Raw genomic sequence first — 137,507 nt, 5'->3', positions numbered from 1 at the left:
CCCCTCAGTCTCCTCCAGCTCAAGAGCCCCAACTCCCTCAGCCTTTCCTCACACGGGAGATGCTCCACTCCCTTCAGCATCTTCGTGGCTGCGCTGGACTCTCTCCAGCAGTTCCCTGTCCTTCTGGAACTGAGGGGCCCAGAACTGGACACAATATTCCAGATGAGGTCTCGCCAGGGCAGAGTAGAGGGGAAGGAGAACCTCTCTGACCTACTGACCACCCCCCTTCTAATCCCCCCCAGGTCCCATTGGCCTTCCTGGCCACAAGGGCCCAGTGCTGGCTCATGGTCACCCTGCTGTCCCCAGGACCCCCAGGTCCCTTTCCCCTACACTGCTCTCTAACAGGTCATTCCCTGACTTATACTGGAACCTGGGGTTGTTCCTGCCCAGATGTAAGTCTCTGCACTTGTTAAGTTTCATTAAATTTTTGCCCGCCCAACTCTCCAGCCTGTCCAGGTCTCTGGATGGCAGCACAGCCTCTGGTGTGTCAGCCACCCCTCCCATCTTGGTGTTACCAGCAACCTTGCTGATAGTACACTTCATGCCGTCCCTTCTGCTCACTTGTATCTCGCTTCCTCTCGAGGGTTCCACGTCTCCGGGGGGAACACGGCTGTCGCCTCCCCTTCTCCCAACGCCCCCCGGGGTACCGGAGTAGCGGGACCGCCCGGCGGAGCTGCGGGAGGGAGGAGCAGGACGCTGGGGCACATGCGGCCACCGTTTTGTGGGGCTGAGGGACTCGGTCCCAGTGGCGCAGACAACGGAGGTGGTGGCGGCACCACCAGCCAGGGCTGTGCTGGTCACTGTGCGTCCTTTCTCTGGTGAAACACGTCCAAGTCCCTGCGGAAAAGCTGTCCTAAGCTCTTAAATTGCCTTTTAACTTCTTGGTGCTGGGCTCGCTATACAAAACTTCCAACAGTGCTTTTGTGGTGCTTGGAGTGGGATCTGTGTTAAGCGTCCAAAAGCAGCTCTCTTTATTTTTTTTTTTTTGTTTCACTGTGGTGTTGCATGTTGTTAGCCAGTCCAGGTTTGCACAGCTGGATTAATAAAACTCCAGTCCTCTCCCTTCTCATTTTTTCTCTGTTAGTAGGTTGCTCCTAGAATTATATAATACCACACTTTCTCCAGAAAAAGAGTGAGGGTGAAATGACTCATATAAATAAGACTGCACTTAGGCATTCCATTTATAGTACATATCCTGGCCAATTAATGATAAAAATATGTGCATTAGGCAGTCAAGATCATTGAGGGGGCATGGAAGAGGCAGGTACTGTTCAAGGAGATGTGCCTGAGAGTCCATTGACCTGAACAGGCTGAGGGACAACAGTTCTAATCCCAGTTCTCAGCATTGTCAACCACCAGCAGCACGTACTTGATCAACATTAAGCTTGGCTAAATAGTCACACTTCTAAAATGAAGCAGAATAAAGAAGTTAATGCTTTTTTTTTTTATTCGTTAACCTTATGTTGCTGGCTTAGCTGATACGAATAAGGTTAAAATGGAACAAGTGGCTACTGTCTCATTTGAAATAAAACCTTCCACGACAAGGTTAAGCTGTTACTTAAACTGCAATGGTTTAATCTATTAGGAAAGTAGTAGATTGACATTTATGTCATGCGACTGTTGTGGTTTTCATCACCCCGAGAGCCAGATCTGAGGAACTGTTTCCATAATAAACAATTTTACAGTGTTTTCTAAAGGAAGGTGTTTATCTGAATGCAGATAGGGAAGCATGGGCAGAAAGGCATTAAATAACTTGACAAGGTCATCCAGAAAAGTTGGTAATGAAACAGGGAATACAGTGTGGGCCTCCGAGCTGCCAGTTTTCTCTAATTGCTGCTTCCCCAGGAGGATTTCTCAAATTGTGCTTGTCAAACATTCAGACTTGGTCTGTAAACTTGGGACTTTCTCAGAAACTACAGCAGCAGCTAAATATTATTGTCAGAGAAAGACACGATGGGTGTATAGTGAATCTATTTTCCCCTAGTTCAGCTGAAGCTGTGTGGAAAACTCTGTTTGCAGCATCTCCTAGTGTCTGTTTTCCAAAAGTGATTTCTGGCAGACGTGCTGGAGGAAAACAAAAGATCAGGCTTTTACCAAAGCAAAAATTAGAAACTGTGGCTTAAAAAGAGGCAGAAGGAAACCAAGAGCATCAGATTGTCCCATCAAATCCTTTAAAAATAACTTCTTATTGGAATGGCATGTGAAAAGGACGACTGTGATTGGTCAGAATCTCAATCCACTCTTATCCAAACGTACCCATCACGGCCATGTTTACTTGGGATGCTGAACCTGAAACATGATTCTAGCACCCTTCAATTTTTGATCGTAGGTTTTTGCTTGACCAGGGTCTATTAGTTTGCTTTTAGATTTTGGACTTGAATGCGTTATGGGTTTAGATGTGTATAATTTACAGTTTGAACCAGGAGAAATAAGCATTGTGTTAAGCCTGATTCTGATTTCTTTGGGGAATTGCATGATTAGTTCTGTATTCAGAGAGTAGACACAAAGGAAGATCGTTAAAATGCTTTTTTTGTGAAAGGCTACAGAGGTTGCCAATTCTTTAAAATTACCGAGTAGAATGTAGGCGAAGGAGACTGGTAGGTGAACCTGGCAGATTAAAATGTGTTTCTTCAGAGATGAGATAGCAGATCCCATGTACGTGCTGAGGGTTTATCACTGTGGTTTACTTCAGATTTGCTTGAGACTTCCCAGCCTGCAGTGGTAAAAGTTAATTCTCTCACTGCAAAAGTCTGTAGTCCTGTTAATAAGTGAGAGAAACTCTGCCAGGAGCAGAAAGATCCATGCAGGAGGAGAGATCTGTTCTGTTCCTGCACAAAATGGATTTGATAATGTGCTAGTAATTGTTATATGTGTAACAGTTGATTTTGGCACTAGACATTTTGCTGAGCCATCTACATTTTTGGTTTTTAATAATAATGGTGGTGATAACAGCAATAATAAAATCCTATGACCATAACTTTATTGTCAAGTGTGTCTGTAGGTTTGCCATAAGTGCAAAAGATGGACTGGAGTAATTTATACAAGTTGAACAAATAATGTCTTAACAAAATAGAGGCTACCAGATGCATGAAATGAATAAAATGAGCAACAAAAGGTACATTTTAGAAATTCTGGAGGTTTCTATGTGGTACTGACAACTTACCATCTGCTTCTACCCAGCTGTGTTAAAGGGATAAATAGGATTATTCACAGTGGCATAAATAACAGGCTAATGAAAACATTCTATTCAGAATACTGGATTGATTGCTTTGATTTTTACAATAACCAGTGTTACCTTATGCTTTAGTTGCTTCGTTAGTAGTTGTGACACTCTCAGTAACTGACAGGTTTATTCCATTAATCACCACTTCACATAGTTAGTTGTACCTACTTTCATCTGAATGTGATCTGACCTTGGGCAACCTCACTGCTCAGATCTCTTAGTGCTAATGAAATTACAGCATCCCGGTATTTGATTATCATGTAGCAGTTCTGTAACCATCACAAAAATACCTTCATCCAGTTCTGTTCTGGGCTCTGGTGTGGCCTCTGCTGTCCTGAGAGTGTCAGACGTTCACACACCTCTTGAGGAAACCTCATTCCCCAGCTGGCATGAACTGCACTCACTGAATTTTCTGTATCACTTTTATCCTGTTTCACTTTTTTTCCTTGCCAAAATCTACCCCTTGCAATAAGCTTTACATTTTTAAGTGAAAAACAGAAACCAAATCAGTGCATTTCTGACTGACTGTACTTCAAGTATTGTTGTAAGGTAGGAGTGAAGTCTGATGACTTGTGTTAGGCATCAGGCTCAAATTGTAATTTGCATTTATACTTCATAGTCCCTCTTTTCAATGGCCATATCAAGATTAAGACTGAGAATCCACCAGTTAAATACCACAAGAATTAAAGGGTTCTTCTGGCTCAGAGTCTTTCAGAATTTTAAGCAGCTGATCCGAAGTCAAAACATTTTCTCCAATGAAGTCAAAACAGTTTGTCCAAAAAAGTATTCTTTTTTTTTTTTTTTCCACAAATTATTCAGTTTTAGTATGCCTCCAGAAATTGAGTCCGTAAGTTCATGTATTGTTTCTGTTTGTCCAATGGTGACACTCCTAACTCGTCAAGTGTTGTATGCCTAAATGACACCTTCATCTTACTCCCTAATTTATATTATTTGTGAAGATGCTTGAGATATGCAAGGAAGGTGTGGAAGCTCATACAGCTGTGTATGTTGATGTGCACATTTAGTTATGTGACAAATGTAGGCATCTAGTTCTGTGGTTTACATATCTTAATTGTCACGGCCATGGGATTTGCTGGAGTGCTGCAAACCGAGGCAGAGGCTTTAAATAGGTAGGTGGATATAGATGTAAAAATGTCTGTTTACACAAGGTCTCTGTGGCTGGTCTGCAATAAGTGGAAGAGCCTGTGCCGCGTCTTTCTGTCGACAGAAAGCAGAGGCCAGCAGGGACAAACAAAGACAGGGTGATTGGATTTGCATGAAGACCCCTGGCTTAATGATGGCTTTGGCCTTTTGTTTTGAGACTCTGTCCCATGAAGTGTTAGACGTTTTCTAGGGAAGGTCACAATATCAAAAGCGTAATTTATTTGCATTCCCTTTCTTTCAAGTTTTCTAACTTAATCGCTCATGATAGAGGTGAAGGAGCCTCTGCCTCACACCTTTTGCATTTACATAAAAAACCACCCACGAACACCCTTTACTGTCAGTGCATCAGTTTTGCTGAGTGCCTTTCATTTTCCATGACCTCGAAAACATAAGGGCGTTTGTTAATTAATTCAAATTTACAGATGGGTGGACTAGAGAATTGCAGATTGGAGATAAGCAATTTGTTGTATGCCCCTTATTTGATGAGGATTGTGGAAGGAGAAATAGTCCTCGCCATTGCCAAGATTTCCTGTTCCAATCAACTGCGTTTTTCATTTAACCGCTGGTTAAATAGGGACCCGAGCAGGGAGAGAAGAGTCTGGACATAATTATTGTAAACTGAATTTCTGACAGTATCAGATACAGACAAGAGCTGTAACCATCTCTGCTGTTTTAATTCCTATGCTGGTTGACTGTGGATTTTTCTTAGTGTAAGCCTGTATATACTGCTATAAATGCAACAATAATGAAAGGGCCTTCTGACTTCTACACGACTCTGTCATTTGTTTCTGCCCAAACATATACCAGACTGTTAAGAGATGTGGCAAAGAAAAAAATAGATATTTTTTCTCAGGCTGCATTTAACTGTTCTTAGCAGTTCTTGCAGTGAGCTTGTAGGGGAAAATACCTCTTTGATTATCTCTAAGTTTCAGCCCCACAGCTCACATCAGTGGGAGTTATGTGTGCACAGAGAAGGAAGAAAATACACCTCGAACTCCTGTGCATTCTCAAAGAAGGATATTCTCTCCCCAACACCCACCTTAATTCTGGATTTGCTTTCTAGTCTACTGGTGTATCATGTGTTCAACCTAGGACATAGCGAGCGGGTGAATAGAGGACTCTGTGTCTAGGTAGTGTAATATAGTTGCTGCATCTTCCAACAAAAAGGATACCATGTGGTACACTTAAAGCCACCCTGCCGCCTTCAGCTGTCCCTCTGAGCTGTATAACCTGGCACACGTGCCACACGAGACCCTGAATCCCACACTGTTTGGGAAGCAAGCAGCAGAATGCCAATAAATTTAATTTCCTTGCTTAATCTCCCCTGTGTTTTGTATTAATATGAATAGCATTATTGGAGCAGGGGTGTGCTTATATAACAAAATGTTCTCCTTCAGCTTAAGGTTAATGTAGTTACTCATATTTACTGCACATAAAATCAAGGTTTGAATCTCCTGCAGCAGGATACAAGTAACTTCCATGAGAGTGAGTTATATTCTGTGCCAGGAGGCTCTGCACCAGGGAATGAGATATCGAGTATTTGCGGTTTCCCCAAATCATGTAATATTAGATACTGGAGACATTCCCATCGCACTGAAGATGGCAGAATCAGTGTGTGTAGAAGAAGAGTATTGATCAGAAGCATGCAATGTTACATGGGAAATGTTTGTTTGCTCTAACAGCCTCAAAGGAAAATTAAAGACCTGGTCTTTCTCCAGCCCTCAAAGGCTTCTGCTTTGATATTGGCTCGCATATGGTGCAGTGTAGAAATTTTGCTATACTGTAATGTACAGCATTGTTTACTTGTTAATTAAAATATGTGAGATCCATCATTTTTTCCTGTCAGCACCTTGGGTCAGGTTCTCTTCAGCTTACATTGATGAAATCTCACTGCTAACAGTGTTACAGTCTCTCAGCGTTTGACTGATATTCAAAGACATTCAATGTAAGGGAATATTCTGTGAGATTATTTTTTTCCCCCCAGTCAGTATCAGGCATATGATATCTCCCTATTCTTGAATGTTATCTTTCTGTATATCATAAGAAATTAATCTGTTGTGGTAAGTGCACATATCAATCTCTCATGCTCCTGTATGATACAGATGGCCAAATATAACTCTCTTCCATTGTCCCCAGTTTCATTGAGGCCACTTGCCAAATAGGCAAGCATGATTAAGTTTTGGACATTTCTTCAAGAGATAGTTTTATAATAACCCATTTTTCATCTCTGAGCTTGCTTTAGTGCATCTTGGACAAGAACTGGTTTTGTTTTCCCATGCTTTTATAGAGCCAAGCATTTTATCACCATTTCATAAATATGGAATGTCTTCTCTGTACTCTAAGTTATGTTTTTGTTAATTTTAATACAGTTGCTTAGCTGAGTCTAATTTTGTTGCTCCATGAAAACTGATATCTATTGTCATTCTTTGCAGAACTTGCATATGATTCTGATCGTCCAGCAAATTCACAGCAGAACAGTTTTGCCAGCTTCAGCTGATTTCTTCTTGATATTGTTTGACAGAAGGTAAGAATGAGAGCCTCTCTGTCATATTTGTTGTTGTTACACAAGCCCTAAATAGATAGGTATGGAAATAAACAGAATCTTAGTTGTTATTCTCAGCAAAAAAAATCAAGTGTGATGGATGGAATGCCATTTGTGATAAAAGATATTTTGTTTTCCTATCTTAGCATTCCCCAGGTAGGTTATTTGCAACCATTTAACAACAGCCTGATGTCAGTGGAAAACTCAGATGTCATTTGACATAAGCTCTCGCATTAATCAAGAAAAATGTAATTTTTAATAGTCATTTCTGCTACCTGAACAGAAGTGAAGGGTAGGGTCACACTGGAAAGTTGGAGATTGTTTTAAAGCTGCTTTTTCTCCTCACATGCTGCAAAGCAAGGTTTTTCGAAAACAACCCCTTTCCAAAGTCAAACAATTTCATGGCTCCACTACATTCATTGTAAAGGTAAATGTAAAAATGTCTTAGTTACAACAGTGCTAATGTCAAATAATTGGTTTGTGTCTGTGTTTTAAGAGGCCGACAGAGAATATTTTGACTTGAAGGGGAGAGGACTGAAAGAGAAGGATTTTAGATTGTGCTAACATTTCCAGTGCCTCACAGTCTGTTCCATATTCTGTGTAGTGTGACTCTGTGACTGAAAGTCACTGTTGCAGAGAATCTACCAATCGCCTAAACTTTCTACCACTCCGGTATTTCGTGCAAAAAAAAAAGAGATTATTTTGGTATGATTCTCACATATTCTTCAGCGCGGATTTTGCGTAGTGTTTAATCACAGGATCACAGAATAATGTCAGAGGTTGGAAAGGACCTCGAAAGCTCATCCAGTCCAATCCCCCTGCCGGAGCAGAACACCCAGATGAGGTTACACAGGAAGGTGTCCAGGCAGGTTTGAATGTCTGCAGAGAAGGAGACTCCACAACCTCCCTGGGCAGCCTGGTCCAGGCTCTGGCACCCTCACTGGGAAGGAGTTTCTTCTCATATTTAAGTGGAACCTCCTGTGTTCCAGTTTGTACCCATTATCCCTTGTCTTACCATTGGTCGTCACCGAGAAGAGGCTGGCTCCATCCTCCTGACACTCACCCTTTATATATTTGTAAACATTAATAAGGTCACCCCACAGTCTCCTCCAAGCTCAAGAGCCCCAGCTCCCTCAGCCTTTCCTCACACGGGAGATGCTTCACTCCCTGCTGGTATGATCGTGGGTGCTGTATTTTCTACATGTAGATATCTCACTAGTGGAGTACAAGCCAGCGTACCAAAGAGGCTCAGTACTGAAAATAGTAGCATGGAAACAATTTTAGAGTATTTGGCAATTTTCAAGATATTATTGGACAGTGCATGGCACGGAATGCTTTGCTTTTCTGTAGAAGCACAGACTTACACACTTGCAAGTAATGCTAAGCACTCATATTGAGAGGAAGTGATGCTTTAAATCTGTCTGGGCTTTTCATTTGCATTCAAAGCAGCATAGCAAGGTGATGCAATCTGTAGCTTTTCTTCTCCAGCAGTTTTAAGTTTTGTAAGACTGTTGTTTCTTAAGGTTTTGAAAAGCAAAGAAGAGTAGGCCACGGTAATCTGAGATTTTCTTGTAAAGCAAGGAAAAATGTATTATTTCATATGTTTAAAGGTTTCATTCTTTTTAAGAAAAATGCATAAAAATACAGAACATATACCTGACTGCACAGCAGCACGCAATTCATCTGTGGGCTTCTTTGCTGTAGAGTGTTGTGGAGGCCAAAAGTTACATGGGTCTGAAAAGTAATTAGACAAATGCAAGAGAAAAAAACTTGTGATGAGCTCTTAAGCATAGAGATGGCCTTAGAATGAGAAACTCCTTGAGCCACAGCTTGCCAGAAGGTTTGAGGATATCGCAGGGAAATGTTTTTATAGGATTTTCCCATTCTTATTATATACTCTTCTCATGATTCCCTCCCTTCAGAATAGTTAGTGGCCTTTCCCTAGTGAAAGTACACACCTTCTTTCTCCCTCCTCCTCTCCAAAAAGCAGGGAGAGAGGTCCAGGAAATGGAGACCAGGAAGAAGTACAAAACCAAGTAAGTTCAGGGGACAATGGAACAAGGAAAGAGAGAGTATTGAGGACTGAGGTGTGAAAAATACAGAAAACAGATGGGGACACTGAGTAAAACACTCCCAACAGTGCCCGCTGCTCCCTCAAGGTATCCAGTGAGATGCTGGGTGCTAAGAGAGGTTTCACAGTTACTTCCCAGTGTTAGGAAAGGAAATCTTGCGATTTAGTGCGGCTTTGAATGGGGTGAATATAAATAAAGCCGTGAGGGTAAAAGCAGAGCTGGCAGAATGCAGGCTGGCATGCTGAATGTACACATGTGGTCTCCCTCTTTGTCAGAGGAAACACGAGTCAGGAGACCCTGTGAACAGCACCATGAACATGCTGCTGGCTGCTGTTGGAGACTGGACTCGAGCTAAACAGATCTTAGTCTGCACCTCTGTGTCTGTTTTTCTACTATATGATTATTTTCTTACTTCAAAATCATGCTTTTCTAGTTGCTTCTTTGAATAATAGAAACCATACAGAAATATATGCTGTATTAGCCATGCATAATATGCAGGAAAAAAATTCAGGCATAAGATCCAGGCACCAATCTTTATCAATATTACAGTTTTGAAAAAATGCTGTTTGATTTATCCTTTCAAAAGGGATGAGTAAAATTCCTTATTTGTTCTTTAAAAAAAAGTCAGACAATCCAAACTAAAAAAAACCTCTCCGCATATCACATACAGCAGCTGGGGAAGTGGAATTTTGTGAATTTTGCACACATGCACACACATTATTCATTCCACCAGCGTGCACACGTTCATCCTCTGTCTTTTACCTGCTTCAATAATAAGCTTTCAAGAAGCAAGAACACATGTCCTGAAACAACTTCTCTTGGTTACTTAATTGCTGAGTGACCTTTTCTAGATTTGCCAAATCACTTAAACCCAGGCACCACTCATCAGTATTTAATATATACCATGAAATGCCACTCAATTTTCAGATACTTATCTCTGAACTTAGCTCATTTCATACAACTTTTTTTCACAGAGTTATTTCTGTGAAGAAGGATTTCCAAATTATTCCCTGTTGGCAGAATGCAAACAGACAAAACTGGGTAAATCCTCAGCTACTTGAAACATCCCCCTCTAGCCTATATCTGTGGGCCAAAGAAAAAATTGGGTTAGAAGTGTATACAACGCGTGATTTTGACCTGATTTGGAGTACAAGGTGTCTTTGCTTGTTATATAAAATATAAATGTAACTCTGTATTGCTGTAATAGGAAATACAAGAAAAATAGCCACTTACATTCATAATGCTAACTGATCGGCCTCATATGCAAGCTTATGGCCTTAAACTATCAGGAATTTTCTCCTATTAAAGCACGTATAAACCAATCTTTTCATGGCACAATATCTTCAATCAGTTTTTGAAAGTTCTATCATCTGCACACAAATATGTAAATGAATAATATTTTCTCCCTAATAATCTCTCTGAAAAAACGATCATCAAGAATTGATAGGTTACGGGTTCATCTTATTGCAATGAATTATGCAATTTGTAATGCCTGAGCAGAATAATGTATTTATTTTTCCATGAGCACTGTGGGGTACTTTAGCTATGAAGTAACAATGAGATGAAAAGACTCAGCCTTGCCGTAAATTCCTATGCAATTAGCACTGGCAAGCAGCTACCTCCTGAATCCACTAAGGCCATCTTGCTTGCCTTTTACAGACACTGGTGGACAATTTTTAGAATCAGCATTAGTTTGTGAGCCAGTTCATTGCCTCTTTTCATTCTACGATGCAGTAGGCTGACACAGCGTGTGCATCATATTTTCCAAGCTCTAGTTTGCCAGTATAAGGGCTAGAAATACAACACTTTTTTACAAGAAAGGTGGGAGTATCTGGTAATGATGTGACACTAAGAAGTGAGATCTCAGCATATGTTATAGCTTCTAAAACTTAATCTGGGTCACGTGCCAGAGGGATCATGATACTTATTGAAGTGTATGGATATCTTATTGCAAGAGTATAGAAGAACATTCAAGAAAGAAATGTACAAAAAGGAGTTGAAGTCAAATAGAAGGCAAAATACTGCTCTACCTAGCTGCTTCAAAATGCTCTCTGAAACAGTGGGGAGATCCAGAAGGCACTGGCCAAGTCATTGCTGATTAAAGAGAACAAGTGTATGGGAATGTAGCGGAAGATTTGGCTAGGAGGTTGGTTAAATGTAAATACGCTCAAGTGACTTGCACCTGTTTGTAGAAAAAGCACATACATCACACTAATTGTTTTACTGACCTTGTGTGCTTGATGACTAGAACCTCTCTGTTAGATAACATAGGCCTGTGAGAAACTCCAGGCACCTTATCACTATGTCTGAGATTCTTGCTTTGTTGTGGGAAAGAGCTGGAGGTTGCGCCTGCCTGAAGCCTTGAAATACAGGCGAGCTCAGCAGAACCGGGGATCTTCTTAACAGGGCTGAACTTACCAGCGCCTGTGTCCCCGCTTGTGTTACCTCTGCATGGGAGCTCCCCCAGTAGAGAGGTAACTAAAATAAAACTTGCTCTTTGCAATGCATTCGTGGCCTCTGGCTCTTCTTGCGAAGAACACAAGAAGTCAGGGAGTTCAGCTTTCAGCTGATGACTTTTTGTATATGGGGGTTTACAAATTCCATTACACTCATGTTAACTTCAGAATTGTTCTTGCTAACTTTCTCCATTGAAGTGCATTGCTTGACACTTGATAAAATAGAAAAAGTAATTATAAGTTTGGCTCAGAGAAAGACAGGAGCTACGTCTGGTTGGATCTGTGGCTGTTCAATGTTCATTTTTCTTCCTTTTGCACAGCGAAACGACACAATTTCTTTTTACAATCGTCTTGAGGTATTTTGTGAATGCTATCAGATGAGCAATTCAGTTGGAATCTTCTCACTATACTAAGCTCTTCTTGGTCCGTTCATTTATTTATACACCACAGAATTCAGGCCTCAAGGAAAAAGGAGGAAAAAGAACAAACTTCCTGTGGTCACATTGTTTAGCATACAGCTGGATGACAGATGTAGTGAGGAAAGCTGTATAGGTATCTATATAACACACCTCTATATTGCACTGTGGAATGCTACAGTACAGTTCACAAATGGTTTCTTGAGAATCTGAGGCTTCGTTGGGAACATGTATCCTGACTTGTATACCATGAGCTGTAGGATTTAACTCAGTGCTTCTTACTGTTGCTTGTAGATGAACTAGAGCATTTCTCTCAGAAACAGTGATGCAGTCTTATTTTAAATCCACTAAATGATGCTGTACCATTTCAATTTAATCAGCTCAATTAAGAGAAGAAATATTTTCCAAGAAATCACCTTGTAAAAACGGCAGTACCTCCTCTTCACCACTCTCTGAGGAGCAGGCCAGGCATTAGCTGCTGATGGTGACATACAGAGTAGGATAAATTGACCAGTTTGCCCTGTCAGCCGTTACTGTGGCCAGTGAAAAACATTCCTGTGGGGTTTCACATGTAAGTGCAGGTGCTGGGGTTAAAAAAGGAAGCCATTAGTCTAACAGGAAATTCAAGGAAGAAACTGTGTTGTCTCATAGTCCCTTTGAATGAGGTTTGGGCAGGAATCATAATTCCTGCTGGCTGGTGGAGAAAGGTGGTGGAATCTTCCTCCTCGTTTCTACATGTATGGCCTCGCAAATTGCTATGTTAAAACACTTCGTTAAATTGTCTCAGTTTACCAAAGTGCTGTCTGTGTTGTGCTGACAGAGAAATCATTATTTATCACTTTGCCAATTGTTGTTTCATTCACAAAAGGAACTGGCAAAGACTTTGCATGTATGTGCATTCTCAGGATGTTCGTTTGGATGTGTTTGTGTGTACTTGCGTGTGCAGATGCGCATTTGTTTACTTTATTATCACTGTTAAATGCCAGATCCAGAGCTGTTATTTCTGGTCTCTTTTTCTCAGATAAACTTTGACAGCAACTCTACCAAGACAGATGTGCTTGGAAATCTGATTTCCTGTTTGTTCCTGTTGTGTTTCAAGTACAGGGAAGGCTAATTCTAGCTCTGCAAGCCATGTGGTGAAGCTTTGCCAAATGGAAAACCTGTGCATTCCCAGGAAAGCAGTTAGACCTTCATTTGCTGGGTTTGTGCATCGCTTGTACAAATGGATGCAGTTTAGGTGCTAGTTTTTGTTAAATTGTGAACAAGGGAGTACTTGGATTCCACTCAATCAATTTGCAGCAGTCTTTCCTTGCTCTGAAATACTGTCAAAGTCTCAGTAATCTGTATCCTGCCTCTAAAAACACGCATTCATTGAGTTTAAAATGATTTCTGCTTTGTGTTCAGAAGGCTGACAGGCCAGTGTATTATCCGGCAATTCCAACTGACTATAGTGGTTTTCTCCTGTAATATGTATCTGCAGCAGTACCAAAGTGAGTAAGCCAGTAGAATACTGGTCTGTTTGGTCTCAGAATTTTGTTGAACTCATGTATATGCCCCAGATGTTCAATCATTTCTAGAAAATAGGTAGCATGAAGCACTTCATTTCAGCTGAAGTACACAACTGTTCTTCTGATGTGGAGGGAAATTACAAGGTAATTATTTCTCTGGTGCTATTGATATGAGGGAAAGAAAGAAGATGATAAAATCTGCTTGTTGATACTAGTTGCTAGGCAGAACAGAGTGATAGTCTTTGCCTTTCCTGTTCAAATCTCTGTGGCCAGATGTTCTTTGTGTAGCTGTGAAAATGAATGACTGAGGATCATAGAACACAGAGATGTACAGAACTGAGGGTCATTTCCTGGTTTGTCCCCAAGCATTCTTTGCACTGACAAGATTATGCGTATTCCTCAGTCTGTGCCATACTTCTGTCCTCTAGTTAGAAAATGGGAGTGATACTACTCTGCTTTATGGTTGTGAAGAGGGAGGAGTAACGCGAAAATGAGTTCACAGTTGTGATGCATTCCTGCTGCAAGGGGGTGGAGAGGGCAGTGTCACTCGATAGATTAAAGCCGCTTCCTGAGAAATACTAAACTATTTTATTAGATCCCTACTAATTACAAAGGAATCCAGCTCCAATTGCTTATTGTGATTGCAGGAAAAGTCAGGAATTTCTGCAAAGTATATATTGTTTCATTCCAACTAGACTGTCTGTTTCCAGATAATACAGAAAATGGCTCCAGTCAGTCAGATGCTGCTACTGTACCTCAACTCACCAAACACTGGAGCTGTTCAGAAATCCAGGGTAATTGTGATACACACTTTGACCCTACTTGTCAAAACAATCACTAACTCGGGGCAAGGAGATCTACCAAGGCTGCAGAATATTCCTGTGGGACATGGAAACTTCTCTTCTGTGTAACAGAGGACATGATTAATTCTGACTGTGTTGACACAAGAAGGTTATTGAGTAGGATTTTCTTGTGAGTTGGCAAATTCATTCCCAGCAGAAAACCATTACAGAGATGTCAAACATACTCCCATTGTTTTCTGAAAACCCACACCAAGGTTGCATAAAAACAGCTCAGGGTGTGCGCGGTTAAAAGTTACAAATAAGCCTTTAAAAACTTGTCCATTTTGTAGTATTATGTAGTTACAAAACAATATAGAGAAAACTCATCTTATTGAAGAAAAAGGTTAGCTCTGCATCCTCCCTGTGTATCCTCAGTCTGTCTCTGTGTTTTCAGTAGCAACCATCCATTAGTCTCTAAAACTCTGGGATTTTGGTTCATGCTGCTGTGTGTCCAGAGGCTCTGGTTCCCACTCAAGGCAATATATAATCATGTTACCAGAGTGTCCAGCCCATTATAGACACAGATATACACAGCTAGAGTGAGGAACTGTGCCTGCCTTGATTATGAGGAGAGATGAGTAAATTACTTAGATCTACACTGCAGACATCCATGTTTGGTCAAACAAATCATACATCTGAGTGATGCATTCATCACTATTATCCTCTAGAAAGAAAATAAGAACCTTGACAAATCTGATCATTTTTTGTTTCGAATGCAAGGGATGTATCACCTTGACATTTGACAGCAAATCTATGCACGTGTTGTTGGGTAACAATTCACCTGCATCTACTTTTCCCCCACTGAGAGGATTTAAAAACAAGTAACATCTATTACTCACGGTGCTCTAAGCACTGATGAAAGATATTTTGATGCAAGGTAACGGACGTAGTATAGATGTATAGGATTCCCACTGAATTCAGTAAGATATAAGTGTGCATTAAAACTGCTGGAGTGCTGCACTGAGCAAAGTAAGCTCCCCATAGACAGCAGTCACCTTTCTGTTGCTCTGTTAAGCTCACTAAAGTCAGTGGAAAGACGTGCAGCTATTAAAAGCCACAGAGAGGTAACTGTTACCTCTATGAAGTTCTAAAATCCTCTTTTAGCAACTGTTGAAAAGTTCTGCCCATGACTCATAAAGGCTTCTCTTTTTTTATGGCCGTTTCTGGCAGGTGTATTTTGGTGGACAGAGCAGCATGTCCTGGAAGGTATAGATAGCTGTGAATACCATTGGATTTTTTTTTTTTTTGGTGCCACAAGAGGACTAGATAAATCAGCACAAAATATCACAGCAGTAAACAGGGTTGGTGTGATTGCAGGGGCCCTCTTTACTATCTGGTTATGTAGATTCCCTTGGACGACATTACTGCTTATCATGGTCTCAAAAGACTGCTTGACAGAGCACCAAGTCTCAAAACAAATAGGAAGAAGAACTCATTATTTCTGCCATCTCATCTACTTATTGGACACCTTCTAATCAGAATATAAAAACTCTGTGAAGAATCTAGATATTTTGTACGTTTTCTTGCAGAAGAGGTTTTAGGCCTATGGTTGGGTTTTGGAATTTATTGATTAACTGAGTCCCTGCCACAGCTTTCTAGGAGCACCAAGCCCCTTAGGAGATTATTCGTTAAGATACTGGATGCTATTTGGAGACTCATAGTTTGTGGAAGAACGATATTGGGAATCTCACTGTTAAAACAAGTTCAAAAACTTGGTGCATAGAGCCAAGGGAAAGGAACCAGTTCAGAATGTTTTCTGTCCTCCAGAAGTCAAGAATTACGCTATGTCATTTTTGAACTTCAAGTACTAACTAATATTTCATGTTCATAAGTGCTAGATATAACCTACATGTCACAAATTCTTCAGTAGCAACTATTATATCAAACCCTGTAAATACGTAAATTAATTAAATGATGTTATTATTCATGTTGTTGTTAGTGTGAAATCTGAGAATCATCCTTTTACTTGGACAGATTTTACCTCTCAAGTAAGATTTGTTCCAAGTAAAATCTAAATTCCAAGTAAATTTCCGTCTTGGTTGCAAAGAATAAATGAGCAAACACATGTATTGATCACACAGCACTGTAGAGTTGTAAAGCACAGCAGGAACAAAAACCAGCATAACTGGAGCTGTAAGCAGACCTTTAAAAGCAGCAGGTTTAGTCCTTGAGTATTTTAAAAGTTAATAAAATTAAACATGATTTTCGGCACTGTGTTTATTTTAGAATTTCATGGGATTCCAGATAGTTGCCTGATGTCTTTATTTCTGCTTTTGTATAGTAAGTGGTTATACCATTCCTTCTGCTCCTGAGGTCTGGAGGTGGAAACTTTACAGCTTAATTCATCAGTGTTTTTGGTATTTTTATTGTCTGTGGGATTTGGAATTGGTTAGCGTTCTTTTCCTGCTCTTGATAATGTTTGGACCCATTTGTGTTTCACCCTGTGCATTTGTAAGGAAATGACCGAGGCCCGAAGAACCTGTGCATTCTCAGAACTGTAGTGGCTGATATAATGATTTTGGAATGTATACATAACTTTAAGTATTGGCTTCAATGATACTTCAACACATTTGTAATGCCAAGCATAAATGCTAGTCTGACATTTTTTTCATCAACTTGGATATCAAAATAAGCATTTCTTGCAGGTACAACTCATTTCAAATGCAAGAGTTTAATGCTTCTTGATGTCTGCAAGGCAAGTCCTCCCTTAAGCAGTTAACCTGCCTTCAAGAGAATGGTGTTGGTGACCGAATGGCTGCTTATTTGCAGTAAATCTTTTCCAAAGCATGGCCAACTTTGGCTCTGAATATACGGGCTTCAACTCTGCTCTCAGTCTCACCAAGTAAATACACAGGAATTCTTTCCAGTGTCACCAGTGAAGTTACTTTAGAGTTTCTTATATTAAATCAGGTTTTAAAAAATTCATTGTTTTACCTTGTGTGGTGGTGTAAAGAAGATGGTTAGACCATTTTTCCTATGTAAGTAAACAGCCCACTGGTAGAAATCTGGTATATTTTAAGTCTACCTCTCCGAGCTTGTCAGCTACAGCAGATTAAGTACAGTTTCTTCACCAATATAGTTAGATCTCAATTTTTTTTTTCTTTTAATTCTCAAAAATTTGTACTTTTCAAGTGCAGCACCTTCCAACTTAAGAGTACAAGGCAAATATCACAGATTCATGTTGTTATTTATTTTGGGGATGGTGGTGGAAGATAACATTTGTAGATGTAGAAGCACATCAAGTGAATTGTTAGGCAGTCATTATATTAAAACAGATCTCTTGGTTTTGAAGGCCTGGTTTAAAACGCTTGAAGTGATAATGCTAAAGCAGTAATTATTTCTGAAAAGATATGAAGCTGTAGCTTCACTGTTGTGCAAAAGTCTGTCTGAACCCGAGCGAGGCTGTGAGGGCATCTTTGTACACATGTGGTAGGTGGTAGAGAAGTGTGATGGAAGGAGGAGAGAGAAGATGATGATCAAGTGAAAGGAAATATATTCCTTAGTAACATTAACTTGTTTTCTTTTGGAACAATGAGACAGGACAGTTAAAGATTTTGAGGTGCTGTTGACAGTCAAGGAACAAAACTATTCATTTTGTACTGACTCCCAGTGTATTTCTAGTCCACGTTACTCAGCATCACTTGTTTTATGCCACAAGTTATATCTACATGGGTTGGGGGAAGGAGCAGGTAGATTTCTGCTCTTGTGAAATTCCTGCTTTCACTTTAGAAGGCTTCTTTCTGTAGCTGCAAGGAGTAATTGTTTATGATAGCTGTAGCATCTGTAGAAAGACTAAATCCTTACCACAGATTCAAAAAATAAGCAAATTCCTGGTATTCTAGATCTAAGGAGTGAGTACATAGAGGCTGTATGCAGCTTTGTTGTACATCTCTATCTGAATAGCAGTGGATGAATATTGAAGTGAAGGGGTTTTTTAAAGTGCACTACTTAGATCGGGCATGTATTGGATAAGGAACCCTGCCACTGATGTGGCACTGATTTCTTTGTTCATTGTCTCTATACATACTTATAAGTTCGTATAAATGTACACATATACATGCATACCTATATCAACTCTGGAAATGAAACCTCAGTTTGGAGCTTGTGTTCTGCTTGCCAATCTGCCCATATGGTTAGAAGACTGTACAGCTGAGACTTCAGATTACTGCCAGAGATGGATCAATTGTGTTTTCTGAATGCTGCAATTTGTGTAGCTCACTATGGCTTCTTGCGTTCTGTCTCATCTGCTGTCTAAGATTGCAGTTAGAGTGAGGTGTGTTGTTCAGCAGCTTGACATTGCTCTTTGGTAGCACTGGTTAGAGGACTGGCTTTATTATATCCCAAGTCAGTAGGTGCCTGAACCGCAAGGGAAGGTTTTGTGTCATTCATACATTTACTGTTTCATGAACATCACACTTTGGACTCCATTGAGAATGCAGCTTGGTTTTGACTTGAGATAAAACGCTGGACCACCACTCTTAACTTCAGCTTGAGCTAAAAGACCAAGTTAGAGAAATAAATATTTGCTAGTAAAGGAACACAAAAGGAAATGTATATCATACTCGGACCAGTGTGGTGTACAAAATATTGCCAAAGCTGGACAGTATTATTGCACATACTTCAAAGATAATATAGACCTCAAACAAACTCAAAAGAACCCCAAAAACTTCACTTCAGTGGGGAGAAAAAAAGTGAAAATACATGGTGTAGAAAATGGCTTTTTATCCCAGTCTGATTATCAATGGGGTGCCTCTTTGTCCAAGACATCATCATCAGTTATACCTTTCCTTCCCCAGAGCTGTTTACTGTAAAAATCTATTTTCAGAGCTGTATGTAGTAGCAACAAGAGGAAGAAGGGCAAAAAACCCCCGACATTTTACCCTTCAGGTACAGAGAAAAGGATCTATTAGTGGTAGGGGATGCTATTTTAGAAGCATTACCACTGTCCCACTTATTCACTGGTCTGATACATCCATCTACCTTTCAAAAACCTGTAACAATGGCAGGGGGAAAAAAGCCTTTAGAAATATATGCGTGCCTTGCTCCTGTTTAATTGGTGTGTTGGGTGACTGAGCTCAAAAGGCTTTTCCGTGTCAGTCTGTGTCCCAGTTCCTGCACTGCTGTGCTGGCCGCGTTCCTGCTGCGTGGAACACAAAGCTCCAGCATAGCTGCAGAAGACTTTGGGTCCCTCTGCTGTAGATTACTGTCACTGACAGCAGGAAGGAAGATGAACTCTGAAAAGCACAGATGTACATAAGGCCTTTTTTAACTGCAGGGAAAAGTGTCATTTCTTTCTAACTGCAGTGAAGAATTTAAGTACTGTAAGGGCCAGAATCCCCAGTCCATGTAAGCTGTGCTCCACACAAGCCTGCTAAGGCTTTTGACTAAGGCTCCATGTTTAGGCGCAGGGTGTGAGGGAATTTGAACAGCATGGTTTCATCTAGTTTATATTGTCCATCAAATAGTTCTAAGATCTCACTGAAGTTCAGTGCACAAATCCTGACCTTTGTTTCATCTAGGTTAATTTAGGAGCAAGGGAAGCAAATGGCTTATGAGTGTGTGTGTGACAAATAATCCTTACAGAGTTAGATCTGCACTGGCTTGAAGGCAGTTTTGTTTCTGCAGATCTCCCCCAATGCGATAGTTACACTGGAAATTTGCTTCGCTTAGGAACTGTCTAGTGTTTAGACTGGCAACCAAGAGAGTGTAACCTTGGGGAAGTCATGAAATTGCATATGACCTTATTTGCAAGTTTGACATATTAATCCTCTTCTTGAAGAAGGGCAAGAAAAAGTATATTCATTTTCCTGGGAGGAAGACTGCTGGGAAAGTGAACATAATTGCAATTCACATGCTCGAATGAGACATGAGTGCAATTTGGTGTGAGCTCTGCAGCATTAGCAATATTCTCTTCATTCTGTTGTACTCAGATTTTATAATGCTATTACTTTAAAATCAATATGACATGAAGGCAAATCAGCCTATGGAATGGAGGCATACTTCAGTGCATACTCATCCTTTTTAGTATCTTTAGACAGGGGTACATCCCATTGGAAGCAGTTCATGCCTATGTTGTGAAAAGCTTAATATGGGAAATTGAGGCACGCACATCCTTCAGATTACTCACTTGCCGGAAAGGTTGTCCCGTTTTTCAAATTACAACATTCCCATTGAATATGTGTGATTTTCCTAATGACAGATATTTAACATCCCTGAAGAACTGCAGACTTTTACACATCTTTCAAATTATTCAAGCAGAAAAACTTGGCCTATCCTTGCATAGGCTACTATAAAAGGGGAGAAAGTTTGCTTTCCATGGCTCATCAAGTTCTTAATAGGCAGTTTTTGTCTGGGAACAGAACTGAAATCATGTAATGCTTTCCATCCTGTAATCAAGAGAAGATATTGATTCTGGTTCTCTACTGACGTTGAGCATGTGAGCTACATTTGTTCTCGAGGCTCTAGTTACCAGTGCCATTCTCTAGTCACTCTGTCTGACCCTATTCCAAATTCTTAAGACATTCCTTATCCCCCATCCCAGTTAGTCCTGAGACTATAATTTCATGTTGTTACTAACAAAGAATTACATGATGAATGTGTGCAAAAGGAGAGAACTATGAGTGAGAAGGTAATGGTGGAGGAATTGCTGCTTTAATTCCGCCCTCGAGCATCTTTGGGCAGGGCTGGTGGGGCAGTTAGGGCCTGCTGGTGCCCTGAGAACCCTGACACTACAAGTTGAATAGTGATCTTTCTTTGAAGTTGAATAGTGATCTCTCTTTAAAAGATGTGTCTACTTTCCTGTCCCCTCACACGGTGCTGGCTGGCATTGTGAATGCAGAGTTGCTGTTCCCTTCATTCAAATGAAATGAATCTACTGAAGCCAGTCACAGCCCGACCATTTCAAGCAATTTATGGTGAAGCAATTATTTTGTTTTCCAAAGTCTCATCACAGGCCAATTTGCAATGCAGGTTTGTGTATCTTCCCAGTTCTTTGACTGCTGTTTCCTGCAAATTCACAAGATAGGATAAATGAAGAGCACATAGTAATAAATTACTCTTGTTGAGGCTGCTGAGTGTCCAAAACTGCAGAGAGAAGGAGACGTCACATCATTGTTATGGTGACAGTAAAGTCAGTGAAGGACGATCCTTGTTCCCCTCAACTCTAGTCATAAAAATTCAGCTATCATATCTCTTTAGTCTGTGATGTATGCTAGCTGCCACTCATTACACAGCAATAGAGAATTTGTATATATTCCTACTACATATGATTTACTAACCGACAACTGAGAACCTTTTTTAAAGGAAACAACTTGTTTCTACCTTCATTCATACATACAGTAGCTTGAGGTGGGGCTGTATTTTCTTCCTTAATTCCTAACTATTTCTTTTTGAGTCAACTAAATATCTGACTTATTTCCTTAACACTGCAGAGTCTTCATGTCTTACAGGCTCTTCCATGGGCTGCTGCTGAGCTGTCCTTTTAGACATTGCACCTTGGCTTCTGCTCCACAGGATACTTTGCTCCAATTCCAGACTAAAATATTAGGCTGTTCCCCAAAAAAAGAAAGTCCATATTTCAGTCAGATGCCACAGCTGAGTGCCGAGGCCGTTCAGGCCCACACAGGAGAAGCACTACAGAAGTTGCTCATTAATGGAGATGCTGTTTGCTCATTTGGTGGCATTGTTATGAGGTACTGTTCAGGCAGGGGCCCTGTGTCTTGGGTCTGCCTGAGGCATTGCATCTAAAAAAGCTGTTTTAAAACACACTTTGCATCAGATTCCTGAGAGTTAAAGATGATCTGACAACATTTAGTGCCATAACTGGTTGTCTTTGTGCTCCCTATTTTAGCACATTCTTAGTAAGAGAGCTTTGTGATAATCTCTCCTTAATCCTGCAGAAACCTGGTTTTTACTAGGCTGCCAAGGGCTGTGATCTGTAAGGGCTGGATTTGGGATATAGATGCATTCAGGAACATCATCTTTCTTATTCCTGACAGGGTCTTCCCAGGAGTGATCACTCTGATTCTCAGCCTCTTTTTTTTCACTCTTATTTTTGTCTACTAAGAAGAGCCTTTGAAAGCCAGGGATTCTTCCACAGATAAGATGTGATCGGCTTACAAGCCTATTGGTCTTTTCCTTTTTGATGAGAAATGAGTCTCACTTCTACCTTCAGTTTACTGACTAAAGAGAAGCCCGGTGCCTGAGTTACAGCTCATGTGCTCCAAAATAAACTAAATATTCCTGTGTAGGTCAATACGTTGCATCTTGTACCAGTTCGAACTAGACTACAACTGGCGGCCCAAAAGCAGAGGGAGGTGGTGCATTTTTTTGTTCTACCAAGACATCTAATTTCATAGAAGAGGATATAAATATTAACAAATAGTTAGTGTTCTGGTTAATAAAGGAACCCATTTTCCATCATCCCAGGAACAGACATTGATTTCTGTAGAAATCCAGCAACCTCTGACCCAGAGAACAGATCTCTTCACAATTTATGACCTATGCTGAAAGGTTTGCTAAAAAAACTAGTGTGCCAGGCATTCAATCTTGAGTGATTAATGAAAATCAGAAAACAGTCAATCCCCAAGAACAAGTATTTCACAATTGCAGCAGCATCTTCACAGACTTTATTCTTGTTGTTCAGTTAACATGTCTGAACTCCTTATTAGTCTGTGATTTCTTTCTGTCTTGCCCATAACCATCCTGACTGAATCCAGGGACAGGCAATTCTGTCACTGTCTCTATTAAGCTCACAGCATTACTTTCTGAGTTACCACAACAACAAGGATTACGTGACAAGCAAATGAAGAACCAGACAGATAATGGAGTTTTTAAAATGGGGATTACTGGTGCTGAAGATGTAATGGCCTCTTTGATGCTGTTACTATCTATAGAATAAATCCTTCTCAGTCTTTGGACTATTGACCTGACACACTGAAAAGGCTTCTTTGCAGCCCCTATTGTCCAAAGAAAGCAAAAAGCTTTGAGCACAGACATCTTCAAGGCATAGGAAAAACACAAGGCCAAGAGATAGGTTTAGTAATTTGAAGGTATTTTATTTCTTTCAAGCACAATCCCAATGTTTTAGCTGAAACTGATAGCCTGATTTTATCTGTGTTGCTTTTTCTCCAAGGTGTGCACTCAATACTTTGTAATTTCTAAAGATATCCTGAGCTGATCTCCTCAGGGCCAGAGCAGCAGCCTTGCAAATCAGCGTCTGCTGGAAAGGACTGTCTAATGAGATTTTGGAAAATCAGTTGTCCCTGACACTTTGGCCATTGTACCTCTTGGAGTTTGTACAGGCCTCTCAAACGGTATGGTTGGATATAAATCTTTACTACCCAAGAATAAAGAAATTTTGGAATAACTAGGTTGGTTGGTTTTGGTTTGGGAAATGCCAGTTAGTGGCATTGGAATAATTTGTAGAAAGGTGAGAACTTTTAGCTTTTGTCCCTAACATAATTCTAACTCCCCGCAGAGCTGTTAATGTACAGAGAGTCTGCTCCGAACTCTGAAAACATGAACTGTTTGCGCTTTCATCCAGAGATCTCTTGCGGTTTTATCAGGTTCATAATATTGTGAGGAAGTGGGGGAATGTAATTCTTCCCATTTTTACAGATATAAGGTGAAATTATTTCCTGAATTAGGGCAACATTACGCTTTATAGCGGAGTTGTGAAGACTACCTGCAGGAACTTAACAGGTTTAGCTGTGCTTCACACGGGTGCACACACACACACACACTGCCTCGCTGGTTCTCTCGTTAGTCTCTGGCTTTGTGAGAGCTCTGTGGGATATCTGGCAATTAGCAAGTCTTGGACCAGGCTCAGTTCGCTCTACCTTAGGTGGGTAAAAGAAAACCGAGGGGTGAGGTTGAAGGCTACGCTTGTATAGCTGTTGCCTCCCTCAGTTTTGACTCTGCTCCTCCGCTGCATTTAAGGATAGGAGTGTGAAAACGAAGAATAGTGGGACTCATTCAAGAGCCTTTTCATACAAACACCCAATGGTGGCTGTCACCGTGAGTCCCTGTTACACAACAGATGCTGTCACTCGGTGCGTGAACAAGCCTGAAGCTGATGCTAATACATTTGTTATATTACACTGCCCAAGTTCACAGAGGCTGGCGCTTCCTTTTTCTTGACAGCCCATTGTTGCCTGTTTGCAACTAAGGACTCAAAAGAGTTGTCCAGGAATGTGAAGGAGGTGAAGTGTTCTTCTACAGTGACTTCAAAGTGTTTTCCTGGGCAACAGTGCTTTCCCTTTCTGTGCTCCCTTTCTGTATATCAGAGCTGGTTACGCAGTTGTGCTCAAGACCTTAATTTCCACAAGTTTTGAATGTTTTTCTCTTATCAGTTGCACTGTTCATGTAGTAGCAACATCTCACTGTCAGGAAGCTCTCGTGGGCTTTAGCCTATGCTGCCCTTATTCCATTCCCTTTCCTTTCCTTCTCATTACAGCGCTTCAAAACAAACTGAATTTCCCTCCTTGTATTCAAACCCTTCAGCTATTGGTAGGTGGCTGTCGTGAGTCCCTAGTCATTGCTGAGCCAAGCTATATATATTTATTTTTTTTAAATTTAATCTTTCCTCACAAGTCAATCCCTTCAGGTCCCTAATCACTTGCAATGCTTTTATCTGAACTCGCTACAAAATCTGTCCATGTCTTTATGATGATAAGGACCCCACATCACAGAACACCACATTATAGATGCAATTTCACCACAGTGGGGAAAGAAGACATTTCCCTATTTCTTTGTTTCATAATACAACGCTGCTGCAGATTCTCCCTTTAAAATTGCTTTATCTTCCCTTTTGCTTATATATTTTTCTGAAAACTCCAATTTTCTGTTTATCCTAAGGCCTCAGGTCTTGCCCATGGTCACACATAGTATGTAGTACTTGGGGAAGCTATTGCCCTTAAGTTATTTGTAAGAACAATCCAACTTCTTTTGATCTTTTTTTTGTGTGTGTGTGGGAAGGATGGTGGTCTGATTTATCAGGGTGGACAGAGCTAGTGGCAGGAGTCCCGCAAGGCATACCCGTTTAAACAGAACCGGATTCAGGTAACGAGTCATGGCCAGAGCTGAGAACAGGAGACAGGAACTCTAGTTACTAATTTTCTGCATCAACCTTTGATCTCACACCTCAGATACACAGACCATCTTCCTGAGGAATGGCCCCTGTCAGAGACTGCCTGGGGCAAACTAAACAGCATCGCTTACAAATTTCTGTTTATCTAGTGTGCAGGCACACCAGAGCTGGTTGTCTGCGAACCCCTAGAGGGAAAGCAAAGTTTATTTGCAAAAGCAGCTATTCACATTCTAGACTGCACTGTGTGAACTGATCTGTTTAGATTGGGGCTGGTTTAGGTGTTCCCTATTACATAGGTAGCGACAAGGTGAAACCGTGCAAATGGAAAATTAGTGGACGTATCAAAATGTCGTAACAGAAGTGGCATTGGTGTATTAAACGGGGCTGGTACTCAGGAGACCTTGGCCCTACAGCTGCCTTCACCACTGAGTGACTCCGTGAGCGTGATTAAATCACCTTCCCACCTTCGTCCTCTCTTTGCTCTCTGACCCTTCATCTGGAACATCAGCCCTCTGCAACAACAGCTGCCTGTCACGGTATGTTTTACGCAGTGCCTAGCACAGCAGGGCCTGGTTTTAGCTAGGATTCTCCTGTAAATCACCATAATGAAGCCCATCACAATAGAACAAACTACAGAAATAGAGCAGAGTGATAAGCCCCCCACTAGGTTATTTGAACTACAACGGGGCTAAATCCCACAGAATCTGCTGAGGACAAGACTGGCAGCAAGGGGGTTTTCAGTAATGTAAAACATGTATGAGCTAAGGTACACTGGGACAACACATGGCTGCAAGTAAAATTTAGGCTGAAAAGTAGGAAAAAGGCTTTGTAAGCATCAAGCCAGGGATGTTCTGGAAGAGTTTCCCACTAAGGAAGTTGGAGACAAAAGACCTAACTTTTTGTACTAACTATAAATGCCCTCATTAAAGTTCATTAATAACAGGGTATAGGGCTTGCTTAATGCTTTATTAAAACATGGGCAAGTAATGGAGTTTAGGGACAGCTTCCTATTCCACATCTTCCTTTCTCATCTCAAAGCTATGTCAGGTCTTCATTCCTTCTCTGTTCTTTTCTAGCTTTAATTTCTAAGATGAATTTCATTCAGTTAACTTGAACAAGAATCTAAAACATTTGTGAAATAAATAGCTCAGATCGGAGAGTTTGACCTGTCCATTCTAAACCCGAGAATCTGTGGCTTCACAGTCAGGACTTCTAACAGGAGCACATTGTCATAATGGAGATAATCTGTCCCTTGATTGCATCAGTCCACTTAAGGAAGTTTGCAACGTAAGTGTACAAGCAAATGCACATTCTTCACTATCAGCAGGAATCGAGCCTCTGCTCCCCTGCCTGCCGCATTTGATTTATGCAGCACGCTCCCTAGGACTTGCCTGTTTCTTAAATAGGTCAGTCAATATGGAAAGTGGAACCTTAGCTAGTTATCGCAGGTGAGAAAATCGGTATCTTGGGTTTCGGCACAATCTGCTGATACAACCTGGTGGGAAAATGACTTCAGTGGAAAAAGCTACTTTTGTGAAGGAACAAAGCAGAGAGGAATTTGAATCTCCTTCAGAGTAGCTGAGAAACTCTGCTTGGTAGCTGCCTGCCTTTGTGCCGCCTAACAATGCATTTGCTCTAAACCAGGGATGTCAAACTCATTTTCACCGGGGCCATGTCAGCCTCACGGATGCCTTCAAAGGGCCGAATGTAATTTTAGGACCGTATAAATGTAACTGCTCCTACATTTATGCAGTCCTAAATTTTCCCTCGGTGAAAATGCATTTGACACCCCTGCTCTAAGCTATATAGCAGACCAACAAGCCCAATACTTCTCGGTCTGTAAAATTGCAGGAATTCTACCTGAGCTGGACGTGAAGTCGAGTCAGAGCCAATCATAACCTCAAGGCCCAGGCACCACTTTTTTGGTAAAAGCTGGGTTTACAGCATTCTTTTCCAGAAGGTTCTGCAGGATAATGCTGACTGCTGGGCAGGACAATCTTACATAGATTCTGCACTTGAAGAATTAACACAATGTGGAGTGGGAAATACAGTCTGGATCAGTTGTTTGTCCTTTCTCACATGATGGCTCATCCTGGAAGGTGAATCTCAGTTGCTCTGTCCTTTTTTACAGGGAGTTATGTTTGCTGCCGAAATCAGAGCCCCGAGCCTCCTGTAAAGGTACCATCTGATACTGCCCAGTCAGAGCCCAGTACAGAATGTTCTTCAGGGCATCCATTACTTCTTTCTGAAAACACCTCAGCAGCTTTCCTGGCAAGAAATCCCTTGTTCGTGTCTCTATCTTACCTTGCTATTTGGTGTGTCAGAGCAAAGCCAATCAAAAGGTTACTGCTACTGAAAGAGGGAAGCTTTATTTCCTCAGCTACCTGCCTCCTACACTCTGCTGCTCTTTACTGCCTCTGGCTCTCATCAGGTGCTTTAATAAACTGATGTACTCCACTAATCTGTCAGACAACCAGAGCAGCAAAGCAAAAAACCCACACTTTTTCTGAATTAGGGAGTAGAAATGTTTGTTTGTGAAGGTCCCGTGAGTGCAAGGAAAGGAGAAGCTCGAGGGTGAAGATAACATCTCCTCTTTCAGCATCTGCCAGCTGGTAGATCAGAGTGTGAAACCACAGCTGTAGATTCATCCTGTTTTCTTAAACATCAGGAAAAACTGGAAACCTAGAACCAAATTTCATGATTCAGGGAAATCTCTCTCATAATTATGCAAAAATATCTACATGGTAGTTATCACATACCACAAAGCACATGAATGTAGTTTCCCCTTTAGTTCTAGGTATATTTTGGCAGAGTTCAACTCTTAATAGTGAATATTCTTCTCCTTGGGTGGAATCTAGGCTAGACTTGGATGTTAAAAGAAAAAAAAACCACAACAACCTAGCTTGTCTCAGTGAAACACAGGGTGGTGATTGTCTGTATTGCTGTTAGAATTTCAACAGTTACTCTCCATGCAGACTGTTCTCTTCTGCTTCACGCTCAGCCTGGTTTCATCTGTCTGGAAATGGTAACTGCAAAGGTTTGATAAATGGATTGAGAGGTTGTCCAGCTTCACTGCGAGTGTCAGTTCAGAAGCTCACTGATACAACAATGAGCTCCTCGGTGTGTCACAGCAGCTGTCGTGCTGGAGCTGCAAGGGTCCATTCTCCTGCTCTCTAGTGGTAGAAGCACAAAAAAGCCAAAAGTACTCTGCTTCTTCAGAATAAGCTCATGCATGCATGCTTAATTCTTGCTGTGCAGACCTGAAAATGGCTGCCAGATTTCAAGTTGGTAACTTGGGAAATGGAAGTATCTAAACTACACAAGAAAGAACAAGAAATAGTTTAATCCAGTGTATCTCTACATGTGTAGTGTTACTTGAGAGCGTCAGAGCAATCATGCAGAATTCTGGTTGCTTTTAATGTGAGAATTTTTTGCTTTTCTGGCAGCCCTTGCAGGAATTACTTTGCAGAATGAAGATTTCTCAGTGCCATAGGCAGTAGATGGCCCAGGACACACAGTTGCTCACTGGTTACAACCAGTAGATAGCAGCAGTAAGCAGACTCACTGGTTTGCTGCTGCTTTGTGCCAGGGCAGAGTCTGTTTCATGCCAGAGTTCAACAGTCCTGTGATGTGGTTCATTAGAGAATAAAAGTGAGGCCAGCCTGCTGTAGAAGGTGGTCATCAGCAGAAAATTCAGACATCAGCCAGTGAAACTGGAGGCAAAACTAGAAATAAAGCCCTGACTCATCTCCCTGCCTTTATCTCAGGGGTGGCTAACTCACAGTTTAATTGTGGCTTGTGAGTGTCTGCTGAGGACATCTCTTATGCTAGTGTAGCCACCGTGATCCATGGGGAGTGATCTGTGTAACTACTGCTCCATGTAAGACTGGGATCATGTAGTAAAAGCAGTAATAGAGGGAGGCTACAGGCTCAGTGCCTGCCCGCCAGCGGGGGACACAACCCTTGAACACATACCTATAAATATAGTTGAGGCCATACTTAATTAAAGGTGACTCTGGATTTTAAACATGCAAACATTTCAGAACAATGACATGTTGTGGAGCCTCTCTACATTCCTGTATGATAAAATAAACAAAAAGTTCCCTTTAAAGCTTGCTTTAACACGGGCAACTCAGAACAGATGAGTCGGTGCTGGAAAATTGCAGATTATTCCCTTCTCCTTCTCTATCCAGTGGAAAATAAGGAATATAAGCTTTTTCCTACAGTCACCTGCTGACACATGAGTAATATGTGGTTTGGTACCTGGATAGGGAATCCTCAGCTAAACTGCCTCAGTTGCTAAAGCATCTATTTTAATCAGTGTTGCACAGCACCCTCTTCTGCTGAGAGGCGATGAGAAGTGCAAGTCCCTGGTCTGTCTCTCTTTTCCTGTCTCTGACAGGCGTTTATATACTGAAGAACAAGGTAAGTATAAAATCTCAGTTACAGCAAATAGGGGAGAATCAATAAAGGAAGGAGAAGCTGGCAGCCACGCAGATGGGGGTTTATCTCCGCAGCAGAATCCTGACACATGACATGACAAGAACGTAGAGTGCTCAGATGAGTTATGAAGATTGATATTTATGATGATGACTTGCAATTGTGCCATTTAGAAAACCCCACCTATTTGATAATGAAAACCTGCTAGCAAGATCTGATCAGAGAGGTGAAATTGCAGGAAAAGTAAAATAAGATCGGTAAATGAAATGCTCTAAATCATCAGTGAGGCGCACTACAATTAGGGTTGAATTCAAGAAGGCAGAATTATTGGAATTGCAAGCATAAATCTGTGTCATGCATGTGCTGCCATTCCTTCTGGGAAACACACACCTCTAGCATTTCCAAATTGACCTCTGTCAAGGGCAAAAAGAATCAACTGTCTCCTAACAGAATGATTCCCATTGACTGCAGCATGTTTCAGTTCAACAGAGGCTACGCAGGCTTTGAGGATCCCCATTTTATTACCTCAGGAAGGCTCTCCGCTTTTGTGTCTTCTCATCAGCTTTCTCAGTATATGGTCAGCGATGTTCACGTGCAGAAGTGGCCCGCGGTGCATCCAGCTGGATACGAGCAGGGAGACCAGGGGGCTGTTGGTAGAGGCTCAGAGAGACCTTAGCTGACTTTGCCTGGGAGATTGCTCATTGTTATTGATCTGCAACGCAGAACAACCTTGAAACAGCAGTGCTGCTACCTTTTCTGACTACAAGCCTCTCTCTCTTTTTTATTTAATTCCACTTGCTCTATTTGTCTTATGTTCTAGTTCCTAACCATATACTTGTCATTGTACGATATCTGCAGCACAGGAATGAGGCCATCTGAATAACGCAGTACAATCTCTTGTATACCGCCTTTATTACCTCTTCTCTTATACACTGAAAAAAAAGAAAGGGGAAAAAAAAAAAAGTGAGGCTATCTAGTCATAAAGTTCCAGCCAGTGATTTCTCTTTTGGTCAGAGATGTCTCCTTAGAACATGCATATCAGATGGAAATGGAAGTGGGCCGTTCTAGTTTCAGTGGTCTGGCAGCTGGAAGATCAGGTTTAGTGCAAAAAACGTGTTTTGGAATGCATTTAGGGAAATGCTTAACAAAAGCTGCTTTGGGTTCAGTGACAGCAGCTGGATTTGGGGTTTAAGAGAGAGTGTTGAACAAGCACGAATGGAGAGAAATAGCTTGTTCCAATGGACTGATTATGGGATGAGGAATCAGGAAATTCTGTAAATTTTGGGTTCTGGCCTGCCACTGCTTTGCTGAGGTGAAATCTGTTAGATTCTCTGTAGTGAGCCTCTTACTGATTGCATCTCATGTAGCATTAAAACTTGCTTCAGTGAACAGTCACAAAGGCTAGCGGCTTGATACACTACAAATGTGCCTTGCTTAGAAAATTAAGCAGTGCATATGTTTCCTCTCTTTTAATTTTTAGTGGAGAAGAAAACACCGACAATCAGCATTGTCCCAGCAGTGCACATGGGAGTGACAATATGTGTGAATTTCCTGTTCTCTCTGGGGGAAAACACGGATCTAAGGGCGCTTCCATCTGCTTTTCCCCTATTTCAGGAAATCCTCTTTCTTTGGTCCCTTTATAAAGAGGAACTACAATGAAAGAGTGGATTTATAAGGAAAGAACCCCTCAAACTAATTTAGATTTTGAGGGATCTTTACCTTTTAACTTTCTTCCTTTGTAATAGGCTGCAGAACGGTGACTACCAATTAGGAAGTGACAGCGAGACTGCTCCAGGTCTTTAATTCTGGGGCCAGCATGGACTTTGTTGTGGTAATCTGGGCAAGGTAACCATTTTTCCTCCTTTTCCCTACACAGAAACTAGACAGAAAGTGCTGGAGTGAATTTGTGCACCTACTGTTAAGTAACATCTGTGGTGCAAGGTAGAGTGAACTTATTTCAGTAGCTCCATGATTTTCATTCTATGTATAGTGAAAAACTGCTAGAGGTTAGTTATTATTCTGTCTTCAGAATGGCTCCATCCAGTTCTATAAAATGCCAGTTTATTAGTCATTTTACTTAGCTACAAGGCATTAATAAAACATGAAAGGCTCAAGCTGACTTCATTGCACTTGGAAATCCATGCAGTATAGTTACACAGACTGGGAAATCTTGTTATTTTGCATTCATTTTCTACAGGAAAATGATCATTGTGAGTCTTTCTTTGAAGCGAGTCCATGTTGAAACTGAAATTGTGATGGTCCAGCCTGGTAGAAGCTCTCAATACTCAGCCCATAAAAGACGAACAAGTTTGTATGTATTCCCGTTTCATATGGGCACAAGCATCTGACAAGCGTGTGTGAACCCTTGGGGGACAATGACCCAAAGGCCATATGACACTGTCATTTTCCATGTAGGCATGTTAGGAGTTCCATCAAGAGTATGAGAGCAGCCAAGGAGCAGGAAGGAAAGGTATTAGCTTCAGGCACATGTGACTTGACAGTTCCCCTCCAGGCCGATTTTAATCAGAATGCCAGAGCTGGCACTGAAAAGTATCACAAGTGTAAGCAAAACACGGAGCTCAATGAGGACAGTGTGATTTCAACAAGAAGAGCGTGGAAAGATCTTGGCTGACTTGCAAAGCTACGCAGTGGGGTAAGACTCAATATTAAGCAAGCAGTCTGCTGTGTGCTGGATCAATGAAGCAATATACAGTTCAGTATTCTCATCCTTTGAGTACAGTAACTACATGTTATACACCTTCTTTGTAGACTAGAATTTACATAACTAAATGTTCAGACCTGTATTCTTACTTCAGTTCTGCTCTGGAGAGAGACTTTTCCATTCCAAGTAACAGAGCAGTGTGTGTATGAGGGCTGGCTGATGTTGGCATGGACAGAATGGGGATATTGCAGGTCAGGTGCATCGTCAGGGGGGTGTTGTGGCAATAGGGTTGGCACCTCTTAGGAAGAAAGATCAGTCCATTTCTGGTTTAGACTACTGGTTTTATAAAGGACACATGCAGCACATGGCTGCGATCCTATTAAAAATGCAGCACAACAAAATCTGTGAATGGCTTTCCAGCTTAGAAGGAAATATTTAATAGTCGAATAGATCACTGTAACTAAAACCAGAAACCTCCTACAGGACACGAACTTGGATAAATATGATCTAGTTCAGTCTACTTGGGAAGTGTCAAAGTGGCTTTTGTAAAGGGGAGTCCTAATAGTTTACAAACCTCTCGGACATCTTCGACGAGCCATTAATAAATGGAGTAAGGGTGATCTGATTTATACTGTCCATTTGAATTCTCAAAAGGCTTTGGCAGGTAAGTTTTGGAGGAAACTAAGCAGCTAAAGAGGATAAGGGAAGGTCCTAGCATGGGTAAGGAGTTGGGTAGACAATAGAAACAGATGGTAAAGTAAATTTTCAAGCCTCACAGTAGAAGGAGAGTGCCAACAGAGTTCTTTAGGGATTTGTGCTGGGGCGTAGGCAGTTCAGCGTATTCAGAAATGACCCAGAAGAGGGTGTGAGCATTCCAGCCACTATTACTGGTCATTTGCTTTTCCAGTTTTCCACGTCCTGTGTGACGTGATCTAGGACTAACCCAAATTAATTGCAGATTCAAGTCTAGTATCTGGGATTGAGCTTAAAGCAGATCTTTTATAAAAAGTATCTAATCTTGGTTTTTAAATTTCCTGCGACAGAGGATCTACAGAAACTTCATCATGTTAATCTAGAGGTCAGTTGCCCTCAGCATTAAAAATTATTAACTTCATTCTGGCTTGAATGTGTGTAGCTTCCAGGCAGCATCGCTTTTGCAACTGTGTCTGCTGGTGTGAGGATTCCTCTGTGTTCAGGTCTCCACCTCTTCGTGTGGGTACTTATAGATTATTATCAAATAATTACTTATACTTCCCTTTGCTTGACTAAAAAAAAAAAAGATTAGGCTCTCAGGATCTTTTCTGTTAGAGTATGTCTTCCAGTTCTTTTCCACTGAGCAGGATCTTCAGCTTAGATTTGGTGCTAACATCTACCACCAGCGGCAAAGACAGTCCTAAGTCCAGTTTGACCACCTTTTGAGAGTCTTCTGCACTGGGGGGGCCTTCCAAAAACAGAAGGACAGAATCACCAAAGCAGCTCTGATACCACCCTCCTGTAGAGCAGGGAGTAAATGCATGGTTGAGGGCTACATGTTCTAGCTAGTTTAGACTAATAGATCTGCCTCTTGGGAAAAGCCAAAGTAGGGTAGCAAAGTCTTCAGACTACTAAAAGTCACAGGAAGATGTTTTAATGTAATTCTGCATCAGCCCCAGGCTTGATGGGAAGATCGAGTCATTCTGAATCTCACATTCTTTAGGACTGACAGCAAGACTCAGTCTTCTCTATTTATTCCGCTCCAGACTTCTCCCAGCTAGAAAAAGTTCAGCATTCTCTAGTACTGAAAACTGTGGGTGGCAAACACCTGATTTGAACCTTTTCCCCTGCTGAGAAGTTTGAATTCAAAAAAGCAACAACAAAATTGTGAGCTTTTCCCCCTGTTACTCATGAACTGGGTATTTTTATCACCACACATTTCTAAATAAATCCTGACACCTAATCCTGTTAAGTGAAACCTGCAAATCCAAGGAAGTAGAAGTCTGTTGCTCCACTGAAACTGGCATTTGTGAAGGGTTTTGCAGAATGGTGAAAAACAAAGACAACTCTTAACAAGCACAGAAGTGGCTAATAATAGATACATTTTTTCTTCGAGCAGACTTTGAACAGCAGCCTGTGGAGCATCCACTATGACATGAAGTTGCTCAGAAGAGGGAAAGGTGGTATTTGTTTTTTCTGTTCTTCAACCTTAAGTGCTTCATCTAGGGTAGAGTATGCACCGAGATGTCGCCAGCTTCACGGCGCTGTTTAGTCTGACATCCCTCTATGAGTGTAGCCGGAGAGAACGATTGCAGTGTCTAGGTCTACTTTACTAAGCTACTTTTTTAATATGTATGTATGTGCGTAAACAGTTTTTTCTTTACAGGAGTAGTAAGCAGGAGCAGCAAGCAGAAATAAAAGGTTTTTGCTCTAACGTTCTGGTAGACCATAGGAACCTATGGGCCAGCCTGTGTGCTGAGCAGAACACACCCCAGCCAGGAGGGGAATGCTGACAACATCAAGTAGCTGCAAAGTGCTTCTCCCTATCATCTCACCACAGTTCAGCCATGTGCAGGGCTGCATTTAAGCCTTTTTCTTTAAACAAAATCAGAACAGTTCTCACTCTTATTTCCTAAACCGCAGCTGGTGAAGCAAATGCCACTTTCCTGTTCCTCAAGTGTCCCACAGGAAGCATCTTTGTGAAGTTGCTCCATTGAACAGAAGATTTAAGATTCCATCAGTCGGTAGGAGAGCACAGGAGGGAGTATGATTCTGTCAGCTAATGGTTTAGGGGAAAAACTGGCAGGCCTGACTTCTGGTCTTGCTCCCAGGAAGGTTTCTACAAATCACACTGGAAAGTGCGTTGTCTAAAAAGAAGAGGAAGAAAAAGAGTCCAGGAAGCAGCATCTAGAACTGCTGTGTATTGTCCTGCCCTTGCGTTAAACAGCACAGAGCAGTAACATTAGATGCAGTGTGAAGCTTTCTCATTGATTTCACTGAAAAAGTGTCAGTATTCACAGAAGAGCCAGGTGAGCAGGATCCCTCCCCTTCACAAAAACACACACGCACGAACACAAGAGAGACAAATTTATAAAATGATGAACTGATACTATCAAAGCAATGGCCTCAAATGTCTGTAGAGCTTTGTTTAAACTCTTACACAAAGGTCAGCAGAGTGGTGAAAACAAATGAAAGCACAGGCTGTGAAAATTAATCAATGGGGAGTCCCTGGGTGGACTTGTGGAGCTGCGGCAGGGCTGGTCACTCCTGCATGTGCAGAGGAGCGTCCGAGCATCTGACAGTGTTTAATCGGGGACAGCTCGTGTGGCACTCTGCAAGATAAATGCTTTAGTCCTTAGTCTGGATGCCTGAGAACTAGGGAGATGCCTGCGTGATAGATAGTAATTAGTACAAGGGCATAAAGGCTGAATAGATGTGGCTGACAAGGAGCAGCCAGGGAAGGAGAGGCACAGATAAGAAACCGCTGAATGAACTTTCTGGGTTTACTGGGTATTTAATCTTTGTCAAGTGTACGGCTCTTGCATATCTTTTTATTAGGAAGTCCAGATCTCATTTTATTATTAGGCTCTTGGGTAATACACTGGTTCCTCAAATACCGTTTTAAAAAGGAAAAGTGCATTTTCTTGTTTTTCTCTTCTACACATACAACCTTCTTGTTGCCAGAACCAGCAGGTTTTGCTTGAACTTTCAAAAAAAAAAAAAGAAATTCACTTTTTGGTAAAGATAATGTTTTCAGAATTGTCAGCTCCATAGCTTGAATGACCATAATGAAGCGTATAATGGGAGGTCATGCTGTCCATAACGGTGGCATTTGCAGCACAACTTCATCCAGAAAGCTGAATGCAATGGAGATAATTCTCTCTTTGCACTCTTGCCGTGTTCTTAGTTTTTTCTCTTCTGCTTTGGATCCACCCTTCTTTGTCTTTTTCTCCCTGCTCTAGCTCTTCTCAACAAAGCCTTCTCTAAAACTAAACAAGCAAAAAGAAAACGCACAGAACCGGCATTTGAAGACCGTGAGATTTACTCTGCTGCTGCGCTCTGTTCCTCTGCTCTTTAGACTGGGGCTGGACTACCTTCCTCTGCTGGGGCTTTGGTATCAGCAGAATTACAATTAAACAAAACTAACACGTCGGAGGCCCAAATTGGACCTAGAGTGCTTTTTGATCCCGAATTGAGGTAAAAAGCTTGATTAGCACGAACACAAATGTGCATATGTAGACATCGACATGCTCAAACTCAGGAAAAAATACACAGATTTAGGATAACCACAAGATCTCTCTGGTGTCGAGTGGGTTACATGCAGTATCACTAAAGGGCTGGTTTCTAAATGCAAAGGCCATAGAGAGGAGGCCTTTATTTTAATCTCTTGTAATTATTGGTAGCCTTATCGAGTGAAGCCTCTTCCCTTATCTGCTGGCTCGCCGAGGCACTCGGCATTGCTGACAGGCGCAGAGGCTGCGGCTGAGCAGCAGACGTGGCGGTGGCACAAACGGCTTCTTCTCTGCCGAGCTAATGGGAATGTCTCGAGGACTCAGACTGGCCTAACCTGGTTGCTTGGTTGTAGAGGATATATTATACATATGCCAGTAAGGAATGAAATGCAGACAGAAATACTGTATCTCCCTTGCCTTTGGCCTTGTTTTTGTTGGTGGTGGAATTCTACTCCATTGCAGTTCCTGAGTGAGACGGGTAACTGCCCAAAACATCCTGCTATGGGTCGTGCGTGACCAGGGGATGTGTAAGGGGTGGTGATAAACTAGGATCCTCTGCTTGGAGCTCTTCTACTGCCATATTGCTTAGACATGCGGGCTAAACTTGTTTTTGTAATTTCGTGATGTTCAGCAGTTCAGAAATCATGAATAAGCATGAAAATGTCTGAGTTTGCTCTCCAAAATCATGAAATGGCTTCTAGCTGCTTACCTGAGGAGATGAAGCTTATACAGTCGTGCTTTGTATCCATCAGTCTGCCAGTTCCCTCCTGCTAATATTTCAACCTGTTTGTTTGTTTAAAATAAATTTGACAGAGTGATTTTGTCTTAAAGCTAAAATCTTCCTACACGTTCGTGAAAGTAGGTAGCTGGAGTGAAGAGAGAATTCCTGTTGAGTCATAGAATTAAAGTGTAATTTAGGTTGGAAGGGACCTCTGAGAGTCTTTTGCTCAAAGCTGCTGCAGCCTACAGCACTGGCATCGTAAATTACTACACATCAGGGAATCCATGGATGACAGTACAATTATGAATTATAGAGGAAAAGTTTGTATTGAATCCTGCACATGGGACATGGGAGACTCCAGTCACAAGGTGTAAATCTATGGAACATTTTCTTTCATAGCCATTTCGCTCACAGAGCATCTTGTTTCTAATTAGTCTTTTCTTTCAAATTTTTACATCTTCTGCCTGTCTTCAGCAATTTGCTGCAGGGAGGCGTTGTTAAGATACCTCCGTTAGGATGATGAGTTCTTAAATCAGAGCCGTATAAATGTCTGACATGTGGTATGGCTGCGAAACTTCGGTTTGCAGTTGCATCAACAGCACGATGTTGAGTTAGTTTGATTCGCTTACTGAGGAAGAGGAAGGGTTAAAGTCAGCCCTGACAATTCAACTCACCAAGGGCAGAGTCCAGACTTCCCAACCTTGGAGGCTGCCATTACCGTTGTCGGAGACAACAACACATTTCCCATCGAATCCAGCACTGCATGATCATCAGAAATAGCACAGTTCATGTAGACAGAAGATACATCGTTGGGGACAGACTCATGAAGAGGGATCCATTATTCTTTGTGAAGCTACAGCTCATTAAATGCTGGTGAAAGGCACTATTTTGAGAAAGAGTCTTTTGATAGTCACTGAACTGATCCGGTTTGAGCAAACCTCCCCATGCTTTCTCAACCTTCTGAATAATTCCAGATGAGGGTAGAAAAATAAGCCAGTGCTCGGTTTTTAAATAGAAATTTGATGGCATATACATTTGGAAGGCAAATTTTCTTGAAGTCCAAGATACAAGCTTAATATGAGCATTTCAATGTGAATATTGGAAAATTCATTGGTAGAGTTCCGACCATAATGTAAAAATGTAGGTACTTTGTAAACTAAAAGTAATTGTGGCTAAATCATATAGCTGCTGTCATCTCAGCAGCTTCTCAGATTCTGTGTAATTTCTCATAGCTTCATACCTGGTTACCTGTCTCTTTTTTTTCTATTTCTATTAAGTTTTTTATTCTCCGTGAGGAATATTAAAGGTCAGGTGGCGAGATGCTCCTGCTAGTCAATCTGTTTCTAGCTATGATTTTTAGCTACTTGCTCCAGTGAGGATTACCAGCTTTTGCCAAACGTCTGAACATCCTGAAAACCTCAGAGGTTTATTTTCTGCATAGTCCATATCTTCTTTCCGTAGATAACCAACACGGCTGATTCTTCGGATAACATTTCCTTTTCTGAAGTGCAGCGGCAAAGCCGTTTGTTATTTATAAGCACATTCCCAGTAACCCACCAAGTGCTGTATTTTCATCTTAGGTGAAGAGAGTGGGATTGCTCCAGATTTGTTTACCACTGCAGTGAATGAAGGAATGCTTGATTCAAGCTTTCCTGTCCTGTTGTGTATCTCATCTGCCGCTGCCTCTCTTGCCAGGCTCCACAGTCTGCTGTCATCAGGGATCTGTTTAGTATCTCTCTGCTCCCACGGATGGACTTCAAACTGTTCTTTCACCCAACCCAGACCAATTCTTGCACAGCAGAACTTCTTCCTTCCATCCTGACATCCCGCTCCGTGGGACTCCTCGCTGTCCCCCTGCCCTCTGGTCTGGCTCCCTGACTCCTGTATCCCAGCATGGATCCCGCTTCCCATCCTTCAGCTCTTTCTTTATTCTGGCCAGATGCTCTGGTGCCCTCTTGTCTGTGCCATAAATAGGTTTCAAACGGCTGAATTTCAACGAGTACAAGTGTGATGGCACACTTTGGTAATTAATAGAGGCGAGGGGGAGATAGAATTTGTGTATTTATGGTGATTATTTCTTTATTATCTTCTAGGTATGGTATAAGCTGCAGAGACGGCGAGTGCTGACTCTACCACTAAAACTCTGAGGTAGAATTTCCCCTGTTTTGTAGTGTTGAATATTTCATGAATTTCAAATGCCAATTATGAGTTCCTTGCTGCCTGCTAGGAACAATAGGCAGCTTTGAAAGGACTTGCTCCCGTTCTTCCAACCTATACCACACGTTTGTTGATTCCTTTTTTATCTGAGAATCCAAGTTTTCAAGGGTGATGACTGAAACTCTGACCCAAACAAATGTGGTTGTAACAGGCCAACATGCAGAAAGCTCGTGATGCTGTGTTCTATACTCCGAGCTAAAGGATATCAGTTTTTATGGTTCTCAGTCTAGTCTTCTAAAAAGTCCTAGCTCGTTAGGAATGTGATTTTTCACATTTGCATTGCAGCACTGGATTTTTATTAAAGTAGCGCCAAGTGTATTAGCACATATTTATATATGTATATATGAGCTGGCAAAATCCCCTAAGAAACAAATTAATCTTTGGCTGCTGTACCTGCATTCTCCCTACTAAATCCATTCCCTTTGTATCTATGCCAATTCTTGGATCGATATCTGACAAATATCGTTAAAAAGGAGATTGTTGCCCTCAAAAACACTTCTCCCTTTTCACAGCAGGTGGGTTCTCTGTACCCTTTCTGAATGTACCGTGTAGCCAATGATAGGCAAGACTTAGTCCTACAACAGTCCTAGCTTTTCTGAAATGTTCTAAAAATGTGCCTATAAAGGTCTGTTTGCTGACATGGAAAGCACTGCCATAGTGCCAACAATAAATAATGTCCATGATAGTAGTTTCACACTGTTAGACAAGGATAATTCCCAGCCTCCTGCACTTAGTTCTTGGAAGGCTCTCAAATAAAATATCGTTGCTTTCAAGTTCTCTGGGCACAAAATTGTCATTCCATTTTAAGGACTTTAAAACTTCCGCTGAGTGTTGTTGCTGTAACTCTGGAGCCAAGTTTTTACAAGTGTTTAGGAACCCACGCTTGGAGACAGGGCTACCCAAGAACGCCCTTTGGGCTGTCTGCTGGACAAGGCCTAGATTCAGTGCAGCACTTACACTCTTATTTCAGGGTTTTTTTTTCAAAATGGGACTATAGTATTTGCTAAAATGATGTGCTCGAAAAATTGCCTCAAAGCAGGTGTGATACTGAAGTGAAACTTCATGCTTTATAGTTAGACGTAAAGGTGAACAAACGTGGTCTCAAAAAAATAACTTAAAACCCCTCCTCTCTATCCGAGGAATCATCTGCATCGTATATCGACTGGACACTGGTGGCTGGGAAGTGCCAGGCAGAATTGCGGGCATGGGGATATCATCGTGCTTCTGTGATTGTGCAGCAGCATGCTAGTCAGCCTGACTCACTCTTTGCACCTGAGAATTTCCTTTCCCAGCTACAGAAGTGATAAAGGAGCATTCTACTGCTTGGATGCTCCGTTCTGTTCTTTCCCCACTTCAGGGCTGTAAGAGAATCTTCTTCGTGTCATCAAATAAGGCAGCGCTCAGAGAATAATCCCAGATAGGCCAGGAAATCAAGAGCGTGGGTATTTTCCGGGAGCCGGCTAGAATACCTATAGCTGAAAGAGGACGAACAGCTTGATTCTTTGAGCACGTCCTTTATTGCTCTGTCATTCTCTGGGAACATAAGGGATTGTGTTTAAGAAGCTGCATCAGTTTCAGATGTTCTGCACCTCATTAATCAAAATGCATCCTTTTGGAAGGCAGTTGATTGCAGCTGAGGCACAGAAGTGCTTACACCTCAGCATCCCCAGCGTCTGCAGGAGGGAAGAAGAGGAAAAAGATCTTTAATGCTATCACTGGCTTAGTTCACGTGAGCTAGTCTACAGGAGCATTTCAAAATCGAGATTTATTTCCCCAGAAAAGCTTGTTCTACCAGAAGTTGTGATGAAAATAATAATAATATTAAAGAATATTTCCACTGGGTAGCTTCACTGGAGAGTATTTCAAGTGAGTCACAGCCAGTCTCGGTTGTGCCAGGAGGTGGGAGGAGAAGAGGAGCAGGTGAATTTTTCAGAGAAAGGATTTGAGTGAGCGGGCAGGCAAACAAAGCTGAGGAAGCATGTCCTGTCTGAGTGGTGAAATCACTGCTGATGGTTGCATTGCCTTGAAGTAAGAGCTTAAGTAACCTCCTGCTGCTTTAAATGGCAGAGTTGCCTTAGGCCAGTGACAGGTGACTCCTGGAAAGGAAAAGGTGGATGTTTGCAAAGGTGGATATTTGCTGATGGGAGCAGAAGCGAAGAGATGGGGTGAGGATTTCCTTGCTGCTCGCAGTGGGCATTTGTTGCCTGCGTTCAGCCTCCCTGCCTGTCTGCACAGTTCACGTGGTTTCCTTTTCCTAGGAGGCACAATTTAATGTATATAAAACCAATAAACCTTCTAGAAAGCCTCAGATATTGAACCTATGCAAAAATATATGCATGGCTAAACAGATTCTCAATTCCACTGGTTTCAAAGGCTTTACAGTAGGAAATAATTTGAATTAGTTTATCAGTCTAAGAGCTTCTTAAGCATAATAGAATAAACAGCGTAGGATAGGACAGGACTGATTGCCACCTCTTTTCGCCAAAAAACACCCTCTCAAAGAACAAAAGGTAGGGAAATAGCTGATTTTTAGCCTTTTTTAAAATTTCCCCCCACACTGATTGGCCTCTATTACACGAGGTGCATCCCAGCCAGCAGCCTGAAGCAGGAGTGTTCCCAGCCGGAGTTGTTATTTTCCCTAAGCCGAGGGTGAGCTGCACAAAGTGCTGACTCAGGTGCCCACTGGGAAGTGGGTTTCCCGTGTGGTGGGTGGGGAGAGCCCACGCTCTCCTCCTTCCCATCCCTGGCATCCCCGCTCTCCTCCTTCCCATCCCCTTCCAGCCTCCCGCAATCAAGTGGGGGAGCTCTGGGAGATGCTGCCTCTTTTTTTTTTTTTTTGAATGACTTCTACAGATCCAACCCCGCAGGGGAGAAATAGTAGCGGTTTGCATGTGTAATGGGGAAGGAAAGCAGCAGAGGGAAAAGAAATATTCCAAACCTTCGGTGGTTTGCAGACAGGTACAAACCACGACGTATTTCCCAGGAGGCAAACTTCTGCTCGAAAAAACAGTCCCCAAGCCCCTGCTTTGCATGCAGCTGAGATTTTCAAGGTGAACCGCTGTTTTTCCTTTAGATTTGGGTTTGCCCCTTCCCACAAAAACCCCCTGTGCCTTCACAGGCAAATCCGCAACAAAGCAGCCACGACTCCCGAAGGAGAAAGGATCATCAGCACCTAAAAGCAATCTTCGTGGTCTTTTTTTATTTCGATGTTTATGATGCTGCTATTTTTAAATTCACGACTGCCTGCTAATTTTTGCTGTTAAGCTCAGGCTGACGCTGAGCCTGGCAGCAAAGCCGAGCCGCGAGTGACTTTAGCTCAGCAGTTGTGCAGCGCCAGGGCGCCGCGGTGCTTGCAGCCCGGCAGCAGCAGCAGTGATGCGGCGCCGTCCATCCCCGCACACCCTTGGCAGGCAGGCGTTGCCCTTTTAAGAAGCCTGGGTGCTGGCTCAGGTAGGCAGAGCCTGCGTGCAGTAGTCGCTCCTATGGCAACCCAATAGAACGGGATCGCTTCATGAATATTCCCAGGAGCTGGGGCTGCATGAGGAATAAGTGATGACAGTGATGTAAGCAAGCGGTGGCTGCTGCAGGTTGCAGTTCATTGTGTTATTGGCCGGCAGGTTGAGGAGTTTGGAGACAACCGGGCTTGAGCCTGGCTTTCCGGATGATGTCTGCCCGCCGGGAGATCCAGCACATTTGCATCTTGAAGCCAACATGGCAAGGCGGCTGCTGCCGCCCTCCCTCGCCTTCCAGCCAGAAGTGTGTGGCTCTCCTCTAGACTTCTTGCCCGGTGCGCCAGATCAGAGCAGACAGGGATTGCAGTAGCACTCACCAAGGGGCGACAAGCAGCAAGTAGCCAAATCAGGACAACAGAGGAAGAGGGGGGCTTTTTTGCCTTCCTTCTTTTTTTTTTTTTTTTTTTTTTTTCTCCTTCTCGTCTGGATGCAGAGCCTGTGGATACCACACTCTGGTAAGGAGATGACACGCCAGTCTGTGGTCCTTTCAGCCCCTTGAGCTGGGGGCAGGGGCCTGGGGGCAGTGACGGTTCCCCTCCTTGGGCAGAGCAGGAGGGGGTCTCTCCTTCTAACCGAGCAGCAGCAGCAGCACTGGCCATGGACAAGCTGCCCCCCTCCATGCGCAAGAGGCTCTACAGCCTGCCCCAGCAGATAGGACCCAAGGCGTCGATCATGGACGAGGAGGAAGACAGCGACAAGGACACCCGGAGGAAAAGCATCAGGCTGAAGCCGCTGCCCTCGCCCTCTGCTGGGAGCACCCGGGCGCTCGGGGGAGACCCCAGCAGAGGGGGGGACCCCGGCCTCCTGGAGACGGAAGCAGGCAGCAAGAGTGCCAAGACCAGCACCAACGGGGACTGCCGCCGCTTCAAAGGGAGCCTGTCCTCGCTGACCAGCAGGCACCTCCACGACACGGCCGAGGAGAAGAGGCTGATCGGTGGGGAAGGGGAGCCGGCGTCCCCCTGCGAGGACAAAAGCCCCCCCGGCAGCGGGGAGCTGGAGCAGGGACTGCCAGCGTCCCCACCGCCGGCGTCCCCGCCGGAGCCCCAGCAGCAGCCCCCCAGGGCTTGCTCCTCTACCTCCATCAAAGTGGAAGGAGGTGGAGGATGCGACCAGATCACCCCAGATGAGGAGCAGAGGCTGGGCCAAACCGGTTTCATTCAGAGGCAGTTCGGGGCCATGCTCCAGCCGGGGGTCAACAAATTCTCCTTGAGGATGTTTGGCAGCCAGAAGGCCGTGGAGAGGGAGCAGGAAAGGGTTAAGTCTGCCGGGTTCTGGATCATCCATCCCTACAGCGACTTCAGGTACAATCCCCCCCTCCTGGCCCATTCAAAACTACCTGGCCTGCCCCTTCCCCTGCCATGTCCATCTCAGACCTTTCTGCACAGAGCACATGCCCAGACATAACTTTCCTTATTCATTTCCTACTCAGAGGAGCTGGAGGACACATCTGAGATCTGCTCCAGCTGAACAGTCTGCAGGTTTCATTTCTCTTCAAGCTTAATTTTAGATTCCTCACTCTATCATTAATTTTAAATTGCATTTTTAAAGCAACAACCAGTCTTTTGCTTTGGCTTTTTAAAAGGGAAAGCCTCTCCATAAGTTCAGTGCAAATGGGGAAAAATGTTTCCACCTGATGCACAACTCAAGCCTAAAAGCGTGTCTGCTGCTTAACTAGTCCTACATCTCCAGTTCAGAACAGATGATCTGGCTGATTAATGTTTCAGTTCCCATTTTTGTACCTCCAAGTCCTCTCCTTTCTCCTTCCCCAAGAGTTAGGGAAGGATGTTGCCGCTGTTGCTGTTCTGTAGGGCTTCTTACTGCAGCATCGCTTGTGGGGAATTGGTACGTGCAGGGGATAGCGGCATCATTAAGAAGGAGCTTAACACCTTCAGAGTCTTACTGAGAAGGATTTTCTCTTTTACAGCTGTAAATCCTTATTTGCAAAAGTCATTTGGACAGGGAATAGTTAACATTGTCTTTATGAAAGCAATGGCTTTCTTGCACTCAGCAACGTTTCCATGAAGGTTAACAAGGAAATTAACTTGTAAACCCTAGAGCCAATTTTTGTAGAGTTCTGTGTAGCAGAAGGGTTGTGTTTGGGTATTTCTGAGTAAAGTATTGTCTAATGCACAGGTGAGTTGTCCTCTGCAATATGTATGTAAAGTACTGCAATCAATAATTAATTACTTAGTGCAATCAACGGCTAAGGTTTATTGCTTCGACTTTAATTACAACTGGCTTATGTCTCACATTTAAAAGCACACAGTAGAAGAACATTATTCAAACATGTATCTATCATACTACGTGATTTTATTGAATTCTTGGACTCTTCAAGAAGCCTTGCATTATTCCCTAAAACACAGTTAGCAAGATAATTGCAGGAAGGAGTTCCAGGGTGGATTTGGGTGCCCAAAACCAGAAGCGACAAACCTTTTGACACTACCTTTTATGGATTTAGCGAGTAGTCCACACGCTGAGAAGGTTCAGCACTGGCACTGAACAGATTCCTTGATATTTGCTTGGATTAACAAATGTTATTAGAAGGCTCCGTGAATTGGAAGACTGCACTGTCGTTTGAATTCAGTGCATTCGAGTGTCCCAAGCGCGCAGCTGACCGAGCACATGCGGGTTTCCAGCAGCTACATCATGATACATAGTCCTCGCAAATAGAATCTTATTCAAACCCAGATTGGAAAGGGTATAAAATTGCCTCCCTCTTGTGAGTGATCAAGTAGTACCTCACAAACACAGTGAAATGCGAGAGTTATTAGCTTTATAAAGAACAAAACCAATTTCATCCTCTTAGCTGTAGGTCTTTGTATTATTTGCCACAAGTCTGGAGTTAAAAACTAACTCCTCTGCTTTCTTGGGTTACTCTAGCAAGGTGTTTCCTGTGTGTCGCACCCTCAAGGAGTTTGGGATTTAATCTCTGCATTGTATTTGGATATATGACAAAGTAGTGTTCCGTTTTCATATCTTTTATGTATCTGTGTAGTGGATTTATTCCATCTTTATGATTACATTTTCAGCATAGAGCCGGACTGGCAAACTTCAGTAAAAGGACTGTAGCAGTCGCTGAGGTAGCCACCTTGCCCAAGGTGAGATGATCCGAAGAATTTATTTCTTTAAGATTCCTAGTGCACCCGTGCTTATTCCTTAAAACAGCAGAATAAATTAGGAGGTAGTTTTTATTTCTGAGGTACTTGGCCATAGGGCTACTCCCAGTCTTACACAAAGGGATGAAATACGTGGGCGAGCCAGACTCTCCCAAGCCAGCTGACCACACTGAGTCTGCTAACGCTCAGATGTTCCTGTGTGTGCAGATATATACGAATGCATGTGTGACTTGTTAGTATTAATAATAAAATCCTCCCCTTACGTAGCTGTGCAATTGTGCAGAGAAAGCAGAGTGAGCTGGATCTGTGTGCCCTGGTGCAAGACGCTCTCTGCTTGGGGTCAGATTCCAGGTAGGCTGATATCTTCCCTCTTGCTGTTTCTTCTAAACTGATGCTAGAAGCCCAGCGCACAAATATGTGCTTTCTCCCTGCTACCGTATATTGACATCAGATGGGGCAGTGGTATTGATTGTACAGTGAGACATCTGAGGAGAGCAGGAGGAGCTGCTGTGTGGTCAGTACATGGATTTTCCGGGAAACTTTGTTCGCTCCTGTTTCTAGGTCACTTGCAGCATGTCTGTTTGAATATGAATGCTGCTTAGAGAAAACGTGTGGGCTTCCATGAAAAATGACCGATGAACAACGGCTGCCTTGAAGGAGAAGAGTGGGAGCTTCCCCGAATTCTTTTTGGGTTTTGTATTCCCCCCTTCTCTGAATGCTACTAAAGCATCTGTCTTGGAAACAACTCACATGAATCTGAGTAACATTTTTTGACCTCTGAAATGCCACAGATTGCACCAAAGAGCAGATATTGTCAAAATATTTGCAAAAGCTATATCCTTGACCCAAAGGACTTTCATTTTCTGCTTTGCAAATTACGCAGTGCAATGCGTGATTGCTCCTTGTTACAGATGGGTGCAGACTCTGGAGCGTTAGGATGCTGTAAGAGGCACGAGCCTCCATTATCCTGCACTGTCACCGAAGCCATGCAGCGGCATTTGGTGTAAAAGTTTCAAGTTAATATTTCAATATTGAGACCCAGATCTTGTTTTCTGCTTCTTTGGAGAAACCAGTTTCACCTGTGAGAACGAGGTGAATGTCCAGGTGTTTTGGTAGAGCTCCAGACCTCATGGCTTCTGTCTCAGTACAGCTTGAGATGTGAAGCTTGGGATTGAACACTCTAGCCCTATTTACTGGAGCTTGACTCTGCTGTGAAGTGACATGGGTGTAATTCCTCTAACTTCATGGAGCTGCTTCTCCTTTGCACTGTGAGAGGAGTTCCTGGTTTAGAATAGAACAGAGGCTTTCATCATAGTCTCATTAAATTATCATTTTAGCATCTAATGTGGCTAATTTCAGTGGCAAATCTATGACCCTCCAAGAGTAAAGCAGATTAATATAGATTAAAGCTCTGTTGATTTCTGCTTTTAGTCCATTGTGAGGGGAAAAGACACCAAATGACCTTTATAAAAACCAAACACAGTGCCCCTGGAGTACTCCTGACTAATGCAGTGGACTAGTTCTAGAAGCACTTAAAAGGTATCTTAGCAATTTCTAATGAAAATAAGAATACCAGCTCCAGTGCTGAGGTGCAGATGTATGTGCCAGCTGCTTATTTGCATCTGTGGTTGATGGCACATCCGTGCAGAGCTAGACTATTACCTAGATCGAGATTTATCTGTGACTCTGAAAGCTTTTTCACCGGGTAGGTAGAATTGTAACTTATTGCTTAGAGGAAGCATTGATCCAGTAGAATTGGTTTAATCAAAAAATTCCAGACAAACAATGATCTATCTAGTATGTAGTTGACTGAAACATATCGGTTGTCGCTGCTATCCAGAATTGCTTGCAAAAAAGTGTAGCATGCTGCTTTTAGAAAGGCCTGAGAACAGATACACTATCTGAAGGACCAAAATAGTCCAAACAGTGGATGTAAATAGAACTGCACATTATTCACTGCCCAGTAATCTATTAACTTCTTCACAGAAAAGAGAAGCGGCTGTCTCCTGGAAAACAATGGAAAATATTCCACTCAGTAACAGTCCCAACTTCAGATTTTAGAATTTTTCTTTTCACTGGTCTCCCTTAGTTATAACACTTGTCTGCAAACAGATCCCTTTTGCATTTGCTTCCTCCGCCAGAGCCCCCTATCTGCTTGGGAACCTGGGGAGGTTTCTGTGGCACCAAAAGAAATAGACGCTCGAGTGCGATGTATAAAGTCGGGGAATTCCTGAAGAACAAAATCATTTGCTTCCCTTCCTGTCCGGACTTCTAGGCAGTGTCGTTCAGACTGCCTTCTTGTAGGGAATCGGGGGAGTTTACTAATCACAGTACTAAATGAAATAGCACTGGGGGGATAGAGCAGAAATAGGGAAGATGCCTGTTTACCTTTTCCGCTCTCCTGAGCAGAACTGATTTCCAGAGTGCCTCATGGAGTGCTGCTCCGTCTGTGGAGATTGTTTTCATTCGTCAGCTTTGCACTATTTTATTAGAAGGATAAACAATTTGTGAAGTGTCCAGCATTGCTCACGGCCTTCAGCAGTTCATTTGGTGGGTGTTGCTGTCCCTGCTCTCAGACAATAATGCCCTTTTCTTTGCCTGCTGCCCAGAATCCTGCTGCTCGTGTCAGCCTCCCTTCATGCCCACCCGCATTCAGATGCTGCCCACAGTGGCAAACCCCGATCTTGTGACTTGCCCACTGCTCATAGCAAAGGAAAATGAAAGCTACGCATTGTGTGAGCCTTATGTACAGCAAATTGAAATTCTGGTTCAGTGGAACCTCTGAAGGTCAGGGAAACAGTTGCATTAGTAGCGGAACCTGTGCCTGTCAGTAGAAACAAACACAAAGGGTAGATCGGGCACAGGTTCATTGGTAGGCAGGTCGTAGACTTGGCTGTCTTCTTCTCTTGTTCATGCTGATGGTGGTTGCCTCAAAATAGTGTGAGGACACTGGTAGCTGAGGAAGGGGAGATGCTTTCCTGAAGTCAGATCTTGCTGTCTTTACTGCAGACGACTTTTCCTGCCGATTCCCAGGGCAGTTTTGCTGAAGCAAAACAAGGGGATCCAAACAGGAATAACATGAAGGATAATCATAGAACAGTTTGGGTTGACGGACCTTCCCAGCTCCCCCAGTGCCCCCCCTGCCATGAGCAGGGACATCTGCACCAGCTCAGGTTGCTCAGAGCCCCGTCCAGCCTGGCCTGGGTTGTCTCCAGGGATGGGGCATCCGCCACCTCTCTGGCCAACCTGGGCCAGTGTTTTACCACCCTCATTGTAAAAAATTTCTTCCTCATGTCCAGCCTGAATCTCCCCTCCTTTAGTTTAAAACCATCACCCTTTGTTTTACCATAACAGGCCCTGCTAAAAAGTCTGTCCCCATCTTTCTTAAAAGATCTGGCACTTGGCCTTCTTGAACCTCATGAGTTTCGCATGGGCCCATGTCTCGAGCTTATCCAAATAAACAGCACGGATTTGACCTCTGTTGCCTTTAGTGGACTACAAATCAGGAGAAGCATCACGGTTTTGTGACCACGAACTAAGGGGACCCAACTAGTGCAGCCATACTGTCCATATCCATAGGCCGGTTATCACAGACATCATGCCCTGGTTCACATGTCATGAGGCAAAGGATAAAAAAATTCCACACTAGACAATCAATGTGGGGATATAGTTTTTTGTATGAGACATGTTCAGATGCTACAAAGGGCAGCGTTTGAAAACAGGAAGGCCTCAGGAAATGAAACACCTCAGTGTATCATCAGAATATGTTTTAAGACTATAATCATATATTATTATGGTGTTTTTGTGTATGTTCACGTGAGGAACAAGAGATGAAGGAGTAAAAGTACTAAAGCAAGCATTGAGATTTAAAGAGGTGCTGTGATTAAGTTTTTCTGCATAAACTTAATTCAGGCCCTTTGTACGAATCTCTGCCAATAGATGAACACATTATCTCTTCCACAGAAGCCCATGTCTCATTCAGTGCACACAGGGATGGTTCCTTTGTGAAAAACTATGTAACATTTTCTCCATCTCTCTTTGTATTTATTTCATCTTATTCAGATCATATTCTGAAAAATACAGGTTAATTTCCTTGTGGTCTATTTTTTTCTTTGGCACTTAAAAAATATTCAACCACACCAGCAAAAAATGTCCATTTCGCTTCCTGACACCTTGGGTAGGAAACCGGTACCATCATCCCCATTTTATAGCGAGGTGGCACAGACTCCTAGAGATTAAGGTCAAAAACATTCATCGACTTGGTGTAGTCAATTTGAGGACCTGTTTTGCAGAGTACGTAGCATTACGCGGTGTACCTAATGTTCAGAGTTCTGCCTCTGTGGGTGCTCAGTAAGGAATCAGACATCCCTGTGACCCAGGAGACAAGGGCGCAGAGAGAACTACCTGTTTTAAGGCTAATGGGTGCTTGAAGAGGATTGGGGCGTTCTGATTTGGACCGTTTCTTAGGCTAGCTTGGTGAGCAGCCAGACTGAGAAACAGACATGCCAATCCCACCCACCCTCTTCCCAAGCCTCTGTTTGTTATTTTATCTGTTTATAGCAAAAAAAATCATTGCTGTAAACAATGACATAGTGTTCTTTTTAATCATCACCTAAGAATATTGTTCTAATTACAGTTTTGGATTGAGCGATTCGCCTGACACCTCTGCAGGAACTTTTTGGCAGAGATGGAATCTCCAGGGCACCGCTCATCTGCCTCAGCCATCACATCTCGTTCTGCAGTTCCTTATCTCTTACTGCAAACCTTCCAGATTGTGCAAGAAATGAGCTCCTATAGAAAATCTCTTTCCTGCACACATCTGCCTCGAGCCCTTCCTCTCATCTTGAACGAGGCCCGGATTCTATGGGAAGAACTGTTTTGCATCATGTAATGACTGTAACACAATATATATGTACAGCTAACCTCTGTCCTGCTATTTCATAACCTCCACTTTTGACTTTGCAGTCTAATTATTAATACAGTGGCTTTGTACAGTTGTTACGGTTTTAAAAAAGAAATCAGTCCTCGTCCTCATCATAATATCATCTCTGGGTTCGTTAGCAGGTAGGGATCTTTTTGAGGATACGCTGCACTGCCCTCTGCTCTGAATTAAGCAATGGCCGTAGCAAGAAGTTACAGCAAAAGAATGACAGTGCACCAGATTCTTGGGTTACTCTCCAGGCTTCGAAGGGAAACATATCCTGCTTATTACAAACTCTTGCTTGTTCTCTTCTCAGTAACTAAGCATGACGCCTTCAGCCCTGCTCTCTCCAACCTGTTGTTTTCTCCATCCCTCACTTCAAAAGTTCGTGTTTCTTAACCCACCAGTCCCATCTCCATTTTCTGGGCTTCCCGTGGCAGGTTTCTTCTCCAGCTGGTCCTAGATCCCAACACCAAGCTTTTCAGCTGGTCACTGTTTTCATTCTCACCTTGGTTTTTAGTAATGCCTCTTTTCTCCACCCCCCTCCCCATGTTCTCGTTTCAGTATGTTGCGCTTGTTTAGTCCAGTTTCCTCTCTTGCCAATCTCTATCCTTATCCTTCACGTTTGTTTTTTTTTCCTCTGGGTGGGTCTCCCCAAATTAGTTTCCTCTCCTTCTAGATATTCTTAGTTGCTATCGTCCCTCTGACTCTTCAAACAATCTCAGTTTTCTCGGTCCCTGCTTTCCCTCTTGATTTAAGAATGGATCATTTTGCCTAGTAATTTAAGACCCTTCCACATGATCCTGCTTTCCACCCTTGAACATCACCAGGCCAGCAATATTTAGACAAACTCTACCCATTTTTAAAAATTTTTTGAAGTTGAAATATCTCAGTCCTTGGAGCTAGACATCTAAAATGATGAATTTGTATAGAAGCACAGTCTCCACTGCATTAGTGCAAACCAGATTTTATCTGAGGGAAAAACGTGTCTTCTAAAGGTGTTTATTGGCAGGCACACACAGAATCAGTGCCGGAATTTTCAGTACTATGGTAAGCAGGTAAACTTAAATGTTTGGTACAGTGTTATTCTGGTTAGGTAGCTGTGCTAGCGCTTTCTGTCGCACCGAGTTTTTTCTGCTGTAGAGTCACTGCTGCTGCACTGAAATCCATTTATTATACAGATAAAAGAGTGATCTTTGTCTGCAGATAACATAGTGTCATTTTAGCTTGAAACCATTGAAATTTGTCTTTGTTTCTGATGTGTTATGAGCATCTCATTAACAAGCCCACGAATCCCTCAGTTTGCTTTTGAAACCAGCTATCTGGGCTCTCATCTCTGCCAGAGCACAGATTTCTTCCTTTCTCTTATTTTTAAAAGCTGCGTTGGTGCCAAGGCAGTTATAGGTCAATTGAGTTATTGTTGGTTCTAATTGGCACTCTAACAAGCTATTAGATCAATTTACCTACAGATGAATGTCACTCAAAAAGAAAGGTGCCAGGTCCTTTTTTATCTTTGGGAACTTTAAAAAAAAAAAAAATTAAAAAAATCACCCCTGAATGTTTATGGCACGAGGCCTGTGGCTGAACAAGGTCCGGGCTGTTCTGTGTGCACAGAAGTGAGACGATTTGCAGACCTCAAGGCAAAAGGAAGAATTAAGAAAATCACCAACTCTGACAAATGCTATTCTGCCCCTTCCATGGTTTTGGGTTTATTTCCATGTGGAGAAACCTCCGTCCTCTTCTCCTTCACAGATTCCCAGTGTCCCATATGCAGGTGTGGTACCCACAGCCGTCTTTCCAGTCAGGCAGCGCCCGGCTGGGGACATCATTACCTTTTTGCTATGTGGTGATCTATGACTTCATGATATTTACTTTGTGCTTAAGAAGAGTCATTCTGGTGAATAGGAGTTAATTTCAAGTTCCGTTCTGAAGCATTTAGGTAGCCTCTTCATCTAGCAGCAATACAGTGCTCACTCCCACGTTATCTGAGCATTTCTTAGTGAGACGGTTGTAAAACAGTTGCTTTTCAGCCTACAAGTCTGGACAAGGCTTCTTCACTAAGCAACACTGCAAATCCTTCCTGGGGTCTCCAAATCAAAGCTGCTTTATATATTACAAGCAGCAAGAACTGCTCAGGTATCCTTGCTTTTTTTGGTGAAGCACAAGGCAGATGAGAACGCAGCTTGGCTCTGTGCAGCTCTACAGCTCTGCAGTGCTGACAGCACTAAAACCAGGGGTTTGTCAGCAGACAAAGCCACGAGGACTTGAGAAACACAGAAGAGAGAGCAGAAGTGTGCTGGGCTAACAAGGCGCTATCGCAGAGACCTTTTTCTGCCCCTTTTCCTTGTTGAATGGTTTGCTACCTGGGAAGTCCCTTTACAAATTGAAATTCTTCATTCCATGCAGTATATTCATAGCGGCTGACATCAAATATGGTCCCCCCGTGCCTGGTATTAGCACCAGGCTGTAGTAAAACTGGGCTGTTGACTCCTGAAGAGCTGCTGCATGCAGCCAGGGAGCACAGTGCCACTGAGAGCAGAGAGATGAGCATCCGCAGGGGGATTCCAAGGTCAGCTCGAGGCCCCACCACTTGGACATTAGAAGGGCACAACTGCTTCCCCAGCGATGTGCAGAAGCTAATCTCATTCGTGGCGACTCGTCCAAATGTGCTAATTAAGGATTTAAATCTCTGCCTCTTTGGATGGAGAGGTTGTCTGTGTTTATGCACCTATTGTTAAAGAGCTTAGAGGCAGGAGAGGTGCTGCAGATTGCCAGTTGACTGTAGTGTAGCAGCTCTAAGTCCTTTTTATTTTTTTTTTTTTCTTTTCACCGCTGTGCCTGGGGTTCTTGTGACTGCCAGGAAATCAATACTTGTACACTGAGTAACTCCTCATCCGTATACACAGCTCCAATGAGACTGTGTGCACGGGAGCTCTGATGGGATTCAGTTTTCCTGGTCAGAGCTGCTGAGCGCTGGGACAGTCCGATGCTCAGTTCCACCATCTCTGTGTTTTGGGGATGGAAATCCTAGTGAAGTGCATTCAGATTTGCCTGGGTGTGGGAAAGAAATGTCTTGCAAAGGTATCAGCGCTCCAAAGCTTGCGAGTGAGATAACAGCTGCATTCCAAAGACTCGGGGACTCCACATTAATAAGTCCTTTCCTCCCAGCCGTTGCTTCGCACGTGATTTCAGGGCGATGCTAACTCATCGCAGCGCTAACATCATCGTTACCCCGTGCAATGTCTCATCCGCAAAGGAGCTGTGTGTGCGTGTCTCCAGGGGACAGGGGAAGCTCCGTGGGTTCTCCCCTCTCTGTCCACGTCTGTGACCGGGCTGGGGGGGACGGTGCGGGGACAGAGGTGTGGGCTGAGCCAGCACAGTGACATCTTGGCTCTCTGCAGAGAAGCAGAACTTGCATTAGGCAGAGTGAAGCGGTGCAAAGGTGACGTTTTCTGGCAGTGTCGGGCTTTGGACAAGCTCTCCCAACAGTCAAATATGATAACAGAAATGATAATGATGACTGAAACTATGCAGCCTTTTTAACAATAGCAAACCTGCTTTCATTAAGCACAAATTCTTGATGCTTGGTGTTTTAAAGCACTAATATACACACAAGTTGTACTTCGGTTCATAACAAGAGGAATATTTTTTTCCGTCCCTGGTTTTCTGTGAATTGTGGGGACGGCAGGAGAAAGGAGCGGTCTAGACTACAGATTATGGTCTGTTCTCTTTAATGCCTGTACAAACCATTTGTATCCTTCTTCCATGCTCATTTAGCTGCAGATATCCTTTGAATTATACGCAATGTATAAGGGATAGAAGGACAAACTGGAAGGCAGATCAGACATCTAGTTTTGACCCTACGACCCATCCTCAACAGAATACTCTGTACCTTGATTTCTCCAGCTTTCGGGGGTGTGGGGGTGATGGTGCTGCCAGGGGCCATGGAAGATGCTGTAGAAGTCTGAAATCTTTTAACGTAACAGAAGATGCCAGAGTAGATGTCAGCAAGGGTGTGGTTAATATCTATAAGGCAGTTTCATGAGAATTTCTTCATATTTTTCCTTTTCTGTGTGCTGCTGTAGATTTGGTTACACTTCTTTGCTAGGTCCGCAAAAATGAGTAGATCCATATACCGTTAAGTGATTTATGAATAATTGGTCCTTTTGTCTTAATAAGGGAAGTGGTTACCAACACTTGTACAGTACGTATGGTGCTGTATTGTGGGGCACGTTTAGAACTAGGCTGGAAAAAAAGATAGAAAAAGGCCTGCATGGGGAGAGAGACAAGATGGATTTTATGGTTTGTATCTGTAAATGAGAATGGTACAGCCCCTGCATGGAGTTTCAAGATGGTCTAAAAGGAAAATGTTTCATCTTTCTCTCACCGGTCACGTGTACTGCAAGATGTGCTACTATTTTCTTTGGGAATATGTGATTTCTTGACTTATGCAAACACTCCTGAATAAAAGGTCAGGCACAGGAGCTGGCAAGATGTTCGTCCTTTTCTGTGGTGTGGCACCTTTAGAAAACGGCGTCTAAGCTCACCAAATGTTCAATCTTTTGGATAATCTGTTGTGACCCTTGGCTTTTAGTGCAAAGACAAGTGTGCTTCAGGTCATGCCAGCCATGGCTAAGGTGATACGCTCTGTATGCCATGGTAAGAGAGCAACTAGGCTTGTTCCACAGTTGGGAGCTGGGACAAACGCCTGGGTCAAACACATACTTGAACTCCGGATTTGGCAATGACTGTTGGCTCAACCCCGACTGCATTTGGAAAGGTCCTGGTCCTCACTTTTGCAAAACCTCATGTAAGGTTACTTACTCCTGAGCTTCTCTGGGTGTATTCCTGTTGTGACTGGGCTCCTCTGCTGCCTCAGCACCACAGGCACTCCTCTGTCATCTGCTCCTGAGCCATCACCCAAATGGGGCAAATTCCTCCAGCTTCTTGGCTACACACATTGATTGAAAGTTGTGCCAAAGGTTACTTCCAAACCAGGGCAGTGCTGCTGCTTGTGTGCTTCTTTTTCAGCACAAAGAGGAATTCAGGCTAACAGTGGCAGATGTAGGTATGGCCTAGGGCTCCTGCCTTTGAACAGGGGATCTGGAAGCCTCATCTGCAAGTAAATTCACCCAGCAAAATCTGCACTGCAGACAAAAAAAAATATTTGCCTTGACATCATCTGCCCTGCTCTGAGATCCGCAGTCAGGAGAGCAGTGCACAGCTCCCAGCCTTTCTAGCTCATTAGAATTAAGGCTAAGCTTCATCATGAGCTAATGCAAGCTGTTCCCATCCCAAATAATTGGCTGCTTGATGGCTTTGTGTCTGTCTAACCATCACTGCATGTGGGTGGATGTGTTGTGTGTGTGCAAATGAATCTGCTTCGGAAATGAATACATAACATCGGGGGTGCATCTAATATTATAATACAATACCTTGTGAGTGATGTGGTTGTGAGACGAGTAAAACAGAGCTGAGCGTGTCAAGCATCTGTACAAAGATCACTCTCCCTGTACCACAGGATGGTGATTCCCAAGTCCAGACCACCACTACCTCTTGTTTGCTCTTGCTCCCACCCTAAAACCCTTCAGATGTCTTTCCAGTCTGAAATTTAAAGGCATGGGGAAAAAAAAACCAGTGGTGTTTCTCAAAAGCTCAGTCTCCCAAGGAGAACAACCATCTTTGCAGGGCAGACCACCCCATGGTGAATAGGACATGACGGAGGTGTTGGCTCGTCCGTAGAGATGCGAGATAATGTGTATCCATGAGCAATAGCTGCTGGAGACATGGATGTACATCAGTCATGCATGACTTGGGGAGTCGGGAGATGTAACCCCTCTGGGACTTGGCAGCTGTTCTAGGATATTATGTTCACAAGGCTGAGCTGTTCTTAAACACTTCCTCTAGTGTAATCATCACACACACATTTTCTCAGTAATGGCAGGCCATCAGCTTTTCTTTCCACTCTTCTTAGATAAGATGTGCAGAGACAAGCTGTGAAAGAGCTGAACAAGATGCCTTGACGTTAGTCATTCACATTTCCTCAGCCTGGCCCACAAATAAGCCTTAGGCCTTGCTTGCTGTGCACATCCTTGTGGCTGAGGATTTTTTTCCATGGAAAGAGCACCTCTTTCAAGTGAGGACAGATAAGCAGCAACTCGTGCCTGCCCGATACTTGGATCTGCAGTCCGGTTAGGGAAAAAGACATCTGGTCAGCCGTATGTCCGGTTGGAACGGTTAAAGGTGGAGCATAGCTTTCCTACAGGAGGGGAAAGGCTTCTTCACAAGCTCTTTGAAAACTTCTTTTTCAAAGGAAAAACATATGTGGTCCTGGTTAGCTCAGAAAGTAGAAGGGAAAATATTCCACATGAAGTAGGTTTTAGTGATATGAACTACCCTGATCATTCAAAATCCATGGCTGTTGACAGAGCAGCCTGCTAGCCTTATAGGCAGCCAGATAACGCTGTAATTTTAGCACAGTTTAAATGATGTGCTTTTTAGTCATACCCTGCCCTGAAGCAGTAGTCGTATGTTCTGCTATGTACTGCGTTGCTGCTGTGTTTCACCCCAGTGTTAGCTGTGCTACAGTGCTGGGTAAAATTTTTTCTCCATATCTGGGCGTTCTTGTGGATGCAGAAGGATAGGTCATCATTTCTTTGAAATGACTTTTTATCAGTAGACATATGGAGCCAAATTCCTTGGTGAGACTCCATCGCAGCTAGTGGGGGTGACACTGGGAACCAGTTTTAGTCCTCGGAGCTACTTCTGGCCTGTCTGTCCTGTATACGTACCTGTGAGGCACATATGGGCCCTGCGTCTAGCACTGTACGAGACCTGCTCATATTGCACTGCAGTGGGAGACGCCAGATGACGTTCACATTTGGATGTTTGTAGAATGGATCTTCGAAGCAGGATTTAGTGAGGATAGCTCTCTCTTGCTGTGGTGGAAGCATTTCAGAGCGCTGAATTTTCTGCTCTTTGCCTACCAAGCAGCTATTTCTGATTCAATGATCTCTCTTGTAAAGGAGATCCCTAATTTACGATCTGAATATCTAATGAGCTCAAATGTTTGAGAACAGAGCTAATCTGCTATCTGCTTTTCCTGAACTCCAGCGAAAGACCTTGTGCTGTTCCCCTCTGAAACCAGGGAGCGCTGCGGATATTGGCTGGAGTGACTTGCAGAGTTTTTTCCAGGTACCCTCGGCACTCAACCATCTTTATATTTCTCTTTCTCAGCCTTCCCGTGGAGTGCCAGCCAGTTGGGCTGAGTCATATCACGTATATTTCTGGTGGGATGAATTTGAAACAACACAGAGGAAAACCCTAGCCTTTGCCTTGCTACTAATCTTCAACAGAAGGACTAGATGAACTAAAAAGAAGAAAAACATTAAAATCACATAATCAAGCATTATTGAAGTGCACATTTCCCAGTCCATTTGCATAATATGCTGGTGCATCCCTGCTCCTGCCAAAATCAAAGGTTAAGTCAGTGCCTGCTACAGTGGCCTTGAAATTGGGTCCTGTATGTGTAGATGTAAAAAAAGACAAGTATATTTCATATTTTAGAGAAAAGGGCTTTTGAGAGTGTGTTCTTGTGTTGCGTCTTGGGAAAGCTGGAATACACGGAGGCATTGCTGCCATCCTGGGTCCCCAAACCAGGGCGGGGAACTGACTTGCCTCTAGGCGCCACGAGCAAAGGATAAGACATGTCTTTTATTTTAAGACACCAAAATCTGGAATAGTCTTCTGTGGCTGTAACTTTCAGTATCCAGAGCACGCTCAGGTTCTTTTGGAGTTTCTTCTTCCAGCCTGGGGACAAGTACATCTTTCTAGATTGGGGAGAAGGGCTGTGGCATCCACAAAGTGCTATTGCTCATCTTGCAGTTGTACACGCTTCTCTGGGCACAGATAGACCCTGTCCTCACCAAAAGAGGAAAAAAAATAGAGAGAGCTCTGTGATGAGTTCCTGCCTTGAAGTACGGGGATTTAAAATTTAAAACGGGATCAGGTAGATTTAAAGTAATCACTTACCTCTCATTTGTCAGCGGAATCTGCACCTTAAATAGGCAGGAAAGTGCTCAAATATCACTGCCTTGGTGTAGCTACCTGTCCCGCTTTCCTTTTGGTAATTGTTTACTGTGTCAACAAAACTACTTGTGTATTTCAGTTATACCTGAATTTTGTGGGAATGATGTTGATCATACGTCCAAAAATCTTTAAAGATAATGTTATTTCACGTTCCGTTTGTAGCACGTCTGAGCCCTGATGCTGAAGTGCAAATACAGGGGGTTTATTTTTCATTATTTATTGGGTTTTCATGACTATCGTATCTTCACTGTCCCAACTGTTTATAGAAATAGCTTTGTAATATTTCTGTGAAATAGCAAGGATTTATATTCCCGTTTTATGCCTGGAAAACTAATACACAGAGAAACGACATTATTTTCTAGCAAGTTGCTCACTGAATCCGAACTTGAGTTGTGGAGGCAGCACAAGTAGTTCCTCGGTGACAGGACTGTCCCTCCTTTTTCTGCAGCGTCCCTCTAGGTACGATGGGAACTGGGCAGACTGGAGCCTCCTTGTTATGGATTGAGGGAAAATGGGCTGCATCAATCTGAATATGTTTCTGAAACAACTTGTTTCTGGCAGGTTGTTCATTCTAAAAATATAGTTATTTATAATTGCTGAGAGGAATGCTTAATGAATTCTTCCTTCCCAAGAACAATTAATCAAAGAAATTATTGAGGGCTGGCACTTGCTCCCCCAGGGCTCAATGGCTGTGTTCCATTGACTTAAATAGTGATGATCAAGCCCAGCCCATATTGGAAGAGATTTATCTAAGCATTTTTTAATGGTGCCCATCACTATTTGTCTGGATGTCTCTGGCAGAAAAGCACTGTATATATTGGAGGAGCAGTGCTAGACGTTACCCTAGTGTTACAGCAAGCTGCTGTGTTTTGCAACCAGCGATTTGTATGTTTTTTAAAGAGTGGTATTCTGCAAACTCCCATTGATTGTAACGGGTATTCAGAATGGTGAGGAGAGGCTGCAATTAACTTGCTCAAGGTTTCTTGGCTGGAGCAAATTGCTGGAGCGGACCGCGAGACCCTGCAACACAGGTTAGAGCTTTGGTAACGGAGAATCCCCACCACACCACATAGATGTGCAACAGAAATTTGCAGCATGTCCTGGAAAGAGCAGGAGGGGTCTATCAACATCCTGGGTGCTGGCAAAAGCCAAGATATGAGTTCACTGAAGCTGCCCAGATCCCTTCGAAGCTGCGTCTTTTACAGGAGAGTTACGTAGCGTGTTCCATGCCACACAGAGGGTGAAAAGCCAGAATGGCTCCTGCCAATCTGACACCCCAAATCCAGCCATTGAATTTTCAATATTCTGTATAATTGGTGATTCAAAGCATCCTGTGTGCGTGAAGAGTGGGTCTGACCATAGCATTTCTAGGGGATAATGTATTTTAAATGTCCAGAGTTTCTGAGTCTTCTGTCTCAGAGCATGCACCAAGTCGTCCTCATTTTTCCCCAGGTCTCCTGCTGCCCTTAATCTTCTGCTGGGTTTCCTCATTTCAGTCAGTTTAATGCAGGAATATTTGTGGGGACAAGAAATAATAGTTTCTCAGAAACCGAAAAGGTCTTTGGAGCACAGCGGCTACTTGCATAAGGAACTGCCTTTCTGTGGAGCCGAGTTGTGAGCCGAGTGTCCTCCGGACACTGGAGTGGGTGTCAGGATTCCTGGGCTCTCTGGACCTGCATGTGAGTGAGGCACTTAGCAAATGACTGTGGCTCCGTGCCTCAGTTTCCCCAGCTGGCGCATGCTGATGGTGAGACTCAGCCACCTGCCATAGAGTATTTTGAGGTCAAAAGGAAAAATATCTCTTGTGAGCTACGTAGTGTTTCAGTACATGCAGTAATTAATTCAGCATCCGATGTTTGGAGCGGATAGTGGATTCACGTGGATGCCTTAGATAAGCATAACCTCAGCACAGTATGTTTCTTCTGAGACCTGAAATAATCAGAGGCAATTGGACTTTTTTTTTTTTTTTTCCTTAACGGCTGCATTTTTAGAAGGTGATTCATCTCTTGTCTGGGGTCTCAGATACCTGAATAACCCCAAGATCCCAGCAGCATTAGTCTTTTTGAGGATTCACTGTGCTCCAATCCAGCCTGAATAACTCATTGCAAACAAGAATCTGATGTTAGCAGCAAGAGACTTGGGGAGGAAAAGTATTTTCTGATTTTGAAACTAAAACACACGTGACTTGGGAGTATAAATGGGGAGTGAACTCTCTCTTCCAGGTCTTCTTCCCCCTGTGCTGCACAACCAGTAGGTCCGTGGTGAAGTGTCCTTGTTGGACACGCAGGGAAATGTTCTGTCACTCCGGCTTTCTCTTTCCTCAGTGAGCATGCGGTTTAGGAAGTTTTGAGCCTTCGAATATGATCATTCCAGCAGACTGCTGAAAAGCCTCACACTACTTTCTCTTGCCTCTCCCTCGCAGCGTTTTGTATTCTCATCCTGCCATTAAGTGAGAAAGGTTAAATTTTTTTCCCCTGCCCCCATCTGGCACGTCCAGGGCTCATGCAGAGCGGTAGGCATAAGCGTGCATGGGTGCTGAAGTCTGGCAGATGCCGTTGCTTATCTCAGACATAAATCCTGGTAAGTTTAAAAGTTGAAGAGACAATATGAGAGAGCACGTGTGCCTTATCCTGCAAGCAGAGGTGTATCTGAGTAAATTGCTTCATGTAGCTGGATCAGGCTCAGGTCTGATCCATTCTCAGGCACAGGAAGCTCTTCCTCTTTTGTTTGGTCTTTCATTGTAAAGTAGCCGGATGTAACTGGCCAGCTACTCAGCTAGATGACATAGATCTTTGTTTCTTTGCTTAAGCCCACTGGCGACCTGCTGCAGAGACGGTTGTCCTGGTGGTGCGGGGCTCAAAGGTTGTGGTGGGTACCCCAAACCTGGGTCTCTAGGAGCCTCTCTGAGAGCCTAGATGTTGTAATAAGAGACCGCTTTCCATCTGGGGAGACTGGAGTTGTGATTCCTAATGAACACCAAGCTGTGGCACAGCAACACCTAGGAGGAACATTTTTAGCAGCCCAGATGGCTAGAAGTCTTTTTCTCAGCCTGGCAGATGACTTAGCTACCTGCCGCATGTGTTTGTCACCTCTTTGTGGACTACTGCAGAGCATGAGGGCATAAATATGTCAACCCAAAGGAGAACAGCTGGCAGAAAGCCGAGAAATGTCCCCTCCAATGTCTCCCACTTTCTCAACTGCGATTCTGATGTAGTTATGTGACTCATGCCATCTCTCTGCTGTATTTTAGTGTTTAATTTTAGTAAATTTGGGTTCCTAGTGGTGAGGCTGACATCCTCATCTCATGGGAACTCACATTATGTCAAGAGAGCCATATCAGTACTAAATAGTTAAGAATCTGGCCTGTCATCCTTGTAACATACTGAGAAGATAAGTTGGTGGAAAATACCTCTTACGTCAGTTGGTGTCATGTGTCCTCTGCCGCTCTCACAGTAGCATTTACACTGAACTAGTATCTGTATCATCTATATAGAAGTAAAGTTTGTACGTGCAGCACCGAATCCTGTAAGTGTGAGTTGCTGTTAATATTCTGGCAAGTGAAGGTGAAAGATCAGGCTCAGAGAAGTAGCCTTTGCAATCTCTACCTGTATGCCTCCCAGAAACTGGAGTCTGCACGCTCTGAAATAAAACACACTCCCTTTCCTTTGTATCCTTGGGTGCAAATCAAGCCCTTGGCCCAATATCGCTGCTCATTGAGACAATTCAGAACTCCCTGGTGCAGATCCACCTTTCGAACAGGCTGCCCAAACATTTGAATTTGAGTCATCCGAGATGCTGGATATCGGCCAGGGCCTGAACTTCTTGATGTCACAACTTATGCATGTCTTTAGGCTTTCGTCCTTCACATTCCGCAACGTATTCATGATGACTTGGAAGCTGCAGCCCTTATTGATCTATTCATTCTCTACAAGAACAACATATGGCACGTTTCCATGGCAATAGGTCCCCCTAAAGGGGCTTCCTTCCTTTCCTCAGTTTATTGGTCTTTTTCATTATTAAATCATCGGAGATAAATGCACACAGAGAAGGGTCAATGTCTGGATCAATGGACAGCAAGCAAAAAGGAACTTTTCCATATTCATGCAAACGAGAGATTTCAGAAGATCAAACAATGCAGAATCGCCAGGCCCTTAGCATGTCAGTCTCATACATAATATATTCTGGGAGCTTTATGGAATCAATACACATCGAACACCTTGAAAACCTTTGGGATTCAGAGCGGGGAGTGCAAAGGAGGGGGCGGTCAAGACATCGATGAGTGCAGTAGGGTGGGATATGAAGAGAGGGTTAAGCTGTCTGCCCTGGTTTCCTTCCAGAAGAAACTTGTGCTGATACAAGTCCCACTGAATTTGTACCACTTTATCTTCCCAGTGGTTACCTCCAGCCACTGCTGCAATGAATTCCCACTGCAGAACAATATCTATCTTGGATCATCTCAGTGGTACTAGGAGAACAATAATAAGTTTTCTAGGTTGAGTGTGTAAACGTTCTTCCTTTGGGCCTTCAAAGAAGAGAGGGAATAATGTTCCCTACAGGTAGCACCCACAAAAATTTCACTGCTTTTGCAGCTTGTTACAGGTGAATTCTCCATGAGCTAGGAATAACTGCATCAAGGCCAGTGAGAAAATATTACTGATGCTGTTTTTAATCAAAATGGGATATGTGCTTTATTGGCCTCCGTACTCCAAATTTAGAGCTGGAACAAACAAAATCTCTTGTGGCTATCTCTGTTTCTGTGCATGTGTGCTCCCCAAAGGGGGAAATGAAATCTTATTTATTTTTACCTTTCTGAGAAGATCGGGTTCTAAGTATAGATTTAAGATACGGTTTACTTTGTTAGGATGATATCTGCAGGGAGGAAGGCAGGAGTTGAGGAGAGTGGTCAATTGACTCCTTCGTGCAGAATCCACCATGGCTTTTCTTATTCTTGAGGCACGTTTATGTTTCAGCATTATTAGCAAGGAAGTGCAGGAGCATATTGTTTCTGTGTGATACAGTATGTTTGCAGACCAAGGATGAGGTGTAAGTGTTCCAATACATTTGCATTTATCAAATGGCAGATTGCACATAAAACTCTTGAAAATGCTCGTACGGTTTCTACTGAGCGCACTGCAAGGTTGACTTTCCAGATGAGACGTCCAGAACTCTCATTATTCCAGGGCAAGGCAGGCAGCAGCACCGCAGCCTCCGGGAACTGCTCTGTCACATACACCGAATGGCATTTGGAGGGACTTGAGTGAAAGATAGTGCTATAGTGGTTAGAGAGCTGTTGTCCTACCAAGTCACTGAAATCCTATCATCAGCATCCCTGGCGGAGTAAAAGTTAAATACACTTATGAGATGGGGTGTCGGCAGCTCTTGGGGAGAAGGCTCTGTATTTTTTTTACATCACAGAACAATAGTTAATGTCGTTTTGGTTCACGACTGGTGCACTTCAGCGCAAAGATAATAGAAAGTGCTTGGGGTTTCAGAGACAGAAAAACAGGAAACGGAATGAAGTTGTTCCAAGGAAGTCATGGTGTCGGGACTGTCTGCCTTGGCTGATTTACAAAGCCTGTTCTAAACTGACTAGAGGGAGGTCTATATCTTGATAAATGTAGTTTTGGAAAGGACAATCTGCCTCTTGGTGGCTGCTGTAGCAGCTCCCATAAGCAGTGCTTGTTGTCCCAGCTATGGGGGGACACGTCCCCGGAGGTCCCTGCGTGTGGCGTGTTCTTGCTCCCCACGGGGGCCAGAGCCCATGTGAGGCAACGGCTTTGCAATTTCTGCTTTGCTAATACTGTTTATCCAGAGCATCGAGCTGTTTTATAGGTCAGACCACCACGTTCCCTGGGAGATTACCATTAACATAAGGCCTGCTTTACTAGTTCTCAGTTCTTTTGAATTCTCTTGTAAAAATCTCCGTCACGCAAGTCTTCATCTCTTTAAGAAGCCTGACAGTAGAGTGGGTGTATTGTAGGTACTATCAAAGAACTAATAATTTAAGCTAGCTCATATTGATATAACGTACTGTGTTTTGTAAGTTAAAGAAAGGGCATAATTCATAATGTACTATGTTATAATTGGGTAAATGCATCGGTGCCTCAAACGTGTTGTTTGCAAATTGTCAAGTATTATAGCTGGAATAAAAATATCACGAAGTAATGTGTATATTTATATTTTTACAATGGAAGAGAAAGGAAATTTCCCCTTTGCTGCTAGTGATCAAATTATAGTGTATAGCAAGACTGGAAACCTCTTCTGAAACTAGGCAACCATATTTTCTGGGTAGTAGTTCTACCTCTGAATAAGTTACTTAAATCTGTAGTATCTCATAGTCTATCTATTTGTAATATAGGATGATAATGCCGCCTTACTTTTATCTGTTGGGATGTAATTAATGGAGGGACATTACTTTAAAAAATGCAAGGTGTTGATTATAGTTTAATAACATAGTGTTAGATTTAAAAATTGACGACAGAAAAGCAGTAAGAAGCTAACATGCTACCTTACTTGGACTGCAAATGCTGGTTTAAACTATTACATGAGCAGCAGCTTTCTTAATTTTCCACTCAACAAAATCCACGTAATTATATTTCAAGATAATAATATGAGCATATGTGTTAAACTGGAAACATCGTACGGAATTCTGCACTGTTCAGAGGGGATTAGGTGAGCAGTTATGCATATTGGAGATAATCTAAGTGAAAGGCTAAATCCAGACCTTGGAAAATATCTTGCCTCAAGTAAAACTGGCAGTCAAATTCGATGAAAATTTTGTTAAAGACAACACATGAGTTTTAAGAGTCCTGAGACCCATGGGTGCGGGTAATCTGAGGGGATCAGCCCTGGTATATCTCTTTATTTTCTCCGTATTTGCACAGCAGCAGTGGGCAGTGAAGCGGAGTTTGGTGCAGCCCATGTTCTGTACTAGCCAAGGACAACCGAAACAGGAGGCCAGGGGATTGGAGAGGAGGCTGGGACACAGCACAGCTTTTCCTTTGGCTTCTCCTCCTGCTGCCATAATGCATGGCTAATTATCAGCACTCTCAGGGGGTTTATTCAGGATGGCAGAGGATACATATTATTTGCATAGGTTGGTCAGAAGGAATTAAAACTGTTTGTCTTCTTCTTTAGCTAGGTTCGCCTAATCATTTCCCATTATACAGCACACAGAATATTTTGGTAAGTCATTTGACTTTTTTTTTTTTTTTTGGTGGATATTCATTTCAAAGAGGTTTTTGAGTGCACAGGTATTTGAATATCTCACTATAAATAAATGAATTCTTCTAGCAAGTGAATTCTTGGACTCGGTACCTGGTTAAGTGTCCTTTAGTGCGTTTAGGAGCAGTGAATCACCGTGTTCCTCCTATCACCTCTATGAATAATGCAAAGTTTGTAACTCTCCGGTAGAAATACGCCTACTCATATCTGGGAGAAGTAATGCTTCCAAAGGCAGGGAAGGATCCTTGCTTCTTTCTCTCGCTCTCTCCTCTGTGTTCAGTTACCTGTGGGAACGGCTGCGTTCTGGAGTAAACTTTCCTCCCACCGTTGCTGCTCCAGCCACACTGACATCCACTAATGCTCCTTACAAAAGACAATTTCTATTTCTAGCCTAACTAGCAGTCCCGGGAATTAAAGTGCGACCTCTTTCCCATCAGGATAGTTGCCGGGGAGCGCGGCAGCGTCTAATCCAACATGTGATGCAGAGAGGGGGAAAGGAGCCACCACTTGGGGGAAAAAGGGCAGATTTTCAGCGGCTCTTCAAAGGAATAACGCAGCAATTCCTGGCCATGCCAAGCAGAGGCTGGAGCTGTCATTTGTCACTCAGTAGGTGGCACTCTGTTTCTGGAGTCAGCGCTGAGCCAGTGCTGCCCGGGCTTCTAGAGCAATTGGATTTGTCTTTGGGCTTGGTTTTAGCAAGATACATTCATTAAAGATCTGTTCTACTAAGGTTAGGAAGGTTGGTCACGGTGTCTGAGCTAAATTCCATTGCTGGTGAAAATGCCCTAGCTCTCTGGCATTTTCAGTTAGATGCATTTTTATTTTCGCTTCCTTTCTGCGCACTTTGAGGCAGCGCCTCAGTTCAACCTGGAGCTGGCTGCCTTTCAGCAGGAGCTGAAAACATCCAAAAAGCTTTGCTAATTTAGAGGTTGCTCAAGTCTGTTTTCTCTTGACAGTGCAAACACTACAGAGCAGGAACAGAAGTTACGGCCACGAATGCGCCTCACTTGGGCAGGCTCTGAACGCCAGACTGACACAGAGATTCTGGGCTGACCTCGACAATTCACAATTTTCTCTCCAATTGGTCACTGTCCTTCCTGAGCTCATGCACTGTAATTGATTACACTGCATAGCTTTGAAAAATCAAGATTTATTTAATTAAAAAAATGACATCCGAAAGCAATATTCCTAGCCTCCTGTTACATTATGCACTAGACAGAACGGAAAGATGATCTAACTCTGATCAGAAACCACAGACTAATACCTACAAAGTGTACATACTATCAAATCAACTGAGCGACACCAACTGCACTTAAAGAGCATATATTCTTGAAGTGCCTTTGCCATGCTAATTCTCAGACGCATTCTGTTACAACTAAATAATATATTAAGAACTAAAAGATGGGAGGTAGCGGTGCATGTTAAAATGTGATTTTCAGATCTAAGAAGCATGCACAGAGTAGGATGTCGTATAAAACACAGGTATGTTTGAACAAGACATCTGGTTTATATAGTACTGGCTGTTCCCTGTGCTGTGAACTGTTCAGTCGCACTGAGTCAACTGTAATAAAACAATACATTCCTATTTATTAATTTTTTATGTAGGCTTTTGAAAGCAGGAAGAGAAGTGAGAAGAAGCCAGGATATCAGAGGAAGCTGTCTATGAGATGCATCTCTATTAGACACTTTTTTTTTAAGCTGTATGAACAGCTTCAGATCTGGTTAGACTCAAGAACCAAATTCAGGTCCTAACGCTTATTTAGCCTCAGACTTCTGTGGACTAATCCCATTCCCTTAATTTTGCCATGTGGCTTCTCTATCCGCAAGACAGAGATAATAACTCTATCTGCCTCTCATGGGTGCAGCGGAGCCAATTTCATCACTGTCAGCTCCGTGGAATCCCTGGGTGAAAGGAACGACAGAAATACAGAAAACATGGGTTATTAATAGCTGGTTCTTGCCCTTACATACATCACATGCACCGTTAGTCATTCTGGCCAATAATTTACAGGGAGTGAAAAGATGTTCCTCGGTGTAAATACAAAAATGACACATGGATGATATTAGACCCGTGAGCGTCTATTCGGTCTCAATCCAATGATGCCACCCTGAGCAGATCATACTTCATATGTGGGTAAAATTAAAATGTGTAGGAGCTGTGGGGAGTCTTAACTGTAATTTTCTGTGCTGGAATGGGCGTGCGGACCAACTTCTTGGTGGTTTTCAGCTTTTTCTGTCTCCTTCGTAGAGTCCAAAGGTTATCGCCTCCCTGACACATTGGATACCCTTTTATTAGCAGGGGTGCACTGGATACTAAAGTTTGCCTTCTGTGTTTCGTAAGCGATGGCTTTAAAGGTCAGAACTGAGGGGAGCCTGTGACAATAATCTTGAGTCACGAGTACACCCTTGAGGAGAACTGTGGTTTAAGAAACACATGGCAATGAATTTTAGCACTTCATCTTTGCTTGCCCACATTGTAAACCATGATTCCATGTGGACAATTTAGCAGTAATAGCAGACTGGGACTGAAGAGCCTGTGTGAATTTGAAGATCTTAGAACTGGAATAGCAAGAAATGCTATAAATCAGGACAGCTGACTCTGGTATGACCAGGCTTGACTATAAGAGACTAGGGTAGGAGGTGCTGCAGTCAGGCAGAAAGTGTTTTACTGGGGTCGTGTGTGTGTGGAAAACATCTGACTTAAACTACGAACCAGCCTAGCCACTGTTGTCATTGTCCCCAGTTCCTGCTAAGTACTGAGATCACCAGCCAGTGTAGAAATAAGAGGCAGAAAAATCCCAAGATCTCTGAAGAAAGCCATTTACCTTTACATCTCTGCATGTCTGGCCATGTCCGCCTCATGCCATTAATTTGAAACTTGGGAAAAATAATTTTCTTTGTGCATATCTCCTTCTGTATCTCCCCAAGGAAAATTAAAGATGGCTGGGAGGTTATTTATTTTCGGTAATAATATACACGCTGCTTCCAGACTTCCTGCTATTGTGCGATTATCTAGATTAATTGACTAGGAAAGCTGCAGCATCATCTCAGGCCCTTAATAAGGAAGACCTCAACATGAATTTATACGGTATTACTGCACATTACGGCGCGACACAGCCTTGCTCTTAGAACATATGGACAAATCTCATTGCTGAGTGTCTTCCAGCACCAACTATACTTTTATTCTAAGTGAAGGATTGCTTGCTACCTTGCCTGCGGGGGCATGGCACCTTGAGAGCAAGAAAGAGATGGTTGATGACATTTTTTAGAAACCTTGTTAGCGGATAACTTTGTTCATACTAAAGCCAGTTTCCATCAGGCTCTGCTGAATGTTTCTGAGAATTGCTGGCGTGCCGCTGCTTTGTGACCCTCTCTGTACATGTGTAATAGCTGGAATCTTAAATATGCTTTCAGGTGCTTTAAAGTGTTACGTTCTTAACAGGGAGAGAGCATCTATACAGAGAAGGCTTTCAAGGCATATTCTGCCCTTTTTGTTTTCCTGCTGAGAGTTTAACAAGTGAGCGTAGTTGTCTCACTCTACTGATGCCGTTTTGCAGCAGCTCAGCCTGGTCCAGGGCCCAGGCTTAAGACGAACAACTCTTACCAAACTAGATTGTGAGGATCTTTGAGGCAAATCTGCTTCTCTTAAAACATTTCAATGATTTGGAATGTAATCTGTCAGTTAAAGAAGGAGCACGTGCATGTCCTTTTCCAGCAGACCCAACAGTTTTGTTTGTACCTCATTGTAAATCCAAGGTCACTGTGGACTTTATTGAGACGATTGGTTTAAAGGAAGGCACAATTCTCTCTTGTGTTAACTTGCTCTCACCTTTTTTATGCTCTAGAGTTATTAAGCTTATTTGGTACTCAAGGGCTATTTGGTACTCAAGGGTGTTGTAGGGTTATTAGGCCTACTTGGGACTCAAGAGATCAACAATGACAATAATAATAAAAACACCATGCTAATTTGTGTGACTGACTGGAACAGCCACAGCAGCTTTCTGAATGTTGTATCCTCAGGTTTAAGCGACCGTACCTGATCATCAGTTTGCTCTGTGTACTTCGCTCATTTGCTGTAACATCTTCATACAAGTTATTTATGCTACCTGACAATATTGCAGTGACTGCCCTGTAGTGTACAATGCAGAGCTGATGAAATCCTGGCGGTGTGAAACCACAGTACATTGGTGTGTGAAACTTTTGGAGGGGACGGGAGCATGTGGTGGGCAATAAGGCTCCTTTCTCCTTTCCTCAGCAAAGACTCAGACCCAGAAAAAAAATTTTAGTCCTTACTCTGGGTGAATTGAAGCACCATAATGTGACTGTGTATCTTTTACACTAATACCCAGGGAAAAATCTTAAAAAAACCCCCAACAAATTAATTAGGAACTGGATTCAGTCTATGTGTGCCTTCAAAACCAAAAATGAATGTTTTAAGGCCCACCAAATAACATAGACTTGCCACTAGAGTGAAGATAAGCTTCTTGGAGAGTGTGCTTCATGGAACAGTAGTTGAATGTTGTAATTGCTTACTTTAGAAATGAAATAGATATTTCCAGGCACATGACTCCAAGCTTTATCGATCATTTCTGTACCACACAGGGGTCAACAGAGTGTGGACTAACCTCCTCAAGTCCAGGCTCAGTGTAAGCTTGGCTCAGCAAGAAATCTAAACTGAACACTGTAGGTCACAGCACAGTCTCTAGTTCCATCCTGATCCCAATGCTATCAGTGCTAGCTAATTCTAAGGAAGGAGCAGGCAGCAGGAGCAAGCCTGATGATTTTAACCCCAAATGGCTTTATTGGCCTACAAACTTTGAGGCCTTCCAAATACTTGTTCTCTGTCTCTCTACCTAACAGTCACTGTGGTAGCTGCAGAATGTCAGTCTCTTGGGTGGCTCTGAAGTCCCAGTCAAAGTTTTCAAGTGGGCATGTCCAGCCATGTACCCAATTCCATCAGAAGATGAGTGTTCCTTTGATATTAAGTACTTCATTAGCAGCTGTGCACTCTGAGCACATCAGGAGGACAAGCAGAGCGTAGGGAATGAATAACAGTAGAGATGTACAAAGCACATTAGTTCTGTTGACCTCGGCTCCCTGATCTCCCACTCTGTAGCTCATCTCACGTGTCTCTGTCTTGCTGTCCAGGTTTTACTGGGATTTGACTATGCTGCTCCTGATGGTAGGGAACCTGATCATCATCCCTGTGGGCATCACTTTCTTCAAGGATGAAAACACCACCCCATGGATTGTCTTCAATGTGGTTTCGGACACGTTCTTCCTCATCGACCTTGTCCTCAACTTCCGAACAGGCATTGTGGTGGAGGACAACACCGAGATCATCCTAGACCCGCAGAGGATCAAGATGAAGTACCTGAAGAGCTGGTTTGTGGTGGATTTTATCTCCTCTATCCCCGTGGACTATATCTTCCTGATTGTTGAGACCCGCATTGATTCGGAGGTGTACAAGACAGCCCGGGCGCTGCGCATCGTGCGCTTCACCAAGATCCTCAGCCTCCTGCGGCTGCTGCGGCTCTCCCGGCTCATCCGCTATATTCACCAGTGGGAGGAGGTGAGCACAGCCTGTGATGCACTTGCATCCTAAATCTTTTCTCCACTTATGCTGCTATTACACAAAAGTGCTTTCTTTGAATGCCCATTCTCCTATTTTATCCCAGTGTGAACGCGAAAGAATTGTGTCTTGAGTCTAATGCTTTGCTTTTAGCAGGTTCCCGAGAGGGCCTTCAGCATATTGTTACATAGTCACTTGAGGCTGTACTATCTGCTTCACGATCATAATACATGTAATTTGCGGAGATGATGCATGGGCTGGGAGGAAAGTAAGCAGAGCTTCCTGGGAGGGGAGCAGTTACCCAGACAGTGGGGTCTTGCCCTCTCAGAACCCCAAAATGTCCAGGAACAGCTGGTCTAGAGACGGACCATTTTCAGAACCCGTGGCATTTGTTTACCCAAGCATCTTCTTCTTTTACGTGCTTATCTCTTGAATAAATGGCTTGGTGATGTATTTATAACTATCTCGCTTTCTAAATTCTCCAACACTGTGTTAAGGGGAAAAGGAAAGAAGAAAAAAAACCTCTGCAGACAAATAACGTCTGTTTAAAGACATAAAGATCTGGTGAACAGCAAAAGCCTCACTACCCCTGTGCTGTTTCCAGGGGAGTTCAATACTCACGGTGAGTTGTCAGGCCTAACATGAGCGAAGCCACAACCTTACAAGTAGCTTGAAAATTAGTTATTTTTTCCTGTCCCCGTGCTCCCCAAAGCAGAGAGGAAGCTCCCTGCAGCTTTCTCCACATGGCAGGAGCATATTTTCAGGACAAGCAAAGCTGGTCAAGGCAATTTCGTCTTCCTCCCCGTACTTTCTCCTCTGCTTTGGAGCAGAGCCTGATGCAGAGCATGATCTAATGTGGAGTGTGCTCCTGAGAATGTGAAGGGAAAGCAGCCATGCAAGTCATGGCTAGATTGCACCCAGCTGTCAGAACGCTAATTCATGATAGAGCTGAAGCGTTTCCTCCTCCCGGCATCACAGACTCAGAGGGAGAGCACTGGTGCATACTTTACAAATTTCAGGCTTCATCTTTGTGGTGTTATAATTTGCGAATGCTTCACTTACAGCAGAGCATGATGCCTTGCTGAAGTTTGGGATGACATTGTGCGAGGTGCTGTACAGATATATAGGGAGACACGGCTACAGCCCTGAAGAATTCACTATGAGGTTAATTTGCTTCATTACATGACAGGCAGGAAGTGCATAGAGAGATGGAGATAAATAAAGCAAAAGTGTCTTTCTCAGTGTGACTCAGTAAGTCAGAGACTGAGCAGAGCAATGAAATATCTCCACGTCTGTTGCCCTCTAATCTGGGCACGCTCGGGAAAGGCAAGTTGGTGGCTTAGGCTGGTGTTCAAGTAGCTCCTTCATACAGATTTACATGTAGCCCCAGCAGCGCAGAGCTCCGTGCTTGCTTGTCTCTGCTCCTTGACTTACGTTCCATAAGGTGGCTGAAGAGGATTTAAGTATATTTGCTGTTGAGTGTACTGAACTTGTTTTAAAAAATATGAAATGAAAGCAAATCAGCGCCCTTTTCCCGTCTTGCTTTGCATGCTGTTTCGCTGAGCAGCCATTTCTAGTTTCAGTCCTGTAACACAAATCGGTGGGGTGTTTTTCCCTTTTGCTGGCTGTCATGGGTACCAGGGGACGACACAGCCGGACGCTCTCTGGATCCCCCAAAGAACAGAGTCCCTGAAGTGATGCAGTGCTGCAAGTGGAAGGGACAGATGGTGTTGGATTGCAGTTTGACACTGCAATGCAGGCGCTGTTATGCATTGCAGAGCCCAGCAGAGCAAACATGATAGTCTTTTTTTCAAACAGGGCTTAACCCAAGCAGCAGTTTCCCAGAGAGGGTATGATACTGGGAGGTTTTCCACCTTCTCAAATCGGGGAGGGACACAGAGAGAATTGTCGGTCCTTGTTGTTGGTGCAGTCAGTGCACGCTACAAAGCAATGAAGAGATGGGGAAGAGAAGTGCTGCTTCATCTTTGTGTGGAAGTAAATGGTTGTGCTCCCTGGAACCACACTGACAGTTCTTTTTTCCTCTTTGAAGTCCCTACAGATGATCAATCTCTGAAAGTTTATGTCCATCTTTCCTCACTGCACAGATCAGCAGTGGTGACCTAGAAGTGTTAATTCCTGTAGGATGGAGCAGTGTTGCACTAGACTTACTCTGGGTGTACACAAGGGGTGGAGGACTGTTGGGAGAGAGGATTGCTGAAAACTTCGGGTCTCCTTTGCTCCCCACACTATCCCACTGCATGTCTCATCTGCTTGGTAGTTTCCTTCTCTCATAGGCTCTTTGCAGATAAACGGGTGCCATGGGAAACTTAGCTCCTTATGACTAGTGCTGAGACTCTGCGTCCTGTACAAGAAGTAGAAGGGGATCCAGTACACACAGAGATGTTAATCTCCTCCCTCTGCCTCCTAGGTGAACATTACATCTGTGCTTTAGTGTAACTCTGAGTGAGTACAGGGATAAGTGGCCACTTCCTGAGTTCACCCTGAGCTTCTCCGTTTCTTCCCCTGCAATTGTCCATGCTCTGCATGAATTTATCACTCACCCTGCAGTGAGGAGAGAGCAGCCTTCTCCAAGGCTGCAATGCTGTAAAGCAGCCAGCCACTCATCCATTCCACATCAATGCTACTTGTGAGGCTGTGGGCTCGAGAGCAAGTGGTTTGAAGTGCCTGCACCATTGTGGCTCAGCAGCAGGCTGCTCTGACATCCTCCCCAGCTCTGAAACAAGAGCTCTGGGGGCTACAGCTGGGCAAACACCCTAAAGAAAAAAATAAAGAAAAAGAAAGAAAAACAGTCTTAACGTTCTCCTGTTCACTGAAGTACGAAAATAAGCTTAATTCCAAATGTAGCAGTTTCATTTGCATTATCCATTTTGCATGAGTGGTCCAACGAATGAATTTACCAGTAGGGCAGAATATAAATAGAGTCTTTTTGAAGTGTCTGCCGTATCTACCCTGCAGTAGGAAGCTCAATTGCAATGTAGGAAGGCACACTCGTGCTGGCTCGAGCCAAGCTTGCCTGAATATTGTATTGTAAACTTCAGTGTCTGGTAGTTAGCAAGTCCTTGAGCGGAGATCCAGGAGGGCTGGCGTGGTCTGTGGCTGGAGCTGTGCTGCCTGGTTTGGAACGAACTTGGGCACCCCGGTCATGCTGTGGTCACACCCGCGGAAGCTCTCGTCGTTGTCTCAGCCTTCGAACCACCCCGGCAGATCTTCAGGGTGTCTGGGTTGGTCTGTGGTTCTTGCCTGTGTGAACACAGAGGCATGTTGTCGCTCACGGAGCCGGGGAGTTGGGCCTTCTCTGAGAAACTCATCAAACAAAGCAAACTCTGAACATTAACACGCTACAAACCTCAGCCCAAGGTCACCCAGCAGCAAGAACAAAAGCAGAATAATACTATGTAATCTGTATACTCAATCAAAATGAACCAATGCAGTTCAGGTTGTGAGTGTTAGACAAAAACAAAAAACCTCTTCAGGTTTTCATAGGCAAAAATGATTGAATTTTTTTTTTCCTAAGACAGATTTGCTGAGCTTTCACTATTTTATGCACCACATCTACTCCTGTGTTTGGTGCCAGGATGCAGTAACTTATATTTAAGATCAAACTATTTTGACTTATGAACAAGAAACATTTATTGGGACAACAGTGAAATCCTACTCCTATAAATTGGTTCTAAAATAGCACATACGCTAAGATGAAATATTTTTATTTCAGGATCTATATAAGGGATCACGATGGGAAGGAAAGGAACTAACTGGGTTTGATACATAGCACAATGATAACATTATCATGAGGAGATTTTTTTCAGATATTTGTCAGAAAAAATTATAGTTTTCAATTTTTGCAGCTGAAACCTGAAGAACAGGTGATTTTCAAACTATTACATCAATGAAAACTTTCCTGAATGCTGTCCTTTTCTTCCCCTGACTTTCCATATTACATGGAAGTTTTAGAACTGAGGGAATGCATCTTCTCGGGTCCGTTACTGGGCTCAGATCGCATCACCTGAAAGATGACATTGCTTTTAAGAAGATTCAGAGATATTCAGAGAATTGATTCAAAGGCTACAAGGCCCACGTGGAAGGACTAGGAGAGAGCTTCCAGAGACTGTGAGAATATGGCTCCCAATTGATTTTCTGTTTGATATGAACAGCTAATTCCCTCAGTTTCTTCTGACCTATTTGTAGCCTTCCTTAAATTAAATTAAAATAACGTGGCTAGCGGCCTGGGGGATGTAATGTTAGGCCAAATCCTTAACTGGATCCTGAGAGGGGCGGAGCTTGGCAAAATGATTATTCTCAAGCAGCACAGCAGGGTCCCATTCCATAAGCAGTTCGAAATAGCTTAGCAGATTTTTTATCGATACGATTTGCAATTCTGTCATGTTCAATAGCAAGGCAGACCCACGCGAGTAACTCATTAAAACCTCTGGCCACCCTTCAGTAAAATCAGGCTCAACAAACACTGGTAATGTGGCAGAGAGGGGGAGAATGGGTTGAGTTTCTTCCTAAATTTGCATTACCTCATTTCTGAAGGCAGCATTATCAAGCTTTTGTCTTTAATGTCATTACTGGAGCTTATTAGAACCATCATGCAAGTTACAGTAATTTTCATTCTCACTGCACAAAGTGACCCGAAGCTCGAGCATCTTTTCCTTGTAGAGAAAATCCCAGCTACACTGAAATCAATGGCAAAAAACTCTCATTCACGTATGAGAAGAAGGTCGTTCGAGATTTCACCACAGCCTTTGCCACTGAACAGTTTTCACTTGTGCAGCATAATATCCTTGCAGAGGGAGGACAGCCAGCAGAAGGAAACAGATGTTCTCCATTCCTGTACAGGTGTTGCATTTTCCTTCAGTTGCCCATGGGCAAGTGATCCATCCCCTGCCCTGTGCCATATTATCTTTCAGGAGAAAGACACCTAAGAAAGTTTTCTGGTAGAGTTTCTCTTTAACAGGGAGTTCTGCTGCTATAATGCAAATGAAGTTTCCCACCTGGGCAATGGGAATACAGTTTCAAAGAGAATACCATAAAAAATGGGTTATAATGAATTATAAGGAGCCAGGCAAATATTTGAATAGCTGCGCAGCTACAGGGGTTGCCATAAAAAGGAAAAAGCCTTTTATTTTTTTACAGTCACCTTCTGGCAGTGCTTAATGTGTCTTCTGTCACCAGGATGGTATGATAGGGGGAATAGATGGCTTGAGAGTTTGGGATTAGGGCACGGAGCCATTTGTCTCTAGGTCAGTAGTTCAGATCCAGCGTGTAGCAAGCGAAAGGCATTTGCTCTCATGGATGCTTTTTCTCTGATCTGTTCTTAGTAGACAGGTGCCTATGTGACAAAATCAGCTGGGGGACTGGCCTTGGTGAGCCTCAGGCTCCCCATAGCTGCAGCAAGGGGGTTAAGTTCTCCCCCACATCTGGAGTGAAAGCCCCACTGACCAGGGCGTAAGGCGTGTTATTAATATTCAGGGGTCTTGCCCGTGCCCATCCTCTGGTTCTCTGTGTCACAAGGGCCGTCAGTCTGGGGTTTTCTAAAGCTTTTGAAAAGAGATAGGCTGCTCTCCTGATGATGTCTAATCACTGTGATAGCTGGTCGCTGCTCCAGCCTTTCACTTTCCTCTTCCCTCAGTATCCTGTAGCCTACTTCTTACGTGTCCCTTCACTGGACGTGGTGGTGAGTTTGCCTTTTGGGGAGCTCACGTCTCTGTATTTCTCTGCCAGCACCAGCTGCCTGCAGCTCTGTGCCCATATCTTGCCAGCTGCTTGTCATTTTTCTTCAGGCCATTGTTTTTGGAGGGGGCTTTCTGGCAGACTTTATTATTGCTGTGGTGATACAATAACAGAGAGTCCTCAAAGGAGAAGTGCGTGAGGGTTCCTCCTGCAATCAGTGTTCTTTTCTGAGATTTAATATCACAGAGGCTACACACTATTGGTGGGGCGTGCTCCAGCGATATCGGGTCCCTGGGTCCCCAGCGTATCAACACAGCCTGCCGTGTTGCTGTCATATAGGTGACATACGAGGTGTTGTGACCTATATGAAGTATGTTCGAACAGGAAGAGGGGTCTTGACAACTCTGTGCTCTGACTGCAAAGCTTAAGGGAAAGATAGTGGTGATGTTAGGGACAGCCGATACAGCTTTTGAAGCCATTCAGAGGGGGATCCTGTTACCATTTGGGTTGCTGATCCAACGCCAAGTCTGGTTTTTGTCTTTTAGCAGTATAGGAATCATGTTCTGCCAAACTCACTCTGTACTTTAAGGCCAGTGTCTCTAAGGCACATTGGCCTTGGCAAGTGGTAGCAAATTAATTGCTCCTCTTGTTGAAGCTTCTTCCAGGAAGGCACTATTGATTGCATTCATATCAAGTGAAAAACTTTAATGAGGTAGCTGAAGAGAACAGCATTTCCTCGGCTCACTTTTTATATGTAGCAAGACAGGGTTGGAAAGGAACGTGCCGAATCCGTGAGTTGTGTGAATGAAGCAGGAGCTTGGCCCAAATAGGACCATGGGGAAAAAAAAAAAATCAACTTGATTAGTGGGGAAGGAAGAAAAGGGGATTTTTGAGTGTTAGAAAGAGGACGGCAGTGTGGTGTTGCTTTTTGCCAAGAGATTGAAGTCGGTTACTTCATCTCCCGCAGAGCATCCTCCTGTGCTCTGAGCCAGTCCCTGGGCAAGTGCCAGGTGGGGACCCGAACAGCTGCTCCTGCTGGAGTTGGAGTGGAAGGGACAGCAAAGCTCTGCCAGCGGGAAGAGAAGAATACCCCACTCACTGCCATAATTAAAGGGTTAGGTTCTGGAAAAGAATCTGTATCTGAACAACTCTTTAGATATGTGCGTGGTTTCTTCTGTCTGGATTGCTTTGCTTGTCTTCCCCCTCAAAGCTGCTGGGCCCTCTGAGGCACCATGGACACCAGAGGAATCTGCGGCAGCGGGTACCTACCTGGTCCCTTTTATTCTGGTAAGTGGATGGGGCTGGTGGGACAGAACAATCAATTATCAATACACCTCCCTGTCTGTAGACACAAAACCGTGTGGCAAGTGCTGTTGTGTTGTGGAGCTCAAGGCGGAGCAGAAACCTGAATCCCTCTCCCAGACAAAGCTTGGTAGGGTGGCGTGCGGTGTTCAGACCTCGGGCTCCAGCACCACCGCTAGATAATTCTGTGAGTTGAAGAACTCATATGCGTTGCCGTGCAAACCAGGTGGCCGAAGGGAAGCGCTTGCCTTTCAAAGGTGCTGTGCGCCAAGGAAGGGGAAAAGGGCGATGTGAGCCATGCAGAAAGGGCAGGACCCGTCCTGCCGGCGCGGCTGCACGAGGGCTCGGCTGGCTGCAACGGCCTGGCCCTGCTGAGACGGGCTGGGGAAGGAAGGAAAGCAAAACCCAAGGCCAGGCTTTGCCTCTGGGCAGTTCTCACTTCCACTCCAGAGAAAAAGTTGCCAGGCGCAGTGCAAGACTCTGCAACACACCATGTGTGGGTAACCGGAGCTGGAAAACCCCAGCCCTGAGAACGTGTTTGGTTTTCACCATATTTCTTGCCAGAAATATGCTGATGTAATGCAAACCAGCCTTACTTTCCCCACTAGTTTGTGGTGCAAGGAAGAAGTCGTCTTTCTGGGGAAGGACAAACTTCACTCCTGAGCAAGGCACAGAGAGGTGCGAAGGTTTAATGGGCAAGAGCCTTATTGATGAAGTTATTTTCTGAGCACCGCTGTGAAAAGAGCCGTTTCGAAGACAGTTTCAGGACATGCAATTATCCAGTTTGCCAGCTTAATGCATTCAACTTAACCTCATTTTTATGAAGCAGAAATCAATGTGGTAACTTTTTCACAGCTGAGAGATGACATTTTATTCTTGCTTTTCTCATAAGGATGCGTATTTTTAAGCTTCCTCTTCTACTTTAACTCCTCCCTCTCCCAGTTTTGATTAAGCAGGAATACCCCAAGGACTAGAGGAACGGGTGAGGTAATTTCCACATTCCCAGAGTCACATTAGAATGGAAGATGTTTCTGGAATATCTTTGCAATACATGGCAAAAATTTCCGTATTGCCTTCTTGGAAAAGGACTTGGAAATACATCTATGACCCCAATACATGATTTTTTTTTATTCATTTCATTCAGCACCACTACACCAGGGAAGAATTCCAAAGTGGTGTTGATGGTGGTGATCTTCACCCCAGTTTTTTGTTCCAAGGAACGCGTGTCCCCTTCTTCTCATTTCTTCCAGCGTCTGTCACCTTCTCTACTCCCACATGGTGATAGATATTCTGGTAACTATTCCTCCCTTGTGTCTTCTCCCCTCCGTAAGCAAGAAGTCCTGCAGAACAGCAGCTGCCAGAGCTGTGAGCTGGATAATGCCTGGCCAGAAGTTCTTCAACAAGAATGTGCCATAAAATTGAAGAAAGGAGGGTAATTGCCCTGCTTTTCGTTAATATGTCCACTCTCCTTCCCCTGGCACTTCTGAAGTGGGTTGTACCGCACATACAGTATTTTTGTCCAGTGACACATGCAAATTCCTTGCAGACTAAAGGTAAAACTTTAGAACAAAAATCTTCAGCCCAGGCTCACTGCGATTCTCTTATGTTCAAGAAAGTAAAAGTGCTTTACTTTTTTGATGCTTTCAGATAAATCTGAGTTATACTTCCTGCCTCTCCCCGATCAGTGCCCAGTGACTGGATTTTTTTAATCACAGAAGCTGAGAAAAACATTTCTTTGTGGCCCCTCATTTCGAGCTTTTCCGGGCGGATTGATGGCACATCGGTCCCGCAGCGCAGAGCAGCCCGAGGCTCCGGAGCGAGTCCCAGTGTGACTCAGCAGCGCTGCCAGGGATGCGCTGCAGCCGCCCAGGGACCGACGCTGGCGTGTGCGGAGGGAAAGGGGAATGAAGACTCTGCTCTTTGGCTTTTTAATCTAAGGAGGAAATTATTTTCCCTGACAATGTGAAATGGCAGTGGTTGCCCTATGTACCTTGGCATGGCCGTGTAGCAGGCAGTTCCCTGCTGAGCTGCTGGTGATTTTATCTTTGCCGTTTGCTCATCCAGTATTTATGAGGGAGAAGCCAGAAATCAGGGAGAGCCCAGTTCATGGGAAACATTCTGCTTTCGTGACAGCTGGAAGAAGAAAGTAAGAGATGTGATCTGAAAACAGAAACACCAGAATTATTCTTCTAGCTTCCTCCTGGGCTTAGGGTAAGCCACATGCCTGGAGTACCGCAATGTTCTTTCCCATAAAATGAAGATAATAATGTAGTCACCTCACAGATCTTAAACACCTGCAGTTCATTCACGCTTCTGAGGTGCCATTAGGCCTGGGATGTGCTCTGACGTAGACCCTGAGCAATCCCACATAAACATCTACTTCTCTGTTCAGTACCCTCCAGGGCCAGGGGACACGATTCTACTCTTCTGTAGAAACAGAACCCTAAACTAAAGTGGGACATATATATCTTTATCCTCTCATTCTGTGATCTAATTCCTCTCCCGTGACCTGTTGACTTGGGGCCATTGAGGTAGATGAGCGCAGCAGAAGATGGTGTCACGCTAGGTCTGCCCTCACCCAGAATCACGTTAGGTCTGGCTCAGCCATCACGTGGTGGAGCCAGTGGAGGGTGAACTCTGCAGAACCTCTCTGTGCGCTGGCAGTGACAAGCAATCAAACAAGCAGCAGCAGCGCTTCCTTGTAAACACTGGGAAGAAACAGTGAGGATAATGTCCCTTAAAGCAGCTGACAGGCCTGCTCTTCCTCAAGTCCCTGGAGGGGGTGGAGAGCAGTTAAGATGCAGCAGCTGTGTTTGTGTGTTTTTTCATTTATATACTTTTTTTTTTTTTTCACCCAGCAAACTGCCGGGTGTTAATTCCTCTTGATTTGCTCTGTCTCTGTGCAGCCCAGTTTGGAGAGGCTGTCCCTCAAATAGGGTTGATTAGATTCCTCTCCAGTATGCATCACCCAAACATCCTCTTATTCCACTTTATCCCACAGTGCCCCCGGCTTTTCTGATGTGACTAAGAATTAAGCTGAAATTGTGTAGTTAATTAAACAAACTGGGTGCAGCCGAAGTCCGGAGACTTCTGTCAGGGCCCAGCAGTGATTGCCAATTGTGAGCAGAGAAATAGCTTTTGGTCATCTTGTCATCACCACCACCCAAAACTAGTCCCATCTACTGGGCCCAGCTCTAACTGAGTTGTGCAGGTAGCAGAGCGTCCCTAGGGGAGGTGAGACACGTCAATGTGACCATGGCAATGAGAAAGCTCCTCTCTTTCGGTGCTAGAAGGATGCAACATCCCCCTAAATTCACCACACTTAGAAGTCTTCCTGAAGTTGTTACAGCACATCCCAGAGCTCAGACAAGCGTGGCCTGTGCCAGAGCCTTGCTCCTCCGCACTCGCAGCACTTGCCCAAAGCTGATCCTGCCAGGATACACATGCATCTTACCAACTGCCTTTTTCAGCCGGTAAATCATCTCTGGCTTGTAGATGTGAGGAAGGACAGATAATAACTTTTCCATTTAGCTCTCTTCCCTCCAGACCTGAAAGACAGACTTGTATTTTGTTTTGAACATAAGGCGACCCAGTCCAACTCTGGAATGCAAAAGGCATCAGGAGGAAGGCCAGCAGGGTGGGAGGAAAGCGGAATGAAGAGGGCTTCTGAGATACGAGACGGTAGCAATGAGAGATAGGGAAGGCCCGCTGCATCATCTACTCTGTGTGGCACAGAATTGTCTGTTCCATCTTCAAGGGCTGTTGTCAGATAAGTTTTAAATGTGCCAGGTAGCAATACCTTGTCGCTTTTTCTGAGGTGTTCATCTTGTAGCGTTGTCTTGTGTACTGTGAAGGGGATTGATTACTTTCAATGCTGTAGATTGCTGTGCTTAGCCAGGGTCTCACTGTGCTTTTGGCCCCAGAGAATAAGTGGGCCAAAGAGTGGAGATGTGGTTTTTGCATTGCCAGGGGGAAGAGATTGGCTTTTGCAGCACGGAACGCCAAAGGAGGGCTCTCCTGTCCACAATGAGAGAGAGGGCAGAGCATGCAGCAGTGAGCAGATTGCAGCTCCGTCCTGCTTTGCTGCCTTCCGTGAGTGCGTGGGGGTACAGTGCAGTGATGCTTCGGGGAACCCGAGGAATGGCCCAGGCAATAATGTTGCTAGAGATGAGATGCAAGCACATGATGCTGCTGCTTCTCATATACAGGTTTTCGCCCCTCTCCTTGCCCTCTTCAAGGTCATTTTAGCAGCTGGCAGGGAAGGAGGAATACAACCCATTTTAGGAAGACGGAAAAACCCTTCGGTTTCTATCCTGGCTCGCTGCGAGTGCTGGGAATGCAGATGATGAGGTCTGGAGCCAGGCTGGAACATGTTCCCCTGGCCTTTCTCCTCTCCCTCCTCCCCCCTTCCTGAGGCACAGCGTGCTGCAAGCTCCTACAGGAGATGGTTCCTTTAAAAGCAACCTTATCGCAAACCACTCTCCCCTTATCTACAGCCTTCAGCTGTGGATGTGCTGCACATAGTGCTGACTGGGGACCTGCAGCAGCTGGCAGCAGCTTTCCATCTGCTGCTGCAAAGGGGAAGCTCTCCCAGCCTGTCTGCAGCAGTGCACCCGCTAAACCAGCCGTGCACACTCATGGGAGAGCCATCTCTCCTGCTTTTAAAGGTTCATCAGCATTGCAGAAAAATGCAGACGTAGCTCTGCTGACTTTGCTCAAGTCTGGATATCAGTAGCACCGCAGAGGGGGGACCTTACTCATCAGAGCAGGATCATAACCCCACCAAATACCCGTGGGCCTTGGTGAGATTTCCGCAGCCCCGAGGGGGCTGGGACTGCTCCAGCTTCCCTGCTCTTTGTATTCTAGCAAACCTACTACTGTGCTCTCCAAGTGCAGTGCGGCAAGCTCCTGAGGGTGGAAGCATGGACTGCTCTGCCCTTTCCTTGCCTGATAAATGTCGCCCCAGCCTGAGCAATTGCCGGTCACAGGATGGGCTGCTCATTTCAGCCTTTCCTTCCTACCTCTGCAGCATCTGGCCAGACAGAGGGGAAGCAGCCTCAGAGCCCAGCGTTTGACCCCGATCAGCTAATGGGGTGAAGGAAGGGACAAGAGCCAGTGCTACAATCAATCGTTTGAGTGAAGCAGCACCTGTTTTGATTAGCTAGCAACTTTTCTGGTCATTTAGAGGAAAGTTCCCTCCTTCCTAGGGGAGACATGAACTGTAGGACACCACCCCAAAATTTCCTGTACTATTTTGGAAGGGGGGATAAACTATTTTGTGGAGAGATCTTTCAAATAGATGAGGAGGGGGAGGATATTTCTGCAGTGATCGACGTGGAACCACCAAGCTAAAAAGGACAGAGCGTATTTAATTCCAGACACAGCATTTCCTCAGCATGAGGGCTGGGCATCAGCACTGCACACAGTGGCTTCTCGCTCCCATCACTTGTGTGCAGCTGGTGCAGAGCTGACCCTGTCTGACAGCTAACAAGCGGCTCCTCGCCTCCTCGCCTGACAGTTCAGTGCACCGTGGGTTGCTTTTTGGAGCCGGGTAGGTGGGAAGGTTGCACCGATGCGCCGGCTTAATTGATAGCTGGCACAGAAAAGGGGACGCGCTGATGGATGGGAGGCAGCCGCCAGCTCCGGATGCCAGCAGTGGCATCAGAAAAGTGGCAGGAGAAAGGGCCAGGAAGCAAGTTGGGGTGGGAGTGGGGAAACGAGCCTGGGACATAACGGTGTGAGGGGGTTAGTGCATAACTCTGTGTTAAAAGCCAAGGAAATGTGGCAGACCAGCTGGCTGGCTGGGAGGCTGGACTGCGAGGGCAGCCGAGTGCTCCGAGTCCTTGGTCTGGAGCCTCCTGGGAGCAGCACGGCAAGCTGTGCACTTTTCTGCTGACTGCCGGGAAGACTGCAAGCCAGGTGCGAAGCACTGAGCTCCTGCAGTCGGTAAATACAGGAGAGCACTGTCAGCCGGTTCATAGGCTGACCGGGGAGAGAGCCGCTCGATTCCTGGAGCGGTGGCAGCGGGAGGTCATCTGTGGTCATCAGTTCTGCTGGAGACATCCTTTCATCTTGCGTACAAATATATATTTGTGTGTATGGGGCTGACAACTTAGCAAAGCCCAGCTGGCTTGCTGGAGGGCGATGGGACATACTGGCCAGACGCTTGTCTTTGTTGCTGGCCTGGTCTTCCCTTTATGTCTTTTGCGACAGAAGGATGTGCCAGGTCACCTTGGGTGTCCTGAGTCATAGTGAGGATACGCCGGGCTGGGCAGACACAGGTGCGAGTGCAGATGCTCACAGAAACCTCCTGTACTCCAGAGCAGCCCTGATTTCTGGTGCCCTAAGTGATGAGTCTTCCAACCTGTCCTTTAGCAGCTGCTAAAGGAGCCTTACAATCAGGATTTTCCCCTGATGTTCCATTTAGGGTATTCCCTAATTGCATCCCAGTACATTCTACTCCATGCCTCTCACCCCATCCCTGATGATCCTCAACACTTGCCTTTTCACCTCCCTCTTGACATCCGGCAGGTCTGAAGGAGAGACAATTGCCAAATTCCTTCTCATTAGTCTTGTCAAAAGGGTTTGCATCCCCCATGATATTTAGTCTACAGATGAGAGATGAATTCCTAATGAAATCCTGATGTTCAGATCATTTCTTGTCTCTTACGTAGCTCAGATTCAAATACCAATCGTTTGTTAAAAATTTAGACACCAGTCTAATTCTTCCGGAGATCGAGGTGCCTGGGGTTTTAGGGAGATCCGAACTAATAACTAGGGTATCAGACATCTCTTCCTGACTCCTTTCCATTTTCAGTCTCCCTGCTGGGGATTGTGATATATTTGATCCCTCAGATTATTTTGTTTACTGCTCTTCAGAGTGCCCACACCCATCTGTGTGCTTCAGAGCAAATTCTCCTGAGGAAGTCACTGGTTCGTAGGTGGTCATGAAGAGAAACTTCAGTGCGGTTCCCATGTCTCACCAGCTGCCCACCATGTGCACAAAATTCTGAAATATGATGGTGCTGTGAACCCAGAAGATGTTATTTTGCTGAAAGGAGGCAAAATCTTTCATCTTGTGAGATTTCAGCTGTATCAGACATGGAACTGGGAATTCAGATCCCACGGTTTTGAATTCATGCCGAGCCCTAAACTAGTGGACCGGGCTCGTATCTGGGTTCTCCCGTTCAGGCTTTGAAATCCGAAGAGGTTCAAGTTTGGTGCCCTGTGTTTGCTTCATCCTGTGCTGTTTTGTCTTTTTCAAGCATCCCATCACCCCTTCTCACACTGCTGGGACGGCAGCAGCCTGAGAAGGGTCAAGTTTGCCAGAAGGTGGGTTTCCAAACAGCGTTTCTTACCCTGTGTTGCTCAAGCAGAACTCCCTGTCTACATCTTAACTCCCTGTTCACTTAGTGGAGGGGAAAGCACCGTGAAAACAAAGAAAGAAACCAATAGTATTATTTAAAGCAGAGAATCGTGTAGTCTCATCGCCAAAGCTTTCTGAAATGAGTATTTTCACATTGGCTAGGAAGAATGTCCCTGCTGCCCTGCTTGTTCTCCTTGCCTGATCCCATATGTTGCAGCTGCTCCTGGCATCTCCATCCTCTGCCTGACTTGTGTCCTGATTCACATTTCTTGCTCTGCCAAGGCTTTCCGGGGTCAGGGATCCGGCTTCATTTATAATCACCACTGACGCTTAGTAATAATTCTGCCTTAGGTTAGAAGTGCTCATGGAAAAGACACTCATTACAGTAAATGCAAACCACTGAAGCGCTGTACCGGTCCCTTCTCCATCCCTTCTTACAGCATGGCTTGCTCTCTAGGGCAGAAATCTAGCCCTGTGTTGCAGTTTTACCACTCTATTAATGCTCTTTTTTGGGGGGGGGGCGGAAACCAGTGACAGCCTTTCTTGATTCTGGGTTGATACTTTGAGCTGGTGCTACAGCTCCAGCCACCGCAAGGGATGGAAAAGCGTGTGCCGCGAGGCTGGCTCCACATACCTATCGCTTGCTTGGAGTCCATTCCTTACCTTCTGGTGTAAATATAGCCTCTATGTACTTATTCTGTAGCCTTTGTAGACATAATGGGTGTAGAAATAGCTCTTGTAAAGCCCAGCCAGTCACAGAGGTAAAGCAGATTCTACCCCAGACTTAATTTCTCCGAATAAATATTCCGAGGTATTGACAAGGCAGGCTGTGCTGCAGCAGCGTGCAGCAAGCTGCTAGGGGGCTGGAAAGAATGATCAATGCTGTCATTTCCATGTGCTTCATTTCCACTGGTAATTTTTCAGTGCTGCTACTGTCGTTTCTTCTGGCCATTTCTTCTTACACTGATGGGGGCAAATTTTCCTACCGCTGGACCGGGGGCTTTCGCAGCAATGAGGTGTCGTTAAGTCAGACACGGCAGCAGAAGCTCAGGAATGATCCACACTGCAGAGGGCAAGGCAGGAGAGGGCGAACGCGCAGGTTATGAAGTGAATTCCCAGAGGACTTGATTTCTTTTAAAGCTGAACAAGAAGCCAAGCAGAGTAAGGCTGAACTGGTAAAGCAGCTCCATTTCTGTTTCATCGTATAGCTTCTTTATAGAAGCTGCTTCTGTATAGCTTCTTACTGTCTGGTTCTCTGCTGGAGGGGATAGAAAAGCAGAACGGGGATTGAGGGAGCACAGGGTGGAGGCAAGCATTAAAAAATAATATAAATGACCATCACAGGATAACTGAGGATAAAAATATCCCAATTTGAGTTACTTGGGCTACTTCTGCACTGTAGGAGTAAAGTGGATTCAGAGAAAACTGATGAGAATGATTGAGAACCTGGAATAAATGAAAAGTTTGAAATTCTTTCCTTTAAGGCGAAGAGGAAGAAGCCTGTAAAGTAATAAGTGAGCTAGAAAAAGATGAGGGCCGTATATATTTTTCCTGCCGTATTCAGCAAAGAAATGGAGCAGTCAATGAAATTGAAAAGGCAGCAAATTCCAAATGCATTCAGGGGAAGGTTCTTTCAGACAGCGTGTACTCAGACATCAGAGCTGCTTCCACAGACAGCACAATTCAAGGGCACGTTGGATGTTTGTGTGAGCTATAAGTATATCCAGAGTTATAAGGTAGACAAGAGCTTTGGAAGGTTAAAAACCACTCCTGCTTCCAAGTTTAAATCAATCTCTCACTATTACACATTCAGGTGAAGTCTTCCGAGGAGGTGGGTTAGCATCCCTCTGCCTGATGGGAGGTTCTTAGACCTTTTTCTGAATTAACTTATCCTGGTTGGTGCCAAAGAGAGTTTTCTGGAGCAGTTGGGCTCCACATCTGATGTGGTTTGACCTTGTTCAGTTGCGGTTTCAGTTGAAGCGGGTGAAATGATTCTTTGTCTTCGCTGGTGTGAAGGAGGCCAAGAGAGGAGTGAATCCGGAGAGAGTGGTGGGTCCCATTCCCAGTAGGAAAAGTTGAATAGATGTAGCAGCAAAGCCACTTCAGAAGGAAAATAACAAAAATTGGGCCAGAGCAAGTAGTCTTGTTTAAATAGTTCTATCATGCAATGTGCTTTTTGGGAGAGAAACGCCAATAAAATACTTTCTGATCGTGTGATGCAGCAAGAGGAAAAGGTTTAGTTAGGATTTTGTTAATATTTGTGTGAGCATCTCGCAATGCCTTGGCGGTGCCTGGGTCCATTCTGGCACTGGCAGACGAGTATTTGATATGAAATGCCTCTTCATTTTCAGGGAAAAAGGATAAAAACCTGCCTGCAGAAGGGTGGGGCCTTTTAAAAGCACTTCTTTTGCCTTTCGGGGGCCTGGTTGCTGTGGGTTGGTTGCAAATTGAGGGTGTCGAAGTTGTGAAGATTGATTTCAAGGCCAGCAAAGCCCCATACTGTGAATATGAAGAGGGACTCCCCTTTACGTTTTCAGCTTGGTGACGTGTCTCTGAGGCACAGAGGGGACAGCAGCACTTTTGTATAACACCCTCGTATTTTGCTTGAACGTACAACATCCCTGTCAAACTATTATTATTACTATTATTATTATTATTATTATTATTATTATTATTATTATTATATTATGTTATACCTCTAAAAGAACTGTGCAAATCTCTTTCTCGCTGGCTTGAGCTCTGGGGATTTTTGCCTTGATAACTGTCATCAGGCAGCGTTTCCTGTTGGATTTCTAATTAAAATGGCAGCCTTTAGGGACTATATTCCTGCCCAGCATATATTAATGGAGGTTTAAGAACATTTTAGGTAGAGTTTAAATACTGCTTTTCAACATCTGTGTCCTGGCTTTCTATAATCAACTAAAAGTGTCTACGTACAACCACAGCAGGAATTAACCTGTCATACTTTCATAAATATAATCTACGCTGCCTGTTGGTTAAAAACCAGTTTTCCCTGCCCCAGATTCTTAAAGCAAATAAAAAATGCACCCAGCTCCTCTTCCTTTAATTTCTCTGTGCCTCCTCATCCTCTGCTCTGTGAAGATTATTGGAGGGTACAGGTTTTCTGAGGTATATTACTCAGAGAGTTATTTTCACTGCACTTTTCTTTTAAGGATGTCTTCTCTAAGGTGCTTCTCTAACTGAAAAGGTTATATTGCTATTATTATTCTAAAAGAGTAGGAGGACATTTGTCTCTCCTTTTACTTGTCTTGGGCCGGATGTGACATGCGTGACATACTCTATGGAAATAAATTTGCATCAGTCTGTGCAATGAAATGGTTTGGCGCTCTGTCAGCAATCTGTTGAGGTCCCCCAAAAGATGATTCAGATATTTTCTGGAAATACTCAGACAAGCCTCAGTCAAAGCAATTTAGGGAAAAAAACCCAACACTAACAAAGCAATTTGAATTTGCACTACTGGGGACCAAACAGCAGCCTACCGAGCAAGCAAACCTCCTTGTTCTGAATTTGCCCAGGGCTGCAGTGAAAACTGTTCATCACCGTGGTGTGAAGTGCACCAGTCATTCCATCTGCCATTTCTGAAATGTTGCTAGCAAGAAAAAGTGCCCAAAGGGGATCAACGGAGACTGTGCGGGCAAATGCTCAGCCTGTCTGAAAGTCAGGCTGTGTGCTGAGCATCCTCAGGCTGTGAACTTTGGGCTCCGTTAAAACACGGTGTCACCGAGTTCGCAGCCGCAGGAGCTTTTGCATTATCTTTGCTCACACTCTGCCTCGTGGCGCGTGAAACCATCCACGTGTCCAGGCCTGCCAGGCTGCTTTTCGTGGGTCTTACAATCGCTAACGGTATGAAAAAAGTCAAGGGGTGGAAGTTGTGCTTGGTTGCCGTGGTTGTAATTGAATTAAACTAGAGGATTGAGTTAGGCGGAAAGTTCTCAGCCTCCCTGCAAATGTGAGCTGTGCTGTAAGCAGCAATAGGTTATGCTTTTGTATGTAAATATAGTCAAATGTAACACGCTACCAGCGTTTTGGCTGATGCCCTGATCTCTGTGTGCTGCTTCTATAGGGTCCCCCAAGGCTATGGAGCCACAGGCCAGATTTCTGTAGGGACAGAGCCTATAAACTTCTGCTTCAGACTGCTCCAGCCTGTTCTGGGCTGAGCTGGAGGCCTCACCTGCCTGCGCAAATGTTGCTTTGCTAATGCAGAGAAAAGTGTTTTGAAGACAAGCAGGCACGTGCTGATTCCATTGAGGGATGTGCATTTTTTGGCTCAGCTTCTTTCCGTTCGCTCTTACAGATATCCGAATAGGGCTGAATAGTGGGTTAATATGCTTTGCTCTCTTGACTGAAATGCAAGATGCGTTAAAGAAGTACTAATTGATCGAGAGTAAACTGCGCGGGTTCTGCAGTTCTTCAGCAAGTTTGCACTTACTGGGCAGGACCTAATGAGTTTATATTATGTCCCAGGTGGTAGTCATATGAATCCGTACATACGTTAAGTGATAATCTTGGATTTTTAAAAACCTGTTAGGAATCTTAAACTAAAAAATTCAGCTGTGACTGAAAGAAATATGAAGACAAAGGTCACTGCTAATTTCTTTTGAGAAGACAGTTTTCTTTCTCATTTGAAGGGTCTGTTCTCTTGATCTGATTTCCTTTCTCCTGAGTTCTGGTTGTGTGTTTATGGATACAAATACAGCTGGCAGTCCCTAGGTCTCTGGGTCGGGCTCGTTCGTGTCCGTAAATGAGGACGGGGAGGCACTGTGGCAGACCAGACGTTCATTTAGTCCACTCTCCTGCTCTTAATAATCATCAAATGTTTCAGTGGGAGCATGTGATGAATTCCAAAACAACAGCTACACACTAATCTGCTCACAGGTAAGATTTATTCCTCAGGGGTTTTTAAGCACTGAAAAGGAAGAATATAAACAGATTTTTTTAAAGTTATTTTTAGTCAGCCATTTATTTATTTAGGCATGTATTTAATATCCTGCCAAGTTCCTGGCCCAGAGGATTACACGATACTGATGTCTTTCTGGGATATTTGTGTCTTACCTGCCTGGCAGCATTTCCTCCCTGGACCAAGCTGTCCCAGAAGGTGTTCTCTAATATAATTACTGGTTTTTAACTCCTACCCCTTAATCAGGAATCTTTGAACTATGGTAAAGCCATCCCTCAGTGGAAGGCAAACAGCTTCAGAGCAGTATGTGACAGGGCCCAGCTCTGACACCCGGTGTTGCTGCTGGGAGGAAAGAGGATGGGGATCCCCTTCCTCAGAACACCTATTTATACAAATTTGTAATTCCCTTGCTGAAAACAGGTCCGTGCTCCAAGGAAAAGGGTGTCACTGACCTAGGTAATAGCATAACCTGATCAATGTTGCCATTAGTGTTTTGTTTCATTACTTGTCCATCCTAACTGTTTTAATTTGTCCCTGGTAGCTCAGTGCGCTCAGGGGGTGTTTTCCCCCTTAGCTCAGTGAATTTTTGATCAGACCACAACGGAGGTCCTTCTGCCACAGTCTGCAGCCTGGACTCACCTCCATGGTCTGACCCATCCAGCAGTTACCTCATCTCGCTGCTCGATACCTGCGCCTGGGCCGGTCCAGGCTCTCGCCCCACTCTGAGCTCCTCGATGCCGTGTCCAGGCTGTGACAGGTGTCACCTCTTACCCTGTGCTACCCGTGTTTTCCTAATGCTCATCGAGCCCCAGTTTCAAACCAGTTACATTTCTTGTGTCCTCCTCAGGTATTCATGCTTCCTTTCCTCTCAACCTCCCAGATATTTCTTTCCCCAGGCATATCTATGTATAGCTACTGAGCTAGACAGACCTTTTGCCTGATGGCTGTGGTCATTCTTAAACTTCCAAAAAAGCCTGTGACCTATTTCCAGAAGTGATTCATTGCCAGCCTCGTGTAAGAGCTACAATTCCCAAAGATGCAGATAAGAGCCACGAGAGATTAAAAAAAAAAAAGCCTAGGGAGGTAAGATATCTAATTCCCACAGAGAGCGAGACACCTAACCTACTTACAGCTCTGGGGGCTTGATTTTTTTTTTTTCCCAAAAGCATTTAACTATATCAAGAGAGACTGCTGCAAACCTGAGCTGTAGGCATATGGGAACATAAGCCCCATTGAAAAGCAAAGGGGTACCTCATCCAAAGTCACAGAGGTTCATCAAAAAACCCCAGTCCTTGCATCGCTGTTCTGGGACACATTCCCTGGGAGGTGACAGTGCCGTTGTCCCTCTGTGCTGGTGGCACTGGCCGGCTCCTGTCCCTCCTCACTAGCATCCATGGGAGGCTCCCAGCTCGGCTCGGTGGAGGCAGAATCCAACCCTAAACATTTTCCCCTAGAGATTTAAAGAAAACGATGCGGGAAAGACAGTCGCTCGAGTTGTGCTAGAAAATATTTTTAAAAGTCTGTGTCGTGTTGCCGTGGCGACGAAAGTTCTTAAAATGCTGAAGATTACAGTCGAGGCTGGGAATGGTGGCATGGGGAGGGGAAATGGGGCTGTTGTCTTGACAACCTCCACTCTGAGAGTGCAAGAGGCAAAACACATGGTGGTTGCAGGATCTTTGGGGTTTATATATATCTATAAACATCTGCCGTTTACACCAGCTTTCTCAGTGCTAATTAGTCCTGCTATTTCACCTTTCTCTGCTGTAAATACTTTCCAACAGACACAAGTCTCTGAGGGAGAAGGCAAGAAGAGTTAGATCACCTTGGGAGGAGGCAGAGCCTTGCATCGTGTTCTGGCAGAGCTTGAACAGCACCAGGCTGCTGCAAGATCACTTCTCCCTGCCCCGTGTGCACATTCACACTCCATCTTTTCCTGGCGCTGAAGTGGCCGTTTCTGACCGTCAAGGGGACCTGCTTGGGCTCCAGTTGGTCGACAAAATACACGGGCAGTGGTTAGAGCAGGAGATCAAAGCTTGCATCCCTAGATTTGATGCCAAACTTTGGTCTCAGCTTTCTCTGTAACCTCTGGGAAGTGGCTTTTCTCTTTTATATGCCTCATTTTGCCCATCTAGAATAATGGAGATCACACATTCGCTGGAGATATTGAAGCATACCAGATTAATGTCAGCCGAGCCCCTTGAGACCTTCAGATGAAATCTGCCACAGCAGCACAAAGGATTATTGTATTTTAAGTGTAAAATCTACTTGGGTATCTCTCTTAACACCTGGCACTTGGTGCACTTCTCTCAAACTCGCTGTTCCAGGCAGCTCTGAGACAAGCACACTCCATAATGTGTTCCCCCGTGAGTGTTAAACCTAATGAATCACAGACCCGATTCTCCTCTCGCACTGACTCAAGGCAGCATCAGCAACTCTGCTGACATTGATTATGTCATTTGGTGCAAAGCAAGCATAAAAAGAGAATCAACCCCAAACTCTGGCCTTCATCTAAAACTTGATCTTCTGGCTATAGTTTTCCTTGCTGGCACAGCAAAAAGCAGGCAAAACCAAATCTCACACCGTCTCAAACTGTCAAGTGCATCCCTGAATCTGCACACTGCTTGCAGATGTATCTGTGCGGCACAGATGATTTCCCATCTCCAGCCCATCTGTTCTGTGCTGGCTGGTGCTTTCGGCGTTGTCCCAATACAATCTGGATCCCGAAGCTCCCTCTCTCCCTCCCGTACCATTGCGCCGTTCTGCCAAACACATGGTGATGAGCACGGCGCAAAGCTGTCTGACCCAAAGCTCATCCTTCGTCAGGGACTCCTGCTTCCCAATACACTCTGAAGTTGTAAATGAGCCCAAACTGCCTTCCTTTACATAATTTTTCTTCCTTAACTAAACCCCTTTTCAGCAGGCCAGCCTGAGCAACAATTGCCTCAGAGATTCGGAGTTTGTATCTTTGTATGTTTTAGTGGCAAAAACAGCGTTAGCAGCATTTTGTCCCTTCTTCCAAAACAACCAGATGTGCGTCCTGGTGAGTTACTCAAGACAACAAACCTTTTGTAGTAAAATTAGTTTATGTTTTGGCACAGCTGAAGCATGACATCACTGGGAGAATGAATAGAAAGCTGAGGAGGGCGAGGAAGGAGCAAGTAAAGGAGTTGTTAATGCATTTCTCCTTGCAGCATCAGGAGGGGGAAAGAGCAACTGAGAGGTTTTGTTTTGCTCTGCTGAAACGTTGTGTTTCCCAGCAGTGTGGGTTTCCTCAGCAGGCTGGATTTCTTGGGGAGCTGCCCTTTCTCTCTCAACTCGGATTTCTTATGTGTGTCCTCACAGTGTCTGAGTTGCTCGGGGCTTTTGGCGCTGTGGGAGCCTTGTGTATGCTAGAGCTTCCACGCTTCGCTGCTTTAATGTGCATAACGCTGTGTGTGCCTGGAGAGGATTTTTCCTCCTGGGGAAGCCCATCCTGCGAGCTCCACATGTTGTTTGTCTTTCCCCTCGCTCCAGCGTCCCAGGACGGAGCTGCACATGAAGGCTCCCAAACCCTTCCCCTCTTACGTGGGTTGTGTCAGTCAAGACTTGCTGAGTGTGGAGAAGGCGACGTTTTGGCCCTTGCCACTAGAATTTGCCCTGATTCGTGGTAGTGATCCCTAAAGGAGAAAACCCACTGGTTTTGTAATGAGGTGCCTTTCATTTGCACATTGGCCAGAATGAGTAAGAGCTTAAACTATTGTCCAGTCAGTTCTTGGAACTAAACAGGACGAGGCCTGGTCATGATGCGAGGACTTAGTACAACCACCCTACAGGAATCTAACAGTATTTTAGGCTCAGAAAAGCTCTTCACAGCAACCACCTATCCCCAGTATATCAAGAGATTATCACTGGGGTTTGAAAAGGCAGCTAATGCCTCTATGAGGAAAATGTATCTTTACCTCTGTTGTTATCTACAAAAGCCAAGAAAGGAAGAATGAAAGATCTCAACTTTCTTCCCCATAGTTCACAAATACTCTTCTGAAATGTAAGTAAATACGTATTTCCTTACAGCAGAACAACCGTAACTGTGACTAGAGCACTCAGAATAACATATGACACTGTTTTGATTCTCTTTTGAGATTTGTGTTTCCTTTTAAGGTCTTTGGTTTTTTGAAGCCATAAATTAAGAGTCAATTCTTTGCTTTCTGTGAAGCTGGAATAGTGTCACAGCTACTTGATTATCCACAGGGGCTTTATCACAGTTGTTTATTAACCATAGCGAGGATACAGACACCAGCACTGGCTCAGGACCTGCAGGCTCTCGTAGTTTGGATGCAGTGCTACAGGAATACTGATGCAGCATGGCTTTCAAAGAGCTGAGGAATTCTGGTGACCTATTGGTTTGGGTAGCCACACCGAGCTGTGTGCCAACATAAAACAACGAGCCTAATCAAACATACAACTTGGACCTCAGGCAAAGCCCTTGTTTCACTGCCAGAGCCGCGTCCCCTCTTCTCCAAGATGTCCTTGATTTCTTCCAACTCAAGTGAGCAGGTTGGAGGAATCCTGCTGCAGTACGCAACTGTACGGAGCCACTTGGGGCTGACAAGATTGCAGATTCATACTGATGGGATCCCGATAGCTTGTTCTGTATTAGCAAGATTTCCAAGATGGAGCTCTTCTTTAACTAGAGATGACTTTGTTGAGGAAAGTTTTGGTCCTCTCGCTTTCCCAAGCTGTTCTTTCAGAAAGCATTGCAAGCCTTGCAAGAGCCAACTTTGTAACAGGGATTCTGAAGCCACAGGTTGTTTTGGGCAGTCAAGAAACAGGGATATTAGCTCTGTCAGATAATACCCTTGGAAAGAGGTGCCTTTAAGCGTGAATCTGTGCTTTGTCCTTCTCCTCCTCACTCCCCTTTTCCTGATCAGAGGCATCAGAAAGCACAAGCAGTCCCAGGGGCAGAAGCAGCTCTGAGACCCAGCCTGGGTTGTGTTACAACACAACAAGAAAGTGAGTGTTAATGATGAAAAACAGAGAAGTTCCTTTCACCATCCACATTCCTCTGCTCGTGACCCAGCTATTCTCGAATGTTTCTTCCCCCCGTCTCCCTGGTGAGCTCCAGACTGCTTTAGGGCACTGCAGCTCTGACTTAGACACTCTCCAGCACACCGGTGGAGTTAATATTCCTGCAACACAGCCACCCATTTACACTAGGAGCTTCTTCTCAGTTATTCCTGTGTGCCACACAGTCAGTGTTTCTTATTTTTCTCTTGCATGTGAATGCAAATGTATTCCAGGGAGTGGGCACAAGCTGGTAACTCCTGAGACTGACATTTGAAATAGGATTTGTCTCACCTGCACTTCAGACATTTACAGTTGGAGTTCATTATCCAGGCTTACTTTATGGGCAGCAGAGAGAAACAGGAATTCCTGAGACGCAGTGCATCTCCTTCTCGGGTAAGTAAGTGCCACAAATCAGATGTCCTACCCTCTGGATGTGCATTTCCATCCAGTGGCTCTAATGACAGGTTAGATCTCAAGGTCCAAAGAAGCCGAATCCACCCTTGGAAGGCACTTTCTAAATCTGAGAAGGTTTCTCCTGGTCCCTGGCTGCAGTTCACTGGGTGACAGGAGGGCTGCAGCTCTGTAAAAAACACACATAGATGGGAGAGGAAAAGTCATTAGCACAGTAAAACCCTAGCGATACAAAAAATCCATTCAATGATCCTTCTGCAAACTACTGCTCTGGCTTTGTTAAAAGTGTAACCTGTGGCTGTCGCTCAAATAGGCTGGATTCGCTTTGGGTTATCTAAATGAGAATGATCATTTCTGCAATGGGGAAAAAAAAAAGGTGAAACCAGTAGGAATTATTCTTTAGGAATTATGTGCTCAGCTTTCATATTGAGTCAGCATTGAAAGTCAGATTTCCTAGAACAGCCTTTCATGCTGGACTTTGGATATTTTCTTCTTTTCAGCCCAGAAATATCGCTAGAATGGCCTTTCTCACACCAGGTGACACTGTGGACTCTACCTGCATCTTGGATGCAGCGGAAATAATGGGCTTTAGAAGCAGTTATCCAAATCATTCATCCTTGCGGTTTCCAGCGTCCTTCTCTGGCTCCCTCCTGGTCTGGATTGAGCATGTCGGCATCTCTCAACGCATCCGACCCCGCGGCATCCCGATTAGATGGGGAAACAGGCATTCAAATTGAATGGCTAGCTCTGACAGCAGAGTGATGAGCCAATTCAGCTAAACCGACAAACCATGATTCCTTCATTTTATAACAAAAGTTTTCTGCCTTTTTAGCTGCTTGAACCGACTCGCAATGGGATCAGGGTAGGCTGATCCCTGGTCTGGGCAGATATGACGGGTACATAGGTGTTCAGCACTCAGGATGTGCTAGATGTGCTGCTCCCTGCGGTTGCAGTCCCTGTCACAGCAAACCGCTATCTCCTCTAAGCCTGTGTCAGTGTCTCTGTGCCTTTTGGCCCGCTGCCTGGTGCCCCATAGGAGAGTTTTGTTTACAGGTTTATTTTCCATCCGAAGAGTGGATAGTTAATGCAGGAAGAGAGCTGGGACATGCAGCCTCATCTGCTTCATTTGTTTACTTCCTCCCATTCCTCTGCTTTATGTTCCCTTCAATCCAGCCAGGACGTCGTGTCACCAGACCGCGGGCTGGGCTGCAAACCAGCCGGGCTGGATGTGCCTCCTGAGAAGGCTGAGAGCTCCAGCAGCTGCCAGCCGTGAGCATCTCCGCTTCATTCGCACACAACAGTCTAGATATTTCACTCCTCCCCTCCCAGAAACAGCAAGACCGTGTGTGGGTCAGTGTGATTAACGTTTCTCCAGATGAAGCTCTAGGGCAGGACACATTGGCAGGGCTGGGACATGCCTGATAGGCCTCTGTCCATCCTGTCTCTGTCACAAATTGCCATGGTGACACAGCAGCATGTGGGAGAGGATGCCAGGTGTGTTCGGGGTCTCTGTTTTCAGGGTGATACGCTCGGCTTTTTTAGCTGGAAGCCAGCACACTGTGAGGACTGGTCCTTACTGGATCCAAAGCACTACCCAGCGACGGGTTGAAGGTCTCGTCTCTTCATGAACTGTGTTAACGGCAAAAGAGGCCAGAAGGTGGGCTCTGTGCTGAACCACACTCACCAGAGCCCAGCTCTCCTCACTGTGGCATGTTGTACAGAAGGGAAATCCAACCCTGGGTCCATATGTGGTTCAGTAGAGCAGTCACCGGCATGCCCTGTGTGTCTAGCTGTCATCACAAAACTGGCCATCAAATGACAAGCACCCCCAAAACTCCACACCACCCATAGGGGAAAAAAAAAAGTGTCCATCAAGTAATTCTTGACTGTATGTGCGGCTTTGATAATACATCACCTGGATTTTTCAGCGTGCCCTGCTAGTACTATGGACAACGTGGCCATAAACTCCATTTGCATTAGAGAACTGACTGCAGAGATGTGGTTGCACCTGCCTGTTTCCAGGTTTCTCGGCTTCTTTGCTAAGAACCATTTACAGCTCTGCCATGTTTCTCCTTTCCTTGCACACCTACACATAAGACTGGAAGTGATATAGCTGCAGAATACAAGGAAAACAAGGAAATGGTTGATTCAGATCCTCTTCTAGAAGTCTCTGCTGAGTTTGAGGCCATTCTTTCTTGCGTTTGATATTTGCAGGGACTGCGTCTGCTATCCAGTACAGCTTCCACCATGGGTCAGCGCCTAGCACACATTCAGCAAGAGCAGAAATCAAAGAAGGGCATTGCGGTTAAAAAGATGTAATGACAGAGTTTATTTCTGAGGAGTGGCTGATGTTCCAGAAATATTTGCAACCAACTTATTTTATAAAATTAGTTACAGAGCTTTTAATGTAAATTAGAAGGCAAAATCAAAGGTCAGAAAGGGTGAATGACTATGGTTTTGTGTTTTGGTTTTTAATCTGTTTTTCAGCTGGTTCTGCTTGCATGCTGTGATTGACCTGAGCTGAGCTGATGCAGCCTTTTCTGCTACTTTAGCAAGGTTCTTGACCCTGATACTGCATCTAATTATGTTGGGTTGGTCGTTTGGGGAGCTGCCATCTAATCCGCTCCCTCTTGGCCCCTGCAGATCTTCCACATGACCTACGATCTGGCCAGCGCGGTGGTGCGGATTGTCAACCTGATCGGGATGATGCTGCTGCTGTGTCACTGGGACGGCTGCCTCCAGTTCCTCGTGCCCATGCTGCAGGACTTCCCCGATGACTGCTGGGTGTCCCTCAACCGCATGGTGGTAAGTGCCTGGCCTAAACCCAGGCCCTCGGTCACGGCATTGACCTCCCAGCGCTAACGTGGCACCCTCCAGCTTCCCATCCAACCCCATGTCCTTTTAGGGCATTTCTCCACTATCCAGCAGGGTGTTCAGGTGGGATCCCAGTACATATTCTGGCATACCACCCACAGTTGTATGGGTGAAGTTTTGTACCAGTCTGGACTCAACGTGCCTGGGTTTTCTTCCTCTTATTCATGCCTCTGCCTCAGCCAGGAACAGCTACCTTAGAGGTTCTCCGTTCGTCAAAAAATGAGTGAAAACTGTAGGGAGTGTACATCACTTAAGCTTTAATAGCATTAAAAGGAAATAAGATAACCACAAAAAATTAGAGTTTTTAAAAGATACAAAAAAGCACTAGGACTTTCCACAGGCAGAGGCTGAAAAGCCAGGGCAACTCCTAGGAGGCAGCAGGTACATTTGTAACATTAAGATCGTTTGGAAAGACTACCATTCAAATACGTCATATAGATTTATTTGACATTAGTGAGAAGGGAATTAAAGAACTGCTTTGTTCCAAAACAGTACCTCTTCAGCACCCAATCAGGGTTCACGCAGAAGTTCCCATCCACAGATAGTAAGAGATATTTTCTGCAGCTCAAAATTTATGAGGTTTCTTTTTAATAGTTTGTCTACTTCATGGCATTCTTGAAAGAAAACCTTGAATTCAAATTCCAAGTATTCACCTTGATGTTCTCTCACAGTCATCAAGTTTCCTTACCTTGCCACAGACAGTTTCTCCAAATGTTGTTTGTGTTGGTCTGGATTTCCATGGAGTACCACATTTAAAATGCTAGGGACCTGGCATAGGAAGGATCCTTCTTCTGGCTGCTAGCTCATGCCAAGGAACATAATTCAGCAGGCACTTTGTGGGCATGGAGGCTCCTTTTAGGAAGTCTCTGCAATGAGACAGTCTCAGGGACGCAGAGCAGGAACCAGCCCCATCAGAGCCTGCCTGAAGCAGAAGGCAGGAGCCAGGCTCCCTCTCCTGGCAGGAGACAGCAAAGAGCAAGAATGGAAGCTTTTCTTCTGGGGTCTGGGCATCCTGAGCCAAAGGCAGGAGGCAGAGGGGGTCCTAGAGCCATGGCTGGGTCTGATCTGTATTTCCCATCGTTGATCCCAAGGAAAATTGAAGGGTGGATCACCCACACTTCACCCCAGGGAGCTGCACAATATCCCATTGGAGTGGGATGAAACATTCTGCCAAGCCACAGTTCAACCTCCCTTTGCCAGACTTCCCACTGATGTCCCAAGCTGTGCTGCTCACTCTGCTGTTTACTGTGAGGGAGATTTGTACCATATGGTAAATGCACGGGGAGTTCACAGTACCTTTCAGCCATCTCGCTGAGAATTCAGGATCTTTTATTCAAAGGGACAATGTCCAGTTGATTAGGCAGCAAAAACTGACAAAGCTTAAAAAATTGCCTCTTATTGCAGCTCTTAACCTCCAGATTCCCCCAGCCAATTTCTTCTTAAAAAAAAAATAAATAATCAGGCATTTGGGCAGAACAGAACAAACGTAAAATGTATAAAAGAACTGCCAGCTTCCCATGCCTCCTACATGCAGAGCTGTGGGCACATGCTGCCCATGCCTGAAAAGAGTGAGCATCCACGAAAAAGTCGTCTGTTTGGTGTTTATTTATTCATTTCTTCCCTCTGCAATAATCATTCACTTCCTGCTGTTGAAAGGCGCCAGACTGACAGTTCTGGGGACTAGAGTCCTTTATTTATCTACAGCAGAAGAACAACCAATGTAGCAGCTGCCTTGTCTTCCCCCATGCTGCCTTTTTATTATTTATATGGCAGGAGCAATGAAAGATCAGGGCCCCATTGTGCTTGTGCTATTCGGGTTCCAAAGGACATAGAGCTTCTCATCCTGGATTGCTCAGAGGTGCAGACAGAAATCATCCTCATCCCATGAAGTGACTTGGCCGTGGTGCCCTTGCAGGACAGCTTCAGAGCAGCGGATTTGAGTCGTGTTTCCTTTACCTTAACACTTGGGTGGAGGCTGCTGTCTGATGGCAACAACTTCTTTTGCTTTTCCCATCTGACCCCGGGGGAAGAGGTGAAAGCAAGGATTGCAGCGTTACACACTTGGATGGAAGCTGCAACACAAGCTGCAGAGTGACCTGAAGAGTCAAAACAACCAGGTCTATTGGTAACTGCTGCATGAAGAACCTTCACAGAACCAGCAATGGCAGACACGCATGACGAGGGGAAGAATAATCGCATGGCTGGAGCACTGACTGAAAGCACAACACCTGGGTTCAGCTCCCAGCTCAGTTCGGTATGATTCCAGGCGAGCCAGATGGGGGGCTCTGAGAGTTGTTCTCCTTCCCCAGGTACTTTATTGAAAGGTGGCAGGAGACAGGACAGAGAAATAAAAGATTTAGCATAGGCACCTTTCTTAGGAGGAGGGAAAGATGCATCCCACAAGCAGGAGGGCTCAGCAGAGTCTTCAGGACAGGCAGGGTAGAAAGTTTCTATCCAGAGCGGAGCTTTACTCATGCTGCAGTACTTGTCTTCCAGCCTTGAGAGCCTGTGAAGCTGGGAATTAAACTTGCCTTGTGTGATTTTTTTTTTCCCCGCTTCTCCTCCACAGCTAAATCACCTTCACTTTTTCCACTTAATAGAAGTGGGAAAAAAAAAATTATCTCAGTGGCTGTCTCAGAAATGGAGCCTCATGAAACTGGGATGAAGAACTGGAGAGATGATTATATGCCCCACTTCTGCTCCAGAAGCTGTACAGGAATATGCCAGCCCCAAAATAGCTTGGTTTTAGGACATTTAACAAAGAGAATAATTAGTTCTGGAATAAGATAGTTTCTTCTCACAGTAAGGTTCTGTCCTCTAATCTCCTGAGAAGATTTCCAGATGTGTCAGTGGGACCAGCGATGGATGTGGATGGTGTGATTAGTGCAACAATTTACATGTTGTCTATACTGAAGTAATATTAGAGGCCACTGAGTCAGGAAACAAGAATAAAACGGTGGTCTGGGCTGATCTCAGACTTTGGTGCCAAGATCTTGCTGGTAGTTTCCGGAATGGCTCTGTTGGAGAGCTCTGATGGACAGGGTTGAGAGGCCAGGGTGGTATCTGTCTGCGACAGAGCTGGTAGGCTGGATTTGGGGACATTCCGTACTGACCTGGTCACAGCTCTGAGGAGATAAATATCCTTGGTGCATGACTGGCCTGATTGCACACAGGAGCCAAAAAGCTGGGATGGAACCACTGTAGGAAAAAAAGGAATGTTCTGAAGCTGCTACAACCAAGGGGAGCTGAGAGTGAGGTGCCAAATGCTTCGGAGGCTTTCTCCTTGAGTATCCTGGTGCTGCTTTTCCACCGCTCCGGAGTTTCCCACCCAGCCACTTGGCAGTTCATAAAACCAGCTCTGATTCCGATGCAGCAGGGAAAGAAGATTCATCACCTCTCATCTCTTTCCTAAAGGTTTGATCTTCTTCCAGGGGACCTGTGAAGGGTCTGCTGTTGCCAAAATCATATCAGGGGCTCAATAAATCCCCGGGTCCAATTCATCTTGGTGTTTTCCACATGCTCTGTGTTTCATCTTTAGCAATTGTCGAAGGAATCTCTGTAGGACTTCTTTCTGAGCTGGCTCTGAAATGGTAGGGAAGGATGTTTTTAGTATTAATTGCTCAGCCTCAATCTCATGGGCTTCAGCATTAGCTTCCCTACAGGGCACATTATTAAAAAGAGAAACGCTGGTGAGTCAGCTGCAGAGCATCTCCCCAAGACCCTTTCCTGGCAGCTTCTCATCAAAGGAATCTGAGCTCTCCTGAGACCCAAAAGCTGCTGGAAACACGTGGCTCCCTCCCTTGGGTATTGTGCTGAACTGATAAACCCTGCAGGGAAGGCAAATATCCCCATGTCAAATGCAGCGACCTTGCATAGGAATTACTAATCATCTTCCCTTCTACCCAAAGAGGGAGAGGAGCTTTCCTTTTGAGCTTATACCCCCCTCCCTGCCACCAAACACATTCTTGTGGTGTTGCCAATAGAAAGGAGGAGAAACTGATGCAGCGTGTGTTGTGGAATTCAGATCTCCCGTGTGATTCCTCACCACCCCAGAAGCTTCTGGTCCTTCAGATCCCTCATATCCTCACCCAGCAGCCATATCACACAATACCTCAGGTTGGAAGCTGTGTAGTAGATTCTCATGTTTTACAAAATCTAGTAGGGCTGCTTCACAATGGGAAATGAGCCAGGAGCCAAGGGTGGCCCTTGCACAGGCACTGCCCTCACCAACTATGGCCCAGTCCTCCCAGGGAGTCCAGCTGGAAGCAGCAGGAGATGGGATCAGAGGCAAGGCTGGAAACAGAGTTAAACAGATGTTCAAGGCCCAGAACTGGGCACAGGTCAAGCTAGGCCTGGATGCCCAGGCCTGAGCTGAAATGGAGCTCCAGGAGCCATGAGGGCATCGGCTGACTGGGGCAATTAAAACATACTGGTGCACTCAGAGTCCTGAGAAATCTTATCTTCTGTTAGATGAAGGCCATGCAAAGCTTTTCTTTGAAATAAGCCCTGAACAGGCGGGTTCTGTCCAATGTGAAGTTTGATCCATCATCTCCATTTCTTGTCCCCCTATTCCCTTCCTCTAAACTGGATGGGAAGGTCTGTTTTCCCTGCCCAGCAGCCACAGTGTTGTCCACGGAAGGGCAGTGATGTTCGGAGGCCTTATTTCACAGCTTGATGTGAGTGGTGTGCAGTAGCAAACCTGGAGTAACAACTTCTGGCCAGATAAGATCACTGTTCCCACAAATGCTGGAGTTTACATGACTGAAATACAGCCTTTCAGTACAGACAGCTCCTTAATACTGTGAAATGTCAGTGCCATAAATGAGGCATAACATTGTCCCCATCGTGCCCCTACCCCAAGAATTTGCCACTACTTGTCTGTGTCCTTACTCCTCTCTGTTTACTCTTCTCCTGTGAGGGTTCAACCAGGTACACTCACATGTACATCAGACCCAGGACATCCTATAAGACACCGTACTGTTTCTTTAGGTGCTTCTGTAAAGTCCTGCAGAACATTACCTTTGAAGAGTTCCAGGAACATGTCTCCAAGTATTCAAGGATGGATCTGAACAGAGGCATTACAGTCCAGACGCTAATCCCAGAGAAACCCTTATAGTCCTGCCAGTGTGGATGTTAAAAACAAGCTAGTGTGAGAAACCGCTTCAAAGTGGCTTTAACTCCCTTTTGCAAATGCTCTTAGTGCCTGGGATGTGGCTGAGATAACATCCCTCTTGACTGTGTTCGAGCACAGATCTGTAGCTCCATTTTAGCTTGCTTTGAGGTTTGGTTAACGAGGAGTCATTTTCTTTCTGCAGTTTAAGGCCTTCTTTACCTACCCTAATGCACCATTTTGGCCACTCCAGTGTATATGAAGAAGTACAACCCTCCCATTGTGGGGACTGGCATATATTGAGTATAGGGGTATGGCTCTTAGGGAAACAAGCTGTGTCAGGATAAGGCACCGTGATGCCATTAAACCAGTGTCTGCAGCACATTTGGAACCACTTGTATTAGTCTGACTTAAAGTACTGCATTCTCGACCTGCCTGCTTATTCTGTGGGAAGCAAAAGAGTGTAGAGCAGGCCTAAAAACTACAGATACACTGAGACCTATAAGCAAAGGGTCATCACATAGACTGTACCATGAGGAGCCGGTGCTCTTTATGGATGCCCAAATTGCTCAGAGTTTGTGTCCTAAAGGTACTTGCTCTGAAAGGTTTCCCCTTATGGAAGTGCCTCTCTTCCAGCAGTCCTTGCTCTCTTCTCCCAGCAGAGAGCACTGCTCAGGGTGTTTTTAAACGCTCCGTGTTTTGCTCCAGCTCTCGCCCCTCGGTCTGTCATTACTCAGCGCTCTGGGTCTGGCACGAAGCAGGCTGTCCTCCCGGGGAGCCGTGCCGCTGATGGGATTGGGGTTGTGACTCCTAAGTGCAGAGTTCCCAGGGAGCCAGGAATGTTTCTGCAGGCTATGGGAGCACAGTCATAGTGGATGTCGTGGTTTTGGATGACTAATTCCTACAAAACGCTGGCAAGCCTCCTCCTAAACAGCAAGTTGCTGGAAAAATGGCTTCTGAAACTTAAACCTGCCTGATACCGGATGCTCCCCTTAGGCTCTGATCATTTGTGGCCATTAAAGACTCTGGCAGCCAGTTTCTTGATATATCAAATTCCAGCTCAGCTATTCTTGTTCTGTCTCCCCAAATTTGCTTTTGAATTTCACCTTGGTATTTCTTTTATCCCTGTTCTCGATTCTGTTGTGGAGATGCGCTGCCCTATTTAACTGCTGCCACACTGAACTCTGAAGGCAGCAGCATTTCTGCAGTGGCCTTTGAGAAGCGCCTGCATGGGAAAGGAATTAATTTAGCAAGGAAAGGATGGGACAGGACACTGCCCCAGTAAAGCTGTGAATGCGCTGCCCACCTTTATGGGTGATGCACCATTTTAAGCAAAGGTTGGTCAAGCGTGACTGCTGCTGCCTGTTGTCTCAGGATGACAACTTCCCTGTTTCACGTGGACGAGAGATGAGCTAAAGCCATGGAGTTCACAGCATTTGCTGTTCTGTAAGTGCAGACGCCGTGGCTTTGTGACTGCAAGTACCACAGGGCTGAGGGAAAGGGACTGTGGCTCCTGGAAGCGTTAACAGTGAAGAAGCAGGGATGCCTGTGTAAGGTGTGTGGGCTGCTTGATGCCTTCCCAGATCAGAAGTTGGTCTGCAGTGTAACACAGAACCAGGATGGTGGAAAAATAGGCCCCCCCCACTTCTTTGGCCAGGACTCTGGAAGTCGCACACAGCCCTGGGTGAGGCCAAGGAGCAAACAGATTCGCTGCTTTGGTGCTTACGCCTCAGGCAGCCCCTGTGGTCAGATCCTTCCTGCTGCCCTGTACAGGCAGCGAAGTGCAAATGCTCTTTGCCTTCACCCATAGCCGTCTCTAATTTGAGCTGCAGCTCCTCACACACTGGCAAGACAACTGCATAACCAAGAATAGACACCAATGGCCACATTGTCTCTTGTCTGTGGATCAAGGGTAGTTTTTTCCAGTGCAGGAGGGTAGCAGGTACCTGCTTTGTTGGGGAGGTGAGCCCAGACAGGCTGGCGCCAGCGGGGACCAGTCTCTTCTGGGGCTGTGAATGTGCCGCTTCTCCTGTGTCCGCTTCCTTGTCACTTCTGTTGCTTTGCCCTTCTCGTTGCAGCGTGAATCAGGCCTGTCTTGCATAATGTAAGTGAATACGGCCAGGGTAACGCTATCCCGTCTTTGTCCATGTGCTTATCTCCTAACCGAGCATTAACATCCTGCAGAGGTTCCAGCTCTTTGCCACCGTTCACAAACAGCAACAGTTTCTCTTTACTACTTGTAAACTTCCTGAAATTTTCCATCAACATTAGTGACACTGTTTGCAGAGAGGTCGTCAACCATCCACCTGATTGTGATTGGATCCCTCCAAGGAGGTGCCCAGTAAACTCCAGAGCTCCCAGCACGACTGGTCACTGGTGCTGGGGCTGCTGCATCTCTCAGCGTGGAGCTCACAAGAGTATTGTCTGTCTGACAAGCCACAAACCAGACCTTCTGTAAGATGACCTTCTAAGTTGCCATGGTATATGTGTCTGCACAGCTATATCCATAATGTTAACACCTTCCTAGGAACAGAAAGACGACCGATGAATGTACAGGTTATGTGCTGCAATGGATGTCACTGAGGTATTTTTTCACATATCTTGTAACAGCAGTGTGTGATGACAGTGCATTTACTTTACAAGGTTTTGTGGCAAGGACTTGCCAGCATATAATACTCACAGGATAGTAAATGTACCTTGAGCTGTTCATGAACTCGGGCTAATCAGAATAATCATAAAACTTACGCTGTTTTTTCTCCCTATCCCGTGATGTAATTGCTGAGGTGCATCTTGTGATAGTTGCAGTGGGAGAGCACAGGGTGTCCAAAAGAAGCCGTTGACTTCAGCTGGCTTCTCATGGTGGCTTGTTGCATCTCTCAGATGAGACCATTTGTAGTTTTCTCAGCTCCCTGCAAAAAAGCAAAACAAATAACCCACCGTATTTAACACTGAGAAGAACTTGCTGTCTGCGCATTATCCTCTTAATTTTCTGCCCATCCCATCTCTTCAGGTAATGACCAGAGATCCTGACCATTTCCTAAATTGCTGGGGAGTGATTTTCCCCACTCTAAGATCTTGCTGCTGGCAAGCTTGCTCAGCCAGTTCCCTTGAAGTCCATTTCCCAGGGGAGTAATCATTTGCTTCAGTGTTCCTTCTCCCACATGTGGGTCATTTTGAAAACACCCCAATGCATCGTCTCAGTTTATCCCAGGTTACCAGTGTGTCAGACTGGCCGGCTTCCTTTCTGGAAAGTTTTGCTGGAAAGAGTACATGGAATCTGCAAAAACCCTGGCCAAAGTCAGTTGATGTCGGTTGGCTAAATTTGAGGTTTATTTTTGTTTTTAAATCGAGGGTGCCCAGCCCTTCCAAGCCACCAAAGAATTGAATTGCATGTTGAAGATATAGAGATGCCTTAAACGTGGAGTTTTGGTTCTAATGTTAGGTATTCTTTTTCCGAAAGGTGTTCAGCTCGGAGAATGTCTTGTCCCACTGCTAAAGCTTTGTCTGTCTGTCTGTCTGTTTGTCTCTTCAGAATGACTCCTGGGGGAAGCAGTATTCCTACGCGCTGTTCAAGGCCATGAGTCACATGCTGTGCATTGGGTACGGGCAGCAGGCGCCCGTGGGCATGTCAGATGTGTGGCTCACCATGCTGAGCATGATTGTCGGTGCCACCTGCTACGCCATGTTCATCGGCCACGCCACAGCCCTCATCCAGTCGCTGGACTCCTCGCGGCGTCAGTACCAGGAGAAGGTGAGGACTGGGCTTTGCAACCCTTCTGTGAGCCAGGGGTGGTTTATACACTGGCTGGAGGAAGCCAGAGTTGTGAGTGAGCCATGCAAGAGGTCGAAGGTGCCGTGTCTTTGTTGATTGGGAATTCATACCCATCCATGCACCCAAGCAGACCCTTAGGAGGAAGTAGATGCAAGATTAGATGAATAATAGCAGGGCAAGCTGTCTTTTTAGATCAACCTTATCACTGTCACTGGTATCTAAAATTGTAAAACACTTTTTACTTTCCAAGATCTTGTTTCAAATCCCACGTGAACGTTCCAGAATGTGCAGCTTTTGTTTAGCAAGTACTTTCTTTAAAACTATCCAAATTATTTACTTTGGTGCTCGTGGGTGAAACTACGTAACAAACTTCAAAGCACAGATTGAAGCTCAGGAGCACCGAACAGGTTCCCCAGGTAGCTATTGAATTAGTTGCACGGTTGTTGAATTGCATAATGTAGGGCACTGACAGAAATGTCACAACTGATCGGGTTACCGCTGCAGCGGCAGGAACTGCTGGTGGTGGGTTTAAGGCAATGCCGTGAATTTATACGATAAGGGGCAAACAGTCACCGTGATTCAGCCGATGAGGGACAACTCCTGGAGCTGCATCGATTCCTTCCCTCTTTCCATGCCGCCAGTGTGTTGCTGTCTGCACAAAGACATTTAGTTATCTCAAGCAAAGGGGCTGCTGGTGCGATGATATTTTTCCCTCTAGGACACAGACAAGCAAAAACTTCTGTCTTCAATATCTGGTTCAACCTGTAGGCCTGCATTTGATCTGAAGATTAAGAAGAGGAAGAATTAGGTGCTAGCCCTATTCTGATCCTGCCAGGTGCAGTTAGGTGAAAGGGGTAGCTGTTGTTCAAGTAGGTAAACTGTGGCTAGATGAAATTTGAAGTTCGGGGGCGGGACGGTGGGAGAAAGGATTTGTTAGATGGCCTAGGAACAGGTTTGAGATGTGGAGATGACAACGCTGAGCTGCAGAAAGACCCTGCAGTAGGCCAGGGAGAATCAGAGGCGGAGTCATGCTTTGAGAATAGGGAAGATCTCAAACCACAGCTAAAGGTAAAAGAGGGAAGAAGTCCAGGAGAAGAAGTGTGGAGGATTGGGATGCAACTAGAGCCCTGGGCTTTGTATAGAGTTTTACCATTGTGTAACAGGCTGGCTGGACTAATGCTAATTGAGAGCAAGGCATGCCAAAGAGAAGGACACTGCAGCACTAGGGACACAAGCCGATCAAATCTGTGTGTGCAGAGCACTTATTCAAATGTGTTTGAAGTGGCAGAGAAGTCAAGGACTGATTTGCACATCCAGCCACCTGGTCAGCCAGGCTGCAGCCAAGTTTACACCTGCAGGACTGGACACGGTGATTTTTTTTCCCAAGCCAGGTCCCCAGACAAGGGCAGAACTTGACCCTGGAAGTTGGACTCCAGTCAGTGCTCAGGGAAATCAGTCACCGGTAGGGACTGCGGCAGGGGTGGTCGAAGCCTGAAATGTTAAAGCCTCCTTAGAATGTGGAGATGTGAATGAGAGGATTAACAGATCCGGGAGAAAAGCTTTGTGCCAAAAGCAGTGGGTAGAAGGTGTAACAAAGGGTGTATTTCATCTGTAGTGTTATAGCAGGTTCATTTCCCAAGGTATTCTCCTAGGAGTAAAGCCTCAGGGATTGAGTATGTTCACATTCCTCTTGCAAATGGGACAAATGATGGTCTCAAAACAAATATGTATTTACTCTCTGCATTCCTTAGCACTTGAATAGCCATGATTAAAATGAGGCTGCTTTGTGATTTGCAGCCCTGCAACTCAATTTAGTTCGGTCCTCAGGGGACAATGTGTCTGTTGAAGCATATTATAAGCAAAGAATCTCAACAAGTTTGGAGGTCGATTGGTAGAAGCAGACAGTAGTTTAGAGACCTCTGCTGAGTACAGCTTTGGGCTGCAAACAGGGCTCAGCAGAGGCTCAGCCTACAGAGACTTTAGCAGCTGTTCTGGGAGCAGCCAAAGAAAGGGGAGACAGCAGGGAGGGAGAGGAACAGCAGAAATAACAAAATACCCGGGCAGGAACTGTACTGACAGGCTTTGCTTTGTGTAACTGTCATGACAAGGTTCAGGAGTAAGTTTGTGGTGAAGTCTCGGATTGTCTAGATCTCTGCCAAACCAACTTGTTCTTCACTTGTACAAACAGGGCTTTTGAGAAGAGGAATAAAAGCCAAGATGTGTTGTCTGTTGGCTTCAGCAGCAGGCTTGTCTCACTCGGAGGTGGATTTATTGAACATTTGGACATTCAATCCCTGCCCTCTCCAGATCTCCTCCTGTAGCATCTGACTTCATGCTCTGCTGGTTTTTGCAAGGCAGGGAAGCCGTGTAGGATCAGTGGGGTGGTAGGACGCCTGGAGAATTTGGAGAGAGAACTTGCACCCTCCGAGACGGTGTAGTGCCGAGGTTTCTGAGTACGAGTGGAGGGTCCCGTGTGGCCCAGAGCATTCACACCAGCTCAGGCACTGCCAGGGGCACAGCCATCGTGTAAGTCTGTCTCTGAGCCTCACTTAAAAAGCTCTGAATCACAACAGCTCTTTAGATCTGGCACTCTGAAGTGACTGTTTTATTTCCAGTCCCAGAGGCAAAGTTAGGAGGGACCTGTCTGTCCCGTCTTGCATTACTGAGTGTGTTATGCCCTACATTACTTGCCTGTGGTCACAGAGAGAGTCAATGGCAGGATCAGGACCTGACTCTTCTCTCTTAACCTCGGTCTGGTGTCTAACTCCGAAATATCTTTGCAGCCATGACTGGTTTCTATTGCTTACATGTGAGTCAATATTACTACAAGGATTCAAATCGAAAAATTTCCCGAAGTCACGTTGTGCAGTTCCGTGTTATAACTGAATTGATCTGACAGCTCTGAGCGGAGGGGAAGCCTCACGTATCTGTTCTCACCCAGTGCTCCCTGCTGCTGTTCTTCATTCTTATGCACCACCTTTCATACTTCTCAGACCTTTACTGCACTGATTTGCTTATTCCGAGTTAGTTTTCTGCCAGGTTAGTGGATTGGATTATCTTACTGTAGAGTTCAGTGAGTGCCAGAGTGCAGGGTGCTGGGGGAGCAGGTCCAGAAGCAAGAGCAGAGGCGCAGGGCCCTTCACAGCTATTCTTGGATTAGCTCAAGTCATAACATGTAAGTTCATAATTGACTGCAAAATTACCCTACAACCTGCAGTAACTCTGCCTCACAAGAGAGAAGGAGTGTTTCCTACTCAGGAGCTGGATAAACTAGGCTGATATGCAAGTTATTTGCATGGTTTTTGCAGGTTCCCCTGTTAATTTCTTTCTCTAATCCTGGATTAATATTTATGTCAAGTCACCACACACACACACACTCAGCCTCCCCAGCAGACTCAGTAACCTCGAGGCTTTGGGGAGCGGTGATTATTCTGTTTACTGCAGCCATGCTCCCTGGAACAAAGCAGAGAGACTCTGGGCTTCGCTCTCTCATCCCAGCAGGACGCAGGCAGTGCTGGGCATCCTGCAGAGAGGCTCGGCTCTCCCGCCTTATCTTCCCAGGTACATACAGAAGAATGACTGATGAGAGGTAGGAATTGCTGCTGTCAGCACCACAGAGCCCAGGAAAGCTGTAATCTCTCCTTCCAGAGCCTCATCTCTCCTCGAGATCTGTCTGCTACACTGGCATTCGCTCAAGCTCTCTGTGCTCCACATTCATTCCCCAGCTCCTCCTTCTTCCTGAACGATCCAGTCAGTGCCTCTTGTTCTTAAAATATATATTGAAACTGGGTAGACACTTGCATATTCACTTGTCAATATTATGAAGAAGCACCTGCTGCAGCACAGTGGCAAGGGGGCGAGCAGGTAACTCTAATTACAGCTCTCGGTTCCTAAAACAGCCCTGCTTAGCCATCAGCACAGTCCTTCTTGCCACAGTTTTATCCCATGGGCTGGCTGTCTAAGCAAAAAAAGCACTTTACTGGCCGACTATCAGCATTTCAGCCCTTCTGTCATCAGCTTGAATTCAAGAAAGAGTAATTGGGGAAAATTTAGTAACTGTGAAGGCCAAAGCATGACAACTGGAACGTTCAATCTCTGTTGGATGACAAAGCAAATGTTAGACCAGTATTTGCTAGAGGGTAAGTGAGACATTGCCTACTACACTGAGCTGAGGATCTGTCTTCTGGGCTTAGGTAGTCCCTGCCCTTTTTTGGAGACTAGCGGTAGAGAGTCTTACTAGGCAACAGATTTAAGGAGCGATTTTTTTTAATCATATGTAATTATAAAGTGTGGTGCTCACTGCTACAGGGTGCTGTGGGGGCCCAAAGTTTGATTTCAGGCTGGTTTACTATGCAGTTCGTGTTCTGAACTGCCTCCAAATGAAGGTGCACAGGGAATTCGGTGCAGAGCTCCTAGCTGGGGTCCTGGGTACAGTATAATCACATTACCCTGGCAACATGCCCTTGCTTATTAGCCCCCCTCCACCCCTCATTTAAGCACAGCTAATTAACCCAAGCACAGCACTGTACCAAAGTGATATTAATTGTTGTGGCTCCAGGGTTGGCTTAGCCAGTGCTACCTTGGGGACGACACCGCGCAGATACATTAAGATAACCAGCGTCAGCTGCTCTGTTAATGTGAAGTTGGGCCAAAACTCCCATTACTCCCACACCTACTCTGCCACAAACCTGTCAGCTGGGAAATTTCATGTTCATTACCACTCTGGCCAGGATTTGAAGTGCCGTTCCCAAGATGATTGGTCACCAATGTCTGTAGGTTCTCAGGTGGCATTCCCAGGTTCTTAGAGTTCAAAGGGCTTATATAGAAGTCCCCTCCTGAGCTAACATCTCAGTTCTGCATGTCAGGAAAGCTGCAAAGCTCCCTTACTTTTCTAGTGATATGTGTGAAGGAGAGGGGAGGGAGTGCGCAGCACTCCAGAAATTAAAGGTGCCTGGAAAATTTAATCAAATGCGAAATTTAATTACATATCCCAGTTGGAAAAAGTTTGGAGTACCTTGCTTTATCCTTTTGTGACTGCACACTAGTTGTGTGTTACCTCAGTCTGTTAAGAGATGGCCTTGAGTACTATTATGTCCCATGTTACTGTCCGGCAAAGCATTTGGGGTTGCTAACAAGGCTAATAAATAATATGTTGTATTGATTGTGTCTAGAAGGGCCTGTGCTGAGCACTGGGCTTGCTGGCTCAGCAGTGCCTCTGCGTAGTTTCTTCTGTAAGCAGGACTGGATTTTCTGGCTGGTTTGCAGCCCAGAGTCAGCAAGTGAAAGGAGCAAGGTTAGATCCAGCTTAATTTTACAGGAGGGGTCCAACTTCCCCCCTAAATGGCTGGAATAATAGAGGGTCCCCCATCCCCATCTTCTCTGCATACCCACCCACATGTGATAATTGCAACCTGACGTAAGCCGGTCCTCCTTTGAGTGGGGATTCGAACCAGATGACCCCCCAGAGGTTCCTTCCAACTTAGATCTTCCTTTGACTCTGATTTAAAGTCCCCAGGTGCTTTCAGGCAGTGAGCCGTCAGGATTCAGTGCGAACGGCTGGCTCAGGATTGTGCACGCAAGGCAGCCCTCCTTTTCCAGGTACCACAATTACATCTCGATTTTAGAGTGTTTGTAAGAAATAGGTAATGGGGTAGTATAAATAATGATTCGTTCACTTCAACTCAACGAAAAAATCAGAAGTTTGTGTCAATCGTTTTAAGGTTATTTAATCCTTTTCATGAAAGAATCCTGGGCTGGTTGTAAATGCAAATGTTTTCTGAAAGAAATACCTAATGGTTTCTTTTAAAAACATCTTGCAGTGCAAATTGCCTTCCCTTTATAGTCTTAACTAATCTGGGGTTGAGTAGTTTTTATTCTTGCAGGAATATTTCAGTGGTGAATGTTTTCTTGAAACTGTTTAGCCATGTGTTAGAGGGAAGCCCCACTGTAAAACACATTTTCTAGATATGGGTGCGGTGGTGATCAGTCAGCACTTAGAGCAGACACTTCAGTGCCCAGGGGTGTGTGTGTCCGTTTTACGGGCGGCAGTGCCTATATGGAACGTATGGCTGCCCTGAGGTGCAGAGGAACACGCAGTACCCGCTCCGTGCTTACACGAACAATGCAAGGAAGGAGTCAGCAACATTGCAGCATCTTTACAGAAAGAAAAATGAAACCGCCAGGTAGGTTGCCTTCTGTCAGCAGGTTTACGCCAGAGATTCGTCTTGGTTTGCTGTATCTGAGATGCTGTGATGATAGGTGGGATTTTGACGTCTTATTTCTGCGAGTGGAAGGCAGACCGTTGTGTTCTTCGAGCGGTGTGTTTGTGCGCGTGCGAGCACTGCCTGTGTTGTCACGGGAGGGAAAGGGCCGGCGCCTCAGCAGTTCGTCGCATCCCAGTGTGGGATTTCAAACTTCATTATCAGTTTTGAAATTCATTTTGGCACTTAGACTGTAAATAAATGAAGAAATACATCATAATGCGAAGAGCTCAGGCTCCCTGCTGAGCTGTCTCTCCTGGTAGAAAGCTGCTCCCAGCAATGCTGATTGCAAATTGCACAGACTCACTGTTCGCTTTGCCCCATCCCAGCCTTTGTCTGGTAGCAGATTTTACCTCATCTCGCTCTTTCTGCCCTTCTGATGAACGTGACGTTGATCTCTTTATCCCCATCGCGCCTCCAAATATGTGGATCCAGTGACAAGACCTGACATCTCCAAACCACCCTGTGATGTTTCATGGTGCTTAATGAATAATAAAAAGTTCATTGAGCAGGTCCGAAAGTTTCCTGTGCTGAACTACTGACTCACACCGGGATGTGGCCTCTCCAGCCTAGCAAAGCGTTCTCCTCGGGTGCCTTTCCCAGGCTGGAGCTTCTCCTGGAAAACAAGCCATCTCTGTAGCTGCGACGTACGGGTTTGTACATCATACATAGTGCAAGCTCAGCGCCGTGTGCTGGATGGCACCGTCGCCCGTGGTGGGTTCCCTGGCTTGCGCCGTGGCCGCTGCAGCCACATGGGAGGGAGTAAACAACTGTTTCATCAGGCTCATCATTGACCCTGCTCAGTCTGTTGACATCTCACAGCCCAGAAATGGGATTGTCTGCAGCACAATCCTTGCCTGAATAGGTGCTGATTAACAGCAGCCACGGCGGCTGATCGGTACAGCCATCCCCAATGTAAGGAATGTTGTATGGGAAGTGGAGAAAAAGCTCTAAGAATTTTCTGCTGGTGTCTGTGGTCTTCGTAACAAAGCAAGAGATAAAGAACCTGATTCTAGGAAAGGTATTATAATTTCTGAAGAGATCACTGCAGTAAGGGTAAACATGTTCCATGTTTTTCAGCATGTAATATGCAGCACTTAAAAATCATCCTCCTGTTCCAAATCAAGATAGTGCCCTGGTACACAAATGAACCCAGTCTTGGAAGAACTGAGAACCAGGACATTACATAAAGTTTTTTGCAGAATGGAGGTAGCTATCGAATAGCTTGCAAAGCTGTGGAGTAGATGGATGTGGGTTTAAATTTAGCTCATTAATCAAAAAGCAAAAGCAGCACTGATAATCTTTGGTGCTGTGCTAGATGTGGTCAGACTTGTTCTGCTTGACTTGGTACTGAAATAATCCCCAGTTCCCCCATCAGCTCTCCCCTCGTGCAGTCGCCCCAGCTCTTGTGCACTTACTGCTTCATCTAAGAGTTTCCTCGGGTTCCCCCTGTAAGGAATCCAGCTGTAAGCCCAGCTTCTTGCTGCCTGGCGGCCGGAGGCCATAGAAGGGACAGCATATGTCTGAGTACAGCTCCTCTCAATCACTTCCCTATTGCTGTGGAGAAGATGGCCATGTGCACATTTAATGTGATGAATGTCTATATTCTTGTTGGAAAACAGCAGGACAGTGCTCATGAACATGAGTATGGGTGTAGAGCCAACTGCGTTCTGAGTGTTGGCGTGGGATAAATTGTGATAGCCTGCGCCGCTTACAGTTCTGAGCAAAACTTCAGGAAAAGGGCAAAATTCTGTAAGCAAGATCTGACACTAAATATGCTCCAAGCATGGAGCTCTGTATAGGGAGACCAACAAAGATCGCCCCAGCAATGTCAGCATGGTTTTGTGTTAGAAAAGTTCACTTTTCTTCCCATAAACTGCTCACTCCTGGAAGCATTTGTCTCCATGAGAACATGTGTCTTGATCATTTTGAGTGAGGTGGAGATCTCCTGGTTGTAGAACAAATCCTGAGGATGAGAATATGAATGGTTTAGAAGACAAAAAACAGAACTCAGCATCTATTTGTTTTTGATGATTACTAAATGCTGGGGAGCTGACATTGCAGCACTGGTTTACTCCTAATCATAGCTCAGAGGAAATAAAACAAAGATGCAACTGTGCCCCATCAGGACACTCCATCTGGTGAATCTCATTACTTGATCTTTGCCCCTATGAAGCATTAATCCACACGAGAGAGCCACAGCATTGTATATCATGGCTGCCTATGTGGATCTTAATCCAGTCTCACAGGATATATACTACCAGCTTTTGAAATACTGTTAGAGCCTCTTAATTTTGTACTGAATTCAAAATGCGTTACCCTGCTTGATTCTCCTTTTTCTTACGCAAGTGCATCTCTGTTGACTTCTGTGATGTCCAGATTTGAAGCCCCTGACCGAGATGAAACACTGTCTCACGGTGATTTCAGCCTCTTTCTGGAAGGGTGCAAGCAGTACAGCTCTGTGTAGGAAATGCATATTTATTTTTGGATGGAGGGAGACAAGCATCCCAAGGGCCTTAGTTACAGTAGGTTACATGTGTGTGCTCATACTGTGAAAGTATCTAAGTGTGTTTGAACAAACTGAGATGCAAAAATGGAAATCAAGCTCTGAACAGTGATGTGTGTGGACCGAAAGAGGATGCAAAGAGGTGTTGGTGCTAGGACTGGGATGAGAGCAGCTCTGCTCAGATGCAGGATCTTTTTAATATTCAGAAGCAGGGCACGGAAATAGTCCAGCCTTTTCAGACTGCCAGAGAGAGAAGGATTCGTGACAGAGATTGAGGGCATGGATGAAGTTAAAAATATTTAGTTCCCTTTGGACTGTGAATGGTCTGAGCTTTGGTGGAAGGGGAGGGGAGTGGTGAGACAGCTGGGGAAAGTGGCCAGTTATAGAAGGAGAAGTACTCAGCTAAATGATTCCCTTCTGATAGATTAATACCTCCTTCGAGGGTTTGTTTGAGGAAAAACAGACTTAAGAAAATGAGTTAGGATTTAAATGGACTCAATTGTCTTCAGAGAGACTGAAATAATTCCTAAATGAGTCTTTTTAGCAGAACTCAGAGAGGCCGCTAATCTCTGTGCATTCCTCTGAGCATGGGTCAGACTGAGGACATGGATGGAGATGGGTAGCAAGACAAGTGCAAGGGAGAAAGGAGGCAAGAGGGGCTGTGAGGTTAGTGCTGGCCACCTCTGAAGAGCACTCAGAGGGGCATGAAGGGGCTTTGGAGAGTGCCAGGTCTGCACGGTATCAGGGCTTCGGTTGGAAAAGGAAGACCTGTAAATTCAGGGTTAGCAGGCAAAGTCTTTAATCCCCATGCGCTCTGCTGTTGATGTTCACCACACAGTCACTGTTACTCCTTTGCTTTCAGTTTCTGGTGAAGGAAACTTGTCCTGTTTTTACTCTGAGCTCTATTTAGGGACAGTGATTGTAGGAGAATCTGACAAGCCCTGAGGACTTTGCAGAGCAGTAATTTATTACTCTTTGTTACAAAGCAATACATCTATGTACAGTAGTGAATAAGCAAAGAGCCTGAGTCGCCCCATCCACCCTGTGCTTGTGAATCTGAGAGGCTGCGAGTATTTTTCCCAAGAAGCAAAGGTCAGTTGAAGATTGATAGCAAGTGCTTGTGGTGGGAAGAAGAGGGGCAGTGGGCAGGTGACTGGCAGCAGGCGATGAGGAGCATCTTGTGACGCTCGTCAGTGGTCCAAATCAAGACATGGCTAAATCTGAGAGTATGAGGTGATTTTTTTGGCAAATAATTTATTCAACAAAAATGTGTCATTAAACCAAGCAGAACTGTGTGTGGATTTAGGATAAATTTAATAAAAGCGAGTTGGCAAAAGCTGGGGCCTAATGATTTTGTTTTCCATAATGAGTGGATGTATGATGTCTAATTTGCTAGGTCCTACATATGTCTCAAATGCTGCAGTGCATCTCCAGTGGCAATAGACATCTGTGTTTAGGCATCTGAGCCAAGCAAGGCCCTAAACTTTCTGCATTTAAGAACGTAACCTGCAAAATCCTCGATGGGCTCCACCCAGTGAGTTGTCCCCATGTGAGGTGTTGGTTTCTGCTCCCTTCATCTTCCTCACTCGCTGCTGCAGACTGTGCAGCAGCTGGCACGGAACCTCAGCAATCCTGCTCATCGAGTGCAACGCTCATTGCCGATTCTCTGCCTGGCTGCCCGTGGGGAGGCGGTGACTCGCTTGACTTTGATCATGCTGTAGTCATCATGCATATTTACAGCCGGCTCCTCTGCTGCTAGCTACAGACAAAAAGCTCTGGAAATGCCAGGAAACCCCGAGTGTCCCCTCTGCCACCTTGGCTTCTTAGAGTAATTCCTTCTCGTCTCTGGTGCAGATCAAGTTGTTAGCATGCAAGGCAGCGCCAGCACAGACTGTACAGAGAGCAGAGTGACACTGATGTGTGCAGGGGAGGTCTGTAACGAGCAAAAGTTTGGTAATTAGGCTCTTCAGCACAAGCTGCAGTAAAGGGACATTCAGAGACACAAAAGAGGGGAAAGAAGTATGGAAAAGGGGGAGCATAGTGCTTTTGTCTGCATTATTTACATGCTTAGGATCATTTTGGGTACTGCTGGGACACTGGGAGGGAGCATGGCCGTTGCAATGCACGCCCCGTGTCCCTGCAGCACCTTCAAGGCAAGTGGACCCATTTACAGTCCTGTGCCCTTGAGGAAGTGTCATTTGCTAATAGAAAGCACCATTCAGCCCCAAATACTGCTCTGGCATCTGTCAATGTGCCTTTATATTCCGCTCTAAATGACGTGATGGAAGTGTAAAACATTAGGTAAAAATACAGACAGGTTTGATAGCACATGTGCATGGGGCAATAGGTGAAGAAAATCTGCACCTGTGCAGCCCTAAGTGGGAGAGCAAAGGTGCCATCGTAGCTGGCACAGACGAGACCACAGAGGAGGAAACGCAGGCTGTGTGTGCTGCAGCTTCAACTGAATAACCGTCAGATTTCTATGTGTGTCCTTCAGTTTGTGCCGGTGAACATCCAAGGCAGAACTGTGTTCTGCTGTTCTGTACAGCCCCTGGTACCGTGGGTACCTGGGCTTGGCTGAGGCCTCACTGGTCACACATCCTGCTCAGCACCAGGGAATGAAGAGTTGTCACCTCTGTGTAACTGGCTGAGGAGAAATTCGAAAGTTAAAACATGGGGCAGCCATTTGGGAAATATAGCAAAGGTGTCTGCAAACTCCCCTTGTGTTCAGACAGTCTTCTGCACCAGATTTATCTGCCTAGGCCTGGCTTAATGTGAAGGAAGCAGGTATGGGTACAGTCTGCCATGTGCTTGTCCATGAGTGGGCACCGTTTGTTGCATGTCCTGGTAACTCCTTCTCTTCCTCTCTCCCCCGTGCAGTACAAACAAGTGGAGCAGTATATGTCCTTCCACAAGCTCCCCGCAGACATGCGGCAGCGCATCCACGATTACTACGAGCACCGCTACCAGGGGAAGATGTTTGATGAGGAGAGCATCCTGGGGGAGCTGAGCGAGCCTCTCCGCGAGGTGAGGAGAGGGTGGTGAACGGCAGCGCTTGTTGCTGTCGTCTTTGGCAGCTGTGGAGTTCCCGGTGCGCAGTGTCCTGTCCCAGTGCTTTGCTTTAGTGTCATGCCCAGCAGACAGGTGTCTGAACAGCCATAAAGGCCCCATTTTTCTTGAGACTGTGCCTGTTCTTCTTGGTGTAACTTTCTGGGAGAGCAAGGCCGAGAGGAACATGGTGCACAGCTTGGCTATGTTCATTCAAAGGGAGTGACTGTACCACCCACTGGTGTATGTCTGGGATTCCCTTGGTCACGGCAGAAGCCACCACTGTGGAGAGAGAAATCCAGGCCTTTGGCATTTGCAGGACTCCTGCCTGAGTCTGCGAATTGCTGCAGCACAAGTGCTGTCTGACATAAAGGCCATGGGGGCTACAGTGTGCAGGTCCTGACACCCACTAGTCATGCGAACAGCTATTAATACATCTGGGCACCTTTTGAGGCCGTGGTGATGTCTGGCCACGTCATCCCCTTTCTCAAAGTGCCTTGCTGTTACCTCACACTTCTCTCCCCACGCAAAAATGCACCACGGCATCTCAGTGAGCTCCCACTGCATGCTCCCTAACGTTACCTATAGCTCATATATTTATATAAACCTCTATGCAGTGTGCTGGCCTCATCTGTGCCTCATCCATCATCCGTACCAGCATGTAGGGTCAAAGGAAAGGAGGAGCAGGGCCCACACTTGAAAGGAGTCTCTACAGAAAACCCCTTTCCCCAGCCAAAGCCAACAATGCAGGTTCTCCCTAATATATGCCTTTAATATGTTACCCACGAGCACTAGAAGCAGTCTTCCTCCTGTCTTCCCCCTCCCTGGGTAATGTACTTCCATGGGAGGGAGAAGGAACTGAGGATCTACCAGCTGTATTTTAAAATAGTTCTGCCAGAGTCTCAAAGAGCAACCGTGAAAAGGACCCCGGTGAGGAGGAGGCACCTGCTTCCCCAGCCCTCTTTCTTCCTGCACAGATGCTCCTTCCTTGCTTGGCTGGAAGGTGTTGTGCTGAGGTGATTTACTCGATACCACTTTCTGCTGCTTTCAGAGTCTGAGCTGACACAGCACAGAGCAGCTCCTGTGCAGCAGAAAGTGCTGTTGCACCCTCCGAGTGACACCAGGCCACAGGAGGAGGCACAGTCCCTGTCTGCTCTATGACAGCTGAACAGCTGAATTGGGTTTTCTTCCTGCGAGGCTGATGATCCAGCCCATGCCCCAGTGACTGGTGGGCACCTCTCCCTCCCCTCCCTTGACACTGTCCGCAGCTGCTCAGGATAATTCTTTCTCTGAGAGCCTCGCCGCATTTGTGCTGTTTAATATCTCATTGACAAGGAAGGGCAACAGAGAACATAGGGCTGCCAAGGTGAGTTATGACATTTTCCCAGAGAGGAGCCCTGGGCTTTTTCATTCAGTGTTTCACCGAGGCTATGCACCTCTCTCGCAGTTCAAGGTTTCCTGCAGAAAGAGGTATATTGTGTCTGTTTGGGAGGTTGGGGAGTATTGTCCCTGCTCAAAGAGAAAGCAGATGAATGGAAGCAGTGAAGCGTGGTGTCAAGCTATCAGCTTCAGCTCGTGCTGCTAAACACTCTGAGCATCAAGAGGCCCACTCCAGCCCGTGCTCGGGGGAGCCAGACTAGGGGAACAGCGTCTTTTTTTGTTATTTTTAACTTTCTAATGTACAGGTCAAATGGGGGATCTTCATACGTTATTAGATGTTGACTGAATATATGTGTGTCTTTTCTGCTCCCTGTCCCACCTTTCCTCCCTCTCTCTCTTTCTCTCTCTGTCTCTCTTTTGCACTCACTTTGTGGTCAGGAAATCATAAACTTCAACTGCCGGAAGCTGGTTGCCTCCATGCCCCTCTTTGCCAATGCAGATCCCAACTTTGTGACGTCCATGTTGACCAAGTTGCGGTTCGAGGTGTTTCAGCCGGGGGATTACATCATCCGGGAGGGCACCATTGGCAAGAAGATGTACTTCATCCAGCACGGCGTGGTGAGCGTCCTCACCAAAGGCAACAAGGAGACCAAGCTGGCAGATGGCTCCTACTTTGGAGGTGCGTGTTGGTCCATCACCCACAGGAACCCCCACTGCTGTTGTTCATATATTCCTTAACTTGTCCTGGGCGTGCAAGGATGGCAACATGTGGAACTGATATCACAGGAACCTCTTCCTCGACCCTCTGTTCTTCTCACCTGTCTTGCAGCTTCCCATATAGTAAATTGTGCAATGAGAGATGACTCGGACTCATGGGCGGTACAGGAGTCTAGATAATAAATGATAACAAAACAGAGAAGGGGAACTTAGTTCTTGTTGATTCATTTCTTTTTGCCCCAAGCAAATTAACAGGTCTGTGAAACTGAGAACCTACAGAAAAAAAATAGAGCGTTCTCAATTCTCCAGGCACATTTATAGTGTTGCCTAGTCCTGCTGTCTGGCATCTATCATATGAGGTACTGTAGAAACTTGGAGGAAAAAACATAGCCCATCATCTCCCCAGCCTGTGGCTGAGCAAAATGTCGTGAAGGTCAGCAGGCAGGCGTAATGTATCAGCAGCAGACCTCTGGAACAGTCAGGTCAGAAAAGCCTATGAAACAAGATTTAGGATATTGCTCTTCTGAGTAACACAGAGGCACCCACCCAAGCCCTGCAGAGACCTCACTGACAGCCCAAGACAGGTCTCTGGTAGGTGCATGTTTCAGTACAAGCACTGAATGCACCACAGTTAATGGCCTACTGAGAGGGGGCAGAATGAAACCTGCCTTTCCTTCCCTTCTGTAAGGCCTCTTCTCTTTTAAAAAATCCCTATCGTGCATTTCCTACACTCTTCTTAGTCTCTTAGGTCCTTTGAAACAACCTTTCTGCATCTACCTGGAGTACAAGGATTCTGCACGTCCCTAGTAAGTTGGGTCAGTTTGCTGGGATTCAGAGTTACAGAGTTGGACTCAGGATACCCTGACTCTGACCAATTTGATTAAAGTTGCTGATGGCATTCAGTGTGTTTTAGATACCATACACACAGCTCCACACACACATTCGAAGATAACATGGTCTCGTAAGCATCGTGTCCTTAGGAAAGCAGCCTCAGGAGCTCTCCGCTGAGTGTTCAAGGAGCATCTGTGCCCAAGTCAGGCATTTATGGTAAAATCAAGGGCTTTCTGGTCTGTATCCAGCTGAGCATCCTCCTAGGAGTAGCTGACTGCAGTGTAAATACACCGAGAATTAGTAGGCAGCACTAATTCAGTTTAGTCTGACAATCTGTAAGCTTGTGGCACGTCTACAACAAACTTCGCAAACTTTGAAAAGACAAATGTTCCAGGCATGGGGATCAAAATTACTGCCAAGCACCAAAGCCACGGGTCAGCACAGAGCCTATACTACAAATCTAGAGAGAGGATTGGCTTCAATGGGAGCACAGCTTGACCTTCTGCTCCCAACGCCCATGAGGAGCTGGAGAAAGGCAGCTTCTCCACTCGAAATGCACGAATGGGATCTTTGATAATCCACCATAACAAAACTTGACTGGCTAATTAGATCAGCAGAATCCCCGGGGTGCAACTGTGTGTAGCAGCTGCCACAGCTGAGCCCCCTGGTATTTTTAAATGTTATTGCATATTCAGAATATTACCGCTGTTCATGTTTTCAGTGGGAGAGCAGGTAGAGTCCAGCTTGTGAGGAGACTGGGTGTGACAGTGCCAGGGCTTGTGTCACGGGGTGACGGTGTCTGTCCCCATGTTCTCAGGCTGGGTCTTTCATTCCAGAAATCTGCCTGCTGACGCGTGGCCGCCGTACAGCCAGCGTGCGAGCTGATACCTACTGCCGGCTCTACTCCCTCTCCGTGGACAACTTCAACGAGGTGCTGGAGGAGTATCCCATGATGCGGCGAGCTTTCGAAACTGTGGCTCTTGACAGGCTGGACAGAATTGGTAAGTAAAAGGTGTGAGGGTCTCCTTCCCATTACCTGCTGCCCTGGCACCCCATCTCCATAGAATCATAGAATGGTTTGGGTTAGAAGGGACCTCAAAGATCACATAGGTCCGTAGTTCCTTTGCCAGAGTTGTGAACTGAAGGAGATTCCAGCCTGTCTCTTCTTGCCTGACTTCAGCTCCTGCAAGGTGCCCCATTCACAATCATTTAAATCCCCATCTTTCTCACTCCTTTTCTCTCACACCTACACATTTCTGCCTGCTCCTGCTTTCATTTGTTTGCCTTCCTAAGAGGTCTTTTTGAAGAATCTAGATCTGCAATCTGAGTCCATCAGGGCCGTGCTGATGAATTCACTGCATTTTGAATTTTAGCTCAGAATGTGTAAGTACCCACAGCCTCTCAGGTACAAGAGAAAACAGCCCAGGCTGTGAGCGCAAAGTCCTGCAAGCAAACCCCAGTATTTCACTGAAGTGTTCTGTGGCAGAAGTAATCTCTCAGCACGGGGACTGGAGTATTTGTTAGAGTGTGACCTGGTTTTGCAGGGGTGTGGTTGTTGGTATTAATTTTTTGTAAGACAAAAACTGGCAGCGACGTTGATGAGGAAGAGGATTCTTCTCTGGTATATCAATGCATAATGAAATGCAGACCATAATGCTCCTTTTTGGGACCTTTTTTTTTTCTGTTCATATTTGTCAAGCAGCTGGAGGAGCAGGTAGTGCTGTAGGGAAGGGAAAGCTTTGGGTGCTTTCTGATCCTAAAGAGACTCTTGTGCAAAGCTGTCAACCAAACACAACCACAGAGGACCTGCCCAGCTGGCCATCAGAGCCCAACTATAAATATATTCAGGAGAAATAGGCACCTGATGGAACGAGGCATGGAACAATCGATAAAAAGCTAACCTCCCACAGCCCAAAGTAAACACAGGTAACCAAAGAGTATTACTGGATTGTTCTAGCTCATAGTGACCCATCCCAGGATGATCTTGTGTCTGTGGGAGAAATCACCTGTGCTGCAAATATCTTTGTCTAAATAGAAAAGCCAAGGATATTATCCCTTGGTCATAACCAGAGGTGTTTAACACAGAGAGATTAAGTGACAAGGTTGTGCAAGCGGTCTTTGCAGAGCAGAGGACCAAGCATCACAGAGTCCCAGTCTAACTCCTTTAGCTGCTTATTCTGCATCTCCTAAAACCGCATGCATTTTCATCGCTTTTCAGACTCAAAAAGGTCAGCGTGGGTCTGAGTACAGTGCAGGGGCAGGAGGATGATGGGGTGAGGGGGTAGGAAATAAGCTGGCATCCCAGCAAGGGGTGCGGTGCCTTTGGGGCTTTTCGTGCCAGGAACACTGTATTCTGTGCATCTCATTACCTGCTGCAAATCAGAAAGTGTGACCCCTGAGGAAAAGGTTATGAGCTAAATATGTCGAATTTGGCAAAGCCCACACTAATGAGGCCCTAGTGTAAGTGGCTATAGTCCCATCACTCGGTTTATTTAAATTAGACTGTACAAAGCCCTAAGAAAATGTAATGTCAGGCGCAACCAGGGATGGGCCAGCTTGACTTTATGTCCAATTCTTCATCTTTAGACGGTCACTGCTGCTCAGCACCCTAGTCTGACGCTCTCTGTGACTGTGTATACAGGTGGGCAGGGTGTCCTGTGCCCCTTGGCTTTTGCTTTGGGTGCTACTGCACACACAACTGAAATTAATGGAAAATTCTGAACCAGCGTGAAGAGCCTCGCATGCTTCTTCCCCTTGGAGAAATTCCCTTCTACGCTCAGCAGCAAAATATCAGTGTAAGGTCAGAAGGTGACACGGAGCTACTAGAATGACAGGCCCTTTGGAGCAGAGCACTGGCACTGTCCTCTCCTCCTTTTGCCATTCTGCTGACCTGAGACAGCATCAGTCCTGTGCCATATAAAATGCAGAGACCTTCAGAGTCGTACATTTAAAATCCCTTTTTCCCTGGCAATCAGATTTGAGAGCTGCCTGTTCTCTCATCCTCTGCTATTGCAAAATAGCATCTTGATAGCACCTTCCAACTCTGTTGTGCCCAACACTCTGGAATTTCATAAATAACCTGAGGGAGTTATGCACACCCTACTAAAACTAGCAGATCCTATGGAAATCCTTGTCTTTATAAATAAGGCATTTCTTCACCTTCCCCCGAAGCGTGCACCATCCAGAAAGAGCAGTGCAGTAGCTGCATTAGTCTGCATGGATTGACAGGCTGGGATTCCACAAACGTTTGTGTCCCTGCTTCACTCTGCGCTCTGAGTAACTTCAGACTCTGAGTAACTCCTCAACCTGCAGAACGTCACACGCTTAACGCTCGATGGGCTCCGGGCCTGAAGACTGAGACTCAAGAAAATTAGGCTGATCACTGATTAATGACCATTTTATCACTGACTGAATCTTCCTCTTTTTCTTGTTCTTGACCAAGCTGTAAAATTCTTTGTCGTATTTGTTCAGTTCTCCAGTGAGTAATTCTTTGTGTGACAAGCATTTGTGAATCGGCCCAGTTTGTGATGCACCAGTTACGTAAGTCACATCGTTCTGTTCTTGACTGGCTTTGAAACTGGCTTTCAGTGACCACTGAAGCTTAAAATTAGATTTTCACAACTGTTCGCACTTGTAAAACACAACCGCTTAAATGTTCATTGAAAGTAAATACAATATGGGTCGTGAATATTGTCGAGTCAAAATTCACTGATGCGTTGAAAAAATATTGGGGGACAATTATTGTCTATTGTTCATTGTGCTGTAATAAATACCATAAATGTGCGGCATAAAGTTGCTTACCATCCGTGCCGAGGTTGCTGGTGAGAGCTCAGAGCATGCTTAAAGCCAGAGGAAGTTATTTATTCATTTTTGACAGGAATTTTTCACCACGTAGTTTGCAATGCATACACTTTGAATGCCACTTGCATATGTTGCAGTTAACCCAGGGTTAAAAGTGCCTTGCACTTCCTCCAGGCATTGCAGATGCTAAAAAACTAAAGCTAAGACAGCACAATAGCAGTCTCCAAATATGATCATATAATAGTGTTGCAGTACAAGAGTGTCTGTTCAAGGTAGATATTATAGTGGTAGAAATTGGAAAAGCTTTATCATATAAGCAAACCCACAAGAATAGCTGTTGCCAAACTTTTTGACTGGGCACCCTGTTTATCAGCTCGTGATCATGCTTTGGCAATTGAAATCCTGTTGGGTTTGCAGCCCCGCTTGTCTAGGTCGTGCCTAACGCTCTGGGATCTGCTGCCTCAGAGGAAGGCCTGGCCTGCCTTGGGCTGGCTGAACTGGGAATGAGAAGAGCCGGGATCTGTGCCAAGCGCTGCCACAAATTCTCTTTGTCCTTGTCGTGCCTTTGCTCTGTGCCTCAGCACCTCGTCTCTTCCACAGGGAAAATAAAACTAACACAGGTGGAGCTCCGTCTTTGAATGCTTCTTAGCTGCCGTGTGGCAGGAGCCTTGCAAGATCATCCGAATAAATGAAACGGACTGAAATGTGTGTAAATTAAACAATAAGTACTCAGCATAAATTTTACACTCTATCTGCATTCTAGTCCCAAATTTGTTTGCTGTATGCAGGTGAGTAACCCCCAAAGAGCTGCACATGTCAGATGAGATCTGGACAGGCTGGAGAGTTGGGCAGGGAAAAATTTAATGAAATATAACAAGGGAAAATGTAGAGTCTTACATCTGGGCAGGAACAACCCCAGGTTCCAGTATAGGTTGGGGAATGACCTATTAGAGAGCAGCATAGGGGGAAGGGACCTGGGGGTCCTGGTGGACAGCAGGATGACCATGAGCCAGCACTGGGCCCTTGTGGCCAGGAAGGCCAATGGGACCTGGGGTGGATTAGAAGGGGGGTGGTCAGTAGGTCGAGAGAGGTTCTCCTGCCCCTCTACTCTGCCCTGGTGAGACCTCATCTGGAATATTGTGTCCAGTTCTGGGCCCCTCAGTTCAAGAAGGACAGGGAACTGCTGGAGAGAGTCCAGCGCAGCCACGAAGATGCTGAAGGGAGTGGAGCATCTCCCATGTGAGGAAAGGCTGAGGAGCTGGGGCTCTTGAGCTTGGAGGAGACTGAGGGGTGACCATAAATATATAAAGGGTGGGTGTCGTGAGGATGGAGCCAGGCTCTTCTCAGTGACAACCAACAGTAAGACAAGGGGTAATGGGTTCAAGCTGGAACACAAGAGGTTCCACTTAAATTTGAGAAGAAGCTCAGTGAGGCTGACGGAACACTGGACCAGGCTGCCCAGGGAGGTTGTGGAGTCTCCTTCTCTGGAGATATTCAAAACCCGCCTGGACGCCTTCCTGTGTAACCTCATCTGGGTGTTCCTGCTGTGGCGGGGGGATTGGACTGGATGAGCTTTTGAGGTCCTTTCCAATCCCTGACATTCTGTGATTCTGTGATTCTGTGATAAGGCTGTATACATATCTGTATATACTTATTTGAGTCTGCTGATACAGGCGCAGGTGATGTACAGATACAAGTTCCCATGGCCCAGGTAAACAATGGTAGAGTGTGTGTGCTTTGGGAGAAAGCTGTATTTCAAATCACATTGAACTCTGTCCAGCCCTTTAAGGAGGTGGAATCTTATTTATTATCCAGGTACTGAGCAGGTGAGGGTGTCCGTGGCTGACAAGAGATAACACAGGTTGTCCAGTGTTGTGTCCGCTCTAATAGCTTGAATAACCCACAAACATAACTATGAGGAATCAAAGTACCGCCGTGTGTATTCCTCTGACTTGAAATCCTCTCCCATCATTTCCAACGGTGCAGTGTGGAGATCTGAATCTGACTTTTATAGTCAGCAGAGAGAAAAAGGCCTTTAGAGTGTGATTTGTCTTCTCCTAAGGTGACTATCCAAAATAGCTCAGGTGAATCCCGCCCTGGAAATGCTGACTGGCACAGGTATGCAGGGCAGGAGCCTGGACTTCAGCAGGAATGGAATATTTGAAGTTGTTTTTATTTGGAAGCAAAGGCCCAAATTCAGAGTATTTGCTGTTCAGCCTGAGGAAAGATGACAGCAACCCACCAGCCGTGCGTGAATGCAGATTACTTCAGCTTAATTAAGGTGAACCGGCAACCCTGTTCACCTGAGTATGAAGTGCCATTTCTCATGCAAAACTCTAGAAGGAAAATAAAGCCAAAGACACCCCAGCAGAAGGGACAGTGCAGGGTGGTGATGAGATCCAGGGAGACCTGTATTTGAGTTTGTAAATGACCTTGATCACATCAGTTTATCCCATCCCATGTCTACCTTGCAGGGCGCAACTTCTCTGGGCAGTTTGGTCTCCTAGGCAGGAGTCACCAGGGCTACCAAGGGGTAGTTGATTTGCTGGGAGACAAGAAGAAAAGTGAGGGAGTTGAGGGAGTTGTAGGAGATGAAGTATATTTGTGCCTCATCTCCATGGGTCCCTCGAGTTAATGGATTCCTTTTATATTCAGGCAGCCACATCCACGCCTCTTTGCATCTGCATCAAAATAAAACAGCCGTTCAGATGGCATTTTACCATTCCAACACCTTTAAAAATAATTTTCAACCCTCTCCTTAATTATATGAAGTAGGGCCTGTTTCCCAGCCACACCTCTAGACTGAGGGGACTTTTCTGCCTGGAAGGCGGCCCAGCAGCTATCTGCAACCAGAGCAGCTGACGGAGAAGCAGCGCTCGCGTGGCCGGTGTCTGCCCGAGCGCGTCCCCGTCACAGCTGTCAGCTCCAGCAGGCGCTGAGGATGGAGCGCAGGAGCTCTGACTGCAGACACGAGAATTGGAGGAGCAGGCAGCTCTTTGGTTTCAGTCTGCAGCCATAAGTAACAGCCAGGACACCGTGCAGCCCAGGGCGTCACAGGCGCTCCAGAATTACACATTCTTACACCCATCCGTGGATATCCACAGTTTGCTCTAGATAGCTCTATATATCCAGTTTATTTTTTTTTTTCTGCAAAGCTCTGTATGATGGGCATAGAGGGGAAGTGAAGAGCTTACTTAATTTATAAAGTTTTGTTTAACTGTCATGAGATTCATCAGACAACATTATTCACTGTGTATCATTTGACCTGCAGCCTTTTGGCCCAGTTAAAGTTTGTGTTCTGTCTGTTCAAGGAGATGCCACAGATTTTGAAAGATGTCTGTTCGGTTTATGGGAGAGGAGAAGCAATCAGTGGCAGACCTGAGCAGTAAGGGAGGGAAGACCTCCACTTGGGAAGATAGAGAATTGTCCATTTTACATTTTTGAACTCATTATTGTTTGTTAAGATGGGTAATAAGACAGCAGATTCAGCTAACCTCCCCAGTAAAATTTATTTCCCTTATAATATGGCATTTAGGTTTCCCACAATAAAACCGCTGTGTGTGGGTATAATTCCACATCGGCTTGCAGGGGAGAAGGGGATATTGTACTTTAAATGTACCAGCCAAGTTCAGCTGATCCAGCTTTAGGGAGAGAAATGAAGCTGCAGGTGCAGGCGGGTGCTGCCTTGTGCATCTCGTGGCACAAGAACACACGTACAGCAAATACTGCACAGCGGTTCGAGAGCTGCACATCCAGCTTGTAGTGTATTTACACAGCCAGGCTCTCAGGGAAGTTAATCTGAATTAGTTTCTAGGGCAAATTTGTTAAGTGCACCAGACTCCTCTGTGGCTGCTCTTAGATGTGATCCGGCTGGCTTGGCTTTGCTTCCACAAGCTGCTTTAATTGTGAGCAGAAACCTTTACATGCCATTTAATACAGTTCAGTGTGGGTTAACCTACCGCCGAGAGAAAGTCAGGCTTGAACAGGAAAAGAGCACATATACTGGGTGTTAAGAACTATTTTCAAATCTCTGTTCCAGCTAGTTTCCCTTCATACATACTAGCAAGGAGAGGAGGGCTAAGGAGAATCTCCATCCCCTGATGGATGCGGGGGCAACATAGTGACCCAAGATGAATAATAAGAAGCGAAGACCTGAAAGAAGTCACCATGTGTCACTTGGACAGCAGGCCAGGGCATAAGCCAGCCTAATAAAGTGAGATTATTTCAAATACATGCAAATTCAGAGAGGAATTTAGTGACCTGAATTCTTAAACTGCAGCCGGTGGGCTTAGAGCTGAAAAGAGAAATTAACAGAAAGTCAGAGCTAATTTCCCCTGTGTCTGTGCAGAATTTTAACAACTGAAGGCTAATTTTGATTATTTGATGGAAGAATTATTGTTGAGTGCTGGCTCCTTTTATGAAATCACATGAGCCTTTCTCCCTGGTCTTTTGTGTGCTATCTACAGTTGAGGAAAATCTGACTTTGCGGTTCTTTATTAAGGGAGCAACATCTATTTGCTTAGTTTCCATAATTTTACATACCCTGCTCCTCTTCAAAGCACCAGTAGCTTTGCAGTGAACATCTTCTAGGCTTTAAATATATTCCTTTTTTTTGTTTTCTTCCTTCCCCCTGTATTTAGCCTATTGTTCCAGTGAGGAAAATAGGGAATTTTTAGAACCCAGAGCACTCGATTGATGGTATTTATTTTTATCTATGGGGAAAAAAAAAATCATATTGTGTGAGGAGCTGTACAAAGTGAACAAAAAACTCAGTTGTGCCGTGGAGACCTTTTAGTCCTAAGTCCTTTAACTGACTGTGCTCCGGTAGCAATTTCATAATTAAGACAACGAGGAGAAATAAACTCAGAACCACCGGCCCAAGCAAACTTAGTTCTGCTGCCTTGTTCCACCGTTGGCTTCTGTTTCATGCGGGACCTTAGTCAGACCTGTCAGGAAAATGTCTTTATCCCAGCAGGACTCTGCCTGCTCTCATCTGCTGCTGCTTGGAAGGAGGATTTTCTTCAGAAGCAACTAATAAGACTTAACGTTGGTGTGTGGAAACATCATGTAAATGATACAATTAATTAGAATGGTGGAACCGATTAATTTCTTGGTTTGCTAACCAGTGACAATTTTGAAAAATTATTTGGAAAAATTGCAATATTCTGTTTTAAAAAAAAAAAAAAAAAAACAAAAAAGAGAAGGTGTTTGCTGGAACTGCTTTATCAATTTGACACAAATTTAAGGAGCTTTGATCAAACCTTTTTCCGGTAAATAGTATGCATGTTTGGAAAATGTTAGCATATTCTCTATCTAGGGCTGTGCCGAGGAAACCACAGTCTGCTGTTCAGGTCTTTCTGTGTTTTCAAGAGCTCCGGTTATGAAAACATCAGTCCCCTCAATTCATCCATGCAGGTCTGATTAACATCGCTGTGGGTTCTCATTTGAATTGAGGGCAGCACTGGAAATTGCAGCCTATTCAAGCACAGACGAGCAAATCAGAAGCCAAAGACAGGTGAGATGGAATTAAAAGAGTGAGCTGAGGTGTGATGATGGAAACACCGAGCGGTTGCTGGTATTGAGCTTTTTGGAAAGCTGCACTAGCAACATCTGCTGTTTCTCCTTCTTCTACCCCTTGCTGTTCCTCCTCAGCCCAGTTTTGCTACAGTCTGTTAGCAAGAAAGCAAATGTGGTTTGGCATTTTTTTTCCCTGGCTGCTTTGAACTCAGTGTGCCGTCTCCCATCCGCATCCTGACCTCGCTGTTGTGCAAGGTAGCGACAGGTTCCCCATGCTGGGATTTGTACCTTCAACTCCAGAAAGAACGATTTACAAACCTGCAGTCTGAATCCCTCTTTAACTCATGCGCTGGCCAGAATCTCTCTTACCTGTCAGTTTTATTTAAGATGGGTTGGTTGTTCCTTCTCTTGAAGCAGTATTTCTGGTTCTGTTTAAGCAACTCTTTGCAATCTATTTTGTTTGTGGACACGTATGTGATTCTAGTAGATGCCAGGTGGAAATGACTGCGTTGACCCTCTGCGCCGTTCACTCACAGAATCACCGAATCACAGAATGTGATTTCACTCCGTTCACTGCAAAAATGCTCAGAAGTTTTAAGGTGACATTCATGCTCCCTCTGGTGTGCCTGGCTGCGTGAAAGGCAGGTGGATCTGTAGATAGGACGCTGTCTGTTCCAGTCCAGTATACAATGACACAGACATTATATACATTTTTGCTCATTTTTTTAATGGGCTTGTCTAAAATCACAATATCTCTTAGGTCCTCCTGGAACTGAAGGGAATGGTTCTTAGCAGCCTGTGAAGTTCCCTATAAATCAGTATCAAATCACCTCTTCTCTGAGAGAAGCTGAATATGTCGTACTTATTCACTGATGTTTTTCAAGCCTGATTCTTGTGGTTATTTTCTGTACCTTTTCATGCTTTGCAGCTGGACGCCAGAACTGAAACATCATACTGTATGCCTTCCCAGCATTATATGTGATAGTGACTAGTATCTCCCTTATACTTTACAATTTCCTCCTTAATTGTGCAATAATTGTTTCACGTTTTTCTGGTGGTAGATTTGGAACTCAACTATTTCTTTTCAAGATTCCACCATTTCAGAGCTCCTTTCTAGGACACCAGGGTACCAGCTACTGTCTTCAGAAGGTCATTCCAGTTCTTTGCTGCCAGGCGTTTGATTTTACATTTGGCTAGAGTAAGAGGCATGTCCTTAAACTCTTTAATCTTTTACAGATGTAAAATATACATCATACATTAAAACACCCAAATGACAATCCAGATGTCATCTGTGCACAGGGATGTACCCCTGTCTGTACGTAGAGATCTGAGAAGGAAATTCCTCCGGAATCTCACTGGGCTCTACTACCCAACGTGGCCATCCACTCTTAATCATTCCTCCTCGGAAACCATCTGCTGGCCAGTTTAAATTAGAATGCTGTATGGGACAAAATAAATATCATACTGTGGGCTTATTTCATCATATCAATGATTGACTTACCGTGAGAGTTGCAATTTCATGAAAGCATGAAGACAAATTTAGTGGACAAGGCCTTGGTTGCAGGAAACTTAATTGAGCTGAGCTGTGCTGCCAGCCTTTAATTCTTAAAGCATGACATGATTTGGGGGTTGAAATACAGAAAAAGAGGGCCTTCCACATCCAGGCCTCCTTTCCATACCTGCTGCTATGTCATGCTCTGTAAATCCACAGCATTTGGCAAGATGCTGTGTGTTTGCCCTGGTCCTGTGCAGGAGTGAGAAGCGATCAGCCAGGAACCAGCAGAAATGACATTTGAATCAGAGCAGAGTTTTCTCTGAGGATGCATTTGGTTCAGGAGCAGGGTTAATACAGCTTTTGATCTGATCCAAACTGGCTGGTGCCTCATCTAGAGGTGACCCCTCTGTGCTCACCTCCTGAGCTTCAGCTACAAAGTGAACTGTGTACAGACACGCAACCAGGGCCAGGGATGTGTGCGCACACACAGACGCAGAACCCTTCCAATCCGAACAGCTTCCGTAAAATAAAGTGAAAAGGAAGCCCATAGGCAGGTGCTATCCACACTGATTTTGTAAGAAAATCATTCAAACCAGCATATACCAGCTCTTTATAAATCAATGCTGGCACAGTTACCAATTTGCACGCTGTCATGAGAACAGAGTTATGAAAACCATTATGCAGAGAGCTTGTCCACATCAGAAATCTTATTTTTTGAGAAGGCATTTGTGCTCTGGTGAAAGGGCCTCACGGGCAGCATCTCATCCCCCAGCGCTGACCAGTCCTGTCCTTCGGTCCAGCAGAGACCATCCCTTCAGTGCCAGCTGCGCGCTCAGGCCAGACAAACTCATTACGCCGCATTTTCCAGCCCATCGGAAAGGCAAAACGCTGAGCTAATATTTTGCTGCAGGTGAGGAAGTCCAGCTGGAACCTGATGTTTGCTGGCCTGCAGATTCCTTAAAGTTGGGGCTAGAAGGGCACGGCCAAGTAAGATGGGAGCTGCAGCTCTTACTTGGGCCAGCTGAGCTTTTCTAGCATGTAAAAGTCCTTCCATCCCTTATTCATAGAGAAATTTCCTTTCCACTAGAAACACATATTTTTCTCCGGATGGAGCATGTTGCACGAGGCAGATGAGGAAAAGGTGTAGCTGAAGAAGAGTAGCCGAAGACTCAGGAGACTTGGCTGGATTTACGTTTTTGAGGTTTTCCTTTGCAAACACAACAAAATGACAGCCTTTGGATTTATTCTCTTTTTCTAACGGAAGTTCAGATTGTGAGGTGCAAAATGGGAATCTTCCAGATTCATAAGCTTTACTACCAGTCTGCCACATTTACCAAAAGTGGCTTTACTGTCTAAGTCAGAATACGTGTCCTGTCAGGCACGTTTTTATGGGATCTTGAGGTTTGTTGATCATACGATGAAACCAGAGGATGTGATGTTTGTAGTCTTGTTGCTGGAGCACAGAGGCTGTGCACAGATCCCATAATGACAGAAAAAGTGCCAACAATCCGAGGAAGGTCTGGCAGGGAGCTTTGAGGAAGCCTCCCGTGCTTTGACGTATCCGAATGACACTTTTCTCTCTTCACTTTCTCTACAGGCAAGAAAAATTCCATTCTGCTGCATAAAGTCCAGCATGACCTCAATTCGGGTGTTTTCAACTACCAGGAGAACGAGATCATCCAGCAGATCGTGCAGCACGACAGGGAGATGGCACACTGCGCTCACAACGTCCAGGCCGCCGCCGCCGCCGCCGCGTCCACCCCCACCCCCGTCATCTGGACCCCGCTGATCCAGGCACCCCTGCAAGCTGCAGCGGCCACCACTTCTGTGGCTATAGCTCTGACCCACCACCCGCGCCTCCCCACTGCCATCTTCCGTCCTCCGGTGTCCGTGCTGGGTTCCTTGGGACAGCAAACCAACCAGACCCCGAGACAGCTGAAAAGGCTGCAGTCTCTAATCCCGTCGACGGGGCCGTCTGCCGTTGGCTCTCCCTCCAGTACTCCATCCCAGCTGCACACCCCAGGAGCAGAAACACCTTCGTCCTCTTCCTTCCACATCCAGCAGCTCGCAGGGTTCTCAGCTGCCGCCGGCTTAGGCCAGTTCCAGGTGGGATCCCCTCCGGGTGGCTCGAGCCAGCCGGGTTCCAGCGGCATGTCCTCGGTGGGGCCGAGCCAGTTCCAACATGCGCCTTCTGGGTCACCCCTGGGGACAGGTCAGCCCGTGCAGCAGCAGCAGCCGCCAGCCCTTCCCAGCGGTGGCTTTGGGCACTTCCAGCAAGCCACAACTAGCTCCCCATCAACATCACTCACCCAGCTCTCATCAAACTCACCCCCCAGTCTTCTCAACCAGTTCCAGCCCACCACAAGACCGCTGCAGGGGGGACAGTTACAGCAGCTCTCGGGCAGCGGGACTTTGGGGGGAATGAATCACTTCCAACCCCCTCTTTCTTCCAACTCTCCATCCTCCAGCCTCAGCCAGCTGGCACAGGCCTCTGCTGGGCCGTCCTCAGGCCTGTGCCAGACACATCCAAGTGCTTTAGGATCGTTAACTGGAACGATAGCCCAGCTCCACCAAGAACGGCCGCCTTTTGCCTCCGTGTCTCCGCTACAACAGTCTGGCGTCGCCTCTCCCTGTTACACCCCTTCTGGCCTTAGTCCTCCTAGTCAGAGCCCGGTGGCGACAAGAACTTTTCAGTGTGGCCCTTCGGGGGCCTCAGGCTCTCACGGATCTCTGCTCCTGCCTCAGACCGCCAGCCCACCTCCGCAGCTCCTGCCGTCCAAGAGCACGCTGCCCGTGCCGCCGGGACGTCTGAACCAGGACATCAAGTTGATTTCTGCTTCCCAGCCATCTTTGCCCCAGGAGCTGGCTCAGACGCTGAGCCAAAGTTCTCCTCATTCCTCTAGAGAATCTATTTCCAGCTTCTCCCCTTTTCCTGGGGGAGGGACCGGACTTCTTGGGAAGCCTTGTAGCTCAATTCCTGGGCGTGTGACTTTACCGCGTCAGATGTCCTCAGGTTCTTTACCGCATCCGCTGGTGTTTGGGGCCGGCGCTGCAGGCGCTCTGACTGCTGGCGGGCGGAAAGAATCCATAGTGCTCACAGGGGATCTGGAACCTGTCAGATCCAAACTGCCCTCCAATTTGTGAGGACTCCTTCTGAGAGCTGGTTATGTCAGCCGTGCAATTCAGTTCCCGATTAGACTTTCATGAATCATATTTTTTTCCTTTTTTTTTCTCCTCCCCCTCTTTTTTCTCCATTTCTTTTATTTAGGTTTAACTGTGATTAGAAACAAACAAAAAACCACATGAAAAACAACAAAAAAAAAGAAGATAACCAGGTATTCTTAGAGCTATAGATTTTTGGTCACTTGATTTTATAGAATATTTTAATACATGGAACAAAAGGATATGAGCAAATTTAATCCAACGAGGTAACGCACAGATGAGGCGTGTGCCTGAGCTGGAACATATGAAT

General features: G+C 45.0%; 1 protein-coding gene across 1 annotated transcript; it reads left to right on the top strand.

Moving 5' to 3' along the window:
- Nucleotides 1-43,666: 43,666 nt before the first annotated feature.
- Nucleotides 43,667-137,179, top strand: HCN4 (hyperpolarization activated cyclic nucleotide gated potassium channel 4). Its single transcript, XM_065641697.1, has 8 exons — nucleotides 43,667-44,370; nucleotides 71,567-71,990; nucleotides 99,368-99,529; nucleotides 108,241-108,459; nucleotides 120,127-120,273; nucleotides 122,113-122,353; nucleotides 124,059-124,223; nucleotides 135,633-137,179. The coding sequence occupies exons 1-8, from the start codon at nucleotides 43,667-43,669 to the stop codon at nucleotides 137,177-137,179; spliced, it is 3,609 nt and encodes a 1,202-aa protein (XP_065497769.1).
- Nucleotides 137,180-137,507: the final 328 nt, after the last annotated feature.

This window comes from Caloenas nicobarica, chromosome 10, assembly GCF_036013445.1.
Source record: "Caloenas nicobarica isolate bCalNic1 chromosome 10, bCalNic1.hap1, whole genome shotgun sequence".
Classification (NCBI taxonomy): domain Eukaryota; kingdom Metazoa; phylum Chordata; class Aves; order Columbiformes; family Columbidae; genus Caloenas; species Caloenas nicobarica.
Note: the sequence above shows the minus strand (reverse complement) of the source record. Positions and strands in the feature narration are given on the sequence as shown.

What these genes read in the sequence shown, in the direction of transcription:
- HCN4 (XM_065641697.1), top strand. Translation starts at nt 43,667, where the DNA reads ATGGACAAGCTGCCCCCCTCCATGCGCAAGAGGCTCTACAGCCTGCCC. An exon ending in CATCCCTACAGCGACTTCAG is followed by an intron (nt 44,371 to 71,566) that starts GTACAATCCCCC and finishes CTTGCTGTCCAG; the next exon opens with GTTTTACTGGGATTTGACTA. An exon ending in TGACAGGCTGGACAGAATTG is followed by an intron (nt 124,224 to 135,632) that starts GTAAGTAAAAGG and finishes CTTTCTCTACAG; the next exon opens with GCAAGAAAAATTCCATTCTG.